Source organism: Orbicella faveolata, unplaced genomic scaffold (genome assembly GCF_042242905.1).
Source record: "Orbicella faveolata isolate gen_17 unplaced genomic scaffold, um_ofav_v1 contig_12, whole genome shotgun sequence".
In the NCBI taxonomy this organism is placed as follows: Eukaryota; Metazoa; Cnidaria; class Anthozoa; order Scleractinia; family Merulinidae; genus Orbicella; species Orbicella faveolata.
The window spans coordinates 24,475,592-24,592,676 of NW_028301539.1; the positions used below are offsets into that span (position 1 = coordinate 24,475,592).

Here is a 117,085-nt window from a genome sequence, read left to right on the forward strand (position 1 = left end):
TATAGTTTCGGAAAGTTTCGTTTTATGCTGTGACAATTTTTCAAATAACCAACGCAGTAATTTTATCAAATACGAATTATCTGAATCACATCTAACATTATTAAAGACCTGCGAAAACATTCGATGGTAACATTCCAAGAACAGTTGAACTCGTTCAGTTCCGTTTGCTTGACTCATCTACAAAAGGGGCAACACCTTCAGCTGTTTTATTCCAAGTAAAAATAAATGACAGTAGGACTATTCCGACCTATTCCTGATGTCTGTTGAGGCCAATTTCTTCCTTCCTTGGTCAGTCCTTCTAACTCATCCCTCCAGAGCGAATATCGGAAATACAATAAATGCAGATATATTTTGTTGATTATGACTGCCTTTGAATAGCAATTACAGGACTCGCATTACCAGTTACCCGTAATTTATTGTCTTTATTCCACAAACATATTTATCATCAATCTATCGAAAATACCCTATTGAAGTTCGTCTTTGCATCCTCTTATCTTATTTAAATCAAAATGACTACCGAGAAATCCCGCTTTTCCCCCCCCCCTGCCCCCCTGCCCCCTCCCCCCCTTCCGTCTACAGCTACATTTCAATATTACAACCGCCCGAATTTAGGCGCCGGTTCTCAAAGTATAAAAAACGTATTCATCGAGACATTTGTTTATCAATTTTTTCAAGTCGCGTGTTAAAGAGGATAAAAGGATTCGCCAGAAGCGAAACACAGCAAAATTATACCCCTTATACTGAGATCTTTTTGAATATTTATAAGCTGTCCCATTTGAACGGACTGGGTGGAAAAATGTCCATGTCGTTTCTATGGGCCGGAATTGTTTCCATTTCATACTCAATGTCCACACTGTCCAAGTTGTCGGCCAGAAGAACTTGTCTGTCAAATTTCAGCTGTCCTTGAGGCGTTCTGTATCTTTCTTCGCTATTCCAGAGGCTGTAACCAAGATATAACAACGTGCCTGTGGAATGGAGGAAAAACAGTTTAGAAATGAAACCAGAAATATATATATATCTGCTTTTTACTGGTGACTACTGAACAACTCCAGATTAGTGTGGTATAGCTATTTCGTAATATAAGGCGTTCTGATTAATTTTTTGCTCAAACATCGTTGGATAACTGATCCGTCATTTAGGTAACCACGTCAATGAAGGAAGTAAAACGGAATTCATCCGAGGGTTGGTAATTCAATATGTATGGATGGAGATCTGCAAGGAAAATTGAGTAGGAACTGCCAAGTAATTTTAGCAACGTGGTTAATGTTCAGCCTCGACCTCATATAAAGGTCTATTTATGTTTTCTGTTAATTCTACCTGTAAGAGCCGAGAGCCTGTTACCTAGCAACGTCACTGAGCATAAAATAACCGCGGCCCCGGATGTTTCGATTTTTTATACTGAAAAAGCTACACTCTCACATGAAGGACTATTCAGTAAACGATATATGACGTACAAACCTAAGCCCATCCACACTCCAAACCGGATCCAAGTAAGTCTAGAGAGCTTCAACATCAGCAACACGTTAAAAAAGATGGCAAGGATTGGCAGAGCCGGCACAAAAGGCGCCTTGAACGATATCTCCTTGGTATTTTGAGGCTGCAGACAGATCACAATAATGGCGAACACGCTAAGGATTCCAAAAATGCCAAGGAACATGATAATGACGTAACTGTGTCTCTGCAGAGCATCCAAGCCATAAACAATTGCTGTACAAAATCCTATGAACGAGATAAACAATAAGGCTACTGCCCAATTCACTATGCGGAAGCTTTCCGCTGTGGGACCTTGCCTCGTTCTATTTTTTAGTAGTCCCTCGTGTGTTCTTTTCGTTTTTGTAAATTCGTCTCGAAATAGATCTTCGTCTGAATTTTCTATCCAGTTTTTCAGAGCTTCTGGACTGTGTATCTTTCCATTTGTAGAAATCTCGTAGTCCCATTCGTCCTGTGCGTAATCATCGTACAACGAAAGGTTTCCATAGGCATCCTCTTTGTCTTCCTCAAGGTATAACAGGGGCATCGAGGAGGGGTCCTCGGGAACATCGGGCTGGTAGCGAAGGATCAAAACGCAAAGGGACACTAAAGTGTACGCAAGTAATGTCCCAATAGACATCATCTCGACTAACTCGCTTAGGTCAAACAGTAAAGCAATGACGGCCGTTAGAAGTCCTGGGTACACCGTAGCAACAACAGGGACCTCAGTTCTAGGGTTCACGCTAGCGAATGATTTAAAGAACAATCCGTCTGAGGCCATGGCATAAATGATCCTTGGAAGGGGAAATTGAGAGCCTAGGAGGCTCGAGGACAGGCCACAAACCGCGCCCACACCTATGATATATTTAGCGAGAGGAAATCCTCTCTGCACAAACGCGTTAGGAATTGGCGAAAGCTTGTCCAATTGATCGTACGGAATCATCAATGTTACCACAGCAGAAACTCCAAAGTAACACACGAAAATAACAACTAGTGACACGACAATTGCAACAGGTATCGATTTAGGAGCGTTTTTAGCTTCCTCACCCGTTGTAGCTATTATATCGAAACCAACATACGCGTAAAAGCAAGTCGCTGCCCCACTTAATACTCCTGAAGCTCCATACGGGAAAAATCCTTTTCCTTCCGTCCAGTTTCTCGTATCAACGAAAAATATCCCTGCTGCCACAATGAAAATCACGACTAAAATGTTTAAAATGTTAAAAACCGTGCTAAATGCTGAAGACTGTTTGACGCCAATCGCCAATACAACCGTTACAATGATGGTGACGATAAACGATAGCACGTCTGGATATGTACCAAGACCAGGTGTATTTATCTCTCCGATGTAAGTTAGTGTTAAATTCCTTATCACATTTCCAATAACATAATCGAAACAAGCGCTTAACGCCCGAGCATCGGCAGCTGTACCGATCATATATTCCAGAATCAAGTTCCAGCCGATGATAAAAGCCCATATTTCACCGACGGTCACATAACTGTAAGCGTAAGCTGATCCCGTAGTCTTTGGAACACGTGCGCCGAATTCAGCGTAACACAGACCCGAGAGAATTGATGTTATTGCTGCCAGAGCAAAGGATATTATCACTGCCGGTCCCGCGATACTGGCCGCCACTTGTCCCGACACAACGTAAATTCCCGCGCCCAAGGTCGCTCCAATTCCAAGGGATGTTAAGTCCCATGTGGTAAGACATTTGGATAATTCAGTGTTTGCTTTCTCGTCCTGAATAACTCTTTTCCTCCTGGTTAAGCATCGTGTTAAGCCTGCCATTCGAGAAGTTTACCTCACCACGCTCCGTTGACTCGGTGTGTTGATGTTATTAGCGGAACCCTCGCGCGCCAAGGCAGCTGGCTTTTTGCCGCCGGAAGAACACTCTTCCCTAAAGAAGACAAAGTTTTTCTCCTTGAATGATCCAAATCTTTTTTGGAAATCTCCTCCAAAAATTCAACGGTGAAAATATCTCTGAATTAACTCACTGAAGAAATTAGCTTGTATTATTTTAACGTCAGCGTGCTTTGCACATGCGTATTCAAGTGAGACACCTGTTGACAGTTAAACTCAGGCGGGCATTGGGTCAAAAATGTTGTTACTAATATTCTCCTAACCCTGAAAATTGAAGTTTTAATATAACAGCAATCTATTCAAAAAATTCTCTCTTTTTCTGCATGTTCTTCTGTGGAAATATTTCGTAAACTTGCACTTTAAAACCATATTTTAGCGCAATTTGATTGCATATTTACCGCGCTTTTCAGGTACCATGGTATTTGACTGGTTTCAATGTGTCACAATTTCAAATAAGACAGTTCTATCACTTGAAGGAAATATAAATGAAAAGCAAAACTAACATACCATGTATCAAGTCGACAAGCGAGAAATGAAATATAAACTGTCCATAACATTAAATTTAATTCGATATTTTGCAATGACATCACACTTCGCTTTCAGAGAAAATGAATCATTTGGCTATTGTTAATTGAAATGCTTGTTTATGTCAAACAAAATATTTCAATCCCTTTTACTTGGTCTTACTTGTATTTCGCCCGTTTTCGAATGTATTTTAATTTATAAAGGTTGAATTTTCAAAGTTTCTTTAAAAAGATTCCCTCTCGGGAGGCGAATTCAGTTGACATATTTTTCCTTCCTGGTAACATCCTCGAATTCGATTGTCTTTAAAATAAGTACCAGCACTCTGTCTTTTGTTGTTTCAAGTGGAGACAAGCATGTCATCTAAGGCTGTTCACAAGCTGCTTGGCAACTCTCAGCATCGGCTTTCTACATTCTGAGTAACTTCTACCGATCATTAAATTATTTTTTCTTCTAAATAAATAATGGAAATTGCAGCAGCAGTTTCGTCTCACCATATTTTCAAGTTTTCTGAAGATTCTCCAAAGATTTCCGAAGGCCACACGAACGTTTCCGAACATTTCCGTCTTTTAGGAAGGCTTACTTGTCTTGCCGAAGATCTCCGAGATCCGTTTACTGGCTTTCGACCTAATATTGGAAACTTCGTGAAGATATCGAGTCAATATCCTCACATGTAAAGATATGAACAATCTTTTACAATGTAAAGATAAGATACAATGTTTCCCAGGGAGTGAAAAACGCGGCCCGCTTTTTTGTTTGCTTTTTTTATTCCGGAAGATGGCAGCGTGAAGAGGATAATTTTCAACATTAGGAGGAAGTTTTAAATTAATTTTATCTTAAAAACAAATATTTTTGTCTCTTAAATACCGTAAAATCCCACGTTAAAGCTCTGGGCTTATATAACTTCATAAGGGGTTTTGGCTGGGCTTATAAACGGGGGTCTTATATCTGGGGGGGGGGGGGGAGGGGCATAAAAGCGGAGTAAAAAAATGTTTCGGAACGACGAGATGAAACGTATCTGAGAAACGAATTAAAAGTAATATACCATTACATTTAGGGCCTGTTTACAAGCAGGTAGGGTAATCCTAGTGTTGGGGTTACCCTAACAGGAGGGCTACCCTAGCTGAGCGCTAGGGTTACCCTAGCGCCAGGGTAACCCTGGCTGCCTTGTGAACGCTCTGCTAGGGATAACTCGCTTACCCGGGACAACTTTTTACTTGTTTGCAGACCCTTTGAAATTTTTTTTCCATTCGCTTTCCTCCATCCTGCCCTCAAATAAGTTTCTCCACCATTGATCCGTACGACTTGGTTTTCTTTGAAATCGTCTTCGTTGAATAATTCTCCTTTTTACATGTCGCATTCGGGCGAGTGCTTTATTGTATTCCATAGCCGCCTTTGACCTGGCAACTTGCTGTCGCTTTCTAGAACTGAGGAAGTAACACAGCAAAACTCCATGGCACTGATAAGCAGCTACCACTGGCAGCAACGAGAGCAGAATCGAAGTAACTGCCACAACCCTTCCCTTGTCGGCCATTTTGTTTGCAATGCGTGCGGTTGCCAAGCATATTTCGTTGTCCCGGGTGGTAGGGTAACCCTACCTGTGAAATTTTGCTTGCAAACCCGGGCTATCTTTCACCCGCCTGCTAGGGTAACCCTAGCACTAGGGTTACCCTACCTGCTTGGAAACAGGGTCTTAGAGCTATTACCCTATTACCCTATTAGCCTTATAACTTTCGAATAAACATTTTGATGTTTGTAAAGAAACGCAAAACTGAAGGAACGCACTTATACATTAGATGGGCTTATGTCCGTGGGGGGGGGGGGGGGGGGGGCGGGCGGGGGGCTTATATCCGGAATAATATCTTTGTTAGCAAATAGAAGGGCGTATATCCGGGAGGATTATAAACGGGGGGTCTTAAACGTGGGATTTTGCGTTAGACACGTTAAACTTAGTGACAACTAAGGTGGTTAAGCGATTTCCTTTTTCCAAGATCCAGAGACTGTATCTAATTTGGCTCGAACTGCGGAAGAAAAAGCAGAATGAAGTAGTACAAATCCAAACAACTTAAAGTTGACATAGGTGGCCAAGCAAGCTGGTAAAGTACAGCTTCTGTTTTCAATTGTAGTTTCCTACTTATTTGATCAGAGATGTATCATCAGAGCCCAGACAAAAAGGTTCCAACCTTAGTAGGGTTTTATGTGTTGAGCTTTGGCAAAGTTATATTCTGTCGCTAAATATAGCTTTTTCCTGTTTAATGTGCATTAAACTCTTACTTCTATTCTGTTTTCTGGGAGTCAGCTGCAGACAAAACAGTCCTGTTTCATTTTAAGATAACCATTAATTTAGTTCATTTCAAAGTTCTTGTTGTGTTTTTCAAAGCGTCTTCGTACTGCCAGATACACTTTTATCACAAATTATCCCCCGGGTTGTAATTTTAAAAATACTTTCTTCCTACAGGTAGGGTCTATAATCTATTTTTGCCAGCGCACCTGCTGTTAAATCCCGAAGGCAAAAAATCGTAAAGGAGTCTTGAAATTGTAATGAGCTCTTTGTTTGTCGAGCAAACCACAATTTTAAACAAACATTTGGCAGCGCACTATAGTAGTTTATAAAGCATAAATATTATTAGAACAGTTCTGCTTTCATACAACAAAAAGTGCTTCATGTGTCACTTCTCAGCTTCCCTTTTAATTTGGGAGACATCGCTGTATTTTTCATACAACTTTATGAACGATAGCGTTATCCAGTAATTTTGGTTTCCTGTGGAAGGTGCAGGTTCATTTTTAGATATAGAGTCTTTCACTTGTAACCATAATCTTAATGTTCAACGAAAGTTGTTGGATCTGCGAATACACAGCACTGCAATCGAATATGGTGCCCTTCGTATTGCGTCGACAAGAACGTGGCATTTTTCAGTTTATCGTATATCATATTTATGGTTTACAGGAGGTTCTATATTAACGAGACTGAAACTGTTAGAACGAGAGCGTCAAAACTTAGGTCGGGTCGGCAGTCGTTAACGAGAAGTTCCATAAACAGGAATCTGACTTGTTGGATAGAAATCTGCGGCCTGGGTACTTAGATTCAGTCATTTACGAGATTTTGTGTTTTGCGCGGACTGGGATTTTTAAACGCATGTTAAAAGAACTCGATGCTGCAGTAATCTCCGAAGCCATCATCCAAATTATTGTTATCTATTGGAATATTAGAAATGCTGAATTCTGATAACTCCATTCTGTTTGACAAAATAAAACAGACACGAAACCATAGCGAATTTTCTGTGTTTCGCAATCATTCAATTACACTCTGTAAACTACACTTCGTACTAATACATAGATTTATTCTCGTTCAATATTTTCAAAGCCCGAACTAGTTTGAATTTTACAATTTTACCAAAACATTTATTTTCAGTTTAATTCGAAGGGACACAAACTACTGGATATGTCCCTAATATTCCTAGACCTTTTTTCCCTCCGTCATGCTCCAGATTATCAAAAAGTATTTAATCCTGACATTGAAAGAACAATAACATCTTTCGTTTTTCTTGTAATTTAGGAGCATAAATTAGAGTGAGCTGCCACGGCCACTTGTTTGAGATTAAAAATTAATCTTAGCGCAGTACGCCACTGAGTTGAAATTTCCTATATTCAGCAACACGCAAAGACTTATTAAATCACAGAATCAGCTCGATTTATTCGTATTGCAAGGTTGAGACAGCAATGTCTAAGTGCCATATACTCTTAAGTTTAAACTCTATACAACCACGGGAAGCAAGCGTTCGTTTTATTTCTTCAGATGAGACCCACGCGCATTTTCATCAGGAATTGTCGTCGTTCAGAGAGGCTAAATGTTAATTTGGAGAATTGTTATGTCTAGAATACCCCCGGTGTCTGATTTTAAGTACCAGCTGCGAATCGCAAACAATTGGCATGCTGCGATTGGCTTTTGTGCAATATGCACTGATCAAACGGCTCGCCAATATTTTAACACCCCTCCTACCATCTTCCGTTTATGTTGTCTGTCAACCAACTGCCGCTAAAAAGACAAATAAATGGTTGAAAAATTGAACAGTTGTGAAATTGTCTTGGCGTACATTTTGCAAATAATCACTGCAAATCAACCAAACGAATTTAAGCGGCGCTTGCACATTTTCCTTGCTATAGACCAGATTTCACTCCAAACAAAAGAAGGGGATAAACATTACTGTTACATAGTCTGTTATATTAATTTCATGTTAAGTTTTACCAGAAAAAATAAAACTTATCGTAAACGGCAGCGCGGGGAATGTCTTAAACTGGTTTTCGCCTCAATAAATTATCCCTTGCTCTTCAAGAAAGATAAACTAGCTTTTAAAGCTATAGACATGAGTCTTCTTCACCTTGAATGTTGAACAAGGCACAGTACAATAATTTAATTTCATTTAAATGCTTTTAGCTTTAATTCTCCTACCTAATGATTTCCATGTGAACGAAACCTTAAATCAAAAAAGGCAACCCCTTTTAGAAATGCCACCTAACTTCAAGTAAACGATAAAAATGAAAGCAAGACTTAAGAACGTTTCGACGAATTTATGCAAAAAAAAGGTAAAACAAGTTCGAAAACGTAATCTTTACCGAATGAGCTAGCTTTTTTATTCGGGAAAGATCAATCAACAATGACAGAAAAATTTTACAAAATGTGTATATGTGAGTCAAGAGTTTTTGTTCTCGTTTATCGCCACAGTAAATTTCTTACATGAAGAAAATCTATGGTAATGCTTGATTTTCATGGTTTCGTGTGATCGATCGACGGCCACTAATAAATTTTGGAGACAACCTAACAGCACTCCACTTAGTTCGACAAGATAAATCATTAAAAGAAAGAAAAAATTGCATCGCTATCAAAAATGTTCCTTTTTATCATAAAAGGGCGATAGATCACTGCGGACATAATGGTGTTTCGTTTCAGTGCACTTTTATCAAAGTGTTTTGAGATTTTCACTGATTTTCACTGGATCGCTGATAAAATCAAAGATTGATTCAGCCACAAAGTTATGTCTAAAATGGCCCGCTAGCAGACATTTTCTAATTTTAATCGTTAACAAGCAGCTAAATTGGAATCTACGATTAAGCAGCTGTCATCAAGTCAACTCAAACGAGTGCCGGATTAAAATTCATGCAAGGTTCTCTTTAAAATTTCTCGAGGTAACAATCCTAGATTCTGCTAACTTTTGGGTCAGTAAGATGATATGGACAATCGCAGTGTCTATTTTTTTCAGCGTTTAAGAAATGTTTCTGGAAAACACTGACTTTGTTGAAATGAAAACGAATTTCAGCCACAAGGTCACTTAAGACCTATTGTGATGGCGGCTTCACATACTTGAGATAAATGCAGTACACATTCTTTCGATGTATTTTAAATAAACTCCAGCTAAACAAAAGGAAGCTTTTTGCTCAAGGAATGTTACAATGTAACATTTCACAGGAATTCGCTGCTTTTGATTTTCCCAAAATGTTGCTTAACCGTAGCATGATAAGATCTCATTTGAGTTCCCTGGAAAGTCATTATGTCTCAGTAACCTTCTATGCTCTGTTCAGTTGAAATTAAATATCATGCAAGTTACCCTTGAGTCAAAAATGGAAAATCGAAGAAAATTTACTGGTTATAACTGATGCTTGAATCACGTCCGACTCAACCTTAAAATATTAGCGCCATGTTGTTATTATATATTTGTTGTCTGAACTTAAATAGCGACCCATGCACACCAGTTCGTTAGATACTATTCTTCCCCGTTGTCGGAACGAGTCCTGGAGGATCATAACCAAGTCGAAAACATGCGGTATGCATGGGGAACACTGATAAATGACTAAATACTAAACATCAATTAATCCTGGCGCGGTATTGCAATATACCATGAACTATCTCTGGAGTCTAGTGTGAGCAACAGCTCAAAATGTATCCAAACACGATTCAAGCAACGCAAAGATACACATAACGCATAAACATTGAGTGAGTGTGTACAAGGATAAAATGGAGCAAAATTATCGATATCTAATGTCAATACATTAAAAACAAAACAAATGTAGAGAATTCAATTCAGAATTGTGATATGCCGACTATGAACCACAAGAAAGAATGGAAATAAGTAAGGGGTATGCACAAAAGTTACATGAGGCTTAGAACTACAATGAATAAATCAAGGCTCTTTGAACGTTTTGCTTTTTTGTCAAGGTTAGGATAATCGAACGAACACACAGATTTTATCAAAGTTGTCACTTTGTATACTACCAGCCCTGCTGCATCAAACGCAAAATATTTTTTCTTCAAGTTTAAAATAAGTAAAACGTTCTCGTGTTTAAAAAGCAACAATCAACATTAAAGCTACAAAGCGAGCGTCGATCTACTTAAAACTCGCATCTGTTAAAAATCGTTGCTGTAGAAATGTTCTCTACATTTTAAAATGGCTGCCGTTTCTATTTATGCTTCTGTCGGCATAAAAATTCTTGAATTCTATTTGGAATAAGAACTAGAAGCAACTTAGTCGCGGTATTTTCATCACAGTTACTAAATATGAAAAGGTGTGGTTGCGGGTTAGTTAGGGTGCGGCTGTAAACCACGAAACTCCATCATTCGACCGTGTATTTAAAACAAGATGAGAAATATATATCCACCAGACGGGCACGGAAATCTTTGTACCCAAAATCATTAGCTATGTATAAAGCCAAAGTCAATTTACGCGTGGTTTGGTTTTAATTTGTCAACTCTATGTATACACACTCAATAACTACTATGGACAAACGTATTAACACCTTGTGTCCGGAATACACCCTTTTGGGGGTTTAAAAATAATTGTACAAAATTGCTTTATCTCGGGTTTATTTAGCCAAGACGAATAACATTGCTTAAGCTATTCCGCTTACAATGAATCGAGGTCAACAACACTTTGGAAAACATAACAAAAAATCTAATCCATTACAATGTGAACCAAGCTGGGTCTGTTTTGAAATGTTTTGCCCTGTTTTGGAAATCTATTTCTTGTAAAACGTTTTAGATAAAATGTTCTGGCTAGTTTTGATTTAGTCTATTGTTTTCTACATCTCGTTAATTCTGTGCCATGCCACAATGGATTTTTCTTTCCTTCGCGTCATTTCGTACCAATGCCGTAATTCCTCCTCGCTGCTGTAGTTTTGTCCGAGTGAGACTCTTCCAACTCGATGTTTTTTTAAAGCCAGTGTACGAGCTGTTATGCTCGTCACAGTCAACAAAACAGTGACAGCGTTTAGTTCATGCTCGGGTACATGAAACAGGAACATCTCGTTGTACTCTGGATCTATCATGTGCCTTCTTGGTGTGGTTTTACTTTTGCTGATAAGCTCACCAGTGCTTTTAACGACTCGTACACCAACATAAGTTTCACGTGCTTTCGAATCAGTTAACATTCCCAAGTTTCTCGTCTTGATCACTTCCAGAAGGAGTTTTCCCGTAAGAGGGCGGTATTCCAAAGACAGTAAAATTTCGGGTCTGTCTTCTTCGGAGATCGCCAGTTCCCCTTCGTACATGATCGCTCCCGAAGCTGCTTCGGGAACATACGAACCCGGTGGCTGCAAATCCACCGAAGCAGGTATCATTTCTGAATCTAGATCCACCGATCGGAGCCGAAGAGTTCCTTCGCCTAATAAGTGCTTGGAACCCATAGCGCCTTGCTCGTAAAGGCGAAATCTAAGCGACATATCCTTAATCTTGTCTTTAGGATACAAATACATTGCCATGGGCTCGTTAAAATCCCTGGGTTTTGTTCGAAAACTTTGCCGTTTTCCCGGCAACAGCATGACGCTGACTTCTAACAAAGAAGTATCTCTTTGATGATACGGTGGAAATTCTATTTTTGTAACAGTTACAGAGAGCTTGGCTGTGTGCATTGTGAAGTCTAGAACGACATGGAGCCGACCCACACCGCGCACATTTGAGTCCATATTCCACTCAGACACAGTACTCGAGCTCGAAATCCTCTTCGATGGCGTCCCGCCAAATGTCCGTGGAGTCTCACTTCGACTCCTCGCAGGAAGGCTTCCAAATTCTCTTCGAGCTGCGCTTCCTCGTACCGTCTCGTCGTCCGACACAATGCTGCTGGTTTCTACGTTCTGCTTGGTACGAGCAACAACATTGGGTGCAGATCTTCCATTAGTTAAACCGCTCAGTCCGTAACTTGGGGCAGTTGCCAGTGTGTTCCTGCGTCTAATTCCTCCTCCTATGTTAGGGACTTGCAACGCCAAAGCGCCCGCGCTCGAGTCTTGCTTTGATTTAGAAGGTAACGGCAGGGAACTATTTCTTGTGAAGAACGCAGAAGTATTTTCCTCATCATCATCGTCTAAATACTCGGCATCCCTCTCGTCATAATCTCCTTCGTCTTCCGCCGTTCTTGCTTCGCCAGGAGCTTGCCTAAAATGTAGACAACAGCGAAACAATGGCAAAGGACGTATAAAAAATTTAACAGGGGATACATTCATATCAGAAGCCTCAATTACGCAACATTAACAAAACAGTCCCCAGGTAGATTTCTTGGCACAAATACCAGAGTTGCTACATCTTTGTCTGCTAAACTCTTAATTCCTTAGTTCTGTTTATTTGCTAGCACCGTTTCGCTACCCTTATTGGTTCGCAACTCATTTAAGATGCTCTGATGTACCTACAAAATTAAAATATTTGCCCAGTCAATTATGTATGTTTTTCACGTATTGCGTTCGTTCGTTTGACGATATTTCGATAAACCCATTCTTTTCGCGCGTGAATTTCAAATGAGGTTTCGCCTTCTAGTAAATCAAATTGCTGTTTCTCCTTTTTTCTCTATTGAGAATGCTCTATTCAAGCGTATTAACTTCTTCCTATTGTCAATTTTATCTTTCCCGGTGGCTCTCTATTGACTAAAAAGCCAAAATATTCTTAAGCAATAAATTTGACTTTACAATTATCAGCAACAGCTGTATTCGTGTTTTGAAGTCAATCTCCTTGCTCGCGAGCGACCAAACCAAAACATGACAGACACTCGACTTTTAGTCATATTTCAATTATTTATTTTTGATTTTCTAGCCATCTAATTCTCAATTTTCTGCGTCTACGCACTTTATATTCAGCTCAAACCGAGAGCAAAAATTTGTTTGCTGCGGAATTTTCCAACCCCACCCTATCAACTACGCAAGTCGACAAAAAGAACGCAATTGAATATGAAAATAACCTCACAATAAAGAAATAATTTTATGCCCTACATTTCAGATTTCCTACCTATTTTCCTCTGATGATTTGTCTGTGTTTTGAGTTTCACCCTCTGGGTTAATAATGCTTCGAAAAAAGCCACCGATTTTCGATGTAAAATCCATCTGCGATGCGAGGAAACTTCGGCAGACAATTGTCCGAGGTGCGTTAGCCGTCCATCTGGTGTCGAGAATATTGGAAATGAAGACTTTTTCTCAAACTACTGAAAATATTAGAAAGAACATCAATTAAGACGCGCTCTTTTCACTTTTCGCCAACATAAACAAGATACGATTGGTCGATTAAGAACTCGGAAAAAATTAACAAAATTGCAATTCGTCGAAAGCGAAAACACAGTTAGCGATTTTCAGCTTGCCACGGATATACGATCTGGTTTTCTGAAGTATATCTAAGAACTTTTTCCGCTACAGATATGGTGATTACACTTACCGTTTGCTGAGGCAGATATCCTTGGCGAAATTCTTCAGATTATCTCTTGTGTCACTGCGTTTTTCATTATCGCGTTTCTGCTAACACAACTGAGGGACCGAAATTACTCTTGGGTTCTCGGAATTGCTACAGTCACCCACACGGAATATTTCATTTTCTTCGCATACGATCTCTGCCAAACGTAATTGAATTATTTAAATGCAAAATCTAGATGGAGTCAACATTATGTAGCTCTGACCTAAAATGACCAAATAATACCTTAGATATGTTTCTGGATCGTTTCGGAAAAGCTGTTTGGTAAATTCTCAGTTCGCTCTGTGTGAATTCAGGGCATCAAAAGTCTTATCACAAGCAACAAATTACGAAGACCCAAAATACTAGCCAACAAGCTTCGAGAAAATCAATTAATTATATACTGTTTTCCAACGCACCTGCCTTCAAATTTGTATATTTACATAAAACATTTTGGCCATAAACTCTTCACGTCGTATTTTTGAGACACAAGATTTAAATTCATTGGGTAGAGATCGTCTATTTCCAAACCAAGCCGAACCATTAATCAAAAACTCCTGCCACAACGAAAATGACACAGTTTCTTTTCGGAGCGCGCGACCGGCTATAAAATGGCTTTGTCATGTACAATTCACTCTTGCGCAAACCAGCTTATGTTTTTTGTGGGCGATCCTTGAGTCTTTTATAACCACAGTTAGCAAATAAAAGCTCGAAAAGTCACAACTTGAAATAAGAATTGCTTTTCCTAATGTTTTGACGTTGCGGTTTTCAAATCCTTGTAAGTTTTCTTTCACGATAAGTTCATTCGTCTTTCTTTACGACGACTGTATGTTTGTATGTTTCCACAACAAAAGCGATTGTTTCGGCTTTTTACTTATAAGGAATAACTACAAACCAAGCCGCATTCATTTCAAATTCGGCACAGTGAAACGGGCCATCTGGCGCAGAAGTAAATAATTCCAAAATTAATTAACCCACCAGGGCTACGTTCACAAACCAACATGACAAAAAACATGCAAATTACGGAGCTTCCCACAAGCTAAACCTTCATGAAATGTGTTTTCCCATTCCGTCTGAGCCGCGGAAATCTCTAGGACAGCGGTTCCTACAATTGGCACTAAGCAAGACATTTAAACGAAAGGTTTTCAGGCAAAAAAAGGAGTGACATTAACCACGTTCGGGCTGAAATAACAATTATATTTGCATTAATTAGATCAAAAGAAACCAGAATAGAACCACAGACATAAATATATAAGATAAAGTAAGTACCTGAAATGATCGAGAAAACTATGAAAATTTTGAATTTTTAAAATGTAGCTGTGGTGGTTCTGTTGATGTAAGAGCCCACAATAATATATAGATTTAGGCCAGCCTAAAAGCGTAGCTCCTGGGCCGCGTTGTTCAGAGTCAAATAACCCAGGAGAAAGGTAGAATTTTGATTTCAGTTTTGTAGCTTTGCGGCGCGGTTCTCTGTATATTGTTTGGCCTTCTGTTTTGAGCTTTAATAATCACTGTATACACAAAACAAAGCAGCCAAAAAACATTTGTATAGAAAAAAAAGTTATAATTCGGTTAACTTTTAATCCTTGGTTAGCGTTAACCGGCTTCCGAACAATCCTGCCCTGTTTTCAACAAGTTAACCTGAGATGAGCCCGCAATCCAATCGAAAACCAGCACTTGGTCAGCGGTCAACTTCAAAAAAAACACGCGACCTCGATAAGCTGTAAACTTGAGCCCGCGATATGGTCACATGATACTGGTCAGCGGATACCTTGTTTTGACAGGTATTGATCATAACATGGATGTCCAATATCAAAGAAGTACACGGTAAACCAAGACTGCATGTCTCTGTCAACCTATTATTTGGAGTATGGCGGCCATGTTGCGCGACTCCGTCGTCGTCGCCGTCGTGCGTACGCGCCCACGAGCAATACCGCTAGCCATGATGACCATGAGAAAATCAACTCATGGGTTTCCTTTTCTCTCCTATATGAGTATGGGGCTCCGCTTGGCGGCCCTTCGGGCCGCCGGAGCTCCGCTATTAAGAAGAAACAATTTTGGAATCAACTGAGGACAAATTGAGAGGGCATGATAATTTCTTGTTTCAAAGAGAAATTTTTTTCACCTGATATCGGAGATAAGGCTACACGTAGAAGATAAGCTTTTACTAGGTCGATTTGATTCAGTTTACAAAAATTGCAGGTTCTGAGATGCTATGGAAATCACGTTTGGGATTTGATATGTACCAGTTTCAATTCTGAGACAGTGGTCTTCAATCTCATTTTATACCAGCAGCAATCCTCGCAAGGGAAAAGCTGCCGGGCTGGCCGTGCAAAAAAATAAGACAAGATACCTCAACTACCCTCAGTCCAAAATAGGTATCGCCTTTTTAAAAAAGTAAAATTTATTGAAATACACACTAAATAGCACTTGCAAAACTTAGTACTTATACAAAATTGACAATTACCGATACACACTTTATTGATAGTTACTAAATTGTTTTGCTTGTCAAAACATCTACATAGTAGTTGTTAAAAACGGTTTTTCTAATTTGACACGAATTTCTACACCTAACTAAATAACTAACTGACTTGGATTTAAGAATTTTGAAAATACACAGCTATACACAAGCAAACCTGATAAATTATTAGCTTCATTAGATAGCTCCAGAAAAAAAAGGTTTTGCTGTAGCCTCAGGTTAGTATATCGTTATCTCGCAAACGAAAACAAAATTTGCAAAAAGATGCATCTCTTTTCATCCCTGTCAAGAGGTTAAACAAGGCTGATTCAACTCGAATTTGAATCTTGAGGTCTGTGGCGGTATTTTATGAGTTGTTTTGGCCATGTACAACATTACCTTTAAATGTAAGAAAATCTGAAAATAGTACTTTACTAACATAGAAAAACTCCCAAAAATATCATAATGAACCATCAAGGAAGAAAGATGGTGTAGGATGGAGAAGATTACACGGATTACAGACGACGAACCTGAAAAATTTAGGCTAAGCTTTTCAAGATCCGCAAACAGTGAAGTAGCTCCTTTTAGTTTGCTCCAGATAGCCGGACGACTCACCCTTTCTCTCATCTTCCACCTCACTGAGTTCCGCTCACATTAACATTTCACTAAACTGCCAAGCTTTGATTGATACATTATTAACAGAAAACAAACGCACAGATCCACCCCCCCCCCCCCCCCCCCCCGCATGAGCTCAAAATCAGTCATACGGTACGAAACTGTGTAGAAACTGCCACTGCAATGAATTCATCAGTTCACAATTTAGTGTTGTTGGGGCGCTGATGCCGATACTGGTGAAAAGTCCCTGCATATCAAGTTTAATACCCCTTCATCAGTATATAGTGGGAATAGCCGTTGAACTTTGCGTTAAACAGCTTGTACTTGTTGAACAATACTGTTTTCGTCAAAGAACTAATTTAAGTCTTTGAGGTGGCGTAAGAAATGTGAGGATCAAGTCACTGACAACTTTTAGAAACACTCCAACTCAGACTGGAATTTATGGCAGTTCAGTTCCACCCAATCCCATATTAATTTCTTTTTGCCTTGTGCTCAGGAGTGTTTCGTGTTAAAGATTTCTTTTAATTCTTAAAAAAAAAAAAATTCAAAGATAATGCCTGTTTAACCATAAAGTCCGTTAGGAAAGTATTTACACTGATAGCGTGTCTTCAAATTATCTATAAATCGGAAAATTAGTTTTGACTGGATAACAATTCGATCACATGGAATTTTTTGGCACTTCCGTCTTTGAATGAAACAGCTAGATGTAGAAACCATTTCACATTGTTTAAAAATCTCTGATTTTCCAAATTGTTGATACTCTGAAATTTTCGTTTTTTTATTTTCCCGAATGCAAATCAATTTGATTTCCAACTTAAAATTTTCTAATTGTTTGAGATAAGATTAATGCTCTGTGTTCGTAATGTATTCATGTGTGCATACCGGTCCAATAGGAAAGGAAGTAGAAAAATATTACTATGATAATATACTCCAGATCGGAACAGAGGTGTCAGTGAGTCAGAGAGTGTGAACAAGACAATTTATGTTAAGATTATATTAAACTAATACTACGAATGTCATGTAAATTCATACTATTTCCTTTTTCCTTGCTTTACGTGGTTCCATCGAAATATTCTCCGTAAACTAAAAGAGGAGAAAATAAACAGTTTTTCAATACGATTAGGTTTTGATAAGAATTCTCTAAGGCTAAGATACGCGCATCTGTTAGGAAATAGATCTAAGTTCGCCATGTTTTCAATGTCTGGAAGACAGCTAGCGCTATTAGAACTTCAGTCGCTTGCAGTTTTACCATTTGTAAACCCCAGACAAAACTATCACTGATAAAAAATTTACCGACGTGTAATTTAGTTTCAGTGAGTGAAAAATTAAGAGGAGTGCATGCACGCTCTCTTCAGAGACTGCTTTCAAAGTTCCACACCTTGTAAAGTAGAAGGTTTTTTGACAAAAACTGCATTCCATTTAATAGGGGGCTCAGCGAAGTACTGTCCAAAGATAGTGAACGCAGAAAACCAGTAAACCTTTGTTGTTAATAGGCCGGAAAATCTTTCCCTTGGTTTGAAGCAACTAGAAAAAAATAAAACTTCAAGCAACAGAAACTATAGTTCCAGACAAATCTATTCTTGCAGGCTTCAAACATTTTAGCTAGTACTTTTTTTTTCTTTATACATAAATATTAAACATGTTACGTATATACCCACGCATTTCAGAATTAACAAACAAAACAGAATAAGAATATGACTGTTATCAGACACGTGAAATATGCATGAAATAGGCCTAAAACTGGATTTTTTTTAATGCACTTAGTAATGATTACAGCAGATAAGTCAACAAACAAATATAACGACTCATCTAAACTTACCTCATTTGAACAGTGGATGCCATTGCGTGACCACTCTCTCGGAGCCTCTCACGGCGTCATTCCAGTGATTCTCTTGTTGATGACTGCTTGACTGTTTGCCGAAGCAAACCTCTCCGATGTTTTCTCTTTTTCCTCGCCTCTCCGTCATGCGGTACAGAGTGAAAATCACTGCGATGCTGGCCAGCTTCTCATACGTCACGCGGAACATGAACATCTCATTAAATTCGGCATCGATGACATGTTTCTTGAGGGAGGTTCGACATACTCGTAAAACTTGGTTGTTATCGCCAATCAGCTTCATTTCGACGGCGATGTCTTGCGGCTTGGAGTTACTCAGAAGCCCGAGATTGCGGGTTTTGATAACTTCAGTGATCAATTTCCTCGTCAGCGCGCGGTACTCCAGAGAAAGTAGGATTTCCGGCTTGCTGTCTTCCGCGGGCGTTTGCCCGCTCTCACCCGTGACAGACGCGATGTAGCGGGAATCAATGGCGTAGGTTTCAGGAATGTTCAGATCAAGGGCGATTTTGACCGCTTGTGGACCAAGCTTGATCTCTCCTAGATTCACAACTCCCTGTCCAATCATATGTTTGGACATGGCGCGGTGATCGTACAAGCGAAATCGAAGAGACATCATTTTAATTTTTTCCTTTGGGGTCAAGATCATCGTGAAGGGATCTTTAAACTTCTTAGGGCGCGCGCGGAAGCTGTGTTGGTGAATTGGCAGAAGCATGCAACTCACTTCCAAATCATCCAATTTCCACTTTTGAAACGGCGGGAATTCGACGCCCAGGACGGTCAACGTCAACTTTGATGATTCAGGATCAAAGACGAACTGCATATTGATGCGTCCGCCCGTCCCGATATCCCGCGTCGTTCCCGAAGATGCGCCGTTCTCTTGCACAACTTGAATGCTCGCGGGTGCGTTGAAACTGGGATCTTCGTCGCTTCCCACAGTGGAAGGCGCTGCTGAAGCAGTGCTAGCTTCATCGTAGCTTGGTTTGTAATCATCGCTCGGTGACACGACAGGATCCGGAGGAGAAGGCTTGTATTCTAATTCCAAATCACCGCTTTTCCTTTCTACCTTTCCAGCGTCTTGCAAAGCTTCTTTCCCTTCCTCCACCGGAGCATCTTTCTGATCAGTACTAGCTGGCTCCCCATCAGGCTTTTTCTGTACTTTTGGCTTCGATTCTCCGGCAACACAACAACGGAGTATCGAGAAAATGGAGACAGACTTCTTCGATTCCTTCACCTCTTTCTTATTAGACATGACGGTTGTTCTTTCACTCAAGCGAAAAGTTCACTCACAAATCAAACTCACGGAGGAATGTCTTTGTTAATAAGCCTTCGGATGCCTTCTTCAGCGACTATGAAAACCGTCGTGAAGTCTTCGACGAGAATTTACAAATCTTCGATTGAAACTTTGTTCACAGACGCTTCTGAGAAACAAGAGTGTTTACGACCAGTGTTGCCAAATAAACAATTCACCAGCGTTTCGTATACGTAATAGCTTGATAAATTATATCGTGCGAAATCTCGAATATAAATTTGACTTGTTAATTAGTTTAACAATCTTTGCCGCTCTTTTCTTTCGGGAATATCTCTTTTGTTTCCGATCCAATAGGGTCTAACTTTAAAGAACTGGCGCACAATATACTTAAAATGTGTTCGTCTCTCTCTAATGAATCTTTTCTTTGCTTTGCTTTTCTTTGATTCGATTTGTCATTCGCGTCTATTGTCCAATACCCAGGGCACAAGCATCAAGTATTTTGCAAAAGTCCAAAGCTATATTCGAATCTATCGTAATACAGTATTCTAAAAATACAGATTTATATATGTAGTATGCAACAAAATTTCATCGATGCAGGTTTAAACTGCACTTAAAAGGAAAAAATTTATTTCGGCAAGAATTTGCCCTTTCTTGTTATTTTACAAATTAAAAAGCAGCATTGTGGAAAATTATTCCGAAATTGCGCGCTCAAACGTTAACGTTCAATTTAAATCTGCGTGGGAGTTAGCAGTGGTCATTTCAGAGTAATTTATTTTACAATTTATCAGTTGTTAGCCTGCAACTCAAAAATGAAAAATAATGAATCTGAACTGAATTAACGAAAACAGCGTAAAAACAAATAGTGCTGCACTTTAATACTTGAACGTTGATCTTAAGTTATCTCGAGAATGCAAGTAGGCATGAATTTTTTTCACAAAGCGGGAACTCGAGGGAAAAACTGGACAAATATTTAATTAGCTCATTTTGTATAAACATAACTCGTATAGAATTCAAAACCCAAACGCTTTTAATTTGGTTTCTTTTAAGCAAACAAACTAAGATTCTGGCTACAATGAGAAACTAATTGTGAGTATTTTTTTACAGTAATACAAATGAGTCGCGTGCGTGATCGAGGGCGTTATTCGTGAACAATATTTATACGCGTAATGCGCGAAATTTGTTCAGCGCAATAACAGTTAAAAAAAGTGAGATGGGTCGCACTAAACATAACATTTGCAAGACAGGTCACCATGAATGACATTTTTGTAGCTTTTATTATTTTGTAGCATCTATTCAGCGTGCGCACATTGCGTGCTGCTTATTGACTCGGTGTGGGCAGACTTCTTACTAGTTCCTTCCCAAAACGTCGAATGACTTCCTTCCTGTATGGTAGGATGGAAATAGGGAGACAACTGTACGAGAGTTTATTGACTCGCCATAAGGGGTAAAACTCACCGAGACATAACCGACATGCCCGAATAAACCGCACTGCAACGCTGCTAAAACTGTCGATAGCCTTGATCGCAACAGACCGAACAGAGCACAACTTTCTGAGTATTTCAATTATTACTTGACTGATAAACTAACGTGAAGATGTTCATTTTGAACAATCCCTGCTTTTAAAATGTTAAACAACAGACGACTTTTAAATGAAATAAACTTGTTAACAGTTGTTTCATTCGCAATGTTATCATCTCTTGGTTTCTAATCTCAAATTTGACCATCGTCGCAGTCGCCGATCGCGATCGTTTTTCAAAATGTCCCTCAGAAAATGTAATGTGCCACAGATTCTGAAGGACATAGTCACATAAGGTCTACATTGATGATGAGGCACGCAGACCAGAGTGCATACGCAACTGAAAAAAAACTATGACAACCGTTCAGCCATTTTAAAAATTGCATACATGACTGTTTGCAGTCTTCGACTTCCTTCCCTCCTCAGCAGTGCAGAAGGTTGTAAAAATAACCTGGATTGGAATAGATGACCGTTTTTAAATTGGTACTTGACAATGTCATGTAAGGTCAAAAAGCTACTTCGAACCACACTAACCATTAAACCGCTATCAACAAAAGCAAAATATGACTCAATATCAACTAACTCACGCTTTGCCTTAGGCTTTTGGGCTTGTTCCATGTACAGGGTCAAAATCCCTCTATAAGAGAACAGTGTATCTTGAATGTTTACCTGAGATTCTACCAAGGCGGAAAAATTGGCACCCTCCAGTCTGGGAAAAACGACCAAAAAACAAAATGAATTGATTAGTCACGAATGGTGTTTTTGAAGATCTTTCACACTTTATTTCTGTGAGCATGTTTTCGCCAATGACTTCGGGCTTGCTCCAATATGCATATAATACAATTACAAAATCGACTTGCTGAGGTGTACGGTTGACGTTCGAAATCGACTCAGCGTAACCACGGAATATGCGACAGACTGAACCAGCAATTCTGTCCTACTCTAATTTATCCTTTGGTTTGACTAAAAGTGGTCTCAATGTGTTAGTTAGTTTGAAATAGAGCGATGTAGCAGCTTTCGTGAGGTCTCACATAAATGGCTCGATACCCTTTCAAGGACCAATAGAACAAACAGCAGAAACAATGCCCCTAACCCAAGGGAGACTCTCATATAAAAACGAAAGTGGTTCTCGCCGTACCTTTTAGGGGTTCAAAACGTGATTTTGGTATCTCTTAGGGCATTCAACCTCAAAAGGTCCACAGCCGGAGCTTTAGCGTTACCTTCTGGGGTCTTGAGCCGGAATGAAAATATGACAGGAGATAATGTGTTGTTTTAGAATTGGTACCTCTTAGCGATGAAAACATTTCAAGCCACGCCCACAAAACAGGATCATGGTACCTCTTAGGGGTCCTTTTCAAAATTTCCGACGAACATCCCCATCCTTTATATACGGGAGTCCCCCACGGGGCCCCTACCCCTAAAAAAATAACAGCTGCTACAATAATAAAACAACAGCAGCTTATGAGGATTGCTACATTTTTGTTGAAGTTAAATACACCATCACTATCCCATATTATCATTTAAACACTCTTCTAAAGTATTGTCCAATCTGATTAACCAATGATTTTTAAGCCTTTTCTGACGTGTTGTCTCCTCTCTGTCTTAAGTCACCTATAGAGCTCTAGGACATCTCAGCTCTGTTCAACAAAGCTCTCACAACACTTCAGCGAGGTGATTGTCAATCTGCGTAAGACACTCCACCCTTCTAGTGAGCTACCACCCCGCTTTTATGGTCCTAAAAAAGTCCATTAGGCGAACATGCCCCTCACACCCATCGTGAGTTCCATAAAGACTATATGCTACGCATGCGCGCGCCACTATGCAGTAGTTCTGTCTTCTCCATAATTCAACACAGAGAAAGGGAACAAGAAACATCATTCCCACCCACCAATGAAGACAGCCAGCCCAGTAATGAAAAGCTCACCAAGTTTCCCTGTAGCCATAATCCTGACTCGTCCCCAGTCGTCTCCATATAACACGCGGTACGGTGCAAGGTGAGATAGTGGTGACAACGGGCAACTCATCTCAATTTGCGCTCCCCCCTCACCCCGTGCCGCGCGCGATATGAAGTTGTATGAAGACGACTGGGGACGAGTCAGGCTAAACCCTACAAAAAGGACTCTCAAAAGAATCCAGGAGAGTGAATAATAAAGGATATGGGCATATTCCAAACCAAAATTCATATCTTTCATTCGTTTACGTCTTACTTTCACACTTACACGACCTAAACGCTTGAATTACGTAAACGCATATTTCCGTAGATGCTACCTAAAGTGACCATATTTAAATTTGTGAACGGAGAACTGTCTCCGTATACGCATTTTGTGAGGCCAGCCCAGCTTAAACTTATTAACTAATAGGAATCTGGCGACAACTGATCCAGAAAGTTTTGAGAGACTGGTTTAGCACGTGTAGGAAACCAGGGTTTGCTATGACCGGCCAATGGATTCCAAAGGCAATTATAAACCAATCACAGCTCATGTTATTTGCCTAAATTATTTCAGTAATCCCAGTGCTAAAAGATCGTACTTCCGGTCAGTGCCCGAAGTTTCGGAAGTGGCGCCAGAATCCCATAACAATTTACCTATGTGTAGAAAGCGTGAAAATGTAAAACAAAGTTATCCATGATGTTTCCTTGCATATCGCTTTAAAAAATAATAATAAAAAATAAAAACCTCCCAACAATAACAAAAACTTCACACACTGTATTTTGCGCAGTCATGTATAGGATATAGGACCGTAATGCGTGCATGTACCCGCATGAAGCAGAGCCCATTGTGTGAGTTAATGTACCCATAAAATTGGCTGGATATTAGCTAAGTTCCTATCCTCTTTGTGATGCAAAAGTGTTCTTTTCATTTCTCTAATATTTCATTTTGAGTCTCCCTTGCCATTTGTTTAATTGTTTATAGACCTTTAAAGAAATACACAATTTGGCGGTAAAGACCAGAACGGGTGGAAAGGATTTCTAGAGTATTCCGAAGTAACGAACTGATATGGCCAGCAGTCAACGCTGGCTACATTCTCGTTCACTTACAGACCGTCAGAGATTTTAACAAAGGGAATTTAAAGCGGAAGCAAAATTCTGGCCGGGAGCGGCTTTCATATCAGTTCCGTCATGGAGGACTTCACTGAAAAGTCTACTGAAGGTCTGCAGTCGCTCTAATCGAACAGTGTTAGGTAAAGACCAACCAGTTCACGTTTTCGGGAAGAACACCAGCACTGAATTAGTGGGAATCTTAGCCTAAGGATCGAGCCAATAACATCGTATGTTTCTAGAGCCATCTTTTCCTCGTGTCTCAGGCTAAAAGGCACAGATGGCTCCGGGGAAGAGAGTGGGTTGGTTGTTATTAAAGAGCTTAGCTTTAATTACGCGGTGTGATGACATGGAAACATGAAAAACAAATAAAAAATCTCAAGACACTCAAAACACTCAAAAATCTAACATACTCAAGAATTAACTGCTGAACATCAATTTGATGTGGCATGTTAACTTAATTGGCTCTTTATTGCAGTTAATTTGCTAAAAACTCTTTTTTATTTACTATCACTAAAGTCGGCATGCAAATACAATTTGTCATCAAGAACTCCTGTTTTTAGATTGTCTTTTTGTATGGTCTTAGGCTTTTTACAGCGGTATACCAGCAGGTTTTTTTATATAATGATCCATCTGACTGACAGAACTAATAAATATTGTTAAATATTGTTCAAGTAATAAATAATGACGCTTATATTGCCCGCATCAAAACTTGGAATGTGCTGATGACATCAAACACATCATGAGCAGCCTACAAATATACAGGCCGCAAACTATTCCAGAACTAAACATTTTCATCGCTAGATTGCTTTAAAAGCGACCTAATGGGCATGACCTTTGCCATTTGTTCATTGGCTAAGAATCTGTCATACAGTTTGTTCCGTTTATTTGTTTTCTATGATTTGATGCATCAAAAACAAACATTTTTGCGCTTATTTATGCAAGTCCTTTGATACAATATCAATATGGTGTAACGGTTTGTTTTCGAACCAAGCGATGTTTTATGCTTGTAGGAAATGGTCATAAATGTCGTGGGTTTTCTGACCTCCTACCTAATGTGTTTATACACCGCTGGTATGTACGCGCTGCAGACCTATCTTTATACGTAGGTTTTGCTGACGGGTTCCGGAGCTGGGCTTGAGCTCGTCATTTGATTGGTTCCCGATCTCGGGCGTTCTTCGTCATTTCCCGCGCTGATCTGAACCGTGCGCGCCATACAACAACACCAGCAAGAACCAGACAAGCACTTCTTGGGCGGTTTAACCGGAGACACGGCGTATAGCACGGTCAAGGCGAGCGCGAACTCCGTCAAACGAAACAAAGTCTCGTGAATAAACCAAGGCCATGGCTCCACGATCTTTTCACGCACAAAATGATACTCTATGACTTCTACTAAATCGTATATTTTTAACGCGAATAGTGCGATACAGAAGAATATTGTTAGTGCGGTAATGATGAACACTTTCCGCACAGCTTTTGTGTTGAAGGACGCGCGCTGGCGTCGGCGCGGAGTGTAAGTGGACGAAGCCGCGTAATTTTCCATGGCCCTCTTGTGCTTGTTGTTTTCGCGAAAAACCCTGCAACCACTGCGAGTGATTCGAACACCCGTGAAGAGAGTCATGGAGAGCAAATAAGCGGTGCAAACCATGTACAACGCAGACGTACTTTCAACTAAGGCTGTGACTACGTCTGCGATGATAACGACGCTAAAGTGTCCGACGATTACCAGAACTAGGAAACGTATTTTTCGCAGCTTAGAGTACGTCAGAGGCGTGGTCTTAACGCTTGCCGTGAAAGTAATCTGGATCAGAGCAAACGCCGCCATGAAACAGGGAAAGCCCAGACCAAAAATAATTCGATGAACGTACAGAGGAATGACTATATCGGCCTTGTTGACGTTTGTTGTTATCTCATACGGAAAAAGGACGAGCGCTAGGGCTCGAGTGATTCCCAGGACTATAACTAATGAATGTACAGCATAAGATACATTTCGAGACACCTTTTCTCTCTGTCGCCGCCTTTTGGAAGCTTCGAAAAGCCGTATAGTGGAATATAAAGCGATTCCCAGGAATAGCACCACGAATGATATCCAATGAAGTTCCCATGCCCATTTGAAAATCTCTTTCGCTTCTTGCCAGTTGGGCACAGGTTCCGAGTTCAGAGGCTCTCTTTTCCTTCCATACCCAGCTGGGTTAATGTCGCTCATATTTCCCGTTGTATTATTCACCATCATATCAAAATTGTTTCTCCAAGGAGCGGTGCTTTCAATGCAAGTTATTTACACGAAGCCACATAGTGTGGAAACAGCCCACTAGAGACAAAACAAAGTAGAACTCAATGAATAATTTTACCAAGAAGCTAATGTAACTCACAATGCTGTTTATGTACTAGTTAGCTACCGGTAATTTCTCCTAACTGCGATGCACTTGAATTGGCTGAAACGAAGACACTAGTTATAATGGAGGCGAAATATTTCTCGATTATGCGGTGGAAAAGCCTTTTGGTAGAAGAGATAAACTCTTTCGCGTAGACGCCGTTAAATGTGCAAACTAGGTCTGTATTAAGTCTTTATCAGTTAAAAACGGAATGGCAAATTGAGAGCCATTATTTAAAGACCGAGGAAGTACTCGGCGAGGATGGTTCAGATAAGAACGGAAAACACAAAAAGAAACATCGTACCTCAAAATCAGCAACACTGGAAACTTCCAAGCTCCAGGCAGGAACACTTCTGAGATTGATTTTACTTGGTTGGTTTAAGTCTTTTGGTTTATATCTCTGGATATGACGTCCAAAGGGACTTGAAAACTCGTGAGCTGCTGAAAAATATTGCCGCTTCACCATAGGAAAATAACTCATTTAACCATCGGTAATTTTCTCATGACCTAATATCCAGGAATATTGGCCTAGCACTGTTTGCGTCGACGAAGGTTTGAAGTGTGCTAACAATAAGCACAAATTATCTCCTAATTACTCAGCCTTAATGCTTTTGAAGAGCGCTGGAGGAAGAGATAGCATCGAGAGAAATTTCGAGCACCTGATTAGAAAACAGTAGTCAACAAAGGTTTTAAAATGTAGTATTTGGAATTACCGACGAAGTCACGCGATGCAGATTTGTGGGTAACAACACTGCTTAGACAAAATATTGTGTTTATTAATATTTTATTACTTCCCTTCGGTTCCTGTGAAATAATTGCTCTGTTTACACCTTGTTTACAGGCTTTGTTGCCTTGGTGGTGATGATAGCAGAAAAGAGGTGGCCGGGGGAGGGAGGGGGGAATAACTTGTCAATTACTGACACAGTCTTGACAGGTTGTAATCTTGGGCGCTTATCATTTGTCAGAAAGAACTTGTTGGGATGACAGATGAATAAAGGTCAGGGTTTTTCTAAAATCAGCAAACCAACAGAACGAGATGGCGCTTACCATTTGCATTTCGATTTCTCGTAATTGTTTTCGGCTGATAAGAGACTGGAAACTGGAAAATTTACCAAATGGTAAGGAAATTTCCGTCGTTCTGTTCCGTACGGAAAAAGAGGACTACCTCTGGCTACAATTTCCGAACGGATTTCTGTTCCTTTTGACTTTCAACCGAAATTTCCGGATTTTTTTGCTAAATGGTAAGCACCCTTTGTTCCCATTTCTCCCATTTCTCGTTCTTGTGGGCCCACGAAAGATTTCGGAACGAGATTAGATGAGATTACAGAATGTTGGGGGTCGTAGGTTTTAGAGACAAGGTCAGACGCATACGGACAGAAGTTTTGGATTCGGAAGAACTATTAGTGTAAACCGTTCAGGCGCAGCTGCTTTGAAAATGACGATTTGATATGTGGCCTCTTCAACCAAACACGCAACCCTTCCCCCTCCTCCCCCGGCCTTTTGCCACCTCCTTGGGGGGGAGGGGGCGCGCGGACAGGGCGGAAAACGGCGAGAGGAAAAATGTGAGAGGGGCGTGAGAAAGATCCCAGCTTGAAACCCACCGCCTTCTCCTCCTCATCCTCCTCCTCTTCCTCCTCTCCACCCCCCCCCCCCCACGTTATAATCAACAACCTACTTATCAGCTAGTTATTGATTGATTGATTACCATTCCCACCCTGTAAACAGACGGAGTATGTAGTAGAAAACGCAACTGAACACATCAAGTTTTGCGTGGAAGAGGCAGCTAAATAGAAAAGGCTTAGTTTTAGCTCGTTTTGCCGCGCAGTCAACGTGAAGAAGTTGATTTTAGTTCGCAAAACATTTTACAAGGGTTCGCCTCAAAACTTTAACTCAATAGTGAGGGCTTGAAGGTTAATCTTGAGTACAATTTTAACCTGATTTACGATCATCTTAAAGATTAGGACCCTAACGGTTCCAAACATCTGGAAACAGCCGTAACGGCAGATGAAAAACCTCAAATGCGCACTGAAAAATATTCGCTCTCATACAATATTTTTTTGAGTGTAGGGTGGAACGGTTGCCATCTTCTAAAACAGTGATATTCAATGTTTTAACAAGCTCCAGTGCTCCATACTGGCCGGAAATTCCAGAGCGATGATCTCTTTGACTTATTTGTTCCATGAGGTCATTTACTGCTAAACACAGATCACTGAAAAGGAAAGAACGAAAAGTGCAATGTCATATTCGTGATATTTTAAGCCGAATTAACGCAAAGTGACGAAATATCTTTCGTCACAGTGTCGTTCTGTGCTTTTTCGTAGCTCTGAAGGAAACATCTCTAACGACCACAGACTCTTTGAAACTACAATTCGACTTCATCTTGGTGACTATTTCAGTCGGAACTAACCTTACAAACGGCAGTTTCTCCGACACATCAAATAGCATCTGCTCCAGCACCCACTGCTGCAATTCCTTAGTGTCAAATCTACTAGTCGTTAAAAACTTTATCTAATTCCTCTTAACAGACACTACAAAAACGCAAAGAGGCCGCCAGTTTGTTAACTACCGAACACTGCTGGGCTATTCACTACATACACAATAGATAGTGAGTAGTGTAGCCAATCAGAGAACGGCATTCGGTATAGAGCGCCAGTAGATTAACACTAATCTGCGTTAGCAGTTGGGAAGGAAGGAGGCTTGGGTGGCCAAGTTTCTTACTCTTTAAAGTGGTACTATGACGAAAATCGCATCTTTCTTTTCCTGTGATACACCTAAAAAATCAAGGGATAAAAATTTGATCATAGCACCACTTTAAAAGACCAGTGTATCTTGTGTACCGTATCTTATCAGTGTAACTGTTGGGTAACGTGCGTCGACATTTGAATCCGTGTATTTCTGTAAATGACACATAAACCATTAATCATTCAACCACATAGTCTTTATAAATAATTTCATTGAATTCTAGATATTAGCCAAGGGTAGGTACATTTCTCTGCTTATTTCACGGAAATATATTGGAGTATTTTTTCGATAAAATGGGACAAAGCAAAAGAAAGGCAATTGTTAACACAAACCCGACAAAAGAACAGCAACTGTTTGGAGGTTTCACAACGCCTGTGATCTTTCTTCAAATTTCCTTGGAAATTAATTTTAGCTCCCATCAATCACGTGAGTGTTTTTAATTGACAGCAGCGAACCCAAACTCTTGCACATTACCAAATCACTAACAACTCTGTCACGAAAGTCGCCGTAAATCTACAAATTTGGACTTTTGACTATTTATGTCAGTAACATGATACTATAATTTCAAGTTACTGGCCCTAATATGAACACAATAAAATGCAATATTCGATCAACACTTCACTTCAGAAGTTAAAGTGTCATTTGAATCTTCAAGGTCTTTATCCACTTCACTTCTCGCTGTCGCCACTTCTTCCTCTGTTAATGTTACCCAAGGTTCTTTGTCCGTATGATCTTTTTCCTCGCCACTCTCTTCCTTGTTGCCTTGTACCGTTCCTACCTCTTCTTCCTTGTCCCCTTCGTTTTCATCTTCTTTTCCCAGTTCATTTTCGTTCTGTTCCTCGGGTTTTTCTTCAGGCTTGCTTCCTTTATATTCGTGCGTGTAAAGCGGAACAAACGATTCAAAGAAGCCGCATTCTTCCGTCAGGTTCGGTAAAAGCCAGAAGTGATGTCGTCCTGCTGTTAATACCCAAACGATTGCAAAGAAAACGTAACGCACTGCAAAGGATGACCGAAAAAAAAAAAAAAACCAGCTTTAGCACCAAATAAACAGCAGGTAGTGTATAATTCTCCGCGGGGAAAATAACAAGGGCTCAAACCTTGGGGAAAAACCTTAGGGAAGCCTCGGATCCCCCTTTTATGCTCCCTATCTAAGTCATGTTGGCGAATAAGTACTCTCCTGAAATTTAACAAAATTCTCCTAACTTTCACCGTACGAAATACACGCGAACCTGTGAGGAAAAGTTGTGTCTTGATGACCTATCTACTGACTTTTTTTAAAATTGCCCTTATACAAAAAGAACAACAATTTCAAAAGACATGTCCATAAGAAATAGTAATTTCAAACGTACATAGGGCAAGCACAAGTATGGCACCCACTGCCACAGCTGCCAGAACACTCAGATACCACACATACTCCCTGACATTACTGGGCCACAATGGGAACAGGCAGATCGCAATTGTGGCTATCACTGTTGGACAAAAAACGGAGAGAAAACAGTCAATATACCGCCCAACCACAAATGTGCAGTAAAACTAGTACCGGTACTGAGAAAACAAGCACTATAAAACAGTACGTTAGTTATAGGTTGGTTGTCTTCAGGTTGAGTGATTGATTGACTAATGGAGTGATTGACTGACTGTCTGGCTGGCATCACGGACTGTCTGATGGACAAAGAGATGGCCTGAATTTCTGAATGACTGGCTAACTGACCAATCACCTAATTCATTGACCAACCAACCAAACAACTAACCAACTGCTAGTTGACAAACATATAGACTAATGGATAGAGGGAGAGACAGAGACTGATAGGCTGAATAACTGACTGGTCAGTTAACTAACCAACCAAGTGATCGACTAAAAAAAACAACAACAACAGCTACAACTACTGATTGTCAAATGGACTGATGTACTTACCAACCAAAACCCCAAGAACAAAGGTCTTTGGATGAACTGGGTCAAATCTCCAGACATAAGCCTGAGAAAGGGCAAAACTGACATTGACAATATATAATTTATGCGAACAACATTAATGCCACATTAAAAATAAAACCAGGCTGAAATACTGTACGTATGGGATGACATGGTATGAAAATGTTATTTGATGACAGTACTACAACAACATTGAAGTGAAGCACAAAATGTATGACATTTTGAACAGTTGTGTCACTGAATAAGTAATTATCTGGGCTGTCATTAAGTTTTGATTAACCAGTAGCCTTGATATTCACACCAATGCCAAACATGTTTCTTTCTTGATGTATCGTATCAACTACAGGCAAGCTCCCCTGCAACATCAAGGGCCCATCCAACATACTCAGCCATAGCAGCTGTTACGGGGTACAGCCTATATTGGTAGCGGTGAATATACTGCTGCAAAATGCTACTGACCTCCTCATCAGCATCCACAAATATCTGATCATCGTGCAATTCCAGCTTCACTTTCACCTAACAAACAAAAATTACTTATGTAAGCCATAAAATTTAAACAATATAAACTTCACTACAATGTCACAAAAGGAATGATAGTTGATAACCATGTGACTGTTGGATTAGCAATATCACTCCACTACAAAGCTAACAAAACAAAGAAAGTCTAGGACTGCAAATTTCTTTGGAAAAATCCAAGATTGGATCCAAGATTCTTAAACCCAAAACAAATTTTGCGTTTCTTTACTAAACAAAAGTCAAGATCACTTTGGTCATGATGCATCATAGGAACCAAAGAATCATTACCCAGAGTGGACTCTTGAAATGCACCCTAAAGCTTGATGTAACACAAAATGCCCCAAGTTGATATTAAAGGACATGTATATCATAGCAAATATAAGAGATTAAGATTGGGACCACAAAACTAAGAGAGGGAGATCACGTCAGAAGAATTAAATCCACATTTACAAGTGATGTTGCTTATTACAGGACAAATATTACCAAGATAATGAAGTTGTTCAAATTTGGAAGCACCAAAAAAACCTGTTTAAACCCAATATGATCCTAATTAAAACCCTCCTTTCCTGAATCAGGTCAGGGAGATTGAGCTGAAGCTGGGCTCAATACACGTTTTTTTCTCAGGGAAGAGTAAGAGAGACTTGTTTTTTTTTAATATTTATTCCAATCTCTACAGGGAGGAAATTAGAGAAGGGGACAGTGTAAGACAACTTTTGCATTGGTTAAAAACATGTTGATCTGTCATCAAGAGTTGCAACTAACCTTTCTCTTCTTTTTCCCATCACCATCTCCATTTGCTTCACTTGACTAAACCATTTATAAACAATGTCAACAAAAAAACAAAGTTTCAAAGCTAAATCCACAAATCTCTTCCAACAGTAGCACTAGACTATAAGAAGTCCTTCTACCACTTAGTCTGTCAAGAGAGACCATAAATAAACAGCGAGGAAAAATGGCCATGCCAAATCCTGAGGGTGAGAAGCACGGTTTTCTTTCTCATCATGCACAACCAACTAAGTGATAGAGGGACTACCCGTAGTCCACAATAGCACAGTTAAATATTCACGATGGGTTAGATAGGGCAAATATGTAATGGGATAGAATCTGTTTTTACAAAAGTACTGAAACTATTGTCATACTTTTTGTTTGCTTTCTCCGCTATCACCATCATCCTTGAAAATTAATTACAAACAGCATGGGTTAGTCTGTTGGTTAGCCTGTTATAATGGCACAAAACTTGCACCTTTCAACACAAACTGAGACACTTCAGAAACATAACACAAACATTGCATGCAGTGAATCTATAGATCAGGGCTTGAGAAAAACAATTAGTTGTATTCCAGCTTGCCTTTATGGCATCCAACTGCCCAAAGCAACGGCAAACTGGCACCTTCAGACTTTGGGGGATGGTGACCTTCTTGCACCCCAAAAAAAGACACAATGCTCAAATGCATGTGTTGAAATCAGGATACTTTATGCACCAAAATTGCACTTCACAATTCTTGTGCACGCCTACTGCCAGAAATAGAGCACTGTTGCCTAAATCATGAGCATCTTGCCCAAAAAATTACTAACACAGTTTTCCAAAACAGGGGGGACTGCATCCCACCCTCTCCTCAGCCAGTATGCCTATTACCCTGAGCTTCTCCTACTTGCCTATGCTCTCCAACTAATTCACAAAGGAAAAAAAGGAAACTAGTGTTTCTTGTTTCTGATATGTGATTGTCTACTCTTACCATCAGCCATTTCTTGGCTTTTTGACAGTAGAATGTTGTTGGTGGTCAACAGTCAGTCACCAGATTGTAGTGTGTTTTTTTTTTACCTTTTAGACTAAGTGCCAACAACCAAGGAATTGTCAGCAATCTGTTCACAATTTATTTGCAATGTGTTGGTAAGTTGTCGATTTCTTTGACAATTGTATTGGAAGGGTAAAATTCATTTAGACGGGATGCTGAACACTGCACTCTCAACAGTTGCTATGGCCACAGCCTATCTTGTTGCAAGCACAAGCCAAACTTGCACAATCAATGTGATTTCATTTGTCTGCCTTATTAGCACGTTTCTGTAGATCCCACTCTCAAATACTTCACCTGCAAAACCTCATTTGTCCAAAATGAATAAAATAACAGTTTGGCAAAGAAAGAAACTTGATCCTGGTAAATTTTGATCATGTGTTTGATAACCAAGTGCTCGGCTCAGATGGAAAATTGGCTTCAATTTAACCACAAAAAACAAAAAAAATAAATAAATAAAATAAAAAAAATTGTGTTCTCTTCAAATGCATAGGTTTTATTTTCTATGGATCTAATAGTTCTCATTGGCAAACTAAAAATTTATCCACATGATTGGAATTTGGCTGACAAAAAAAAGATTTCTGAGCCTTTTTTTGTCATTCACTTGAGCAAGCTGTCATGACAAATAAAACACAACAATGTGTGTTAATTACTAATGTTTGAAAACTTAATTCAATGGCAGTTCATTACTGGCAATAAACATAGTTTAAATATGTTAAATGATTGTATATAAAAACTGCCAATTGAAAGCACTCATTAAAATTTCAATATAAATTCTGCTTTTCACATAATCTACCTTGTAGTTTGTAATTTTCATAAGTTCAATCTAAATCCCCTGATTACCCATGTGACTTAGATATTTCTTGGTTGCTTTGAAAACATTCTTAATATTTACTATTTGATTAGGCAGTGGCTTGTCTCGGCAAGTGAGCAGAGATAGCTGCTTGTCGGCCTGGGACATCTTATTACCCTGGATGACTGACCAAGCTTTTCTCAAGGCCTTTACACTTTATCAATGGCGCTCTACATTAAAACCAAAGGATGCAATCAGGGAATATGTTAACAGTCAAGCTATGTACAGATGAATTATTAGTTGGTTAACCTGCCTTTTTTCCTTCTTCTGTTTTCTCTTTCTTTGGTTTCTTCTTTGGCTTCTTGCTTTCTGATTCATCTTTCTCTTTCACATCTCCTTTCTCACTTTCCTTCTCTTTTTCTTTCTTTTTTTCCTCTTTCTCTTTTTCTTTCTCTTCCTTGGTCTTAACTACTTTTTTGATTCGCACAACACGACTGAAGAATCCCAAAAGCAGTAACCTGAAAAGATAACAACACTTTTTGTCACTGTGACTAAGTTACTACTCCATGAGCATTTCAATGTTTGCACAGTCAAGTGGATTTTTTGCCTAACTTTTAGATGAATGCAACCAGGGTTGTTGCAAAGCACCTGCTGAGAAAGAGGTAATTGCCACCTGGATTTTGGCAGGCGATCACTCGGTTAAGGACAATGAACTGTCTTTAGGTCATGCATGTACAGCCATTCGATATCTGAACATAACAAAACATCTAAATGAAAAGTTTAGAATAAATTCCTGACTACCTTGAGTATCAGTAGCACTATAATGAGTAAAGTAATTGAAATAAAATCTTGTTTTCAGCACTTGCTTTGCGTGTTCTCTCTCCATGTACTGCGTCCACCATCTTGTAAACACAAAGCATGGTAGCCCCGCATTAAAGGTGCTACAAAAGATTGGGGACAAAAATTTTGTTCCAGGTCTCTCATGAAAAATGGTGACCAGTCCAATGAAAATTTTAGCCAAGAGACTATTTTCTTAGCTACAACCCTGCTGAAAAATAACTCCTCACCCCCCCCCCCCCCCCCCCCATTATTATGTTTTCTTTTTAGTCTGGGTTTTTCCAAGTTTTTACACCCACTCTCTGTTTTAGAAAATTACACATGGGAAATGCCTTTTAACTCAAATTTCACCTACACAGAATTCATAACTGCACAGATTGAATTAATGTTAGGAATGCAAGATAGCAGAAACTGTTATGAAATTCAGATGGCACTACATTGTTAAAGAACTGAATGTTATTAGTCACTAACTCTCAGCATTACTTTATATCTTGCCATCTTTTGAATATTTTAATCAAAATTAACTCTCTGTGAACATTCATGGTCACACTGATTCTTGTTATTTATTTCATGACACAGGGAAAAAGGATGAAAATTGAGGGCTAAAGTAGCTTTAAGTGCATGTACATGTAGAACCTTTACCAAAAACAAACAAAAAAATTCTTTGAAGAGAACTGCTTGTTTTGCATTGGAAGAAAATCCTAATAGTAAATATTTGCTTGTGGACTAAATGTCTGAGTTGTGACAGTGTCACTTAAGAGAGCATGTGCATTTATGTCAAATAGTTTGGCTTACCTATCCAGATATGTTTCCACAGACACACGATCAGTGAATAGTATCTCAGTACCTCCTTTACCAGATGCCCATTTTGAGTCAAGCAAACAGTCCACTGCTTTAGAGCCTAAATCCAAACAAAACTAGTGAGACAATCAGAGATAGTGCAGAGTGCAATTTATTTCATAGGTATTGAGATTTACCTGTGAAAACCATAGTGTATCAAATTCGTACTGATTCTATATGTAGCCAATCAGGAGCAGAAACGTCAAAGTTTCACTGTGAAAAAATGCTGTTCATCCAATTATCAACACAAATGACAAAATTTCACTAATGATGAATCAACACACTGAAGAGAACGTCATCTGAGAGCCGTTGCACAAAAACCTGCATGCTTTGAAAAATGGCTGAGGGAAGGTTTGCTTCTGTTTGCTCAGTTGAAGAATTTATTTTTGAATAAGAAAACAAAAATACTGCTTAAAAAACTGAACGAGATGTAAGATCGCACTGATATTGACAGCACTTGTATAGATAAAACAAGAAATTTGTTACCAAGGGCAACCTGATAAAATACTGGAAGGTGATCTGCCCAGGAGAGGTAGTAAAATAAAACCACCAGTTGCTTCACTATTTCGAAACAGCTGCATACTATTGATCCCAGAGTCTGCTGAAATGGCTAAATGTTTCAAGCTCTTTCCTGTACAATCCGCTTTAACGCCTGTGAGTAATACTTACAAATTCAGTTTTAATGCAAGAACTATACCTGAGTGGAACTCACTTCTTGCTGAAGTGATAGACCAACCGAGTGTTGGGTTGTTTAGGGTCAGTCTTGTCTCTTTTTGTTATCTAAATGGGGATTTACTTACATTTATCTCCTATTTTTTTTTCCTCTTTTACATCTGCAGTGGTGGGTAAATCCTTTTGCAGATTACATATATAGATGTAGATGTAGAGGTAGAAGTAGATTCCAAGAGTTGTTGCTTTTTTTAATTTTGTCACTTAAAAGTGATGTCGTGGCGACATTAATAGGTTGTTTTAAACTTTCCATGCTAACTTTTATCCTTTCATATTTACAACTGGTGATGTGTACTTTAAAACATTCATCAACAGTTGTAACCATGAAAGGCTAACTCTGCAATGAAATTAAGACCCTATGATTCTCCAAAAGGTGAGAATTCATCTCTGTTATTTTCTGATAATAATTATTGTATTATAAATTATTATAATTATTGCGGAGTCCATAGGACGGAGTACTATTGAGGTTAGAATATTGGGAAAGATACTCCGAGTACACGAAATGCTAGTTTCTGATCGAAAATGTGGCCCTCAGATGTCAATATTCTCATCATCTGGACACAATGGCAGGGCATACTAAAAGACCGTAACACAATCTGTTTAACTGTTCATGTTTCACTCCTTTAACTTCGTGTAGGAGTAGCTGGGAGCATATATGAACTCCCTTCCAGGGTAGGTGAGGCAAGTGGCCCTTTGAAAATACTAACAATTGCCTCTTGCCCACTCCCCAGAGATTTCTTTGGTACCTATTGAGTGTTGGTCTTTTACATATTCTAGGGGGTAGGGGAGAGTTTTGTTTTGTTTTGTTTTTTTGTTAGCAACATCGAAAATAAGGATGGTGTTGTGTGTTGTGGTTTTCTTCTAGATTGCAAAATTCTGTACTTAGAACCAAAACACACCTTTAAGGAGAGCGAAATGGTAAGGAATACGCATCAAGAAGACTCGACCAATGGTTAAGAGGGTGACAATGACTTAGAAGCAATAGTATCATTCTTTGGGTTGCAAGAAGGCCTGAATCAAAGGCCTTCTAAACCAAAACCCCGCTACAGAACACTGTGGACAAGATCAAAATAGGCTTTCTCATCTACGGTATGGAAATATCGCTAGTTCAACCAAATGTATTGCTTATTAAAATTTGCATTCTCTTCTAGAGGAATTGTTTTAGTGTTCCTTATATAAACTTTTCTGCTGACCTTTGTGTTCTCAACAAATCAACAACACCAATTGGATAGCACAAATGTACTTTTAGAGAATGCTTCTATCCAAGTCACCATTTTTCATGAACACGATCTTTATGTTGTTCACCTATTTATTATTATGCAGCATTATAGATATCAGCCTCATTGCTGCAATTAAGTGAAGCTTGACTTCACACTTTCCATTCAGAACCGCTCGTTTTATTGTACTTTACCTAGTTTGTTGAGGAAATCTGCAGCACTGTGGCTTGGACTTGCAAATAGTCGAAAAGTGGCCACAAGTCGAACTTGCGTAAAGACTTGTGTTAGGTGGCCAAACGGACTCGTAAGTTTTTTTGCAAGTACTCACAAGTTACAACAAAACCCATTTCAAGGCAGAAATATTCTCTATTTCATTGGCTAATAATGGTTAATGGACGTCACTCAGCTTGCATTGACTTGGGTTGGGTGGCCAAACAGTTAAAAACTTGCATTGACTTGTGTGCAAATTTGATCTTGACAAAAGTGAGTGCAAGTCATCGCAAGTCAGTGCAAGCACACACAAGGCCTGGTCAAACAAACTCCCAAGAGGACCCAAGTTTTCAACTTCCATCTAATTTCGAGTACATTTGGCCAGGGCTCAATGGTCACTTGTGTTAAAAACTCCATTTATCAGTATGTTTTTTTCCTTTACAAATTTTAGCAGCAAGCAAACTCTGTTTACTTTCATTCAACAAAATGAGATTCTTATGTACTTATTGGAAAGTTATTCTTGCAATATTTTACCCCATGTAGACAACTAAATAACATGTTTCACTGTCACAAGGCGAGTTTAAGTAAGTAAGGTAGATGAATTCAATTTCAGCTGGGAATTTACTTCATTTGGCTTGTGACTGAGATTTTAGTTTGCATATGAATCAACTTTAAGTCTGTCTCTTAAAAAGCCCTGTTAATTAAAATTGGAAACAAACTAGTTTTCAGCCTTTAGACAATTTAAATGCCGGAATATTACAATAAAATTAAGACAAGAAACCTAATAAACATGGCTGATTAAAAATATGGGAGAGACAATGGGGTTGCTTAAATATTCACCCAAAAGATGTCCCACAAGGATGAGATTTGCTTCAGAGAGCGTAATATAAAGTCGACATCAACAATTACATAACCGTGTTGTATGAGCCGAGAGAAGGTTAGCATCTCCCTCGATAAGGACGAGAAAAGTCTTCGGACTTTCAACCTACAACACATGGTTAAGGCTTTGCCACTTACTTCGTGGCATCTAACCAATTTTTTCTTTCCTTTAATCGAGTCAAGGAAGAAAAGGACACGTAATTCTTCATAGCTACACAGTCACTACACAGTCACTGAACTTTCTGTAAGCTTCAAGCAAAACTGAATTCTTAAATTTAAGTTGTAAAATGATAAAGGATTGAGTCATACGCTCTGCCAGGATGAAATTAAGGTTTTGTTCCCACTAGATAAGATATAAGAGAATAAAACACCGTATTCTTTCAGCCGGCAGAATTTTGCACTTCGTTGTAAGTCACGCGTTTAATCATCATCAAATATTTGGATGCTTTTGCAGTCAGAGTCAACGAATTCAAAAATGCCAGTTGAAAGCTAGTTGAAAAAGCTTAAAAGGAGTGTTAAAACGAAAGGAATAATTTAACTTAAATCGATATTTACCGATGAAATATTCCACTTTTTCGCTCATCATCGTTGAGTTCTTTGAAGGACAGTTCCATTTCAGGTACTTTCCAACTTCGTTCTCTTCTTTTGTGGGTTCTTGACTGTCTTCTCGTGGCTAAAGCATCAAGAAATAATTACATTCACTCATTCAACATCAAAAACAATTCGGTAAATTGAGAAAAATTCCGACATGCGCCTTTACGAAACCAAAGAACAACAAACGAACATTCATCTTACATCAGTCGACATAAGCCTAATTAACCAGGGGCCGTAAAATGTCGGTTCTAAAGGAAAGCATCCCGCTATAAATATACAATATGGAAGCTAAAATGTACTCACTTCTTTCTTCTTTCGTCTCCTTAAAACCTTTGGTTGATCCCCCATGTTCCACAGAAGAAAAAAACCAAAACAAATACAACTTCAGGAAGATGAACAAACCATTCAGGCGCTGTACTGTCGTGGCCGGATATATCCGAACATCGTCGAACCATGTCGGAAATCCTTCGGTAGATGCTCGTAAAAACTCGCGAAACGGAAGTGGGCCCACGCTTTGTCCGCGCTCTTCCCCGCGCGCAGCCGCGAACGCAGACGGAGACAAGCTAGCCGGAGACAAACGACAGCGGTTCAGCCGGAAATACGACAAATATTAGGTTGCGTCGGCGGGCAAGTGCAAAACGTAATGTAACTTATCAACGATTGCATCTTAGCATTTAGGGGGTTACTCCCTAAAAAGTTGGGTGGGGGTGTGCGGTCCACTTCCCAAAACCTTTACTCTATTTATCACCAAAATGTGCGATTTCCCCTAACCTATTTATGAGCAGACCAAAAATTCGATACCCTACTTTTGACCGTTGCGGCTGGCAAAGTTACCCTAGACCAAGAGAAAATGAGGGACCCTCATTTTCGACCCTCATTTTCTCTTGGCTAAACATAAGTTATGAAGGGCTTTTGTTCACGGTCTTATTGATAATGATGAAAGACTAGTGCAAAAACCATACCCTATTAAAGACCAAAATGGCCAAATCGATACCCTATTTATGACCAAAACGGCTGAAAACCCCTACCCTTTGGGGCCACACACACCTATATAGCCCATATAAGGGAGTACCCCCGGGGTGTTTCGAGCGTTATCCCGTAGAGAATTGTGGGTTTTGCGTCCAGTTAGGTAGAAATTTTAAAAGTGTAGCAGCTCTCGTAAGCTGCTACTGTTTTATCATTTTAGCGACTGTTATTATTTTTTTAAGGCTAGGGGTATTGTTTCTGTATATCGAGCTATTCATGTGAGACCTTACGAGACCGTCTTGCGAGAGATGCTACATGATCCAGAAATTTATCTTTCAACTTGGCACGGCTTGGCTCCCCATGGGATTACAGATATCTTCCTTCAAAACCTAATCCGCTATGTGGCCTTTGTAAACACATATACAACCCACAATCCCCTAATTTGCTTCGATGAAGGGAATTCTGAATAGATTGTACTCGTTAATTTGTTCCTTGCCGGACAGTTAGTTGTTAGTATTAGAAATGAATATAAACCGATAGTATCGTCAAAACTTTGCTCTAAATTAATAAAAATCTTGTTCCCCGGGTGGTCTTTTCCAAAGTAGGGGGAAACTGGCCTGTTTAGAGATGTTTGTAAACAGTTATAAACATTTTCTTAATGGTATTTGACGAGATACCGGGAAATATATTGTCCCACACTATATTAACGAAAAAAAATTGAAGGAACGGGCTTATCATAATCGCAATAATGTCATCATTTTACACGTACGGCTAACTGTATTTGTGAAAAAGGTGCAAATGAAAAATGCGGGCGCTTCTGATTTTACGATTTCTTAAGACGCTGGAGGAGAGTGGGGAGGGGGGAACCCGACATTCCTGTGAATTTTCATATCGTCGACTTTGCGAGAACAAAACGCTTGACTAGGTGGGGAAGTAACGCCGCCAGTTCCATAAGTCCAGGAATATGCAGTTTGGGCTAGTATGCTAGCTTGGAAGGGGTGGGGGTGGAGACTTATAAACTTATAAACTGGGGTCTTATAGCCGAGATTCTAAGGAAAAAATGACATAACTCGCGACGTATCTATAGCTAATTTAGTGAGGTATGGGGACAGTTTGTTTGTCCTCCAAAGAATAACGCGCGTATGATGTAACTGATCCGGAGACAAAACTGCAAACAGTATTTGTACTCCACGTAAGACGATAAATACTGAAACTGCACACTTTCGACGTCCTCCAATCCGGGAGTCGTGCCAGCGATCATCACTCACGCCACTTGTCTGCACTCAGAAGCTGATCACTACACGCATGTCGCACACACAAAAGAGTACTTGCATGAATGTGTTTCAAATGCTGCATTTTGACCTCTCATATTGATTATCTGTTATTCTCATGTTGCTTTTCTCAGTCTTAATCCTGGAGGCCTGACCTTCTAGGGCCTTGCCGAGTGACACACGGGACTACGTAACTGCTCGCACTCACGTCCACGTCCACGTCTGAGCTGAGTCTGACTTTGGTATACTCAGAAGGCGCTCGAGCGATGGCTGTTGATAGGCTAGCTATAATGATAGCATTATCTTGATAATAAACTGAAAATGAAAGTTACTCTAGCTGTAATACTATTATGTTTATTCGACAAATGGTCTCCGCGTGTTTATAACGCTTACTTCACGTGACTCAAGATTGCACGGCTTTGAAAGTTTTCATCGATTACTAAACAGTTAGTGTATATGACAATGGGGAAATTTTAGTTTTGAGATTGTGGAAGAGTCTGTAAAGCAGTTCGTACAATTCTAAAAGTTTATCTTAAACACGAGCAAGGCATGCATTGATCACAAGGAGGGAACCAAACCCGGTTTCACGCAGCGCACGTAGCACATAATTCACGCGTCATGTCACGTGCTGGCGCATTTTTGTGGTATATGGTTCATCGGTAATTAACTTTCAAGCCAGTAAAGTGCAATAAAAGTTAATTTGGTTCGACAACAGGTGATGTATGTATGGCTCGTTCTGTACGTATGGCATTCGCCCATGGAGTATATCACCCAGATCATGGCTCCGTCATTTGAAATCCCGCTTATCCCCCTCGGACATTTCTCGGCCGCTTTAGGTACTTATTTTTCAGCCTGGAGCTGGAGGGTGGCACCCAACGAAGATTTTTGTTCGGGGAGGCTCCGCCCCAAGGTCTAACCCCTTCAGGTTACCCTGTTATATTCCATTTTGACAGAAAAGATACCTCTTTCGTATTCCTTTTATTGAGAAAATGTCAGCCCCGGGAGGGGGGTACTCCCTTAAATGGGCTATATAGGTATGTGCGGCCCCAAAGGGTATGCCGTTTTGGAATAGGGTGTCGATTTTGGCCATTTTGGTCTTAAATAGGGTATGGTTTTTGTACTCTATTCTTGAATTGGGTATGTTGTTTAGAAGAAGCTACTTTTTCATCATTATTGATAAGACCATAAGCAGAAGCCCTTGAAAAATTATGTCTAGGGCAACTGTGTCAGCCGCAACTGTCATAAACAGGGTGTCAAATTTTGGGCCTGGTCATAAATAGGGTAGGAAAAATCGCAGATTTTGGTCATGAATAAGGTAAGGGTTTTGGGAAGCAGGCCGTACACCCCCACCAAATATTTCTGACAGTACACCCTCCGGGATGTCAGCCCCTCTCACATATCTACCTGCGAATATTGTAACTGCTCATAGCCCGTCTTATGGATAAATCTCCAAAAAAGGAAGTCTTCTTGTCATTTTCACGTAGGTTCAATAAATTAAATCATACAGCCACAAGGTGCACCTGCCCGAAATATTTTAACGAAAGACCCTTTTAAATACCTAAATGACAGATTTCCCTACCCTTTCATGTGCCTCAACGTGTAAAATCCCTACTCTTTGATATACCTGAAGCCTGGAAAAGGTACCCTTTCGGGCAGATCCTCCCCGCATAGGCCATTATAGGGAATACAACCCGAGATTTTCAATCTCCGGGGTAGGGCATTTGCTGTAACCTGTCAGCCTCGGGGTAGGGCATTGCGAAAGGAAACTTATTTTCCGATTTTCGAAGACGTACATCTTTCGTTGTTTATTTTAGATAATCCTATTAGGATTACTAAAAAGAAGGGTCACCAATACTTTCTAAAAAATGCGGCTGATGAAACGAAAATGTGGCTGCATCATCTTATGCAAGTCTTTGAAACCAGGAGAAAAAAATCAAAAATCCGAAAAAAAACAAACAAAAAAACACGGAAAAATCAAACGATTTCGAACAGGGGTGCAGGCGAGGGTTTGGCAAACCCCGCGAGATAAATGGCCGTGAGAACATTGGGCTCCAAAGAAACATGAATGATTGACAGGTTCAACACCCAGAGCACGGAGCCTTTTTAAAAGTTCTTTTGTCTGCGATTGTTTTGTAATCACTTTGACATTTGGCGTAAAGAGGGTTGACATGTTAGCTTAATTTGGAAACCTGCACTTGCCTATATGAAAAGTTAATTGCTCATTTGAAGTTTTGGACGTATTACAATGAAGATTAACTATCCAGATTGTGAAGCTCTTACGCTTAATTTTCGAGATTTAAGTCTCTCTTGAAACCGAAGGGGTTGCAATTTTTATCATTTCTAGGACTTTTGCCCTTTGTTGACAAACTAACGTCATGAGGTGTAATATCAACTTCGATGTATTTTACACCCTGCAAATTTGATAATTGAAATATTGTCTCTACGTGTTTAGCATATACCCTCTTTACAAGGGACTTTAATCTCAACGTTTAAAACTTTTTCTCGCCAAGATTTGCCCAGTTAGACTTTCGTTTGATCTCCACGCTTCATTAAGTTCGTGTGTAATCCTGAATAAACATACATTCCTGTTGGAAACGTGATAAAATTCATCGCCGCTTACTTATGTTTACATTGATCACCTCTTCAAACTTAATTATCAAATACCTCTGATCAACAGATCGATTCAGTCACGACAATTGTCACACCGACTAAACACCAACAAAATAATCAAGCTTATACGTTACGAGGAATTCAAAACTCGCCAGAAAACTCGATCGAAATTACACTAAAGTTTTGCGTGTTGTGTATTATGATGTTGAGCCCTCGGGGGTTTAACAAAGTGGTGAATCAATTGTTCCCGTATGACAGACATTAGCTAATATCATTTGACCCCTGTGACAACTGCCATTCTTGTAGCACAGTGTAGACACTCATATCCACATTACACGGCTCAAGTAGCAGAGGAGTACAGATCGAAATTTTGCTCGTCGTCTTCAGTTTTCAAAAGGTGAGGAACAGTTGTAACGCTTTCTTTCTGAGATACTTAAAGTGGCTTCTCCGATGTTGCATTTAAAGGGGTTCTAAAAAGCAAACGAAAAGGCGTGATTAAGGGCTAGAGAATCTGCTTGCATGTAATATTGATTAAGGGGCCATGATTGCATTGCTAATCTTTTACACAAAGGAACAAGGTGGCTTGTGAAAACAAATAGCTCTCACTCTCGGATTTCTTTAGAAGTTCTTGGCTAGTTTTAAGATACTGTTTCCCAAAGTGGTGTTGAGAATTTGGAAGCGAGTACTTGATTTTCAAGACAGACCGTATGTCCTGTTCAGAATTCCAGAGTCGAGAATACACAAACTCTGGCTCTTATGAATCTGATGGAATGCAAGCGAGCCGTCATTAGCTCCAGCCATAATCTTTCAAGGGGTCGACAGTGTAGGTCATGCGATTACGGTTGATTCTGGACAGATAAGGTTCGAGTTTATGTTATTGAAGAACGGGCACTGCATGAAAACAGAGTCTACAAAGTCCTACAACTTTGTAAGAAATGTTTTTTCGAAGCTCCAGTTAGTCTGGGCAAATATGTGACGTAATAAGGGCGGATATGCCAAGAGGACTGATGTTTTCGTCTGTGTCGCCGGGACGCATCTTTGGAGAACAGATTTAAAGAGGATTCGAGATTATCGGTCACTTTTGTGTAAATACATAATATTGAGGTCATTATGTCGGGTCAGCTGTGGCGAGGATCGGAACAGATACGGCTACATTCCTAAAGAAATTAACGTCCTTTTCGTAGAGATGGCACTTTTGTCAGTTTTGTCAGCACATGAAGACATTTGGGGTCGTAATTGGGATCTTTCTGTACCATATTGCAAATTTGGATGGCGCTGACAGCTTCGACGAAGAACAATGGACGAAGTGGGAGGTCACACGCATTTCACAGATTCTGTGCACCACATATCAACACAGGAATCACAGCTGTCTCTAACCAGCTGATAAACACCATGTTTTACCACTAAACGCAGGAACTCTTATTTGAAACCGCTTTCTTTCAATCTAACAGCGAAGGAAGTATACTAGCAAATGGTGTCACTCGAATTTCCGTTTACTCTTTCCTTAATAGTGTATCGCCTATTGTTCGCCAATCACTTCATTGTTCAATTCCGGCGTCAGGCTTGGTTGGTATTTTTAATGGTCACGCATACGGGGCTCATACGCCACAGACGTTGCTCGCATATTTATAGTTAAGTATTTAGTGATATCACTATTAAGCGCTTTTTGTGCATACCGCCCGATCCATTAAAAGCGATGTCTTATTTTTAGGCGTCTTAGGCCTCTTAGCGCATATGTTTTGCCAGACAATCCAGAATTATCTAGATTTGTGTTTCTATAAACGTAATTTTCTACTTATAACGAGATTACCACGCGCAAGCCCGCATATTTGCATATGTATTCACCAACCTCGTTGATTTCAAACCTGAATAAAGAAAACGAACCAGAGGGAAAAATTGCTCAACGTGAAAAACATCCCAACACCTCACTAAGCAAACACTGCTTACCCGCACGACACGCGGGACTCCCACGCGAGATCAAGGAGTGGAGAGTTCTGGAAACAATCATCTTCTTCATTTCTGTCAGTTGGTGATATTGCTTTTATGTTTTGTTATTAAGTAAAACAGTCGCAGGACTAAAGGGCTCAGTAACCTCAAATAATATTGATCACCAATACTGTTTATGTTTAAAATCTGGTAGCGTTGGTAACAGGACGTACGTTCGAGGAACAATATAATATAATTTGCAGTTTATTTCCTGTCGTCGAAGGTCTAGCTAATGTTTGTTAATACTGTCGGATCAGAGGATTATGAACCCTCTTACTGCCGCTCTATAAATCAAGCTTATATTACGTACTAGCAGACTCAAAGAAGGGGTGTTGGAGTACAGAATGGTGCAGTCTTCCGTCTGCTTGGTTGTCAGATTGTTGCGTCTGGGGGTGGGCAAAATAAACCCTCTCTCTACTCCCCCGCCTTCCATTTTTACAATTGTCTAATACGGCCGATCCTTGGTGAGTACTCATTGGAATTTTTTGTGGGGGTGTGCCAATCAGTTTAGTGAAACAACACGAGAATCAAACCCTCTAGATCAAACACACTTATGTACACGACGCAGTGGAGCATACACCCGGAGCATACACGGCTATTTGGCATGTTCGGCCTATCTCGATATGGAACATTCTGCATCGTGACTTGAAGAGAACACTGCACTGCAATATTTAACGATTTTAGCCAGCTCTAATAAGATTATAGTTAGAGCTAGCTAATAATAATTGTAGCTAGTCTCATTTTATTGTACAAGCCCGCATCTTTCACCTGAAAGTCTGAAAAACCAAAACAAACACAGTTAAGTGTGACGTGACACCTTTGAGATTGCGTGATGGTTGTCGCGTGCCATGCCACACATCAGACAGGACACCTCAACCTATCTATCGACGACAGAGATAAAATTGTGTTGAATAATTTTCTGACAGCTGGGAGGGAAGATAATTGTCCCCCAGAAGCACGTCTGCAGTCCTTCGGTATCATATTCACCAGATATGCACATAAGTTATTTTTATCGCAGTAAAAATACTGTAGTGATTTTTCACCGCGTGATATTTTTCGTGGCAATTGCAGACTTTGCAGTTTCAGAAAGTCGTTTCACTCTTCACAGAAATTACTTGAAGTTGCTCGCTGTAAGTCCTTAGGTGGCTTTTTTTTTTCGCACATACCTCAGAGATTTGAGACTCACTGTGCCGTCCTCCTGATAGAATAGAAGCTTTTCGTCGTTGTCTTGTCAGGAATGGGCGATGTTTCATCCAGCAGTCCCCTCATTTAATACTCAACTTGATCCGCTGGGCGGATTTCCGGATCTCTTGTGAACGTATCAATATTATTAGGCCCCTGTTGTTTTTCTCTGAAGCTAAGAAACCCGTTGCTCTAAAAATGGAACCCAAGATTATTTCTGGGACGCGGGCAACTCAAACCCATTGAAAGTGTCTGGTGTGAACGCGCTCTAATCTGTCATAGTAACATTAGCAAGAAGGTTTCCGCCCATTTTTCACATGGGACTGATTGAAACATTTTTGTGACTAAGGCTCAGTTCAGACGCCGAACTTTTCATGAGCCGAACCAAATACATTGAATTAAGTACATGAAAAGTTCGGCGTCTGAATCAGTTAAGAACGGCTATTTGAATTTGGAACGGCCCAGCCGTTCTTCCCGCCTAGCTCAGCCGGGAATTTCGGCTTTGGAACGGCTTTGATTCAGACGTCGAACTTTTCATGAGCCGAACCTAATGTCTAAATTATTATAACGTATTTTACCAGCAGTTTTTACTTTGCCTGAAAATCGCTGACATTTCGATGTGTTTTGGTTTAAACTAAATAAAGTTCGACGAATTAAGTTCGACGTCTGAATCAACAGGTGTACTTTTGATAATTTGGGTCGGTCCAAATTCGAATTAAGTTCGGCTCATGAAAAGTTCGGTGTCTGAACTAGGCCTAAGGTTTTTATCAAATATCCACCCCCAACGTAGAGGCAATATTTCCCTTTGTACCTTGTTTAATTCCCGATCGCGGCAGATCGAGACACATGGAGACAGGCTTGTCTCACAGCCAAAGGACCTTTTCACTGAGGAGTGAAATATATGTAAAATTTCTAAATATTTGTACAACATCGAAATTTTAAAAAACAACTCATACTACATTTTATTCCGGCTAATACTGTTCAAAAGATGGCTCAAAACGGAGATCTTTGCACCTAGATCATCATTACTTTCTATTCGTGTGTTAAAAAGCGCCTGTGTACACACATTGAACAATTCATTCAAAGATCATTTGTTCCACAAACAAAGCTAATTTAACGCGTGTGTGCACCCGAATAAAAGAACAAACGCATGAACATGTATAAATTACAAGAGCGACCGATCACAAGTTCGAGCTGTGCTTCGTGTCTGTTTAGACAAGTATATTGGCTTCAAAAGAAACACGTTATTTGTGAGAGTGGCGCCGAGTTATTTTTTCAGCTGAAATTATTCGAAGTGTAAATTAGACTTATCTTCCTTTTAAAAAAACAAACAACTTGAAAGCGCTCGGGGAAAACTTAAGAAAGAAAAAGAAAACTGACTTGCTTACTGTTTAAAGAAATTGTCGCTTTTCAAAAGCGGAGGTAGTAATTACCTCATAATCATATCCAAGCCTTTTAAATAAGCCATTTACAATACATAAATATCGACCGATAGCTCTCATTTGCTTTCAGAAATCATATTGATCAGTTATTCCACCCAGTTCGATGCAGCTGTCTTTGAAAACAATATAAGATAAACCCGTTTTCTGCAGCTGATAATTTCCGTCGCAGAGTTCAGGCTAAAAAGTGCATCAAATGACAAATAGGCTCAAAAATTTGTCAACGACGAGGCAGTTAAGATCTCATCGAGAAAATAACTTCGAATAAGCTCCGTTGCTTTGAGATGTAGTTGCTATATAAACTTGAAATCTACATTATGTCGCCTTTGTGATGTCAATTTCATTGTTTATTGTGTTTTGCCAACCGCGTGCGGTATGGCGGATAACTTTTCAAATTTGTTTTAAATTTATCGTTTTAATAGAAAAGTGCGGAATAAAATTGGACTGTAGTTGCATTTTTCTGTTGTTGACGGGGCTAAGGGAGCGAGAACACGGAATTCGTGGTGTTGGCAAACGTCACTGTTGTGACAACTTCCGGTAGTGATTATCTAAAAACATGAATAACTTCTCCCAAGGGGACGATTTAAGTGGGCCAAATGTGTGATATCGAGAATTCTATTTCAGATCTCAAGTGATAGACACCAAAGATCTTGCTCTCGTCGAGTAGAGTTTCAAAATTGCTACTCGCTACTCGTTTCTGGAAAGGTAAGATCGTGACTTCTTACATTTCGTGTACATTTACATTTATATTCGGAGTTGTGTTTATCCTGTTCTTGGTTCGTGAATTTGAAAAACATTTGAAACGGCGTGCATACTTCGTGATGCGGCGGTGTCGGGGCTCGCAACGGATGTCTCCCGACCCTTTAAATTATCAACTTTTACATCATCCTTCTCGCGCGCAAGGACTCGAAATGTTTACAGGTATAAAACCTTTCAGCTTTTCATAGCTTGCAGAGATTTCAGAACGTTTTTGTTTGAAAACGTGTGAGTGAATAGAGGCGTCAAAGGTTATTATAAACGGAAGGCTACTTTCGAACAAGCTGCCGAGCCGTCGGGGTTCCAGATCAGGATCGAATGTCACAAGCTTTCCAGTGGGAAATATTCTTTTTCTAGCTACTGTTCAGAGTTCAAGTTTTGAGATCGCTTCGTCAAAGTTCGATTTGAGCTCGCCAAAACTGCCATGCATTCGCAGAGATCTTGATGAATGTTTAATTAGTAGAATTAAGCCGGTATGTTTGTAATGTATTCATATGTCTATTTTGCTCGCGTTTATATTTCGTAAATGATTTTGTAATTAGCAATAATTGCATTTAGAGCGCGCTAACAGCAGCCAAAGGGATTTCAGGCAAGAATTTCAACCCATTTAACTCTCCGGATAACCAAAGTCAAGCATTTTCTAAAGGAAAAGGTAAATTTGTAGTTATCTTTTAATCAGATATTGCGGTTGACGCGTCATACGGCATTTATAAACTGGGCTATCTTATTAGGGTATTACAACAATTTACAATGACTTCAACCAGACGTTTCGTTTGCTGTAGTGTTTCGCTTTTATTCTCGAGCACACAAGCGTAAAAGTGACTTTTCAACAATAACAGAAAGATTTTTCTGGTAAATTCAAAGCCAAGTTGGCTTGTTTTTGTTTTTCCCACTCGAGCGAAAACGAGGGGTCGGTTGGAATATCTGCTATAAACCAAGGATGACACGTTTTAAGCTAAAACCGCACATCATACGCGTGCAGTAACACGACATGAGCTCCGTCAACCTTATTGGTTGTTATTTCAGTCAGGCAGGAAGAAAGGTCGATTACTTTACTTTCACAGTTTGTTTGTTAAATTTATCGGGAGTAATAAATCGCTAAAGAAATTTATACATGTTGTTTTCCTCATTTAAAATGCCTTACGCGGTGTTTATATCATGTCAGTTTAACGAGCAGAGCGACATCTGCTTGTATCTATTGAAACCATCACGAAAATTCAAATTTTCACCAATGTTTCAGAAATCGGCAAGTATAGTTTTCTTTCCATCTAGAAATTAAATAAGGTACATATAAAAATAAAATAAAACGCTTTTTAAAGTGCATCATGCATATTCGCTTTAGAAAACCAAAGTCACGTCAAGTTATTGAAATATGTCAACAGATATTTCAAAGATATTGAAACAGCAAGAATTTTCCTCGTATTCTCCGCTCATCGCCTTTCTATTCTTTCGGTAATTTGTTCCGCTGATTATAAGAAATCAGAAATTTTGTTTATAACAACAACAAGAAGGATTTTTCTTTTTTCAAAGAATAGATCAAAAAGTTATTCGCGATCAGTTTGAATTCATGCAAGGATAGTGCACTCTTAAGGTACACTGATTGTAGACATGAAGTATATTTGCTCAGCCCTACCTAACAAGGGAAGTCAATTTTTTTTTTTTTTCAGCGGCTGGTGTAGCAGATTAGTTTGTATAACATAAAAGGATCTGCTTTGCACGGTTTGTTTTGTTTAATGCTTCAGCTTAGAAAAGAAATGCCAGTCTTTTGGATCCAAAAATAGAAAAAATAAAATCCGCTTAATTTATATTTGTATATACGGTTACGCGCCGGCACTAGGATATATTGCAAGCGATTTTAACGCCCCCCCTACTGAGCGACATCAAGTCGTCTTTTGGAGTCACAGAAACTGTTAGCTTTGAATCAAAGTGTAATAATCACATTTTTAGTTATTCTTAGCGCTCTGTTGCCACATATATCGAAGAGTTTCACACGACTATTTACTGTGAGTCCCTCTGTTGAAAGCGTTGTCGCTTGAGTGATTTTAATGTTTCGCGATCAGTGATTGCCTGAAGCTGTTCTGGATATCTGTTGTTATGCGCCTTGTTTTCGAGATTTTGTGTAACAATAACAAAATGAATGGTTGTGACGTTGTTGAACTTTACCAGCATTGTGAATATCTTCTCATAGGCTAAACGACGTTTTTAAAGGCACGTCGATTGTAATTATGTTTTCGCCCGGGGCGAGAATTTACCTCTAACCCTGTTTTTTCAAGCGAGAACAAGGAGCGAACTGTAAATTTACTTTTGAACCTCGGATTGTTGGAGAGGCGACGATTTGAAGTGTGACTCTATGATTGACAGGAAAAAAAAAAGTGTTTACAAAATGAACTTGTGATCGTTGTCAGCAAGACCATTATTTAGCTCCCGGTATTCAAAATTTCAGTCGGAAGCGTCAAATGAATTGTACTAGTCCCTGCGGAAACAATCGCAGTTCTTTAATGTCGTAGATTTTCTGCCTCAAACGAGCAGGGATTCGGAAGGCTTGATTTGTATTTGAGTAGTTTAACGCTCGGATTAGAAATGTAAGTAGTCGAAATAGCCTTGACATGTACTTAACTCCTCAATCAAAATAAGCTCGCAGGTGATATGACAGGGTTCACGCATTTAAGGATCTCTCAGCCAATCAGAGAGCTTCTTGCAACGCCTCATGCTGATTTCGCCAATCACGATCGACAAAGAAACCATCTGTTCTCGGTTTGTTCACTTCTCTCTTGTCTTCTTTGCTCATCTAAACAGCCAAATTGTGCGGTTTCTGCATTGAGCTGACGGAGAGAGCATTTTCTCGGCCGGGGGTTAGCATTTGTTGGACTACTCACAGCGATTCTAGCCAAGATTTGTGCGGTTGTCCTCTCGTCAAAGGTGATCTGTTCCTTCTTGAAAGCGCGTGCATCTCTCGTTTTGAAATAGCCTGATTTGACTCTGCAAATTTCCGTTCATCTCGATATAAATGGTTAAATGGTTGTCGTATTGTAGAGGTAAGTTGCTCCTTCGAAAATATTTTGTATTTTTTCCCGTATTCTTGTTCTTCTATGTTTGCGCCTTCACGGCGAGCTCACTCGCGTAGACAACATTTCCATTTGGACAAGTCGTTTCAACGGTTTGAAGTGTAATCGCTGTTGAGACAATAATCGTCCACATCTCTCGTGTTAATAATATATTATATTTACAACACATGTAAAACAGAGCACAGCTATTATATGCGAATTTTCTCCTTGAATTCGACAAGCTTTCGTTTAGCAGCAAGTAACGGCAACTTCTGTGGGCGGATGGCATTCAGTTGTGTTTGTTAATGTTTTTCTAGGGTTTTTCAAACACGAACAAGGGAATAAATCCCACGGTTAGCATGTTTACTTTGCTGTTTTGAAAAAAGTTACGTTCCAAAGTGAAAGCGAGAGAAAAGCAAAACAATTTTCTTTTGAACAGTCGTTTTATAGTTCGGGCATCGGGTTTTTGCTTCTGCAGGTTCCGGTGAAAAATTGTTCGCTTTGAAGGCGGTGAATATCTGGTGTGGGTCGTTGTCTTCATAATCATCTTAAAACAATAGATTTTAGAATGTGTCACCGACTCGTCGACTTTCACGATAGGAAAGATTTGCGCTGCCTTTATCGCTTCCAGTGCGTTTGATCTTGTGTCTAGTAGTGTAAAATCCCTGTTATTTCACTTTCAAAATCCACCGGTCCGCAACCGAAATTTTTATGTAGTGGTAGCCGTCAATTGGTTTCTAATGTGGTTTCTTTGGTGTCATTCACATTATACACAGAATTTATTCAAGCGGAAACCGCAAGGTACTCGACATTCGTGACTCCGCCGACGTTGAAAATCAAGCAAAGAGATCGACAGTGGTTTTATGGAGTTAACTTGACTGGAACTTCGATTTAAGGTAAATAGATTGTAGGATTGGGCAGATTTAAAATTTCCTGTCGCGAGAGCGTGTCTATTGTAAGGTTAATTGTCTGAATAAATTAGGAATTACATTATGAGGTGTCGGTCGAGAGGTGTTGAAAGGAGCGTTCATCGGAAGGACAAGGATTTTTCAAGTACAATTTATTCACTTTCCTGTTCAATGTTTCAGGTCAGTGGATAGTTTGCTACAGAAGCATCCGCGAATAGAGTGCCTGGTTTCACCACTTTCGAATCGGACGAGATCCCTCGAGCTGGGGAAGTTGGTTGTAACACGTTTGCTCCAAAGAGAACCTTTCGCCGGCGAGGAATAGATATGAACATGGGTGGCAGAAGTGAAGCTACTTCAGAGTGTAAAAGTGTGACCAATTCAACAAGGAATTCGATCTCTCAAGACGACAAGGGCAGTGAATTAAAGGGAAGGAAACAAGCCGGGAGATCGGCTAGTAGCGATATGAAAAGCGAAAATGCCGAGCCTTCGAAGTTGACTTACACTTCAGAAGAAGATGTTTACTACGAACCGGGAGGTAAGCAGAAGAGAACTTCGGAGAAATTTGTCGAATTTCAAAAGCCGTTCTGTGTCAAAAACGATATGGATTGTTTGTACTATTAGAATAATTACTTGTAATTAATATCACACACGAAAGGGAAAAATACACCTAGCATTGACAATTCTGTATTGCTCGTCGACTTCAAAGAACGATTTTTAAAACATTTATCTTGTTCCTAGCGAAGTTTGAGGACAAACGTGCTATCAACAGTTTCTTATGCGTTCTGTTTTTGTTCTTATAGATTCTGCGGTCTATTGCGAACAATGCTCTTTCCGCTAAACAATGTGGCCTATGGCTCGTGTAAATTGTAAATTTGCATTCGACATGTTTACCTTTGTTGTGGAAATCATTAAGAATTAGTCGCGTTGCTGATGCGATATATAAAGCAATTTTTACCTGGGGACTTTGTTAAATCGTTTCCTCGATGAAGGCTATGTTGAAAATTCACGATTTCCACGGGACTTGGTTAAACGCTTTCAAAACATTTTGAAACAAATAAACCAGAACATCAAAACAAACACGGGTTATGCGCGCGGCACGCGGAGTTCAAATTTTTCATTTTTAGCTAGCCTCGCTCAAAAAATTAATCTTTTTACTTCTTTTCACAGACTGCGTTTATATCGACAGTCAAAGACCGGATGTGGCATATTTTATTTGTGCTATCAAAGAGTTTCGTATGGTAAGTTTTTGTATCTTTGTTTTTTTTTTCCCTGTCAATGTTTATGTTTAACTTTTTGCTTGTAGATTCCTGGTGGCCGTTTTCTTCCTCCCTGTTACACCTCCAATGTTTGTTTCTTTTTCTCTTAGTGCAAAATCCTATCAGTATTAAGTGTGCTGTTTGGTAGAAAAATTTAAAATGTTTTTTATTTCAAGTTTCATTATCAAATTATGGGAAGGCATCAATTTGTGGAAGATTTCAATTCAGAATAATTTATTTATTTATGCAAGCAAACACTTCTTTTCCGTTCGATTTGTAATATAATCTTGTTTTCAAATGGCTCTTTTTGTCCAATGTTCTACCTCAATCGGTGAAAATAATTTATATTTTCTAACATTTATTTTTCAACTGAAATTTTTTGATAATCTTCAGCACAAATGATTATAAGTACAATGATTTTCAAATACAATATACATTTTTCATATGTTACTAAATCAGTCACCTTTTGCTTTGTAACACCCCAACATACATAAATATAAGGGAACGTTCACGTAAACTTGGCTTTATTTTGTTTTGTTCTTTATCAGGCAGTATACAGCTGCCTATAGTTGTTATTTAAATTGCAAAATTTTAATGTTGAAAAGTTTTCTTGTGGCTTTGTGACTAAGAAATTTTTTCAGTTAAATTGAGAGATTCAAATTATTTAATTATCTTCTTGTAACCTTGCTGAAATTGTATTTAAATTTTGCCCAATTTGTTTTTCTTCCATATCTTTCAGTTTTATTGTTTGGTTGGGCAAACATCATCAGATGAATTTCTGTTATTATTTATATTTTTTGTTAGTTTTGCTCAAAAAGAAATAGATAAGCTGCAATTTATTTCAATTTGACTTTTTGCAGATGACTTATAGAGTGGAACATTTTTAAAACTGCAATGAATATTGTAACAATCAAGAATCTAATGTAATTCAAGGTGTGAAAAAAAAAAGAAAAATCACTGTTACAAGATTTCTTACAAATGTTGGATCAGTGCAAGGCTTAATTTTTAGTTATCGTTTCATTTGTCAATTTAAGGCAATAAGTTTAATTATTTTTACAAGCAGGTGATAAAATTGGAAACTGATGGTTGCCATGTATGTGTTACCAAATCAGAGTTAAATACAAAACTTTTCAAATGACAAAATAAATAATAAGAAAATGAATTTGAAGGCAACTTAGTAGTGTAGGACTTCTATTTAAATTTTCGATGGTAAAGATAAGACAGTGTGATAAGGCTTGTAAGAAAACTAACGTCCTTGTTTTTTCATCAGAGCAAACGAGACTCCCTTGTCGTGGTGGTAAGATGGTACTATCGTCCTTCAGAGGTCCCAGAATCAGTCTACCAGCTATTGATTCAGGATAGAAATGCAGAAAATGGTACATTATTTTAAGGAATATTGTTTTACTAGTGTGTATAAATCTACACAGGCAGCTGCAGTTTTTCCGGTAAAATCATGACACCTTTTCCACATTTATCATTTTAGTTATTCAAACTGTCAAGTTGTTTATAGTACGCCAATAAACTTGGAAAAATAAAAGCAAGCTAAAATAATTCTTTATTGGTCATAAGAATAGAAAAAAAGGTGGTTAAAGGGACAGCATTTGAGGGGAAAAAAGTCTCAGTGCATACAGTTGATTGGTTAACTCTTAAAATTTTGTTAATTAATATGTATCTGAATTGAAATGTTATATAGAAAGTAAAACCTGGTAAAACCAGTTTATCTAACATTTTGGTTTTAAGTCTATGTATTATTGGAACTCTAGAGTTTTTTTTGGAACTTGAGAAAGAAGCTAAATAGTGTAACTGAACACCACACCCCCTCCTTTGTTACAATCTTGACTGTATTGACAAGGACATTCAAGGTAACCTAAAAAAGAAACTGTTTTTCCCAGAGTACTCTTTACAACTCACACACGTCTTCATTCACAAAAAGTGGGCAGTTCAGAAATTGAGGTAGCCGGATTTTTTAGCTGGTGACCAGGACTTAATGAAAACCCTATTTGCTAATATGAGAATTTCATGATAGATCATGACATTTTTAGACAAATAACATGCTGATTGCTGTTGACGACTAAAGAGTCAAACAGCTGACATTTGAAATTTGTTTCTAGGTTCTGGTGACCACATTCTAGAGGATGTTGCTGTCAAGGAGCGAGAATTGTTTATTTCAGATGCGACAGATGTCTATCCAGCTTCTGCACTAAGGTGAGTAAAAACAACCTTCATGGTCAAACGTTTTTCCAATTGCTCTGTAATGACAGCAGCTTTCCAAATTTATAGATTTTAATAATTATTATTAAAAATTGTTTGTCCCAAAATGTGCAGAGCTCTTGCTTTCATCATTTTTTTGCATGACGCCATCTATACAACTCTGCTGAATTTTCCTGGATTTTCGTGGATACAGACCGAATCTCCCAGTCTCCCATACAGGTCACTGAATCTCCTGGGCAATGTGAAAGAAAACATATAAAATACATTTTTCAGAAATTTTTTTGCCAAACTGTGGCATTTTGGGAGAAAAGTTTTGAATATTTGATGCGTTTTTGTGGTTTAATAGGCAGAGCTGTACCATTACTGTGAACAATTTTTTTAAGATCAAAGAAGGTAAAATTGGCAACCTGCAGGATTTCAACTTTTTTATGTTGGTATCTCTGTGACACATGTAACAACAAGCAGTGAAATGTCTAACTTAATAATGGTCATGGTTTTTTTCCTAGGGGAAAATGCAAAGTGCGACCATTTGTGGAGATCACAGATTCAGTCAAAGGATACATACAGAAAGATGATTGCTTTTTCTATGTACTTGGTTACAACCCAGAGACAAGGTAATGGGTGCAATGAACTGCTTTTGAATTAGTTTTGAAATCAGCTTACTGGGATTGTTTTCATTGGTTAAGTAGATACAGCTGGTTGGTTATCAAAGAAATAGAAAGCATTTTACTCTCTGTTTACTCAAGGTTAAAGAAACACTCTTGGAAGAACTTGAATTAAGAAAATAGTTGAAAAGTAAACATTGACTAGCCTGTGGCACTAAATTTTTGTAGGTTCTAATTTTTGCAATTTTTTTCATTTTTTTGCACACTATCCACAAAAAAGGTTCCTGCAAAAAAATTCCCGCAAAAAATTCCTCTGCAAAAATTTACTCCACTGGTGAAATTATACATACAAACAGAACAACACTACGAAATGTTATTGCTGATCCATTGCTGGAGCAATCAGCCACACAAGGACATGATGCAATTGTGATAGAGTGATGCTGATCACTGGATTGCTGTGTTTAACATCTCTACATGTTGCTTTACAAATTTCAATTACAGTGGCAGATTTAGGGGAGGGGCCTGGGGCCCTCGCTTATTTTGGGTAAAAAAAGAAAAAGCTGGCAGGGCAAGCACTGTCCCCCCAAACCCCCCACCCTTTAGCTCAAGGTCTGGATCCACCACTGAATTAAATGTGACTGCCTGAAAATTGCAAAAATTAGTACCTAGCAGAAAAAAAAAACAGTTTTTTACAATCTGAAATATTAGTTCTCGCAAAACACAAAAAATTGGCAATATGCAAAAATAAACTCCTGCAAAAATTTAGTGCCACCACAACATTTCTTCTTGAGTCCCCCTCTCCTCTCCCCCCCCCCCCCCCCCACCCAAAAAACGCTTTAACCTGGTCACAGGTCATCAACTTTCTATAATGGAAGGTCTAACTGTTTGAAGCAAGGAAATGAATTCAAGAAGTGATCACACTACATCAAACCCCGATGGTTTGTAATATTCATTGTGTTGTTTTTTCTTTGTTTCAGGAGGTTAGCAAATACCAAAGGTGAAATAAGAGTTGGAGTAAGCCATCAGGTAAAAAATTAACCTTATGTGCAAGCTGCCTTTAAAATTATGATGCATCACATCTAAATACTGTATGTCCATTAGATAATGGTCTTCTCTTCTCCCCTTCTTTCTCTCTTCCCACATCAGATATTTATGTTAATAAGGTGTAATTTGGGTGTTATAATTACTGGTATGTTGTGATGTTGCTACAGTATTTACCACTCTATATAGTCAATATCCCCTTCTTGGTATCCAATACCATTACATTAGTGGTTTATTATTGCAGGCGACTCTCCCAGAGTGTTGTCCATATCCTATGAATAGCTCAGAGGAAGCAGAAAAACCAAGAGAAGAGCTGGTAGGAATATATGTTATTTATATACTTTCGATAATCCTTTCAATCTGTGGGGACCTCATGTCATGCTCTTATAAAGCAAGACTATTTAACTTTCCCAGTGCATGTCTCTGCCCAATGATTATTTTATTATTATGGTTGTTATGGCAACCTGAAAAATTCTGATTGGTCACCTGCGATGTCTCATCAGGGGTGGGGGAAAGTAGCGTTACTCCTAGCTGCTTCATGCTATGAATCCAGAGTCAAATGGGGTGCTGACCTTGTGATCCATCTGGGCTTGTAGACAGATAATTATTTTTCTTTCTTTCTTTAACTCTCTTGATATCATTTAACTTTTTTTATTTCCTTATCAGATGTGGAATCCAACTCTTGATGACTATGAGTTGATGATGTATTTACGAGCTGCAAGGTGAATAGTAAAACTTGCTGGTGTTTTAAATGGTTCACGTAGTCAGGTTGTAATGACATTGTCGATGAAAAATTCCTTGTTTTATTGCGCAAAAAGGTTTTAACACATTTGTGGAATTAATCTTTTGTTGTGTTTGTGTGTTGAAGGAGTATGGCGCAGTATGCTGGAATGTGTAATGGTGGTTCACCTGAGGATGGCTACAGTGCTGTATCTCAGGATGCCACAACAAGCAATGCCCTTAATGTGGTGAGTTGTTTTCTGTTCAAGAGAATTTAATGAGTTTAAAGGAGCCACGTAGACGATTACTGCATACAAAATTACCTTTAAATTGAGGGAAACTTGAAAATAGTAGTCTACTAAAAAAGAAAAACACCAGAGAGATAATAATAAACCATAAAGAATCAAGGATGGTTAAGGATGGAGAAGATTGACGCAGATTACAAACGATGAAGTTGAAAAGAAATTTCTTTAAACTTAGCAAGATGCACAAACAGTGACGCAGCTCTTTTGAGAGGTTCTTTTAACTCTTGACTGGGTGAGGTTCTTTAAAAATCTCAAGTTGAACTGTGAACACTGAATAGATGATCAACCAGAACTGTTCTTTGTTCTTAGCTTCATCAGAATAATTACGATGCAGCCAAAGCCTTACAAGCTCTGGTGAAGAAGCCCTACCCCAAGGAACTGGAAAAGAAATGGTCTGATGATGAAACGGTAATGATTGAATGTTTGCTGTTACTGCATCTAGTACAAGTAGGGATCAAGAGAGCCGTCCAAAGTTTCTCTCCTTCTTTTCAATTTTCTCTTTCCCCTCTCCCTCCTCATTTCTTCAACCCTTACTCACCCACCCAACCCTAAAAGCACACGTTCTGCTAGTGTAATGAAAATAGTTACAGTCCACTTCTTCTCATAGACGAAGTGCATATTGTTGCTTTTTTATGGTTTTAGACATCCGTTTTGAATTTTTGCTTTCTTTTGTTTTTTTCGTTTAGAAAAAGTTTGTCAAGGGACTGAGGCAATATGGAAAGAACTTTTACAAGATCAGGAAGGAACTGCTTTCCCACAAAGAAACGGTAAAGATTTTTGTTTTTTTTTTCCCAAAACCTGCTCAAATTTGCTTTTTTAACCATTGTCTGTTCTTTTCATTTAAACGCTCTGTTTTCGTCTGACAGGGAGAGCTTGTAGAGTATTACTACACATGGAAAAAGACTCCCACAGCGTTGAGTTCTCGACCACATAGGCGTCGAAGACATAACGTTCTTAGGCGCAAGGCTCTCCCCAGAACATCCAAGAACATTGTCAGCGAATTCGGTAAGTAGCAAACTGCAATTTCAGGGATTGTTACCCTAAGTGGCCTAGACTTCAACAAGAAAGTTAAAGTTTCAACTCATTTGCACTTGTTCTTTCCTCAGTTGATCTTAGCTCTTGCAGTGAAGACGATTATGACAGTGATGACAGCGAAAGAGATTTGAGGTTGGTTGAAGTCGTTTCTCTGCGTTTTTCGTTTCCACCTTTTCTTCACGTGTTCTTCGCGTGGTCTTCAAGCTTTGTGCACGAACTTCTTCATCGTGCGTGATGTGTACATCGTGCGTGATGTGTACGTCTCGCGCGCGAACTATTTTTAATTTAAATGTTCTAACTTTAGGTTGTACTGTTGTCGGCATTGCTATACGACTGAGTCTCGCAGCTGGCATCACGGCAGCCAAAACAAGGTGATTTTATGCGACGATTGCCGGATTTACCACAAGAAATACGGCAAGCTTCCCGCGACAGATGAAACGCGCGAGCCGCCGCCTTACATGTTCAAGGTTGTCGTGGAGAGGGAACTCAGAGATGAGGATGGCTACATGGTGAATGGAAAACTAGCTCTCCGAAGCAGAAGAGCCATTCCTCCAGTGCAAACAACGCTAAGATCAGGACGAAACAAGACTGCTAGCCCCGTCGAAGGTATTTTTAGGTCTTTTGTTACGTAATTTCAACGCTCGTTTCTCAGATGATTGCAACGCGTGCGTAAATTGTGGCTAAAATACATTTAGTGTGCTGTTGTGGTTTATTTTTTATCCTTTGGAGTTCAAACTTCAGTGTTTGTCACTTCCGCTCAAGTATTTCAGAAATAGAGAACGCTCGGGGGTGTTTTTTTGTTGTTGTTGTTTTTAAAGATTTCTTGTTTTTAAAACTATAAAGATTTCGAAAAACGAGCGGAAGTCTGATTAATCGACAGATGTTAGAGAAACTCTATTTAAAGACCGGCGTTTTTCCTGCTGTTCGGAAGTTCCCTCAACCTTTCACGAATGTTTGAAAGCAGTGCTTTCTGTTCTGTTTCAAGTGTTTCTGCATTGTTTTGTCACTTGTAGCTGTGTAATGTCAAAAATTTTTTTTTCTGTAATGTATTTTCAGTCATGGTGGTTACTAATCTTTTCCCTAACCATATAGTGTTACAAATATTTCTCTTTTGATATTTATAATACTAACTAATGTTAACTCTGTAAATAGTGCACAATGAAGAAGTTGAGTAGAGTTGACTATCCGAAAAAAAAGGTTAAAAAAAGTGTAAAAAGGTTTTACATCGCCAGTAATCGTAGGGAGTGTCTTCACAGCTTCAAAGAGTTCCTGAAGAACTTTCACACACGAGTGATGATCATGTAAACCCAGAATTTCTCTTAAGTCAACCACGTGTAAAAAACATGGCTTTCAGACTGCGTTCAAACCTTTAATATAAATTCAATCGTAATCCAGGCTTCTAAATGTGAACAATTTGATTTAGGAGCGACTAGTGAGTCGTCTGGAGGAAGCCGAAGACTAGCAAAGATAAACAAGGCGCCTTCACCGTCAAGTGGCAGCACTTCAAGTACTGGAAGCAGCGGGGGAAAAGACAAACTCAAGAAGGTACAAAGTTCACCAAAACTTTGTTTGTATTGTTTTGTTAGGGTCTTCGTCTTTGCTGCAACTCTTCAGGTTTTCCTTTCTTGTTAAAGGAGCTCGGTCACGGTATTTTTTTGTTATTTTGGCCAGGAACAAACTGACCTTTAAATTGAAGGAAACCTGAAAATAATAGTTTACTAAGATAGAAAACACCAAAGAGATAATAATAAACCTTAAAGAATCAAGGATGGTTTAGGATGGAGAAGATTGACTCAGGTTAGAAACAACGAACCTGAAAAATTTAGGCTTATCTTATGCGCAAACCGTGATATGAATGGGGTTAATGACTACAGCAACAAATGATGCAATAGGCTGACTGGGATTTTATTTAAATAGGGTAAGGTGAAGAAAGGAAAGAAGCGTCGACGGGATCAGTCACCTGAGAATCAAACGACAGACAAACGAAAGAAAGCTCAGTCGCAGGTAAATTGAAGACTCTGCAATTTGTTTGAAACTGTATTGAGCTTTTTGTATGTAGGGAAGTTCTCTAATTTAACTGTGTACCACCCTCTTAGGACTCTGACGAAGATGCCAATGATAACGCTAGCGACACTAGCAGCACTACCGGGGGTAGGGACAGTGTACTTCCAGACCATGATGCCAGTAGCGTTTGTAGCAACAGCAGTAACAACAATGACGAGGTCGCCAGTAACCGATCGTGCTCGCCGGCCGGGAGTAGAAGTGAAGTGCCTGGGCCTGTTTCGCTTCCTCCCAAATTTAAGCGCGTCATTACGGGCGAAGAGGGACGAAGCTGTGTGCGCACTGACGTCATCTTCGTGCATCCCGAGAAACCGAAGAAGGACCTAGCGTGTTCTCGAGAAGCGTCGGTTTCTAAGGAGTCGCCATCAAAGGCTGAGGTATGTTAACCTGAAAGGCGCCTTTTTTTTTTTTAAACACGGAAATGTTTTTTTTGAAAACCAAAGTAATGACATCTCCAATCAGAATTGGAGACGGTAACATGCTGTCAGGAGGACATGCATTATTCGACAGTACTTTGTGGCAACACTTTCGAAGTCTCTTTGACAAACTTGACGTAAACGACTCCACAGAGAAAACAAGAACCGGTTTAAGCTGAGACATGGTGTACATGATTGGGTGTTTCTCAAAGATATCTGTTGTTTTGTTCTTTCAGGTTAGAGTGGAATCGTCTTCGGAAGCACCGGCTCGTTCAAGTGCCAGGCACTCACCGTACGACACTCCAGCTACCATCACGTCACATTACGAGGCGTCGCTACGCAACATGATGGCGGGAGGACAATACCATTGGTATCCCTCGAACATCCCACCGGGTATGTCATCCCAGGGCATCAACATACCGGGATTCTCGCATCCGAGCGCTGGCATGGATAGGATGCTTCCTTTGCACATGTTCTCAGGGATGGGCGTTGTCCCCGGTGCGGAATCAAGGGGGAATGCCTCGAAATTTACCGAAGGATTTGACGAGTGGTATGCGCAATATCGTACTGCTCACATGCAGTCTGCTGGCCATCATCTCCCTGCTATCTCCTATCTTCAGGGGCAGGGGCGAGTACTGGAGCAAAGCGCATTGGACTCGCGTGGCCAAGCACACGAGTCCCTTCTCAAAGGGGGCGTAGGACGTGTTATTACAGACCCTGTGACGGGGCTTCAGTATTACGGACCTCAACAACACTCGCACTCTCATCTTCACACTCACTTCCACATTCATCCTCACGAGCAGCAACATTTACAGAATTTACAGGCTGCCAATCTATCGGCAATTGATCAAGCTTATCTACAACACCCGGGAATCAGTGCCTGGAGGAACCACCCGTCTTTATGGCACAATCCAGAACTGTTACATCTCCATGGTAGCGGCGCGCGTGGAATGTTCCCCGAGGAATTGGCGCACGCCGCTGTGCCGGTTCACGGGCTCGGCTCGACACCACTGGATCGTCAACTGCAGCAACAACTTATGATGACCCAACAGAGTAAATATCACGCTCAACATCTATTACCACACGAAGAGTTTATGCGGTGTTTGAGGCAGCACAATCGAGCTCAACAAAGACTAGAAAGCGAAAAAAACGACCATTGGCTCCCGAGCATTCTAAAGAAGGATCATAGAAATCTGCAGAGCCCTTCACAACTTGAAAATGTAGTGAAGAAGAACCTGGACAGCTCTGGAGTGTATTCTTCGCCTTCCAAGAAACCTGTCACTATAGACTTATCGAATGACTAGGCTAGTTGTTTAGCATGTTTTCAGTTGAAATTAAACCCTAAAGAAATTTATTCAAAGCGAAAAATAATTTAAAGATCATTCTTCATATTGTTCATAGATCGTTAATTATTAAAAAGGGGTGTCTGCGAGTTACACGTTTCCCAACAACCAATATAGAAATGGCAGAACTGTTTCGTTTATATTTAAAATTTATTTTAGGTCTGTTGAACTTGCGGAGAGAAATAACCTATTTATTTCTTACTAAACGTATATAAAATTAGGTGGGGATTTTTGGAAATTTGTGCTTTTATTTTCTTCCGTGGAGTTTAACACACGAGAGTTAAAAAACGTTCCGTTCATTTTATTAGCATCGAATGATGGAAAAGAACTTCTACCACACATTATTTTCTATGCGAAGTATGACTTCACTCCCTCGTACTTAGTACCGTTAAAAAAGAGTGGGAATAGCGTAACGGCATATATAAAAAAGCTTTAAAACTATATTTTATTTAATACATTCTGTTTTGTAGATTTTGGGTATAATTTTGTTTATTTCCTATAAGAGCCGATTGTCTTGAAATCATTTGATATCTAAAAGGCCTGTAAAAACGTAATACGTAACGGAAAAAGAATAAAAAAGCTGTACATACATATTAAATTTTGTTCACTTAATAACAAAGGTGTTTCGCGACATACTGAAGAGATCATTTAGCTTCCGCTAAATAATGGAAATTAACGAATCGATCAAAAAGGAAGAATTATCTTATAAAAAATCTTATTACCGACCACCGCTCGAGGAACTGTAGGATGGCCAGTCACGAGAAGTGATATGTTGTTTGCAGGGATTAAAGAGTTCGTTGATGAAACGAGTTTCTTATTGAGCGGAACACGATCTTTGCGAAATCTAAGCAAGTTCTGTAACTTCAGTATTTCGACATTTCGAAACATTCCTTATAGAGAACTCGTGATGTGATTTGTAAATAAATGTTATTTATAACGTTCTTGTATGTAAAAGGATTTGTAATAAAGTCCTTTCACTTGGTGCTTTTGTTTGCTCATAATCACTTAGACGTCAATTAGACGGGCTGAGATGATGGGCCCATTTTCCAAAAGAAACCAGACCTTAGTCCCGATAACACCGGTGAAGCAACTAAAAAGCGCAATAATTATCTAATGTTGGAAGTCATTTGATTCGGAGGACGATAATTTCGTGTCTCAGTGTCGCAAAGCGTTAGCCCTGGAAGCAAATTCTGGCGGAATGGCATGGCTAACGGCCGAACCGGCTACTGTTAGGGACGGACCATTATTTTTTTAAGGGGGTGGTGAGTGGGGCAACTTCCAAAAAAAATTCTTGCACGACAAAAACGGCTAAAAACATAATCGTGTAAGGGGAGCCATGAAGAAATAAATTCGAGCAATTGCTTTCTAACATCCTGGTCTTGTGTTTGACTTTAAAAAACTCTTGCACAAGCTATTGTCCACCAAAAGAAAAGCTCGTGCACAACCTAAATGTGCCTAACCCCTTCTCTTCCGTTGCTCAAAAAAATAATGGTCCGTCCCTTACATGTGAGATGATGGCGGCCTATGCATATAATTTTGAGCCCAGATCTTTCACGCCAGTGGATTAGCCGATCTGTTCGTTAACTCTTACCAAAGTCCCTTTACTTTCATGAAAACGTACCTCCCTAATTATCAATGGCTAGCGTAACCTTTGGACAACAACGAACACAAAACGAATATGAAAGCCCTCATAGCCTCTTAGTTGAGTTCTTTGCAATATTGGGTGAAAAGTGCGGTATAACCCTCCCTCCGGCTGCCTGACGCCACCGAAGAATCCACTCCCAGAATGGATTCTTCGGTTCCTTTGACGCACCATGATCCGAGAGATCTTGGATTGATCTGTTTAGTAAAGAAACGCAAAATCCGTTTTCGGATTCTTTCGGATTTAAGAATCCGGTCTCGGATTTTCTTAAAGAAACGCACCCTTAGGCTTTTTAACCACGCCCTTTTCAGCATATTCCTTGTTGTTTGTATGCTTGCTTGCTGGGAAATGAAAGTGACGACATTTTTCTCCTAGGAATGTGGAAGAGAGATAAATTTGTCAGTAAGCGCAGTTTCGCGCTATTTCGCAGCATCAAGTCAATGTTCTCTTCGACAAATTAACACAGCCCTTCCATTCCACAATGACAATCTCTAAACAGTCTCCAGTTTATTTTTTCCCCAGGGTGAGGGTCTCCAGATCATTTATTTCAAGGGATCAAAGAATATTTTTCGGATTAGAGGGAGCTAGGGATATTACTTTCGCTAAACAATTTTAGCTGAGAGCGGGAATTCATTAATGGGGAGCAAGGGGAAAAAATGCAAAATTTTTCAGGGTTCGAGAAAACTTTTATCCCCCTGGGAGGTCCTCTAGGGTATATTAGACGAACTTGTTGGTATATTGAGAAACCAAGAAAGAAATGTCCCACGTAAATTCATTTTAACGAAACTCCAAACATTCACTTAGCTTTCGAATGGTTTGCTTGCTAAACAAGTCAGAGGGATTCCTTTTACAGGAAAACTCAGTGAACGACTGTTTCAGTAAAATTAAATTATGCCGTTATCAAGAATTATTAAAAACTGGATCATTGGATAATGCTAGGGCTTTCCACAAGTTGCTGGAGATCTTCCAAAAAATTGCCCGCAATTTGTCAAAAAGTTGCTCCATAAAAGGTAAAATTTTTTTTACGGGGAGGCTCCGCCAGGAGGTCCAACCCCTTTACCTTTGATATTCCGTTTTGACAGAAAAAGATACCCTTTCGTATTCCTGTTATTGCAAAAAGTTGCCCTTTTACATACCTATGCTTGCAAACACCGTAACTGCTCTAAATCTCCAGACAAGGAAGTCTTCTTAGGGCTTTCCACAAGTTGCTCGAGATTTCCCAAAAAGTTGCCCGCAATTTCTCAAAAAGTTGTTCAAAAAAGATCAAAAGTTGCTTTTTGTAACGAAAGTTGCTCGAAAGTTGCTCTCTTCCTTTATTTGGTCTGATGCAAAAATATGCAAATTGCTCAACATAAGTGAGATTTCTAAGCACTTTTGTGTAATTTTACGGCGTAACCAGCGTTGCTAAATAACTTTGTCCACCGTTAAAACAAAAAAATGTTTGAGTAAAGACTACGCATCAATTTAATATTAATCTTGTAAAAATTCTTAACCCGAGACACTCGAGTCAGTGCGAATCTTTGTCCGCCATTTTGAATTTTCGTTAAAAAAACCCCGCTGACCTAGCAGCCCGGCTGCATGCATCTTGCACCCATGATCTGCCAGGGGGGAAGGGGGAATCTGGCTTCTTTTTCACAAGAAATTCATAAAGTTGTCTACTGAAACATTGTGAAAGGTAGAAGCAAGGCCAATTCAAGCACTAAAAGCTGCTCTGATTTCTCAGAAATGGTAGAAAACTAGAAATTGCTCAGAATGCAAAAAGTTGCCGAGCAACTTGTGAAAGCCCTGGATAATGCAATTCGAGAATTTTCATTAGCTTAGCCATCGTGGTATATGAGCCATAATATCACGCTCTACAAATATGGTAAGCGTACGCGAGATTTTTTTTCAGGTGTTTTTATTTTTTTTTTCAGTCCAGTTTTCTGTAATATTGGGGCGTTGAGCGTTCTGTAATATTGGGGCGTTTTTAATAAAACAATCAATCCACTCGCGCTTGTTGGATATGAGGTCATTATACCGAACTCAGCGCTACGCGCCTCGTTGGCTATCTACCATTTCATATCCAACAAGCGCCAGTGGAATAATTGTTACGTAACCATCCATTTGAACTCCGATAATTGGAAGATCACTTTCACAAGCGACCAAAAACTTTATGTTGAGGTAGCTGTGCTTCTGATCTGTATAGTAAATTCTAGTTATTCTTATAAAATTCGCGAACACCAAACGTGGCCAACAAAAGTAATGTAGCCTCAACGCTGAGTAACATGGCGGCGTTTTCCTCAACGTCTCGCAACATTTTTGCAATGCAAATAGACCATTTTCGTATTCCCGGCATTGCACTGGAACTGGCTTGCAACCAAGGCTAAGAATGGAAGTCGTTTCAAATGCGAATGCAACCTCGTTCCCAGGGTCTCTCATCTTACCGCCCCCTGGAGCAAGCGAAGAGAGGTAAGATGAGAGACCTTGGGAACGAGGTTGATGCGAATGACCTAAAATCTCTTTTTACGATATTTCTCCGCATGAGCCTCGATCCCCTGCATGCTAGTTCCAGTCCAATACCGACAATACGAATGTGGCGGCATATTTAAAAGCGTGACTGCCCGTTTTATCACCCGTGTTGCAAGTAGCTAGTTGTGCGAAGTTAACATGACATGAAAACACAATATCGCTATTCAATTTGCAACGCAGATATGTTGCACGGCTAGTGGACAGTAAATGTTCTCCGTATTACTCGGCCTTTTAGATGCCGTTCCGTTGGACTGTCACGCAACACTAAATTCCTCCTCTCATAAACAAATATTGCGTGACATGGTAAATAAACGGCCACTAACATTAACAAGAATGCAGTGGTAAGTCACAACCATTTAGTCACAACGGTGTGTTCGTATTAGTTTCAAACTGCACTAAATTTCGACACGATCATATAGGAGCGGTCGTTTAACTTGATCAAAAACAATCATACTTAATTTTTTTTCTTAGAAATTGTGGGAAGTAGTATCCAAGATGCAGTTTTCTGGCTTGTAAGCACTCAGAGAGTCTCATTGTCATGATCAGGGCACATATAATCCATCTTTGGTAATGCCGTTAACTCTAAAACGAGTACAATATAAAACAGTACCTGCACACGATAAAAGCGACTATGAGTTTACCAAAAATATATCAAAAACATTTCGGGGCAGTCACCAAGCCACAAAAGTAAAACAAAAAAGTATATATACGTCTGTGCATAACGAAATTCAAGAAATCAGATTACAATATTGGTATGCTCTTTGATGTTTCAAAGTAAACCAGAAGATTAACACTGCGAAAATTGCTCCTTCAAGGGACTGAAAACAGAAGCGAAATTGCACAGTGATGACGTTGGCCCACCCAAGACCCGAGTGACTCTGATTGGTTGAAATAAATACAAATCAACAAGGAACCAATCAGAAGCAGTCCTCAGACCTGAGCAGTGCCACGTCATAAGAATTGAATTTTTTAGTACGTTGCTGATAAACCTCTTTCGCTAAGAGCACCGTCTGAAAGTTTCCAAAGGGCGTGGTCTGCTGGGAGATGGAAGCGCTTTACGGTGCAATAAATAACTTTGGAAACGTCACAACGAAACCAGCGTTGAATGACCTTGAATAGTCTGTTAGATTAAGATTTCTATATCAAAGAACGTCACTGGGCTGTGGATACAAAAATCGCCGTTTTAAAGTTAATTGTGTTTCGCTCTCTTTCCTTTAGCGTAACCTTCCCATCGATTTGCTGTTGTTCTTAAAATGGGATCCCGGTCGATATTCGCCAAAAACGATAACAGACTAACGTGTAAAGTGTGATAATCCCACCTAGCCAAATTTGGCGCGGTACGCATGGTCACATGACGCAGGTCATAAAAGCTGCCCGAGCCACTGTCATAGAGGGGCAGCATGGCTTTTAACGAGCGCATCCCCTGATCAAACAACTCCGCTGCCTCGGTGCCGTGCTGCGGGCCCACAGTGAGCTTCAAGTCATATAGTCCAAGGAGCGAGTAGATGAAGCCGTTAAGAACAAACAGTGAAGGTGAGGTGGGGTATTCTTCATACCAAGGGTATTGGTTCATGAATGTGGTTAAAACACCTTTGTCCTTCGACTTGATTTTAAAGAGTTTAGTCGCCTTAAGCGCTGCTCTTAAATACACGGGGTTTTTGGTGTATAAATAGGCCCTGGTTAGCAGAGACATGCCCTGACCTTGGCCCATGGCTGAGTACCAATTCGGGAGCAGTGTTACCCCGTCAATCACTTTACGCTTCACCGTGATTGGCCAACTTCCTTGCTCGGTCTGATGACGTAAGAACCATCTTGCGGCGGCCATGAACGAGTGCGCATGAGCAGAATGCGCCAATGAAATGTTGTCAATGGAGCCTTTCCCGTGAAGCGAGATGCTCTGGATTTCGGTGAGAGACAACTTGCTTCTTTTCCCGTTCTTCGCATCAGGAACCCGTAGTCCTTTCCTCAAATCAGTATCCAAATTCCGCACAATCCTTCTCCAGCCATTCCAGTGCCCTATACCGTAGAAAATCTCCGACTCCGCCGACGAAATTAACTCGTTATTAGAGGTGTAATGTACTGTGTAGAAATCCGAATTGTCTGTTTCAATGACAATAGAAACACGCACCTCGCCGCCAAGGAGGAGGTCGAAAGCTACGATGAAATCCTTGGTCGCACTGTCCACGCTTAGAGAAATCCCTTCTCCTGTTAAGCCTAGCAGAAAGAAAATCTCCATCAGACTATCAAAACTAAAAGAATTAGCCAAGCGCTTAATTTACGCTAAATTAACCGCCGTAGCGAATTAGGAAAAGCTGACGTTTCAGTTAACACTTCCCTGCTGATGCAACAGAACACTTTTTTCAGACACTAACAACTTTTCTCATATAAAACTAACACCCCTGGACTAATTGCTGTTCTTAAGATTTTCTGTGGGCTTATCCTAGGGAAGGCTTATTTTCCGACGGATTAGGAACTTAGAATCGGAAGTACATTTGTCACGTTTCTAACATACTGTAGTCTCAGTTATTTGTTAGCTTCTCGATTTCTCGGCTATCAGTTAAAATTCCAGCCATTATAAACTGTAAGAGACTTTGCAGATCTTGTATCACAACTATCAGTAACAATAATGTATCATTTGTCAGCTAATTCTCAGCTAACAGTTAAACCCCATCCAAACCTTCTTAAATTTGGAAGCGATGTTTCGCCTGAAAAGGTTTACCTGGTACACATAAGAATTCTGTATGACAAAGATCCCAACATACGACGATATGAAATACAAAAGAAGCTTTAAAGTCGTCCAAAAACATCATGGAAAAACACTTATACGACATAAAATACGAAACAGAAGGAAGCTAACAACAGCAAACGATCATATCGTCCTTTTAGAGATTAAACTTTTAATCGGAGGGCTTTACTTTGTCTGAGCCATTTTTGGGAGGGCTTATTATATGCGGAATTTAAAGGTGGCTGGCAACAGTATCCTTACACGAGTTAATACTCCCACACCTTATCAAGTGATGTTACAATACTGGCATCAAATAGAGCCAAAAAATAGAGAAGCTGGTAAACCTCTCTCATGATTGTCATCCAATCTTCAGTGATCCTTAATTCAGTGAGGCTGATTGTAGCTAATGTACAACACTTTCTGGAGCCTGTCCAAGAAGACTGTCAATAAAGTATCTAGAGGATATTACACGGCGGCATGACGATAGGAATTGTATTTTCGCCTCTTAAACACAATATTTTGCGGACGAGCGCAAGCCACCGTGAAATTTTCTTTTTATTGAGAGGGGGGTCAATAGGGGTATGCAAATCCGCCGATCCGTGCCTTTTTTTCGCCAAACTTGTCCCGCATCCGAAAATCTATTCACCCCCCTCTATTAATAATCCAAAAATTCTGACTGTTTGCAAAAATAACCGTGAAAAGCTGAAAACTACGTCATTAAAGTTCATACTAGTGAGGATATAGAAAATACCCCGACTCGGGTCCCAGATGTACTTTCGTATGAATTTTACGAGTGGTGTATTTCCAGTAAAACATTCGTGTCTTTCGCCAACCTTCGCCTTCCTTCTGGATAAAAACACTCGTTTATTTATTTCTTCGAATTTTCAGCAGTCACGGCAAATGGCAAGAGTCAAACGATTATTAACACTAGAGTAAATATTTCGCCAAACATTATCCAATGCAATGCTTGCAGTGTAAACAGGGGACAACGCCTCTCAAACACAGTGAAATCAAACGTCGGGCAAAATCTGCTTTCGGTAGTTTAAAATAAATCGTAAACCTTTCGAGCCGATTCAAGGAATTGAAGAGATAATTCTCTTCTCAACCCCCCGGCTAGTTTATGAAGCACAGTCGTTTATCGACCAGCAAAGATAAAAATAAACCAACATAAATAAAAGTCTTAGAACACGTAACAATTCTATTTGTGCATCTTGCATCGCAAAAAAAACCTCCAGTTGTACGAGTAGACTAGAGCTGTTTGTACGTAAAATTCTCGCATAGCCATTTTTAGCCTGCGGGGGAGGCAAAGCACGTTTTTTTACGTTTTTCTTTTCTTCCTCGCGTTTTTTTCCTCCCTACCCTTTCCCCATTTACGCCGCTTGCAACGCAGGTGAAGCCATTTTTTCACTGTCATTCATTTCTCAAGTCGCACAAAAAAGTAAATTAGCTTTCCTCTCTCTGCAACAAGTTTCTTTGGTTGTGCACCCCGTTAGATATATTTTGAAAACGGTTTGAAAAAATATTTTCCCACGTTTTCTCCCTGAGTTATCAGCCTCTCAAGACCAATATATTTACAGAGAAGTTCCTTGTGGGATCTCTGAGGAGTGTGAACACTTTGGCCGAGAAAGTAGACACCTCAAATCGGTTTTTCAAAGCAAACGCTTCCGCAAAATAGAAAAGTCAACATGCCAATCAGTAATTTGAACACAAAATCCTCCTCATTCCACAGGCAGCCCAAGCTCTCTCTATGAACCACACAAGCAACACGATATGGCATCGAATTGTAAGGGTTTCAATGGGATTTTCTCCAAGATATCCACGGAGGTTGTTAAAAGTGAAAATTCTCAAAAAAAAATGGGTTACCTTATTCCATACGCGTGTTGTTTGCTCCTGGTGTGGTCATTTTGCCGATTTAACTTGACTTAAGCGACTTTTTCGAATTCCGGTTTTCCCTTCATAAAGAGATTCGTCCCCCGGCCCGGGGGGTGGGGGAGGGAGGGTAATTGAGTCAATTTTTACTGGGTATGTGTCGACAGCTCTCAGAACCCCTACACCACTATGGTCTATTCTGTAGCCCATTATATACTTTGGGCAAATGTAGTTTTCACGATCCCGACTGAGTCACTTTCTGTTTACGAATCTACCTGATAAAGTTAATTCTAATATGACGTGACGCATTTGTTTAATTCGGTAGAACGGTTTCACATCGATTCTTCCCATTTCTAAATCCCTACTTGCAAGAATTTTCTTCCCCAATTCACTCGTGAAAATGCGACCTTATGAAGCGGCACCATCCCCATTAGCCTATTAATAGGAAGTACCCTCCCCCCCGGGGGGGGGGGGATTTGTCCACGTTTTTTACACCCCCAGCCACAAATGACCAAAGATGTCTAAAGATTTCCTTTTCTTTAGACCGCGAAATCGTTGAAACAGAAACACTTTTTGTAATAGTTGCCGCAACATATATCGGTAAAAACTTCACGTCGTTACGAAAAGTGCGCCTGTGAAATTCCATGAGAAGAATGAAATACAGCTAAATAAAAATCCATAAAATAAACAACAATCATCTCCATTTCACTCTCAAATTCACACCAGAATCAAATCGTTTCTTATTTTCCTTTCTTCAGGTTGACCTTTATCGAGCTCAAATTCCCAAATGAGAGCGGACATATGGTTGTAATTCGTTGTTTGAATGAGACGTCGACGGAATTAAACCCAGATTTACACAGGTCAAAGAAGGCAGACTTCTTCAGTCCTTGACGCAGTTTCAAACACCGAGAATACTCTCAGAGTAGAGGAGTGTTACTGCCCCAAACAAGCAGACACGCATCGAAATGCGAGTGGTTTTGCGGATTTCGCGGCTCTCGTGATCTAAACGATTCCGGACACCTGTGATAACAAGATAAAGTATTACTGCTAAATTGAAGCACTTGTTAATTGATCAGGCGTCTTGGCGCGAGATAGCGAAGACTGCCAACATATACATACTTGTCAGCGAACGTGACAAAAGACATTTGCTGTTTACACAAGTTTCTTGCCTCGTGCCGACTTGCCTCAATGAACAATTTTCAAAACTCAATGCAGAGAACAATAATTATAAACCATTCATTATCAAATCCGAAATTAATTCTCCTTTGTTGGGTTCACCGTCCCAGAGGAAAAACTCTCTTAAGTCCTAAAGATTTGGCTATGGAGCCTAGAAAACCAAGGCTTTCTTTTTCCTAGAGGTCTACGTCCGTTCTCTGTCTCAATAAAGCTACACAGCGCACTAGAGCCTTTCTGTTTTATCTCAGGCCCTGGTGTATTTTTAGGCCCGTGCCCTGGAGACCAACGCCCTAACAGACCCTGTTTTAATCTCTTCTAACATGAATACTTTTGAACTGATAAACGGCAAAATAGAAGAGATATTTGTGGTTACCCTTAATAATTACATTAATTGTGATAGAAAGAGAGGCCTGCAGGTACTATACAAGAAAGAGAATCCCTTCTCTGTACTTAAAATGGAATTGAATATCTGTCTCCCTCCTTCTTGGCATTGCCGAAGGCATCAGCAAACAAAGGGCTAAAACATTACAACACTTTGACGAACATTATACCATCAATTTAGGCTATAAGTAGTGCATCTTCTTTTCACATCTTTGCTTAAATTACTGGAATTTATTTAAATTGTGGACACTGTTAAGATATGCTCCTAAAGAACAATATTGTACCCAATGCAAAATAAATGATTTCTGTAAACACTTTGCAGCTAAGGTGTGATCGTGCTGTAATAATTATACATATATCCAACATAAGCTGGTTATACCAAGCACATAAGTACAAGGTGAAAGAGATTTTTCACTTATTTTTTGTACCCGATTTCAAATTTTGGGTCAATGCAAATTTCTATCAAAAAACATCTTAATAAACTTCTCACAAATTTGCAGATGAAGTTTATAAATCATCTTGCCCAATTCCTTCCAAAGTAGTGTATCATAGGTGGCTTAAATATAAGTTTGGAGGAAAAGCCCAATGGCCATTTATAATCTCTTCAAAAAGGTTAACAAGACAAAGACATATGCTCTCAAACTTCCAAGGTTTTGATCCAAGTCCTAAGAAGTTTGGCCATGGAGTGACACAACAATTTATTCATCAACTCATCTTTATCCTGTTTAGCCATCAATTTCTCAGGGTTACTCAGAGAAAAAATTCTATTCTAACCACTTGGCAAAAACATGTGTAAGCTCCTTTCACTTCTTTCACAAACAACTCATTGTGAAAAGTTCTATTTCCTAACCAACTTGGGTGTTGACTACTATTAGGGTAACGGCTCAGAGGCCAACTTAGTCTGGACATTTTAATTTAACTTATTCTTAGCATGTTGAAAACAAATTACGTCTTTACACTGAAACTAAACACAAATATCTGATCCAGCCTTATCTTCACAGAATTAAGAATCTACTTATCAGAAAATGGTAGTTACATATTTTACCCTCTGTTGCTCTGTCTCAACAATTCCAGTTGCTGCAAGAAAATTCCTTGATATCAGATTCTGAGGGCTTTCATTGAATCAAATATCTGATGAAATGTAGTCAGTCATCATTCTTTGTCCTCATTAGAATTAAATTCTCGACACATTCTTCCAATTTAAACGGCAAATCAAGAATTTTTAATTGTAGTTATTCGTCCTTTGAGACAGCAAATAATTTCACTATTTGGTTCCTGATTTTAATTTGTACGCTCTCTCTGAATGACAGATTCTCCACAACACGACTCCAGTGTCAGCTAAAAAAGTGTTTTACTCAGGGCCAAAGTTAACTGGACAGGAGTGTGAGTGATTTTGTGCCTGTTCTTCTTTTTTACACTCTGGAAGGTCTACATATATTAGTTTTTGGTTGGATACTTTTTAAGAGATTTTTCTCTTTATTATTTACTTACAGCAATTTATTAGAGAAGTTTTATTTGTATTAGGAAACTTTATGATTTGTATATTTTTTCCTTTTCTTTTCCTATGTTAGTTATGTTAGTAAATATATTAATAATAGAAACACTCCAGCTATGAACATTTTTAATAACGTCTTACCTGATACCATGGTAATCCTTGGCTAGTGCAGAGATATTTGTTTTAATAATACAGTGTAAAATTAATATTTTCTTTTCCAATTTTAATTATCTGATTTCTTTATTGCTTTACTTTCAACTTGCTTTGGTTCATCATAATAACATGTTTATTATCATTAAAGAGTTTAATAATAGAATTTATCCACATTTGGCAGTAAAATGAATTAAATTGAAAACCATATCTCTTTGGCATAGCCACTAAAACTTGAAAACTAGGTCACTAAATAAACCAATATGATAACAACAACTGAAGATAATTGTGGCTTTAGAAATTATCTGGAATTAGTCAGTTACACAGTCGGTGGTATATTGCCTTAAATTAACATTTCTATAATTGAATACAGGTAACTGAATGCTTCAACTAATAGGCTCTTGACTATTCAATAACCCATTTACTTTTCAACATATTCCTACATTAACATTTACTTGTAGTGCAAGAACAACCTAGAGCGAAATGAAGATATACTTTTGTAACTTATTAGGAGTTACAGTAAACAAATTTAAATTTGTTGCTTCATAAATGATAATACATTGAGATTGAAATAAAGGACCTTACGTTCAGAACACATAATCTTGGAATTTCACACTCAGTTGATACAGATCTTTGCAGGAAATTGGCATACTTCCTGTGGGCAAATGTTGCCACCTCTATTTTTCACACTGATGTAATATTCTTTTATCAGAAAATCAGTTAAAAGCTTTTAGATGTTGCTAGGAAATAAAACCTCCATTCATTAACCAAGAATGTTTTCCAACATCTGCAAACAAAAGCACTGGGAAAGCAAAACCCATCTGACATCAAAAAAGTACCAGCACATATTTTTCTATGAATAAATATCCTGGAATAAAACTGTTTCATAATTTTACATAACATACTGTGTTGTATAATTTCATACTTCTCTCGAAATTCGGTCACATGCAGAGTTCAAATGGCAAGTAACTAAGTAAAAACAACTCTACCTTACACAGGACAAACATCTGAAGCTTAATGATATTTTTGCTCTTTTTCTATAGTTATAGTACTTTATCCGGTAGCAAAAATACACACTTTTGGTGTGTTTTTATGCCAAAGTTGCTCTTGTTTCAACAAAGATCAATATCATGTTGTTATTAAAATGTGTTTCCCATAAGTTTACTATGAAAACGAGTACAACAAAGACCGCTGTTTCTTGAAACTTTTGCATTGGTGGAAGATTTTCACCTTTAGAGTAAAGAGATTTTATTCAGTAAGGAAGCAAAAGAAGGGATGCTTGCATAAGCTTTGCAAACTCGCCTGTGCATCACTGGAAAAAAATACTCATGAAATGTTAATGAAAACAGATTTTTTTTCTGCTGGGATGCAAAGGTTGTGCAGAGATAAAGAGTGTTGACGAAACAAAACTTTGTGAAGCATAGCACATCTCTGCATGAGGCAAATATCTACAGTGTTTAATATTTAATAAACAATTTATACAAAGCATACTTTGCATAGATGACCCCCTTCATGTGGGGCCGCCTTCCCTGGAGAGCAACATATATACTAATAACAAAGAACGGCCAAGACACACTCTGGAACAATATCAGTTGGCGAAAATAGCAAGAGTAGTTTTGTTGACTTAGTTCAAACCAACAGAAACTTGATAACAACAATGTAAATTCACAGACCAAAAAAAAAACATTAAGAGAGATAAGGATAACACCGGTCTAGAAAGGTTTATCAAGTGGGAATCTAAAACCTGGAAACTGAGATAGTAGCTGTGCATTGTTGCTCTCAATTAATTCAGTAGTTTCTGTCGGTGAAAACTACAGAAGTGTGCCTGCTACAAGATATAAAACAAGCACCACGACTCGTAACTTCAAGAATTGTGTCACTTGATCTTTGTGTGGTACTCAAAAGAACGGCAAATTAGTTTGGCAGACACCTCCCACACAGCTCAAATCGGTTTTGAAAGGAAAAAAATAGTCAGTCATTTATCGCGATCTGCGGTGGTATCAAATTTTTGTACATTCTTTGTGACGCTTCAAGGATCTTGCGCAGGGAGCCGATGTAACTTTTCTTTAAATGATTAAAAGCACATTAAACACGGTAGGGGAAAGCAGTATTTCTTCGTCTCCTCGTTGGCACATTTTTTTATACTCTTGAACCTCAATTATGTGCGATCGAGTTATCACATAAGAAAATCACAAGGCAGATTCCCAGATAAAGGTTGCTTATCTTGAGCAAGAAACTTTGGAATTTGTTTACATAGGACATCTTCTCCGCGCATTTGATTAACGAACAGTATTCTTTATAAACTACAATGATTAGATACCCTAAAATGAATGGAAAGGTTCTTTCGCCATAATCTTAACTCGTTTGGGTGTCGATATTTCATCTTTTAAAAGACTTAAGAAATGGAAATCCGATTGAAGCGAAAGACAAGGGGTTCGTGCTTTGATAATGTTTACCTAGCTTTTGTCGGTGCCATAGAAAGATTGTACCGGATATTTTAATACGCTTGGAGAGAAATTAAAAAACAAACAGATTACCCAACGAAAGGAAATCGCTACTTTCGTCCTAAAATAAAAGTTCTCAGATTGCAAACTAAAATGAACACAACCAAAATCTCAAGTGTCGCTAATTTGCATCCGAGAGAGGTGCAATGAATTACAACTGGTGTTAAAATTAAAGTCACGCCGAGCTGTCACCTAGAAAATCCAAAAATAATTCTTACCCCAACAAAAGCGCACACAAAAGCGAGCAACGATAAATCAAAAGCTTACCTGCCGTGGAAAACTGGAAGACTCTTGAATTTTGCTCTTTATCAAACACATTAACCATCTGTGCGCCCTTCGGCGCGACCCAGTTCCAGTTGACATCTGAGACACTTTCAGCATCTTCGAAGATTTTCTCCTTGCCATCCGAGTCACCTTCGATTTGTAATATATTGTAGTGCGAGAGACCATATTGCGCGATTTGAATAGGATAAAAATGTCCCTTTGAGTACCACTGCGATGAAACGGGCACCTCTTCGACACCGCTAATGCATTTAACTCGAGTGCGACCTTCGACATGATAAGTTTCAAACCAGAGAAACGGGCCTTTCGTCTCGTAAACACTTCCCGGTTTCATTGAATGAACTTCTGAATAGGAATGCCGCCAATCCAAGACAGTTCTTCCATCTACCTCTTGAAGTTCGCCATAAATATCAAAATACTCCTTTACGAAAGAAAACGGAACGAACGCTTCGCTCCCCACGAGTCTCCCGTCCAATTTCTTTTCGCCGTTTACCACCACGTCAATTCGCTCGTCGCTTGGGCAAACGTTTCGGTCTGCGGGTTTATTTAATTCCGTCCCTATGCTTTGCTCGTCTTCTTCATTGCTTGTTTTAGCAATTACTTTAGAGCAATCTAAGACTGTTTGTGGCACACCTCTTATCTGTTCGAGTTTCTTTGTGGGGCTATTTGAAGGAACTTCACATCCATTCCAAAACACGTACAAAGTTAGGACGAACGTAAAACTACAGGCCAAAAATAACTTCAGCGAAGGTTTGTGCAGACAAAACGGTCCCAAACGCATTATCGAAATGCTTCATCGGAAGAGATTCCACGTCCTCGACTTCATTAAAGTTGAAATCCTGTTTATCAACATTAACCCCACATGTTTCTCTCGTATGAAGATTCATATAAATATTTCGCCCACTGCCGCCATTTTGGTTTAACGAGTCTAGTTCCAGTCTCCCTCTAGAATGTGATAATGTCCGCACATCTTCTCAAATTTCTCAGTCGATACAATCTTTATCCTCGTTGAAAGCGAAATGTTATCATTCCAGAGACTAAATACTATCTTTCGTGTTGTCGGCTAGATTGTGCAGCCTTTCTCGGTTGTTGTTTATTTATTCTTCTCTCTCGGGAGAAGGATGACAAGCCAAAATAAATATTATTGCTTCAGTATCAAGACTGTCCAGCTTTTTGTCTCACAAAATTGTTTTAAGGTCTCAGTGCCTGGAGCGGTGAGAGGACAAGGTAATGAAGTTATTCCTTCTGGGCAAGGAAGGAGATTATGAGAAAGAAACCACTTTTTAGCGAGCATTTCACCTAAAAATCATACAAAATTTTGACTCAGTGATAACAAATACAGTCATTTTCATGCCATTTTACGTGTTTACATGCACTTAACTAATTTAAGTTAGAAACATTTAGATCTCCTTGTTTTGGGAAATTCGGGCCCAATAATGACGTCTAAAGAGGATTTTTATTTCACTTTAAAAGACGATTAGCCAACGGTCCATTAAAGAGATAATTGCAATTTTTCCTTCTCTGACAGAAACTCTTTCTTATCTTTTCCCAGCTGAATTTTTGTCCCGAATGAAATTTACGCAATGTGCAAGGAACTTCAGGGCAAAATATCACAAACTAGTAAAATCTTTTAACACCGATTTTTCGCCTGTAAAAGAACATTTCTACGTTCTATTGACGTTCAGGATTTTGATAAAACAATTATTTACCGACAACCTTTTAACGAAACTTCTAGATATCTAGTATTATTAGTTTAAACGGTTTAGAATCACCGACGTCACAAAACTGATACCTGCTAAAAAGATTAAGAAGATCAGCGCACATAAGCACTAAAGAACAGTTTTTCATTAGTTCTGCGTCAAGCTGTCATTACAGCTTCTTAACAAGGATAAAAATCCCTGTTTTGTTGACTTTGTTTTCTGACAGTTTTCGTGACGGTAGTGTCTTCTGCCACGGATCACTGGCGGTTAAGTTCAGTTGTGTTTGTAGTCTTTCAGTTTTTGTAATTCCTTTATTTTTTTAACTGCTTGCCGTTCAAAACTGGGACCCCTCAGTTATATTAATCGACTTAAGCAAGAGATATTCTCTTGACTTAAGCTAGTCGTAAGACGCTCAGGCCGTTTCCTTCTCAAATCAAAGACCACAAAAAGTTTCAGGTGAGGGTGGGGGTAGGGGGTAAATAGGACGTGTCCGTGTTATATGTCTCATATGAGGTGTTGTAAGGAGAAGTTGGACTGTGTTAGTATCTACAATTTACGGTAGCTTGATTCGACACAGTGTCGTCCCTAATTCGCACAGACTCTTTGCCAACGGCGCAGTTTGTCCCAGTCAGCAGTATCCACGCCAAATAATAATGGCGGCGTTCTACTAAATACCACTTTCCGAGATAAAGTGCTGATTACATTAAAGAACGTCATCATTAAATTTCAAACGAAGTATATGTTCAGCCGGCTTTTAAGTAAAGAAAAGTTTGAAATTCCAGCGCAAGAAAGTTTATACCGCAACAGAACATTGACGCTGGTTTGCTGAAATTGTACTGGGTTGAAAAATTAACTTCCAAGCACAAAACTAAACGGCCCGGGTTTTTTTTCCTACAAAATCACTAATTAAACATCCATAAACTAGGTGGCGACTAAACCATCGCTCAATGCCGAGGATATAAATATAAAACTTGAAAATTTGCTAAAAATAGTGGTAACATACCCTGCCGGTCGGTCGCGCGCCTGTTTTCTTATTGGTAAAGCCCAACACTGTAAACATTGACCCACGCGAATGATATTATTTTTCTCTGGTATAGCATGATATTACCCTTTCTACAAAAACAACAGCAACGACACAGAGGTTAATCAACTTGCAGTTTTAATCACTTTTGATACAAAATACCCGCCATTAACGTGACCATGTAAATAAGCTTTACGTTCGGGATTATTTGAGACAAAGGTTTTGGTAACAACAGAGGTTTGTTAAACTGACATTGACGCGTCAAATGCACTGCATTAAGTTTTGCTCAAAGAGTTAAATTTGATGCATCCGGAGTTTTCGAGTTCCCAAGAGAAAATACTTCCTGATCACACTGATTCAAAGGATAAAGAATTCACCTCGCAAACAGACACTGTACTAACTTGTCAATCTTGAGACAAACCAAATTTTTGCTAAGCTTCGCTACAAGGGTCCTCATTGCACCCTTAAACTGAATTTTGTCACTTTGTCAAAACCTGGGCTTTTTTTTTCTTAACTTATAAAATACCTTCTTGTCCGGCATTAACAGAAAGATGTCGACATGATTCTTCATATCGACTGTCACTGGCCCTGCCGTGGTCAGCCTGTCGGACCGGCCAAGAAAAACACTTACCAACGCACAAGACAAACAATTTAAAAAACAAAACAAAACTATCTCTGTCTTCTCCAATCTCACAACTCGTACCTGTAATATCTATTACCACCTCGTTGGTGTTTTTCTACCTTATTTCCTTCACTTTGAAAATAATTTACCGCGTTAAAAATGTTCTCTAATATATTTTCGTGACTCTTACGTAACTAAGTGTAGCCAAGAGCTTGGCTTAAAAGGCAAAGCTCGTGTTTCAGGCAGTGATCTGGGGACAGAAAAATAGAACTCGATATGTGTGACCTTGGCAAGTGACTGTTAATGAGCTCTAATCTGTAACCACATCTATACTTCACGGACAGTTCCATAAATATGTTATGTTACCAGGATCAATTCTCTAGGCGAAGCTCACGGATGTCACAACCGTGAACTTCGCGGAGTGCTCTATGCTCTAGATATACTGTTATAGAAACAGCACAGCGAAAGAAAAGGTCAAAATTGACGTCGAATTGGGCCAAGAGATTGTTTTACGCTAAATTCGGTTATTTGAATGTAGTTTTATGTCTCTCTTGGTCAGTACGGGGACAGACGACACAGGCATTTGTCGATGGGTAACAGACAGCGCTTAAAGCGGGGTTGTTAAGTTTTCTATGTGGTACAGTTTTAACAACAGAACCCCTCTAACGACCTTTCTTTTGGTGTAAAGGAAAGCCAGTCATTCATTTTCGTAGGAAACCCTTTTATCTGAGCAGATTTTTTGTTCGACCCCTTGGTAGTCCATTAAGTTGTAGATATAAAAATTGTTCACACTGCTGCAGCTGCTGCTGCTGTTGTTGTTGTTGTTTATCTGTCATCCTTGTCCCCAAGAGAGATCAGTCGTGGACGCCGCTAGCTCTATTCTTTCCGCGTTTTAATTTTCAAACATTGCATTTCAACTAATTCAAATTCAACTTGTTTGCTCTCCACCTTCACGAAAGCAATTTTGTTATCCAGTGAGTGTTCAATCGTCCCCGCGTGGAATATCTTCATCTTCTTCCACTCTCTTACGAATGTTGCAGTAATAATAACTCATAATGAAAGCTGACGACACGAGGAGCGCTGACGCAAGAGACACACAAATGAACACCACATAGGTGTGAGGGAAGTGAAAGCTGCTGGTGTAAGCCGCGGGACTCTCTTTCATGATCTCACAGTCCGTATTCTCTGGTGAAGATTCATTACAGCGCATGTTCAGTTTATTTGGCGCCAGGGCTCCCTTGACTGCTGTTTGAGTAAAACTGGGACTAATGAAACAAAGAACAAAATCAGACAGAGTTTGAATCTGAGAGGGAGAGCTTTTCTGTAAAAAGCTGTTGAAAATGGAGTAACAATATTGGCGCTTAAAGTCTTTTTCACTTCGTTTGACTCATTATTCATACGCGAGGAAATTAATTGGTGTACAGCGATGAAAGGTGTGTAACTGAAAGCCAAAAAAACAAAAAAAGAAACAATGCACAACACTCCTCTATCGCTATGTGAAGTATGTATGTCTCATTATATGGTCTTGTAGACCGATGGGTAATTCTTGCTCCAACATTGATGGATTGTTAGCATCAGACTAACTCCAGTTTTCGTTGCATGAAGCTACTTGACTGAGCCACTCTGTACGGAGTGCAAGGTAAAGTTTGCATCACACCAAAGTGCCCCATATCCTCACAGTTTTCCCCGGTTTCGGTAGCAAGAAGCGACTAGAAGTATTTCTACTCCCCCTGAATGGGACACTAGGCCATTGCAGTGTTACCCCTAGTATTAAATTTGCCAGTACCCATTTATACAACAGGGTGGAGAGAGGCACGGTGGGAGCGAAATGTCTTGCCTAAGAGTACAACACCATGACTTTGGCAAAGCCTCAAACCCAAACCACCCAATCCAGAATCCAGGACACATACCATCTCCAAGCCATCGCACTTCCCCAAGAGTAGACTTAACATTGGACTCATTAGTGGCGGATCCAGACCTTGAGCTAAGGGGGGGGGGGGGGGGGTGGTTTTTTTTTGTTTGCCTGCCGGCTTTTCTTCCTTCTGTGCTTTCTTCTTTTTTTACCAAAAATAAAGGGAGTGGGGTCTCTCCACTAGATCCGCCACTGCTCATATATATTTATCCTACCTATCACTATATTGGTCATGGTAGTGTAACCCACTGGTAGCCACTACTCCCCCCTCAGTATTCTTCTGTTCTTGAGGAGCCTTGTTTACTTCCACTGCTGAATCTGAGGTGGACATGAAAACCACAAAGTCTTTAGCATTCGAAGAGTTGCGTGGCCGAGAATTGAGAAATATCTTCTTTGATCCTGTAGCGTTGAGAAGTGCAAGTTCTTTCATCAAAAACGTTCTTTGTTTGGAGTCCAATCCATGTTTATGATGTCTTTTATTTGCTTGGTTATCTGAAATGTAATGGAAACATAAAGCTTCAGGTATGCACTGGGCTAGAAAAAAGTTGTGAAAAGAATTTTTTTGCCAAAACACCGAATCAAATGAGAACTTTAGTTGACAAGAGTTCAAAGTTTGGCAGTCATTCGACCACCAATTTCATCAACCCTCAGCCATTTGCACCACCTCAATTTTTTACGAGATTTGTATACTCTAAGCTTGCTTAAGTACATGCTGATAAAAGTTGAATGATGCAGTTAATGAGATATATATATTTAGTGTTAGTCTAAAACACTCTCTACTTTATCAATTAGCATTCTCTCATTAATACTTAATATTTCATTCTGGTAATATTTGGTATGGTACATGCATTCTCATACAGAGACAACAACAACAACCAACCATTTTATTTTGCCAGATTTACAAGAAAAGAAAAAACAGCATAAGGGCAATTAACTTGATTAGACAAGAAAAAACTAAAGCTGAATAGATAGAAACTACTCTGAAAACTAAACAAGCTGAGTAGATAGAAAAAATTAACATGCTTAACCTTGGTTGCAACATGCATAAACAAAGAGGGAAAAAGTGCACACCCACAAAAAAAAAAAAGATCAAAATACAAACAAAATGAAAAGAGACAGTTATGATTGCTGTGTATCTCCCAGACAAAATGCTGTGATGAAGTTTATAAACATGTACTTCAGTTAAATAAATTTGTTTTGCTTGTTGATGGTTTTAAAATTCATATTTGAAACATGGAGCAAAGTTTTTATTTACATGTACCTTTTTGTTTGTGGACTGCAGAGTGTTGTCGTATGCTCGGAGAAAACAATTTGGGCGATCCTTTGCATGTTCGTCCATACAAACTTGGCTCGTCAGATACCCACCTTGACGAAATCAATCTTCTATCAACACACCGCCCCCTGCCATTACATTTTTTCTCACTGCAGGTCTCCAATTGATGCCTCAGAGATTCAAAGTAAGGACCAAGTTTTGTTTTAATGTAGTTATTAAGTTCTTGGCATACAGCAGGAGAGGTGTTTTCATCACGCCTATTACCCCACATGACCACACCCGCTGCACCCATATCAGCTGCCTGGCCAATTGAATTGCGCAGATCAATCTAAAAGAGCAGCCAGATAATAATAAAACTCAGTACAAAGAAGAAAAAGTGGAAATACCGAAAAGGAGTTTCTGTCAGTTCACTTTAGGAGTGGGAGCATTACAGACTGAAGCAAACGTTCCCCTATTTTATGAACTCTATTGGACTGTCGCTAAATGTTCCTGGCCTCCAAGGCAGTTTGAAAGAATGCTCCAGAAAAAGTAGTGAAGGCAAGGTTAAATTTATATCAGGCCAAAGCGACCCATTTTGCCGAGACTTCTCTCTGTTTCCACAGCAGAGCAACTAGGAGTATTTCTCTTCCCTTTGGATGACATGACACTTGTCCATCGTAAGGTTATCCACCCCTGATATTAAATTTGTTGGCACACATTTATACGCATGATGGAGAGAGGAAGTTTTAAGTGCCATCACGCTTTCCACTACTGTTCTCAAAAAGGAAAAACATGTCCTACATGTAAGTTTTGTTTGCAGAAGAAATGTTAGGTAGTGTAAATGACACAATGACACAAAATTCAATAAATTCTTACATCAGTGAGGTAGTCAAACTCCAGTGGTTTTCCTTCATACAAATGTCGAAAATAAGGAAACACAGGTACTCTTCTATTTTTTTCCTTTGAAACCCATGTTGCTAGTCTGAATGCTTCTTCCAGTCGGCCATATGCAAATGCTTTGTTTGACGACTGCTGATCATACAAATAAACCGATGGATAGAGAGCAGTGCTGCTTGAAAACAACCATTTCAATTTGTTGTTCAGTTCTTGGTTCTGAAAACAAATGAATTTAGTTTGGAAAGTGAAGAAAGGATTCTTTCAGTTGTGTTTGCAAAATCATGGGATTTGAGTCCATGGACTCTACATTATATAAACCTCATTTTGACATTATCTGTTCTGAGAGGCAAAGAGTGTTCTGAGAGTGAAGCTGGAGGAAACCTGTGATCTTTAAGGGAGAGATAATGTGCAAAACAAAATGTCCATGCATATTCTTTAAGCCAGAAGAAAATGACTGGGTTTAAAGCTGCTTGTTTTAAAAGACCTTTTTTCAAAGCTGTAAAACATCATTCATACTTCTGTTGTAAATATTTAAATGTATTGCTGTTCTGTGCAAACTTTTCAGTTCTATGCCTTTCAACAATTATATTGGGATGAAAACTAATACACGAACATAAAACACGACATTCGAAAACTGAGGAATACCACTTGGAGGAAATCACTAGCCAGAACCACTGGGAATTCTTCAGTCTTGGCTGTATCATGTGAAATGTTTGGACCAATTAGGTGTGAGAAGATTTGATGCTTTTTAACAGTGATAGTAAATCATGATCAATGTAGTTACATAGAAATTTTCAACTATGCTATGCATCACTGACAATTCACTCCGTAAGACATTAGTGTTCAAAACTTGATCTTGCACTCCAATAGTAAATGTCAAATTAGTATATAACGGTTGCCAAAGATGCATCATGCACATGCCTGATAAGTCAAAAAACAATTAATATTGACTATATACCAGTTAACGACAAGGAAATTGAAGTTGCTTCAAAATAACAAGCAACCACACATTTCTATGGTTTAGTTTTGCAAATATCGACCACTGGGATATTGCAAGAACACTCATTTTGCAAATAATTTATCTTTGGCTCCTGATCAACAAACTCACCTTGCATGATTCTTATATCCATATGTTTTTGTAAGCATAAGTGCATAAACATTTAATTAATTTTTCCATCTCTCACATGACGACGATTCCAGAGTGCAAAGTTAACTATGCCAAAAAATTATATAAGATGCACCCACCTCATGAGAGCAGCGGTAATTTGTATCACTTTTCCCGAAACAATCAGGGAATCCATAGAAGCCCCACAGTCCTTTGGGTCTCAGCTGTCTTGCTAACTTTATAGTACTTTCCATTAACCCATGGGCAGATTGTTCAAATTCTTGTTTTGCTTCTTCAATCACTTCTTCCATTGTCCACTCTGGGTGTTTTTCTTGAACAAGTTCAATTGATCTGCTTTGGTAGATTCTTTTTGAGTCAAAATTCCTGTCCCATGTTGGGCGCCAGCCTTCCCAATCAATAATTGCCAAACCACTATAATTTGGGTCTGGAATTTTTCTAATAACGTCTTTTTTCATTTTCTTCAGATGTGCAGCTAAATTTATCAGCTGAAAATTAAGAAAACATTTATTACAGCATGTCATAATATCAAATGTTTTGGATTTCAGTCTAGGAAATTAATAGCTACTTGAGAGTAATGTACACAAATGACCTCAATTGACTGAAGGGTTATTTTTAAGTGGGTAGTAAACATTTGTAAGATGAAAATAAACCATACAAATCCTGTAATACAATGACTGAAGACCCTAAAGAATTGAACATATTGTCTTCTATATTTCAAATTGAACAGAATACCTTGAGGCTAAAAAGAGTGAAGTTTACGAAAGAGTTAATGACCTGAAACGGGGTAAATACGGTGACATGTTTGCTTGTTTACCTGGGGCATTCCTCCATTATAGCTATTCGTTCCTTGCTCGTTCGTGAAATACGGATACAGTCCAAGCTGTGCATTATATAATACCGTAACGTATTTTCCATCCCAAGTTTGCTTCGGATTCTCGAGAATGTCAAAATCTCTTAGATTTATGTTGATGCTGTAGTTAACATAACACCCACCCGTCGGGGCGTTCCAAATCGCTACAAACGGTCGATCCTCTATCGGAAAGTCCTCGCATTTACAAAAGGAATTCTTAATATCCAAAGCATAACCAAGGAACGATACACCAGCGACTAGAAGATGAAACTGCAGTAATCGAGTTGATAGAGCCGCAAAAGGACCCTGAACATAAGACATAGTTTTTCATGTTGTTTCTGAGCTGTTTTGGGGAGCGATGGCTCGCATGGTTAAGTTCGTTTGTAGCTCATGATGTAAGAATTCCAAATATAACACAAACAGATTGAATGAGGAATCTATGAGATATCGCTACGACCAAAAATAGTGAACACTCATCACTCAGTCGCATGCTTTGTCTTCAAATAGTGGATCTGCAAATAAAAAAGCAGGGTGAATTAGGACATAAATGCCTCACACAATCACGGTGGCTACATGATCAATGATCATCATTCAAAAATTGTTTGTAAACAAGAATCTTGGCGACACTGCCGGTATCTCCGGGTAAAACGAAATCCTTATATTACGGCATCATGGTCTGGTACATAAAGCATGGCAGAGGTAAATTGCGTATCTTAAGGCCTAAATTCGAGCCGGATTTCGCCAATCTTCATTCATCGGCCATTTTGTTTTGCCCTACACTCGACACTATACTAAGGGATACATGACTCTGCCAATCGACCGCTGCCCCCCAGGAGGTAAAATGTTCCCGCGAAAAATGTCTACGTGCTTTGCCATTTAATTTTAGCGTCCGGCAAAACTGCCTTTCATTGCAAAATTAAAGAGATTCTCTTCATTCAAGAGCTAAAGCCTTCGCTTGATGTCAATGTCGCTAGTGAGAGGTTGTTGCTTTATTAGCTGTTGCTCCTCATGATGTCTAGAAATGTTAACGTACTGTATGTACTGCTGCAGATCATTTTTCCCAGTCTAGCTTCCGATTAGAATTTGAAAAATTGAAACAGCGAAGATAAAGAGCGCATAGCAGGCAAATCTCATTAAAATCAACACAACGGGTTTATGAGCTCCTGGTGTGGTACAAATTGAAAATATCTCCCACACAAAGCATTCAACCAGGCATGAAGATCTGATAGCTATGCTTTAACTCATAACGGCGCCAATAGAGGGTGATCAACTGTTTAAACGTTTGTGCAAAAGCACTGGTAAAAGCAAGAAAAGGTAATTAACGAGATAATAATACACATGAAAAAATTACTCGATTCTGATTGGCTAAGAGCAGTGCAGTTCCAGTGTAACACAGTGCAAAAAGTGTAACATCAGTGCAAATTACACATCGAAATTCTGGACTATGATTGACTGAAAGACAATAGGAACTTTTCTAAGAAAATGATATCACGTAAAATGATGACGAAAATTTTGTGCTGAAACTTTGAAAAAAGTTTTCTCAAATGAGAAAAAATGGCTTCAAGAAAGATCTTCCGGCACTTCCTCCGTGCAAATTTTTTCATGTTTATATTATTAATAAGTAATCATACGGTTTTTCTCGTTCAATTTGGAGTTAATTTGCACTTGTGAGTTTTTCAAAAAGCTGAAATTACACTCGCCGAAGCGGCTCGTGCAATTTCAACTTTTTGAAAAATTCACTCGTGCAAATTAATTCCAAATTGAACTCGAAACCGTATGATTACCTATACAAATTGCATTCTTGAAATTTCACGGAGAGGTGATTTATTTACTCACTGAATGATGCCATGATCAATTACCTCAGTTGTTATCCGCCAATTCAATTTATTTTTGGTTTGAAAGTTCCAAGATCAGTTTGGTTTCTACTTTCCTCTGTTCATTGTGTTCAACCCGGGTTGAAACTTCACGTCTTAAATACCTAGTATAATTTTTAGTTTCATACTATTATTTTTATTTCAGTCACATTTCAGTCTCCCGAACTGGTTTTGAGACCTTAGTACCTGTGGCAATTTAATAACGCTATCTACGTGTATCACAAACCGGAGAACTTGAAAGCTTTTCCTGTTAAATCAGAATTTTTTGTCTGTAAAAGTCCTTCAGTGGCGACAAAAGGTAAAATACAGACTCAGGGGGTACTGTTTTGTACAATAATAGTTAATTATTAACACTTTTGTAACACAGTGTAACATAGCGTGAGATGAAAGACTGCTCATACCACAATGTCCAGTCAGTCAATGCATCAATCTGGACTAATCTTCTTAGCTTTAAGACGACATCGTTCAACAATGTTAAAGGAGTCCAGCTGAACTTTTAGTGGTAAAAAGCTCTTGAAGTGTCCGCTTATTGCAGGTTTTGCCCAACAAAATGGCTTGATATTGGTGTCCGCGTCCTCTTAACAGAGGTGTCCGCTGAATGCAGGTTTATTTTACAGTAGATGTGGAAAGAAAATTTAAGGACTCAAGCTGGTTTCCGCTTAATATGGGGTCTGCTTAATACAGGTTTCACTGAACTGACCCGCTCAAATACAAAGGTTATGCTTCCCAGGCCTCCCCCGCAAATCCGTTGGTTTAGCGTACAGTCTGTGTACTTACACGCCGTACAATGTTAAAGAGCAGTAGACTGGTCTAGTCTCAACTGTATTCAACTTTTCTGCGGACTTCTCTATAGATCAACGGGAAGGTATTCCGGTACTTGTCGATATAACGCGAAGTTAACCAGTCTCATTTCGTAGTTCCTGGCAGGGTACACATTGAATGCGTGTACAAAGAGGAACAAGCACGTGATAAGACTTTTGTGGCACCTGTCACGGTTCATTTAGTTGTCACGAAAGCACTTCCTTATTTCAGACCCAAGAATGATCCCTAACGATACCAGAACCACAAAGCCCTCCTTGGTAAAGAGTTAGACACATCCCAAGTAACTTTTTAAATGCATAACCTCTAGAACTCGTAATTTAAGAACTAGCCTTGCCGTAATGACCTCGCTATCGCTCGGTCAATACTGCGAGGTCTCGGTTTGACATTTTCCCGTAAAAACCTCATTCTCGGTTAGCTAGTAGTTATTACTAACCGAGTTCAAGGTCCGTAATTAAGTTAGAAAACAACTTTAACTTAAATTAAAGAATTACGTACAATAATCACTTTCCTTCTCTTTTATTGTCTATAACAGACACCTTGGTTCCTATGAAATGATTTGGAATATTACTTCAACTGTACAGCATATATTACAGAAGCCACAATTACCTCAAACTCTCCAGCAAACACCGAACAAAAAGCTTGAGGACGCCTGCATTGGTAAACTGAGCGTTTACTCAAAATGTATAATTTGAAACAGGGTGAACGACAAAGTGAGAAATTCTGTTATGAACGTAGATATCAACAATTCACTCAAGACACTTCAACAACACGTGTACATTTGTAATCCTTGCAAAATTTCCAAGACTGTACTTCCTCTTTCAAACTTAAATAAACTAAACTATAATTTAAATTAAATTCATACATTTCTTAAAAAATTTCTTTCACATCATTGAACGTTTGAACCGATGAAATGGCATGAATTAGACAATATTTCAATAAGTTTTGATTTTAACAGAACGTTAATCTATTTATCATTATATTAATCATTTTCAAAGCGAGAAAAATTGATTGCGTGACATATTTACGTCGCGTGATATTTTGATTTGAACATATCCTACAGTAATGACTATTTACTTTCTTAATGTTAATTGCTGTGAATACCTGTTATAACATTATGCTTAATAGTAAAATTTATCTCTTAGCTGATGCAATTCTGATTGCATAGTCAACGAAAGCGCAAACATTTGACGGCGCAGGCAGTATAGTCACGCCTTCTTTGCCATGGCCAAGTCACGCAGGCCTTCATCAGTAACAGAAAAGTTAATATCCCTACAGTTTAAGAACTCGTAATAATTTGAAATTTCAAAGTACAACGTAGAATATTGTTATTTGAAGCGTTTTTTTTCATCAACAGGTTTGGGATTAAGACAGACAACTGTAGAACAGGATGTGAGCGATGGGATAAGCCATTAAAAAAAATCTAGCCTAGCTAACTAACATACTCTGAAGCAGATTTTCCGTCCCATCTCCACCAAAAAGTAATGTAAAAGAACAACTTAACAACGTTGATCGAGTAAGTAATGTTCCTGCCCACGGTGCAACAATCCTGTGGCCAAAATTCCTTCTAGTTCGGAAACACTGCGAGTTGTAACGAAATATGAAAATCGATTTCTTATAGGAATATATTATTGGAACAAAGTTTTCTTAAAAACTGAGCCCACAAATTTCAAGCAGTGGGGTTGCTAGGGAACAAGTCATTTCTAGGAAACAATGTTGCTGAAACAAATGATCACGAAGTAAAAAGGGTTTGAAATGCTTCAGAAATATTTTTTGCCTCATATTTTCGGCTTTGGAGCAGTGTAAGCTAGTGGAAATGATTGTATCTACGGTGTTTTCGCGACGTAGCCGTTTAGCCTTGCCTTAACACCATCCACGCTGTGTTTTGAATTTGAGTAAACTTGCTGAACTGTTTGTATGCTGGAATGATTCACCAGTGCATTCAATCATTCTAGGCGATAGTCAACAATAGTCCATGTTCGATATATCAAAATTCTAACATGAATCCGAGGCTCTTTGCCTCAACTAGCAAATTCTCTAAGATTCCTCTCGCTGGCAATTCTCACGAGAGACTTGATACAAATAAAACAAGATCAAATATTGAATTTTGGCAGAAAACCCCGATGCCATGTTAGAATTTTGATATATCGACCTTCGGCTATCCTGGTGCCTTGAAAATGAGGAAAGTTGCTTAGGCCTCAGTAAACAGAAGTCACTCTTCGCGCGCAGAAATCTTAACCAAGTTTTTAGACTCGAAAAATTCCGTGTTAATAACGTAATTTTACAAAGCCTCTGATTGGCTATTTCTGAATTTTCCCGCGCAAAAGACAGCCAATCAGAGAACCTGCGCTGATGCCGTACATCTTTGTCAACAGAATGGAATTTCTAGGCTCGAATCTTAGACTTCTCTTGAGGAAACATTGAGCGTACGAAGAAGCAGTTTGCTTACTTAAACTGTTGATAAATTCTTGGACTAAATGTTTTCTAGCCTCCATCACAGTCTGGTGTCGTCTGTGTCACTATCGTCGCCGTGAAGTTCCAGAATCTCCTCGAAAGCTGCCGTCACAGCCTTCAGGATATCCATTTGGCTTCTTGTCAGATCCTGTGTGACTCCTAAGCTTGAATCATGGTTACTCCAGGCGCTAGGGGGCTGGCTTTGTGAGTTCGTACTATCAGTTTCTAGTTCTCTAACAAGCTCATGATTGCCTTGTTGTAAACATGACGTCGCTACATCTTTTTCCGACTGAAAAACACTTTTGGGATCACTTGGTTTTGTTTCATTGCTTGTACAACCAAGTTCAGGATTGCTGTTTTGAGTTCTATCACTCGCACAATCTGTCTCGGTTTGTTCTTCTGCAATACTATCTCTTCTAACTAACAGTTCTATAGTATCTTCAGGAGTATAGTATCCCTCACTTGAAGAGCACCTTTTTTCTAACTCGATGCCCTCGTCCAGAGTATCCTCGGCTTCTTCAATATCTTGTTGAAGCGATGAATTATCTTCTACAGGTTCATTGCCCAGGCAATCGTCAGCACGTACGCCCGTAGCTTGGAATTTCTCAGCATGCTCATTAGAAAATTCGAACCCAGTGGAAGGTTTTTGTTCAAGTTGGTTGGATTTTGCATAACGTTCCTCTGGAAAGTTCGCGACCGTTTCTGAATAAATCTCAATAGCACTGGCAGAGTCTATCCCGGTTTCTGGACTGAAATCTTCTCGATTGGTCTGGCCAGGCAGACTAGATGAAAGAGACTGGTCGACATTGTTAATGGCGTTGTATTCTTGCTTTGAATCATTACCCACTTCGTAAGACTCAACCTCTGGGCTGCCTTGTGCGGAGGTGAAGTCTCCACTTTCAAGATCACTGTTCGGTGATTCTGGCAGGGCGTGACTTTCTAATTCGAAGTCTTGCGTTGTCGAGGAAGGACTTTCATCTACGCGCGTCACAGCTTCTTCCCAAATCTGCGCGTGCTCAGATAAGTTAACTTCCGACGCAAGAGTTTGTTCACAGGGAACCTCGGCTTCTTTGGGGCATTTCAACGTAACTGGTAAAGATGGCTCGAAAGTTTTAGCTGCACAAACATTCTCGGACGCTTCAAGGATTGTATCTGCACTGTTCCATGTTTTCCCTCCTTCAGTGCCACGCTCGCCATCTTGAAGTTCTTTCTGATACTCGTCGTCTTCCGCTGCACTCAAACTCGGTGGCTCAGCTTCAGAGACCTCGGGCTTGTTCAAGCTTTCATCGTCGTTTTCAACGTTGAAATCATTTCCAGTAAATTCAAGAGCATTGTTAGAATCTTGGACTTCAAGATTCGAGGTTCTGCTTTCATCGTCCCCGTTTGAAGCAGACTTTTCAACAGTCGAAGCAAGACAACCCCGTTCCAAAAGGGTTTCAGAACTATTGCTGTCACACGGCGTCGAAACTCGAACAGCATCTAACACATCGCTTGTCTGAACAAAAGGCCCGCTAAACTCCTCACCCTTGATTTCTCGCCCCACTTGGTCGTTTACTTGTTCCACCAGATAAAGCGAGCTATCTCCCATTTCAACAGCACTTATATGGTCGACATGAACCAAAGGACGGCTGGAAGAATCTTCTTGAACGCTTTCATCTTGTAGGGACGACTGACTTGTTGCCACTTCATTCATGTTTTCACCAGTTTCTGATTGCAACTCGTACAGTCCATCACTGATGTTGATGGAATCCTCAACACTGATGCATCCCGTGTCTTTCTCAAAATCACGAATCTCTTCAATCTCGTTGTCGTTCCTGTTCGCGACTGTTTCCTGCTCGTTTTCGTTGACAACATCCTCGTTCGGCACCAGGTCTTCGCTGCCACTGCTAACTGGAACTTCCACCAACTCCTCAGCTCCTCTAGACGCACTTACAACAGCTGCGCTCGTAGTCTCACACGCAGAACCACCCCTCACCATCACGTCTGATTGATTAGCTTCAGTCTGTGCACTCTTCTCGTCTTCAGCCGCGGCATCCAGAACATGGTGCTCATTTTCGTTGGCATCCTCCACAACTTTCTCCAGCTCGGATTCGCCAGAGATTCCTGAGTATCTGTACGCGTTCGAAGAGTCTTTCTCGTCATTTTCCCGTAAACTGATCTTTTCGAACTCTGATGACATTTCCATCGAAGGGCTCCCCAGTTCATTTCCCTCGTTACTTCCTTGCCGGACCTCTTCAGGGAGCTCTTCTGTAATTTGTCCTTCGTTTTGCGTGCTTCCCTGATTTCCTCTATCCAGCGCTTGTGTAACATTCTCGTAGACGTGATAAAGCTGTTCCTGGAATTCGGGACTTCTTTCAGCCATCGCGGAAGCGAAGGCCAAGAAATTCTCGTAAACGTGACTCAAGTCTTCGATACTCGAAAGACTACTGCCAGTTTTACGGTTGCTACCAGAAAACTCAGCTTCCGAAACTGTACTTTCGGCTGAAGGCAAATCGTTGCGTTGGTCATTCGGTGGCTGTTCATCTTTTCGTTCTACAGGAGATGTAACGTTTTCGTAATCTGGATTAACAGGTTTTAAACCTTCTGAGCTGGGATCATTTGCTGGGTCAAAGACACTATCAGCAGACCAGATGGAAACCGTTTCATTATAAGAGCCAGAGTCGGCAGTCAGAGTTCGGGCGGCTCTGTAATCGATGATCGGTGAGGTTACCTCGCTTTCACTGGAGCTTTTCTCTGAACTAAACGTGCGGCTGCGTCTGAGCTGTCTCTCGCTCCGGTCCAGCAGAACAGCGGTCTTCACTGAGATGACAGTCGTCCACTTTTCCAAATCGGTGCGAGTTAGTGCTCGAAAAAACACAGTCTTCCCCTCGCCATAATCGACTCTGAATCTGTAAACACAGCCTTCGACGTCACTGGTATCCAGTACTTTGGCGTTACAGAGAGGAATAACTTTAATGGGTTCATCAGCGGCCTCGTTCTCGTAAACGTATAAATAATCATCTTTCTGGACACACCATCTTCGCACTTGACTACTGTACAACTCGTGGGTTATAAGCTCCATCAGATGACCGGTGTACTTTCCGTCGCTGTCGAATAGACTGCCGCAAGAGAACCTTTTCAAGGCCTTATTAGCCGCCGCTCGGCCTGATCGTTCCCGATCCCTCATCTTTACCTCTAGCTTCTCTGTAGACGCTCGCCACGGCGCCTTGAACAACTCGGAACGATTGAACTTTCGGAAGAAAGTCGAATCTTCGGTTGCCCTTCGCATGAGCTTTCGTCCGCTCGCCCTTCCTTCGCTAAGCACTTCGAGAACGTTCGGGTCCTCTTCGGTCGATTTCGATTTCAGATCGTTATCGCTCGCAGAGCGCCTTTTGTCCTCTTTGCTATTCGACCTTAGCGGTTCATTCGCCGCAACTGAATGGCAATAGCGTGCTAACACGCTCAACCAGTGTCGCGCGGAGTCTTCGTCAATAACTTTAAAACACAGCTTTTCCGCGCCAAGAGAGACACGAAACCCAAACGACCCCGCATCCATGTCACTCTGATCTTGAACGGACATTTGTGAGAGTTCCCACTCAAACGACGCTTTCTTGGAGTTTTGATTCTCATACACGATGAACTCCTCGCTCGTCGCTACACACCACCGGCGCAAAAGAGTTCTAGCGCCGTGGGTTTCACGGACCTCCTGAAGATACCCGCTCATGAGCCTATCAGTAGTACTTGTAGAACCTTCACGTGTCTTGGTCGCTGATGTAGGCGTCTCCTCTTCTTGTGACAACGCCTCGCTCCGATTCCTCCGATGTAGTATCTTCTTTTTCGTAAACGTTGGCGAAGTTAGCCGACCGACGCACTTCGGCCTGTCGTCGTCGCTCGAGTTTCGTCTCTCGATCGCCGAGGCCAGCATTCGGAGCCATCGGTTGTGATCAAATTTATCGCATGCCTCGAACACAAGGGTCTCGTTGCAAAAACGAATCTGAAACCTGTTCGGGCTGCTTTCATCGTCGCTCAAATCACCGAATGCTGATCTTAACAGAGGTATTTTGCGAAGTGGATCAGAAGCTTTACGGTCTGAGAAAATCATCAGTTCTTTCTGTTTGATCGTACACCATCTTGAATTCGTCGACCCGTTTGATTCTACTTGTGTCAAATTGCCGCCGAAAACAGCCAAGGTGTCGACATCAGCTTCCGGGAGGGATGAACCCTCAGGAGGCGCCCCAGCCTCTAAGTCATACGAGCTGTGTGTTTTCCGGAAAAAATCAATCACATTCCTTCTCTGAGATAGCTTCATTCTTAGCGACGTTCTCACCTTCCCGGGAGCCAGGGCGTAAATTTCGTCCTTTATTTTTGCGGCCGCGCGGGAACTCTTTGTTCGTAAAGTCCCCCGCTCAAACGATCCGTCTCCCAAATCGCTGGCACAAGAATCCGTTTTTCCGAGGGGCTCTGCCGCTACTTCAGGCTGCGGTCTCTCCACGCGTAACTCCGTGAACAACTCAAGTACACCCATCCATTTCTGGAAATCTTCTTCGACTGTCGTCTGAAAGGTCGTCTCGTTACCATCCTTGTCCTCGAGCGCAAAGCAAAACTTGTTTCGAGACTCTTCGCTCTTGTCCGTAAGCCACATATCCACTAGCGACAGCTTTACTTGAGGCGTGTCTTCTCTTTCGCTGTTGAAGAGGATTAATAATCCGTTCTTAACAACACACCACCGTCTTAAATGCGTTGTACCAAACTTATTGTACCTAACCTCGGTGAGGTAACCACAGAAACGCCCTTCTCTATCAAACAAATTCGTCAAATTGACGATTGTTTGTGAATTCTTTCTTCTCATACTTGGATGCTTGTTCTTAGCGCTGTCTGGGTGAGTCAAAGGTGTGACATTTCCCCGTAATCTGTAGTCATAGGAATTGCCGCGTGATAGCTTTTTCTTTTTCAGAGTGTCTGTCCAACGCTTGTCTTTCTTGGCGGTAGAATCTTCGCTGGTCTCCTGTAATTAAACGACAGAAGGAACAAATCAAAACAACAGAATGACAGTATCAGATCTCAGAGTGCGTACAATTTAGGCGTCTCAAATTAAGGGAATCAAAGAAACAATCCGAAATTTAAGGTAAGCATCATGGATAAAGGCTTTCCCACAAATCGAGAAAGTAAAAATTTACTTCTGCACTACCCAACGCTTCTTTACAATTGGTGTATTGTTGTCTTTTCATATTATAAATTGTAAAGTTCTCGATAGGTTTTCACGCAAGGGGTAAATATTTTATGATCACACGGTCGTGAATTTTTCAGATTTTGCTTTTAGTCATTCTCGGCCCTTTCTTCAACTGGCGAAACAAGATTGCACACTACAAGAAAAATCACCCCTTTCACTTATCGGTAGTTAATTATATATTTCATCAGAGATGACGCTAAAATGTGGTAAGAACAAAAAAGTGGCACACGAGCCGTTAGGCGAATGTGTCACTGGCATGCAGAAGACGTCAAAAAATGTGGTAAGAACATCAGTGACACACTCGCCTAACGGTTCGGGTGCCACTTTTTTTGTTCTTTCCACATTTTTTACGTCATCTATGATCAATTACTGAACAGACGCACGGCAGCATGGAATATACTTGTTTAACTGCGTATTTATATTGTCCATTTCTTTCTCCCGTTTCCATCGAAAATCACGTGTAGACGATCCGTTCCCCATCTTGCTTTCAGTGTGAAAGAAAAAGGGAAGGAAAAGATATGGAATGCGAGAGAGTTTTAGCCGCGGAGAGTCAACTGACCTTTGCATTGCCTTGAGGAAGTGAAGCGTATTCTTCATTCATTGGTTCAGGTTTGGCCTGCCCGTCAACAGACTCACTGATGAACATGCTGTGAGGAGGACTCATGGTAGAGGGTGTTTCTGAAATAACAATAACAATCCAATTAAAATTAAATTAGTCGAAATTAGCCAAACCAAAGCAACTACAATGGCTAATCACAGACTGTAAGCAACACAACGGACCAATTAAAACTCAAGGAAATACATGTGACCAGCACAAACCACGGGGAAAAAAATGCAAAGTGTAGGAAAATACACGTGACCAAGTCGTGCAAATTCCTGGGAAAATAACGGTTGCGTACCATTTACGCGGAGAAACCGATTCGTCAACGCAAATGGTAAGCAAAAATCCCGGGTGGTACGTTCCGTCCGGATTGGCCATTTATCATTTACTTAACAACCCCCAATTACCGACAGAGCCTAGGATGAGTTCGACCTGATCATAATTCCAATATGGCGGCTGGAACTAGTGAAGAATTGCAAATGGCAAGCACATTTTTCATTCGAATATTTTCGGTTGGAAATTTTAAACTACCTTTCAAGACGTGCCGTTTATTTCGGAAAATCTCCGTTTGGCCGAGACAAAATTAGATTCTGAATTTTGGGGTAAATAATGAACAACCACCATTTCTAACTTTGTGACCATGCTGCCAAATCTGCTTTTCCAATTTAACAACAGATTAAATAATAATGTTATTCTTACTCGTTCCTTCTCTTGGTTTTTCTTTCCTTTTCTTTTGTGTTCTCTCTTTCTTTCCAGTCTCTGGAGACTGTTCAGCTCCACCTTCCTGACACTTCTCTTCGGTTTGGACTGAAACTTCCACATTTCTGGAAAAAAAAATTAATTAAGGATGATTATTCCAAGAACTGTTATTCTGTTTTGCACTTGTCATAAAAGAAACACCACTTATAATGAACATAATAAAGGGAAGAAGAGTTTTAGTAGCAGCCATTCTGGTGCCCAAAACAACAAAAATAGTAAATGTTATCCAAAAGGGGAAATCACCACTCAGAAGCCCATTCTGAAGACCTTCTAATCTGTGAGTAGTCTCTAAAGCATAGATCATGTGTAGTCCTTCGCTTATCACCTGACATATTGAGTAGCTGTGCATGAAAGCACATGAGAAAATCATCAAGTTTAACAACATTCGGCCAGCACTTAAATCAAATCTTGCAACTTCTTGTACAAAATCACAAGTACATGTAATCAGTGAACTTACTGAATCAACATGACCCTTACAAATTTACTTAGAACAAGGTCATAGGTTCAACTACCACTGGCACAACAGAATTTTATTTTGTTCCTTGTTTATGGCAACTGAATTTAAATCTTTGATTCTGAGTGCAGCGTGATAATTGTTAGGCCACTGCCCTTCATCACACTGATGTTGATATACATAACTAACCGTCTGGAAGAACTAGCAGTGGAAAGTAAAGTTTGCATACGACCCAACTGGCCCATCAGGCCAACGCTCATCTCCAGATTCAGTAGCATGAAGCGACTAGGAGTATTTCTACTCCCCACTGGATGGGATGAGGCGCAGTGGCCTCATGGTTAGTGCGCTCAACCCTGGAGTGAGTGGTCCGGGTTGGAGCCCTGGCCGGGGACATTGGGTTGTGTTCTTGGGCAACACATTCTACTCTCACAGTGCCTCTGTCCACCCAGGTGTATAAATGGGTACCGCTGAATTTAATGCTGGAGGTAGCCCTGCAATGGACTAGCATCCCATCCAGGGGGGAGTAGAAATACTCCTGGTCACTTCATGCCACTGAAACCGGGATAGGCTCTGGCCTCATGGGTCACTTGGCTTGTATGCAGACTTTACCTTACCTGGATGGGATGGTTGCCCATCGCAGGGTTACCCACATTAAATTCACCGGTACCGATTTATACACCTGAGCTGTAATTAAGTTTTGATTCACCTGTAGCCTTGATCTTCACACATGTAACAAACATGTTACTTTTTGGGTGAATTGTGTCAACTACAGGCAAGTTCACCTGTAACATCAAGGGCCCATCAAACATACTCAGCCGTAACAGGTACTACAGGTTACAGCCCTTATTGACAGCCCTGGTAAAGAGAGGCACTATGAGAGAAAAGTCTCTTTCCCAAGAACACAACACAGTGTCCAGGGCCAGGGCTCGAACCCTGGCCACTCAATCCAGAGTCAAACACACCCACCATGAGGCCACCGCAGCTCCCACTTCACTACACCGGTGCTGTTACATAACTGTCTGGAAGAACTACCAATAAATAGTACATACCTAGATTCATTAGGCAGCACTGCATATGTCGTCTCAGGAGGTAATATTTTCTGTTCTTCCTTTGCTTCAAGTCTATTGAGACTCTGACCTTTCTCAGCTGGAGGGTCCAACTCATCCAGAGTGTCTGCACTATCATCATCCGAAAGCCTTCCCTGTTGGACGACAGAAATTAAAAAATAAAACATAATTACTTATATTTGCCTTTAAGGCTAAACAATTTGGAAAACACCTTGTACACAAAGAACAATAATATTATTACACTAGCAAAGATAAATGTGACAATGTCCTCTCAGCAGTTCCCTCAAAATTAATGACGATAATTAGCATAATTTCCAGAGGTGAATATAAGAATTGGACATACTGATTGGTCAAAAAGCTCAGCTTATGATGCTATATTTACTACGGTAGGTGGTGAATATAACATTTCCAAGGCTTGGGTACTAAGCTCGCCACCTTTGCCATCTCGGTAAGTAAACATGGTGGACAGTTGCTAAATGAAATTTTCATTTACTTGAAAGACATCACTCCAAGTCCAGGATATCTGACAGGATGGAGAATTTTCAAAATGATGGTTGTCACCTTTGGACCAAAAGTCTTTTCAAGAACTCATATTCAAGGCATTTAAGAATCATTAACGCAGTGGTTACATTGATCGCCAGCAGGTCAGATCGATTAACTGACATATTTTTCTTCAAACTAAAGCTACTCACTTTTAGATGATGATGACAACTGTGAATGAAGTCAAAAACGATAACAAAAGGCATTTCGCTTGTTTGTTCTACAGCTGAAATGATCCTGAAATCGATGTGTAAATTGATTCACAATCGATGTAACTGTATGCTTATTATTAAAACCATGGCTGCATACATGTATGCAAATGAACAATTGCGTCTGTGTTTTCTTGTTTTAGCCCATTATTTTGTAGTTCTTGATGTTCACCTCTCAAAATTATACATTGCCGAATATTCACCTTGACTTCGTCTTAGTGAATATTCACCAATGTTCACTTAGCCTTTGGCGAGCAATTGTTAAATATTTCTTGTTTCTACTGCATTATACAATCACTAATGGCCGTTTAAGAGCACTTAGAGTAGCTGTTGAAACACTCGTCTATGGTTCTGGTCTTCCTCACAGCGTTTCTTTAGAATTGCATGTAGCCCAAGTTTACAGATCCTTTTTGGTATCATTAACTCCCACTTCAGCTTCCAAATTTTGATAGAAACACAACATATGTTTTCCATTTCTTGAATATGTATAGTGTTGCTGGTTACTAGCGTGTCTGTGAGGTGTGTGTGTTGGTGAAATATTGGTTGAGTTCATTTTTAATTAGTTTTACAGTACGAATATTTCAGGTTTCAACCAAGTAAATATTGACCAGCCACTGGGTTATGTCTAAACAGTGAAACTGCACAGTCTCAGTTGTTATTGGCTTTGACAGTTGAATCAGTAGTTTGCTGCTCAACAACTAACAGTGGATAGAGTCACTGAGTTTGCCTTTTGGTCATATTGCTAAATATAACTCCTTGCCCTGCTGTCCTCATAACAACAAGCTCGGGGTAGACAAAAAAAGGATTTGAGACTTTGTCACTCTTTAGAGCATTTTTTTTTTGTTAGATTCTTGTGAGTGTTTATACATGTAACTGCTGTAATTCGTAGATTATGTGTAATAGTTCTTTTCAGTTAGCTATTTTCACCTGCTGTAATTTACTTTTGCAAGTTATTACATTTCAATTTTTGTAAATTTTATTGTATGTTACTTGTTTTTCAGTGACTAAATAAAGGTTTACTTAATTAAAAAAAAGCAAAAAGTTAAAATAAACAAAACAAGAATTTATTTTGTCTTGCTACAAATGTGTAACACTGTGACAGGACACCCTCCAGTAACACATGCACAGTACATTTAACTCTACAGGTAACGAATTGCACATCCATAACCTAGTTACGACATGTCTTACCTCGCTACTAAGCAATGATTCCCTTGACCTACTTTTTAACTCATCTCCAGATTGCTCAGCACAAAAGTAAGGAGGATATGGGGCAATCACGTCAAGCCTCCCTGTAGCAGCCAAAGACAGCACCTCAATCCAACGTTCAATCGAGACACGTGAATCTGTGGCGAAATAGTAAGTCTCCTGGCTAGGGTGCGATATCTTGATGCAGTAACTCTTCCTTGACTCTTTGTTGTCAATCAAACTTACATCATAACCAAGAATTGGAAAGTTCAGGCTTGGTTTCTCGTCAGCTGGATTTCTGAGAAGACAAGAGTGCATAAACTTAACAAATTACTGAACCAGTACTCCAACTCAAAATATCTGTTGCGACCTGTATTCTTGTCCATTGCCAATCAGAACCCTTGAAAGACAGTTTCATTTTTTTTATCTCACACATAGTACAATGTAATTAAAAGTTTGAGCCAATGTGTACTTGATGAAAAGTGTCATTGATGATGGTGGTAATTTATGATGTTATTGTGTACCAATTAAATTTCAGGACTACTTTCTCTAAAATAAAAAACAAAAACAAAAACATAACCATGATTGCTCTGCAGACAAAAACATTTACAGCAACAATCAAGTTTCTTGCAGACTTCAAACTATTGACAAATTACTCAATCACAAGAGGATGCCAAGTTGACTCATTGTTTGGGTAATGTCCAAATTTTTGCTTTCACCACGTGTCTTCATTTCAGGTGTTCTTGACCACTTAACTACAGGTTTCCATTACATCCAATTGATGTTACAATTGCCACTTACCGATAACACTTAAATCTGCTGTCGATAATCTTGCAGTAGCGTTTTGACCAGACACCCAACCTGCGCTTCTGATACAAGATTCCACTGTGCATTGCACAGGGATCTTGCAGAAACTGAAGCTCAGCTTCGGCAGGAACAAGTTTCTTTCTTCTCTTCACTTTGGGACCTAAACCTTTGGAAGTTACACTTGTGTCAGAAGTAACTGAACTAGTTCTTGCGTGTTCTGTATCAGAACATACTGACTCCGTGCTAATGCTGAGAACTGTGGAAGTTCTCTTCCTTGACACATTTTCCATGTTCTCCTCCTCCTCTTTAAGTTCAGAGCTAACAGCATCATCACTCGCTATAGGCTCAATATAGCTGTGCCTGTTGCTGATATTCCCACTGTGCTCACTGTGACTGTCAGTGAAGTCCAACGATTGGTCATTGGTCGATCCTTCATCGCAAATAGAGTCTTGGCTTTTGGTTGTTTCACTGCCTCCTTTGTGTTGCCCAGCTGTAAGTTCTGCCAGTAGATCAGGAGGAATTTCATCGTAAATTTTCTTCTTTACTGCAGCCTTTTCATCAGACACTTTTTTCTCCATGCTTTCATCCTCATCTGAGCTGCTTTCTGAAGAGGAACCATCATCGTCAATAGGGAGGGGAGGGAGAGGTGCATCATAACCTTCATCCTCCTCGTCCTTGGATTCTGTTGTCACAGGGGTACTGTGAGCAGATGGCATTCCACACTATCAAGATACAAACAAAATCATACTTTAATTAGTTAACAGAATGTCAGAGCTGGAAGAGTAGAGTAAGCATTACAAGAAGTGATTCTTTTTCATAATTTGTTTTCAAACAGGTCACACCATTTGTTTTTCCAATGCAGGATTCTCCATGAGCTCAGGCGAAAGCTATCTAGTAGTCATGGATGGCAACAACTAAAGTGCCTTTATGGTTATGGTGTTCCATAAAGTACATTTCTGGCTGAGATGTTGCTTCATAGGCATCTTACAGAAGCTGAACGCTCAGCACTGCCTACAACAAATACATATCTTTCTCTGTCTGCTTCAAAATTTTATAACCCTACAGTGGTTTTCCAAACTTCTTGACTATTAACATCAAAAAAAATATTCTACATTGATTTACAGTTCGGTTTAAGCATATTGTGATATCTGCACCAGAGATTAAAGATGATTTTAAGAAACTTCAACACAGTTCAGAGTTTAATTTGCAATTAAGTTTTCCATTACAAACTTCTTAAGTTACCCTATACCTTTGCAGGTGTCCTTCGCTATATATCACGCTAAAGCAATTAAATTTACAGAAGATGTCAATGGCTTGGATTGCACACCTGAGGTGGAATCTAAATAGCTCGCAATTTTTTATTATTACTAGTGATTTGCTACAGTAAGCATACAAAATCAACCACATAAGCCCTTGCTTAACAATAGGACATTTTCATTCAGTGTTGAGTCAGGTTAACATTTCTTAAATTTGATCATTTACCTAAGGCTTTGGAGGATTTGCACAGCCTTTGAAAGCAAATAAAAGCATATATACTTGAAGTTTGAAATCCAAGTCTGAGATCTCTGAGGTCTCTTCTAATTGACTTACATTGTGTAACACTTAGCAGATTGTGGACTTCTTGTGTATGACTCATGCATGTTTCAAGTTTTTGAAATATTTTTGGTGGGGAAAATGCTGGTAAAATAGTAATCAGAAATTTGGCAAAGAAATATGTTTTTAGCAAAAACACTGTCCCTTAAAGGCCTACAGTAACCTTTAAACTCTTTGCTTAAAAATACAAATTATTATTGACTTGCTCTTGAGAGAGGTGCCTGATTGTGATAAGCATTCAATCTTGTACATGTATGTTTAAAAACACAATCCTTACTTACCACACTATGGTCAATAGGTTGTTCATAAATGTCCTCTTCCAGTTCTTCATGTTCCTCTTCTATACCACCGTCCAATTCAGAACTACGCATCCTCTCTGCTCTAGCCTGCTCCAAAGAAAACAACCCTTCTAGAGGACTGACAGGCCGGTCAATACTACTTCGTCGTACAGCTGCGGCCATAATTGCACTCATCCATGGAGAAAGGTCCTGGCCATCTTCTATGGCTAACGTCACACCTGGACCGTCAGCAGGAATCAGTCTAAAACTATAGCTGATCTTCTTCTTATCATCAACACCAATGTTGCACTCTGGCAAGTACAGAATCATGATTGCTGGATCTTCTTGGTTCTTGAAGATATGTAAGCGATTACCTTGTAAAACACACCAACGCCTTTTGTTTGCCTTGATATCCTTGAGATATCCTTTGATTACTGGTTCCCTTAAGTGTGACACGTAAACTTCCTCATTCAATTTTGCCTCTCTCTTAAACCTAAAAGGAAACATAGGGGTTTAAAAAGTTACAGTATACTCACGGCAGAGTCGACTTATCAGGGATAAATACTTATTTGATCGCAGTGTTGCTTGCTCAGAGTACTACATTAGCTTTGGAAGCAGGGTGGACTAATATTTAGGTGCTTAACTCCAAATTGAGTCATTTGAGTTTGGCTTTGCCTATCTGGAGCCAAGATCCAGGTTGCAGTTTGTGTACTAGGCTAAGGTTTGCAATTTTGCCATGCAAGGTAGCTATAAGATTTAAGAAGGAATCCACCAGAAATTCGACTAACAAGCGGACAAAAACTTTGAACTGCGATTACTTTCATCGTTTCGCAAACTTCTGTGCGACTATTTTAAATACCTCAAAAAAAATCATTTCTAACAACACCAAGTGTTGAAAACAAATTGTGAAGTTCGTATGAAACACTTGAAAGTACAGGTGAAATGAAAGTGATGGTAAAATTTTACCTGTGACTGCACAATTTATTTGAACTTTAAAATTTATTTTCTCAAGTCCCCATGGGAAATTGTTTCTGGTTTTATTTCAGGCAACTATTTATATCTTCAGCTTCACAAAATTGTAAAAGGGACTGTAAAATACCTAAAATTATTCTGGAACAAGGTTTTTGTCCACTAAAAGTTGAAATTGTTCGATTTCCTATCAGATTTCGTCTTAAACCATAACTACCTCAAGCAAGAAACAAGGAAGATTGCAATTATAAAAATTCACAAAAATATTGTTTTAAATCTGTCTAGGAGAAACAGTATCAGCCTGCTTATAAATCTATTTTTTTTTGTCTCCTATGTGGTTTATATATTAAGTACTTACCATCCTGTAGACAGTCTGCCTTTGCCTCCAGAAGCCCTCAAACTGCCTGACCGAGTGGGGATGTAAATAGAGGAGGAATGTTCCTGAGGAGTCTTTGGTGGGCTGGGAAACACAAATGAATCTTCTGTTTTAGTACTTCCATCAGCGTCCTGTGTGCTGACAGGATCCGAGGGTGAAATGCTTTTCAAACTCAGATGTTCATAGAGGTCATCTTCCATACTGCTTGTACTCTGTATGGAGTCTCGAATGCCATCCTGAAATGTCAAACATAGCTGAATCATATCAGCTAGTGATCACACAGGCACAAAGTGAACGTGCTTCAAGGCTGTGGTATAAGAAAAATTACAAGGAAACCAGTGGTTCCCAACCATGAAATTCTGGGTACGCAGCACTTAAGCTTATATGAACAAGTAAGTTTTTCGAGTCGCCCAAAGGCAAAAGTTAGTCGCCTGTGGCACGCAGGCACTTCTAGATCACGGCCCTGTACTTGTACACAAGAAAACAACCACATCTAGTCCTCAAGCTTCAAGATCATCACAGAACAGCAAAGCATTTTGCTTTACTTAAAAATGCTACCACATGTTTCTTAGAAGCTTCCAACAGACGAGTATTCATTTCAAAAAAATAAAATTCAAAGTTAATTTTTTTTTTTTGACACCTCCTTTTTGACACCTCCTGTACTTCTTGAATAACACGAAAATTACAATGTATCTGTTCATCATTAGATCTTGCTCTATTTGAGACTAAAAAGGCTATCTTCTTTTGAAAGCAGCTACTGTTTACAAATTATAAAGAAGCCTGGCTAGTTGTTACCAATTTATCACAAGTTTATAAACTGATTAGCAACTAAAAACAAATCTTAGTTGCTGTCAAACAGCTCAGTTCCCTTGTTAGAATGAGTGCAAGAAAATTTAAAAAATAATAATAATCGCTCTTGTCATTTATTTTTTTGGTAGGTTGCTGAATATTCACTAAATTTGTGTATCCTGCTACATGTAGGTTACACTCGATCATTTATGGACTAGGACTGGAGAATATCACAGAGTGAGTTCCAGGAACTAACTAGTAACAATTTGTTACAAAACCACTGTTGTATGGAACATATTGGCTGCACATAAAAACACAATAATGTGTAGTCCCAGAAAATATCCATACCTCCCCCACGGAAGGGAATTTTTTAAAGTCCCCCCCCCCCCCCCCCCACCCCTCTGGAAATTTCGATTGAGCTTCATACATTTCTTTAACTTTTTTGGTCTACAGAACCCCCTACCCCCCAGGATATTCCAATCCCTTCTGTGGGGGGAGTATGGATATTTTCTGGAACTGAACAATACAAAATAGAGTGTCCAGGATTGTCATTTAATTTTGTTCAGTTCTTTACATAGGACACTCAAACAATTTACACACATATAAACCTGAACTTGACATCAAAATACAGTAATCTGCTGGATGCAAGCATAGAACAATCCATAAAGTTTGAAATTAATAATTTCAAAAAAAATACCCTGCCAAATTATTTCAAAAGGGAATCACCTTCATTTTTCCTACGATGACAAAGGATAACTCAAGTATTATGGTTAGATGATTTAGTAGATATAATTTCAGCTTTATGACTGTCAAAATCTTAATCCTGATTAACTTGTTTCTTGCGGATTGTTTTGCACCAATCTGTCTCACATGAAAATCCAAAACTAAAGCATTTTAGGCCCAAAGATAAGGTCTCTGATGTGCAAAAAATTTAAGCTGCTTAGATTCAAGAAAAACTACAAGGACATGGTATCTGAGGATCACTTAGATGAAAAGAGATACAGTACATGTAGGTTATAATTACATGGAGAAAGTAATATTGATGGTTCATTCAATAGGAAAATCAACTAAAGTGATAGACAATCGTTGAGAAAAAATTCAAATGTGGTATTAATTGCTGTAGTTCAAGAAGGCTTGTCAAAAATGCTAATTATGTCAAGCAAGGTCAACAGGCACACAAAGAAAAACAGAGTGCTTTACGCCACAAGTAAGCATTGCTGCTTGAAGAAATGTCAGAAAATCTACCACAATCTTTTCCCAGTTGAAAGATTAATATGTTTTACCAGCCACTGTGAAGTTTAGGATAACTCAGTATTACGGCAATGGTAACTTGAAACTGTTTGCCATGACATCATATTTATCCTGGTAATATGAACTAATTACTCTCTAAAAATAAGAGATCTCGACTCTTCATGTGAAGCTTTAAAAAGAAAAGACAAAAAAAAATCTTGTGATTAGAATATCTGGGTGCTTATTATGGACTTTCATGTGTAAAAGACTGGCCGATCTTCACACCTATTAACTAAGTTAAAACTGTAGACGTGAACATTCAGAGCTCTTAGATTTAATTGTTCAAAGCTTTTAGCAGAGATCCTAAAAAGTCTATCACAATGATGTGGTCTAATGACAATGTGACAATCTACACTATAGTTTATATTTGCATAGTATCTTTTGCTTGTTAAACATTTCAAAAAATTCACACGATTCTAATGTTGCACTCTTGAGCAAGATAACATGTCAACATGTAAGTCAGCATTTAGGATTATTTTTTACCTATAAACTTTGGTATTTATAAACCCACGTAACTTTTGTATAAATTTAAAGAAAAAGATAAAATGTCTGTGGTGATAGTTAATTTCATGATAAAATGAAGGTTTAGTACAAAGGTTAGAAAACAATTTACATTTAAGTCAGAAAAAACAATTATATTAAAAAATATATTTCTACAGACTTTCAAGAACTCCTTTGCAACAAGATCTGAAGAATTTTCGAGCGTCTTAACGTTGCCGTTGCAGATAATCTTTGATAATAACATGAAGATTCCAGTATTACATTTACACATTGATCTGAGATATGAGCTTGAAATCATACACTACAGAAGACAAAAATGTCATCGCGTTCTTCTTGAAACATCATCGCTTTCTAGTATTTGGAACTAGATAGAAGTTAAGATCATGTGAAACTGACAAAACTCATTTTATGCTTCAGCAAGTCAGTCGAAAATATCTTTCACTTTCAATTCTGATTTATTAATTTTCAGTTACCATAACTATTCTTGTAACTGACTAGTTCTTCGAGGAAAGAGAAAGTCCATAAAGTAAAGCAAGGAAATTTAATATTACAAATGCATCAAAGTGCTATTTTGCTATAAATTGAAAATTAAAATTAGCTTGATATATATACACAGTATTTCAGAAAGGTTAAAAGTTGAAATTATATAGCACAGAATTTTTGGGGGGTGACTGTAACATCCGTCTGAAACAAAACCTCTCCTCTCCATAAAACCGCTGGAAATTGCAAGGTGTTGATCTGCGGTAATTTAGCATAAACGGAACAAAAGATCTTTTGTGTCTTTTGAAACGAAACCATGACTATATTCTATTTAAAAACAACCAATTGTATAAATGCTGTTTTAACTCCACAAAGAGAACGATTTTAAATTCAATGAAGAAAGCTACCTTGTAGATTTCAGTCGTTTATCAGCAATGAAGTATTACTGATCGATTATTTCCACGCGATAACTGTATTAGCTACGTACACATTTTCACAAATTTATACATATCCCTGACGTGATTCACTACACTGCGTTAAGTTAATCGAAAATTAGCTTACGGGTAAAAGGGCAATATTCACAGCCTGCACAATTTTTTTCATTCACAATGCGGTATCAGATCAGAGGAGATCAACTGGTTTCGCTAATATGCGAGTTCACGTTTACGAAATTATTCATGCCTCGGTACTGTATTTCGCGGCAGGGAGGGCAAGTATATTACTTTGAATAATAAATACAGTCACGTACAAGGGATAAGTACAAATTAAGACAACTTAAAAGGCTATGCCTTGAAGTATACATCAAGAAACTTCAAGAAAGTCATAAGAGTCGCTTCACGGAAGCCTCATCACTTACCCTTGTGTTTCCCGGCCTTGCAAAATACAAGCCTCCATTTCTATTTCCCTTCTCGCCGATAATAACAGTTTGCGGAGCATAAGTCTTGCACAGGGTAGCGATTCTGGATAATTCACGTTGCTGTGAGGCAAACTGAACTGGGTCTATTGCTTTGTCGTTTTTATACACACTGCTTTCATCTTGTAGGCCGCTTCCGGACGGAGCTTCGTTTTGCTGGAGACGCGTGCGATAAATTTCACTCAAGTTTGCAGGTCTAGGCGGCAGCGATGGCGGTCGCGATACACTTTCTAACCTTCTGAGAAATTCAATTCGTTGTCTGTTCGCTTCCTCACTCAATGACTCGCTACCAAGGACCACTTTGAGAAAATCTTCCAAGCCAGGGAGCGTTTGGTTGATAGCTGTTGAGAGAGTGACTTGATGGTGAGAATACAGTTTACACATGAGGGATGGCGTTCAAAAAACGTCCATAAAACAATGTAGATTAAAAGATCGCTTGAGTATTAGATGTTTTCAATATAGTAACATAAACAAGCCCAAGCCTTGAAGATTATGAAGACAAATACGAAATATGGAAATCACGGATGAAGAAGCGATACAACACACGCAGTCACTGTAAACAGGCCCCAAGTTTACAGACGAAAAACTCACCGAGAAAGCGGTCATGTTTATCCATTCTGGTCTAGTTAGCCAAACCATATACTGCATCGTATAAATCAACCCATTATGTGCTTTATCCAGGGCTACAACGTTAAAAATTCTACTTAAAAAACAAACGACTCATCAATTTCACCGCCATGTTTTTCTTGTTCGAAAGGAAACTCTGGAGTGTTGACTTTGCGATCAGATGACCGACAACTCGCATTCTAATTGGTTGATGCTTATGACGGCACTCGCGGCTACCCGAAAGAGACTTGATCAAATCTGACGGATTTCCTACTCAGCCCATTACACAATCACAGACGAGAAAAAAAAAAATTCTAGAACATTCAAAACTCAGTTACGAAAGCTCAAAATGCTATATTTAAGTGCTTCTACATGCAAAAATAAAGAGGGTTGGTAGCTTTTTGGAACCGGCTGTTCGCACCCTTTCTATACTCTGTTTATTTTAGCAATGTTTTGCTAGCAACAAAAAATAACACAAAAGTTACCCAGCTGTCAAAAATGTGCGAAAACGCCGCAATAGCAAAACTTAAATTGTAGAAATCTGAACAGGATAAATAAAAGCCGAGGTGGAACAGGATTTTAAATTAAAATTGTCGAAAAGTAATATCATCAATGAAATGCTAAGGAAAAAATAAATTGAGAGGAATCATCAAAGGAACTTTCTGATCTGAAACTGTCGACAAGGAACTCCGCGTTCAGTTTCGACACTGATTCATTTTTTTTTGGCAAAAAGTTTTCCTCCCGATAGATCGCGACACTCACAAATGCGCAAAGGCTAAATTGATCAGATATTCAACGCGTGTTTTTTTACTTTAAGCCAAATGGATGCATGCATGATCAATAACGGTTTGAGAGATATAGGTCCCAGCCGACTCGGGTCAACGGAATTACGCCAAGTACATTGTAAACCAGACATATCTCGTTAGCAATCAGCAATAACGACAATATTTATTTTTCTGCGCGTTCTTTTACTTATTTTCGTTTCTTTCTTTCCCATTTTTCACCACATTATATCCACATTATATTGGTTTACTGCCGTGCCCATTTGGCCCGGAAGTTGAATAATTGGCACGCCTTCGAGTTTGAAATTATCGAGAGTTTTGCTTTCAGCGTTCGCTAACCGAATTATGGGTCGATTATATTTAATCCTCAGTCACATACTTGAACAAAATAAAGCCCGTCGAAAACATTTAGAGCATTAAAAAGGCTTTCTAGTAAGAAAATTAGACAAATTAGCACTAAATGACGATATCAGATAAACGTCTTCGATAAAGTAAACGCTGAAAAATTCTGAATTAGAGATCTTCTATTAAGTCTAGCGAACCGTTCGCCAGCTAGACTTTAGGATATCGCTTTCATAGCAGTCAATGAGTTACGGCAGTATGTAATCTATACCGTGGAATGGCGTTTCGCTCCGTTCTGCCCTGCCACTTAAGTCACGCCTGCAGCCAGGCGACACCGATAAAGGCGTGACGAGTCCTGCAAGAGAAGCAGTTGCTTGCCTGCAGTGAAGTTTTGCTGAAAAGGAAACTTTGTTTTTAAGTGCAATGTACATGCCATGAAGTACTTCTTTTGAAGAGGAAAACTCGGCATAAGCGCTGTAAAACGTCAGATAGCAATCTTGTATCGAACTAGATTGGCTAACCACGAAATTATAAAGTCTGTCATGTTAGATGTTCAACTTCTGCGGTCAGTGGTCAGAGGACACAACAGTAACATATCTCTTCGGCGTACAAAAATAAATCTAATTAATCCCTTGTTCGGTAACAGAATATGTCCGTTTCCAGCCACTTTCTTAACGATATCAATGATCTTTTCCTGTCGGTGATTCCGCCCGCCCTTAAACCATGAGGTGAGCGGGTCTTTCGTGCTCAATGGGGATCTGCCTTATCTTAACGTAATGAGCTTATCATACACAGGAAAGGAAACTGCCAATTTTTGAGGCTAAAAATATATTGGTTCCTGGAAGAGATTGCTTGGATTCAATAGTGAGAGCTGCGCCGACCGAATTTCATTGCAATGTCTAGACCCGTGTTTTCATAATGTCATTCACCTGACATGATTTGTCCATCGTGGTTTGACCTTAATCGCGGGCCTGCAGGTTGCGTGGATGTGATCCCCTCCATGTCAGTCCAATCCGGAGAGGAAGCCAGTGGAAGTCGTTAATTATATAAACATAGAGAAAAATTGCAGTGAGATTATTAAAATGGACACTCGACAAGCTAGTACGTTTACCAGAGTCGCGTGATTGTCATGTGGACAGCATTTTATCTTCAAAGCGTAAATAAGCTTCATCAGCTGCAAGCTAACAACTGCAGTTTTTTGGAATTATTGTTCCGTCTCTACGTAGCCAGCGCATAGCCTTCGAAAAACGTTTTTCCATCGTGATGTTATATTTTTGGAAAGCCAAAAGCTCTCAGATGTACTATTTGACGGACAGTAATTCGATAATCTAACGCTCAAATAGCTAGCAACGATTAGGGAGTAGTGTTTTATTTCATAGAGATCCATAGAGCGTTGAGTAAACTTGTCGGCCAAAAGGGAAACTAGAACAGAGTGCCTTCTGAGTTCCGTGATCAAACACTTGGGGTCATGGCTCACTTCTAACTGAAGTGTATCATCGCTTCCTGCGGATCACCATAAGGTAAGTGGAGGCGGTTACAGCACGAGCCACAAAGAGTAGCGTAGTGGAGGAAACGACACCAAAGCTATAGTAGATGAAGTTTTCACACAGTCACGCGATTCGCGCACGCGAAATCCGCGTTTACAATCCGGCTCGTATTACAGGAACGGATATTTAGGTACGGTAAATCCTCGAAATAGCGCCCCCTCCCCTCCCGCCATTTTGTGGACAAGTAATTAGACAACAAAGGAAGTATAGTTTCGTCGTGTAGTATTAGATTTGTGCATTGTCTCAGTTTGTGAACACGTTAAGTTTGGAAAAAAAATTGCAAGTACTAGCGGTGCCGCGATTTAAACTTTAGGATCAGCTTTTTACGTCGATAAACAGCTTATGATGTATTAAAAAAATGATCATCTCAGGCCACAATTTGGGAAAAATTAAATAAGCGCCTCTTCCCGTCGATAAGCGCCTCCCCTCGAATAGGCGCCCCCCCCCCCCCCGTTTTCTCCTAAATTTGAAATAAGCGCCCCGGGCGCTAATTCGAGGATTTACGGTATATCCCGCTCACATGCCACATTTTCGTCTGATATTTGACAGTAAACACTTTGATACTGTATAGATTGTGTGAGATAAGTTAGGTTGTCGTAAACCTATATTGATTACGTTCGATGAGAAAACTACTTCCGATTTCAGTGCAGTGTATAAATCAGAGATTCCAATGATCCGACTGGCCGTCATGATTTCGGATTAATAAAATATTTTTTACAGTCTCACGACAGCTTCATACCTCTGTCATCATCTGCATGAAATTAAACTTGCCGGGTCGCATAATTATCTGTTTTCTTTGTTTGTTTTTTTTTTTTTCTCTTACTAGAAGAAGAGATCACATCTACATCAGACAAGTCATCCGACGAATTAATCAGGCATCTTATTTAGTCTGTAATCTATACGCCGCGAAAGATCGGATAAATGATAAATTCGCATCAAGATTAAGACCGGACGCAAGGGGCGTGGCATCTAGAACGAACATCGTTAGTATCGTTTGTTAGATTGTTAGCTTTCGCGATAGGCTCGGGGGGGGGGGGGGAATCCCAAGTAAAAAGGACGGGGGTGCTCGTCGTACCTTTTAGGGGTTGAAAAGCGGTTTTGATACTCCTCAGGGTGTTCAGCCTCAAAAGGTCCACAGCTGGAGCTTTTGCTGTACCTTTTAAGGTGTTGAGCAGAAAAAATATGACAGCAGATAATGTGTTGTTTTATGATTGGTACCTCTTAGGGGTGAAAAACATTTCAAGGCACGCCCACAAAACAGGACCTTGGTACCTCTTAGGGGTTCTTTTCAAAATTTCCGATGAGCACCCCTGTCCTTTTGTATGAGAGTCCCCCCTCCCGGGTGTAGGCAAAGGCTTTTGAGATCTGAGTTATTAAGTTGTACCTTAAGCTTTTTGTGTCACAGTTTCAGTTACGGTGGTAAATTTCCAGCGTGGGGACCTCGACGGTGATCTCGTCTTCCTGGGCGGCCAAATCTGCGGACACAAAATCGGCAAACTTTCTTACTAAGACGACTTGTAATCCCTTGTACATGTCCGTGGTTAGTAGATAGTGTTGAGCACTTGCGCCTGGCTAGATCAGACTTGCCACAAGTCGACCTTTGCTCATAAAATTCTTTGCTTGTTTATCTCGCTCGAGCGAAGCGAGAGCACAATCTTTG

At 39.5% G+C, this 117,085-nt stretch overlaps 9 protein-coding genes and 1 non-coding gene across 16 annotated transcripts; 2 read left to right on the forward strand and 8 right to left on the reverse strand.

Moving 5' to 3' along the window:
• Positions 1-575: 575 nt before the first annotated feature.
• LOC110059499 (high affinity cationic amino acid transporter 1-like) lies at positions 576-3,649 on the reverse strand. The gene is made up of 2 exons (XM_020766192.2): positions 1,459-3,649; positions 576-965 (listed from the first exon to the last, which is right to left on the reverse strand). Exons 1-2 carry the CDS (start codon positions 3,260-3,262, stop codon positions 760-762), a joined length of 2,010 nt encoding a protein of 669 aa, XP_020621851.1. The 5' UTR covers positions 3,263-3,649; the 3' UTR covers positions 576-759.
• A 6,918-nt stretch (positions 3,650-10,567) lies between these two features.
• Positions 10,568-15,856, reverse strand: LOC110059562 (synaptotagmin-14-like). Of its 3 annotated transcripts, XM_020766278.2 has the most exons (4): positions 13,794-15,856; positions 13,536-13,707; positions 13,116-13,308; positions 10,568-12,275 (listed from the first exon to the last, which is right to left on the reverse strand). In XM_020766278.2, exons 3-4 carry the CDS (start codon positions 13,208-13,210, stop codon positions 10,928-10,930), a joined length of 1,443 nt encoding a protein of 480 aa, XP_020621937.1. In that variant the 5' UTR covers positions 13,211-13,308; positions 13,536-13,707; positions 13,794-15,856; the 3' UTR covers positions 10,568-10,927. The 3 variants fall into 3 exon arrangements, with proteins under 3 accessions (XP_020621937.1, XP_020621938.1, XP_020621936.1); XM_020766279.2 differs by having other exon boundaries at positions 13,116-13,305; positions 13,536-15,856; XM_020766277.2 differs by having other exon boundaries at positions 13,536-15,856.
• A 77-nt stretch (positions 15,857-15,933) lies between these two features.
• Positions 15,934-20,083, reverse strand: LOC110059556 (synaptotagmin-14-like). The gene is made up of 2 exons (XM_020766266.2): positions 18,440-20,083; positions 15,934-17,703 (listed from the first exon to the last, which is right to left on the reverse strand). Exon 1 carries the CDS (start codon positions 19,704-19,706, stop codon positions 18,441-18,443), a length of 1,266 nt encoding a protein of 421 aa, XP_020621925.1. The 5' UTR covers positions 19,707-20,083; the 3' UTR covers positions 15,934-17,703; position 18,440.
• Positions 20,084-24,711: 4,628 nt separating this feature from the next.
• On the reverse strand, positions 24,712-28,273 carry LOC110059482 (uncharacterized). Its single transcript, XM_020766175.2, has 2 exons — positions 26,939-28,273; positions 24,712-26,570 (listed from the first exon to the last, which is right to left on the reverse strand). Exon 2 carries the CDS (start codon positions 26,490-26,492, stop codon positions 25,359-25,361), a length of 1,134 nt encoding a protein of 377 aa, XP_020621834.2. The 5' UTR covers positions 26,493-26,570; positions 26,939-28,273; the 3' UTR covers positions 24,712-25,358.
• A 1,281-nt stretch (positions 28,274-29,554) lies between these two features.
• LOC110059488 (translocation protein SEC62-like) lies at positions 29,555-40,175 on the reverse strand. Of its 2 annotated transcripts, XM_089282926.1 has the most exons (10): positions 40,018-40,175; positions 39,676-39,793; positions 36,041-36,146; positions 34,722-34,926; positions 32,962-32,994; positions 32,585-32,629; positions 31,766-31,822; positions 31,292-31,352; positions 30,726-30,845; positions 29,555-30,372 (listed from the first exon to the last, which is right to left on the reverse strand). In XM_089282926.1, exons 1-10 carry the CDS (start codon positions 40,060-40,062, stop codon positions 29,987-29,989), a joined length of 1,176 nt encoding a protein of 391 aa, XP_089139052.1. In that variant the 5' UTR covers positions 40,063-40,175; the 3' UTR covers positions 29,555-29,986. The 2 variants fall into 2 exon arrangements, with proteins under 2 accessions (XP_089139052.1, XP_089139053.1); XM_089282927.1 differs by lacking the exon at positions 32,962-32,994.
• On the forward strand, positions 39,157-39,284 carry LOC149117293 (U6atac minor spliceosomal RNA). Its single transcript, XR_016205798.1, has one exon. It is a non-coding gene; the product is annotated as a U6atac minor spliceosomal RNA (small nuclear RNA).
• Positions 40,176-44,861: 4,686 nt separating the features above from the next.
• On the forward strand, positions 44,862-65,851 carry LOC110059510 (uncharacterized). Of its 4 annotated transcripts, none has more exons than XM_020766204.2 (20): positions 44,862-44,958; positions 53,745-53,864; positions 54,057-54,411; positions 55,044-55,114; positions 56,403-56,508; positions 57,244-57,337; positions 57,850-57,957; positions 58,926-58,974; positions 59,234-59,305; positions 59,656-59,711; positions 59,858-59,957; positions 60,324-60,422; positions 60,701-60,781; positions 60,881-61,019; positions 61,121-61,181; positions 61,354-61,655; positions 62,473-62,594; positions 62,967-63,053; positions 63,146-63,487; positions 63,763-65,851. In XM_020766204.2, exons 3-20 carry the CDS (start codon positions 54,201-54,203, stop codon positions 64,828-64,830), a joined length of 3,168 nt encoding a protein of 1,055 aa, XP_020621863.2. In that variant the 5' UTR covers positions 44,862-44,958; positions 53,745-53,864; positions 54,057-54,200; the 3' UTR covers positions 64,831-65,851. The 4 variants fall into 4 exon arrangements, with proteins under 4 accessions (XP_020621863.2, XP_020621864.2, XP_020621866.2 ...); XM_020766205.2 differs by lacking the exon at positions 44,862-44,958 and adding an exon at positions 49,793-49,873; XM_020766207.2 differs by lacking the exon at positions 44,862-44,958 and adding an exon at positions 50,187-50,576.
• A 2,554-nt stretch (positions 65,852-68,405) lies between these two features.
• LOC110059548 (D-glucuronyl C5-epimerase B-like) lies at positions 68,406-82,358 on the reverse strand. Its single transcript, XM_020766257.2, has 3 exons — positions 82,305-82,358; positions 79,587-80,900; positions 68,406-71,233 (listed from the first exon to the last, which is right to left on the reverse strand). Exons 2-3 carry the CDS (start codon positions 80,380-80,382, stop codon positions 70,209-70,211), a joined length of 1,821 nt encoding a protein of 606 aa, XP_020621916.1. The 5' UTR covers positions 80,383-80,900; positions 82,305-82,358; the 3' UTR covers positions 68,406-70,208.
• An 85-nt stretch (positions 82,359-82,443) lies between these two features.
• Positions 82,444-89,772, reverse strand: LOC110059558 (hyaluronidase-1-like). Its single transcript, XM_020766268.2, has 6 exons — positions 88,946-89,772; positions 88,251-88,616; positions 86,985-87,221; positions 86,118-86,457; positions 85,072-85,348; positions 82,444-84,209 (listed from the first exon to the last, which is right to left on the reverse strand). Exons 1-6 carry the CDS (start codon positions 89,300-89,302, stop codon positions 83,927-83,929), a joined length of 1,860 nt encoding a protein of 619 aa, XP_020621927.2. The 5' UTR covers positions 89,303-89,772; the 3' UTR covers positions 82,444-83,926.
• Positions 89,773-92,177: 2,405 nt separating this feature from the next.
• Positions 92,178-113,004, reverse strand: LOC110059564 (uncharacterized). Its single transcript, XM_020766281.2, has 10 exons — positions 112,740-113,004; positions 112,092-112,489; positions 108,158-108,411; positions 106,834-107,323; positions 104,954-105,681; positions 104,156-104,450; positions 102,201-102,352; positions 100,638-100,762; positions 99,897-100,015; positions 92,178-99,112 (listed from the first exon to the last, which is right to left on the reverse strand). Exons 1-10 carry the CDS (start codon positions 112,762-112,764, stop codon positions 94,169-94,171), a joined length of 7,530 nt encoding a protein of 2,509 aa, XP_020621940.1. The 5' UTR covers positions 112,765-113,004; the 3' UTR covers positions 92,178-94,168.
• Positions 113,005-117,085: the final 4,081 nt, after the last annotated feature.

Coding starts and splice junctions, on each gene's coding strand:
- LOC110059499 (XM_020766192.2), bottom strand. CDS start 3,262: ATGGCAGGCTTAACACGATGCTTAACCAGGAGGAAAAGAGTTATTCAG. Junction 966..1,458: donor TGGAGTGTGGATGGGCTTAG/GTTTGTACGTCA, acceptor TCCATTCCACAG/GCACGTTGTTATATCTTGGT.
- LOC110059562 (XM_020766278.2), bottom strand. CDS start 13,210: ATGGATTTTACATCGAAAATCGGTGGCTTTTTTCGAAGCATTATTAAC. Junction 12,276..13,115: donor AAATCATCAGAGGAAAATAG/GTAGGAAATCTG, acceptor TCTACATTTTAG/GCAAGCTCCTGGCGAAGCAA.
- LOC110059556 (XM_020766266.2), bottom strand. CDS start 19,706: ATGTCTAATAAGAAAGAGGTGAAGGAATCGAAGAAGTCTGTCTCCATT.
- LOC110059482 (XM_020766175.2), bottom strand. CDS start 26,492: ATGATGGTGAATAATACAACGGGAAATATGAGCGACATTAACCCAGCT.
- LOC110059488 (XM_089282926.1), bottom strand. CDS start 40,062: ATGGGGGATCAACCAAAGGTTTTAAGGAGACGAAAGAAGAAAGAA. Junction 39,794..40,017: donor GGAGACGAAAGAAGAAAGAA/GTGAGTACATTT, acceptor TTGATGCTTTAG/CCACGAGAAGACAGTCAAGA. Junction 32,995..34,721: donor AAACAGAAGAAGGAAAAAAG/GCAGGTTAACCA, acceptor TTAATTTTCAAG/GATGATGGTGATAGCGGAGA.
- LOC110059510 (XM_020766204.2), top strand. CDS start 54,201: ATGAACATGGGTGGCAGAAGTGAAGCTACTTCAGAGTGTAAAAGTGTG. Junction 61,182..61,353: donor GACAGCGAAAGAGATTTGAG/GTTGGTTGAAGT, acceptor TTCTAACTTTAG/GTTGTACTGTTGTCGGCATT. Junction 63,054..63,145: donor GAAAGAAAGCTCAGTCGCAG/GTAAATTGAAGA, acceptor CCACCCTCTTAG/GACTCTGACGAAGATGCCAA.
- LOC110059548 (XM_020766257.2), bottom strand. CDS start 80,382: ATGCGTTTGGGACCGTTTTGTCTGCACAAACCTTCGCTGAAGTTATTT. Junction 71,234..79,586: donor CTTCCAGTTTTCCACGGCAG/GTAAGCTTTTGA, acceptor TCTTTCTGCTAG/GCTTAACAGGAGAAGGGATT.
- LOC110059558 (XM_020766268.2), bottom strand. CDS start 89,302: ATGTCTTATGTTCAGGGTCCTTTTGCGGCTCTATCAACTCGATTACTG. Junction 86,458..86,984: donor AGTTTGACTACCTCACTGAT/GTAAGAATTTAT, acceptor CTGCTCTTTTAG/ATTGATCTGCGCAATTCAAT. Junction 84,210..85,071: donor CATGACCAATATAGTGATAG/GTAGGATAAATA, acceptor TTGTTTCATTAG/TCCCAGTTTTACTCAAACAG.
- LOC110059564 (XM_020766281.2), bottom strand. CDS start 112,764: ATGGATAAACATGACCGCTTTCTCG. Junction 112,490..112,739: donor TAAACATGACCGCTTTCTCG/GTGAGTTTTTCG, acceptor CTCTCTCAACAG/CTATCAACCAAACGCTCCCT. Junction 104,451..104,953: donor AGCAGATTTAAGTGTTATCG/GTAAGTGGCAAT, acceptor TTGTCTTCTCAG/AAATCCAGCTGACGAGAAAC.